At 47.9% G+C, this 144179-nt stretch overlaps 2 protein-coding genes across 2 annotated transcripts; both read left to right on the top strand.

The window, feature by feature from the left end:
• Nucleotides 1-43803: 43803 nt before the first annotated feature.
• OTUD7B (OTU deubiquitinase 7B) lies at nucleotides 43804-108410 on the top strand. The gene is made up of 11 exons (XM_088474168.1): nucleotides 43804-44121; nucleotides 78436-78600; nucleotides 81089-81304; nucleotides 86575-86676; nucleotides 86772-86899; nucleotides 87257-87369; nucleotides 90230-90357; nucleotides 96844-96993; nucleotides 97275-97392; nucleotides 101634-101718; nucleotides 102026-108410. Exons 1-11 carry the CDS (start codon nucleotides 43995-43997, stop codon nucleotides 103337-103339), a joined length of 2646 nt encoding a protein of 881 aa, XP_088330294.1. The 5' UTR covers nucleotides 43804-43994; the 3' UTR covers nucleotides 103340-108410.
• Nucleotides 108411-114429: 6019 nt separating this feature from the next.
• On the top strand, nucleotides 114430-123271 carry LOC148522265 (coiled-coil domain-containing protein 69-A-like). The gene is made up of 9 exons (XM_088474147.1): nucleotides 114430-114435; nucleotides 114519-114576; nucleotides 116034-116167; nucleotides 117747-117795; nucleotides 118540-118586; nucleotides 119503-119544; nucleotides 120845-120964; nucleotides 122745-122816; nucleotides 122913-123271. Exons 1-9 carry the CDS (start codon nucleotides 114430-114432, stop codon nucleotides 122925-122927), a joined length of 543 nt encoding a protein of 180 aa, XP_088330273.1. The 3' UTR covers nucleotides 122928-123271.
• The last annotated feature ends 20908 nt before the right edge of the window (nucleotides 123272-144179 follow it).

Raw genomic sequence — 144179 nt, 5'->3', positions numbered from 1 at the left:
ATTGGCATGCGCCAATCGGTAAAATAACGGGCTTACGTACAGCTGTGACTTAGGGCCTGATTCAGACCCGCTCGCGAGTCCATAGCGCTCGCAAGCGGGTCGATGGTCGGGCAGTGCGTGCACGAGCCCCGGAGCGAGTGGGAACTTCACTCGCTCGGGGCTCGCAGCATAACGGGGCGGCTGTCAATGTTGATCGACAGCTCGCTGCGTTTTGTAGGCGGGTAGAGGGGGTGGCTGCACAAACGGAGGCGTTCCTGAAGGAACACCTGCCGTCTGTGGGCGGCCCTACTGACATCACACGTGATGTCAGTAGTGAACTTCCCGCTCTATTAGAGCAGGAAGTGCACTGGGGCTTGCGGTCACCGAGACCCTACCACAAGGGTTTCGTCGCAAGCCCCGATGGTCGCGACCATCGCGACCATCAACCTGGACGGTCGCTAAAGCTGTGGGTGGTAACCCATAGCTTAGCTAGCGACCAGGAGGCCGCACTTAAAAATATAAGCGGCCGCCCTCATTCAGAACGAGTGCTCGCTACTTGCCAGCGCCTCTGAATCAGGCCCTTAGTCCTTATGTGTAAGTATGTACATAAGTAAGACATTTTGGTCTCGGTTGTGAGTCCGATGCAAAGCGCCAGCATAGGCGGCAGCCAGATTTATTTCCTTACGCTAATGCAGGTCACCGTCTATTTATGCGAGTATCTGGCCGTCTTTTAGTGTGTGCATTTCTCCACCCACTGATCTTTCCATCCACAGCTGTCATCATTAATATCGGCACTTGCACCAGATCCACCTGGAACAGGTGTCTCACGTCTGTCCTCACACCTCAAACAAGCACAGGAGTCGGACTTGTCTGTTCCGTGTACCCGCGCACAGTAACTGTTCCGTTGCTGCCCAGAGATGTATGTATGTATGTATGTATGTATGTACTGTATGTATGTATGTATGTATGTATGTACTGTATGTATGTATGTATGTATGTATGTACTGTATGTATGTATGTACTGTATGTATGTATGTATGGTGAAGCCGCTTTTGAACTTGAGTATGGTTTAGCTGTATTTTTGTTAGAGCTGCGGGGTGCACAAAAACTCTGCGAGAAGATGTCCTCAGCCATCTCAGATGTGCTCATAGTCCTAGTTATGTTCTGCATGTCTCAGCGTGATTCATCATCAGGCTTCTCTGCTTCATTCCTCTCTCCCACCATCAGTCTGACCTCAGTTAGAGGTTACACCGGTCACAGTACACCCAGCGCCTGCCCTACACCCACTGCCGCACCTTCCCTGTGCTGCCACCTGCCACAGGCACAATCTCCTCACAATACACAGCTTTATTACCTATCGTACAACAACAACATACAATTAAACAAAAGGTAATTATATCAAAATACCCTTTAAACGTACTGAAATGTATGATTTCTTCCTAAAAGAAATAACTTCTTTGTGCATTATAAGGTGGTAGTTTTATGGATACGGCATATGCCCAGTCACCTCAAAATCCGCCCCCAACTCTGTCTAGCCCTGCCCCCTCTCTGTTGTCCTCCTCTTACGAATGGTTGCCAGACTTCAAATTGAGAGATTGAAATGAAGAGCCATCGCATCAAAACCATTCGATGGTTGTAGCGTGCACAGAATCAGCCAGAGCTGAGCTGCGGGCACCACGTCCGGGTCTCTGCAGCTGAAAAAGAACATCCATCCATCAGGTGGGCATTGGAAAGCTGCATCCGATGGCTGCCAACCATCAAATACCTGTACTTCCATTGGATAGGGAACATCGATGGTTGCTAACTATCGGCTTCCGATGTCAGTCCCTATCCCATACTTACCCCAGCGGTCGGTCCTCCTCTCCTAACACTGTCCCGTCTTACACAATTATTATGTAGATAACACACTTATTATATTATATTATATTATCCTTTGACATTGGGCCTCTAAATGGGCATGGGACTGCTTGAAAACTTGTAGTATACTTATATTTAGGGATTGCCATTGATTATCGTCGGGTAACAGTCACCGATGGTTTGTCACTAATGGTCGATGGTTTTGCCATTGTTTTCAGAGATCCGACTGTTCTCCACCATCATTGGCTGTGAGGCTGCAATCTGGTATTTATTTATTTTCTCTCCGAGCCAGGGGTGCTTAGCTCCGCACTGGTGGTCCACTAAGATTTGCTCCTTTCCCTGACTGCCCTGCTGTTCCCCAAAGCACAGATGTCCATCAATGGGTGCAAACCATCAATAGTTACCCTTGTGGTGCCATTGATGTCAAACACTGATGACACCATCGATGGTGGGTTTACAATCTATGGTGACCATCGATGGTTAACCCACCGATGGCTATACCTAGTTATATTTTCATAGCAGGAAATGTAGTAATCTTTTGCATTGCTATAATGGGAGACTTGCCAACTCTTCCTGGGGTCTCCTGGACATTCTGGGAGATTAGGTAAGTATGGCAGAGAGCGTGCACCATGGACTTATCACTCATTCATTCAGTAACCATGATGGGGATTGTAGTGGTCCAAGGGCCTGATTCAGAGCCGGACGCAATTAGCGCTCGCTCGTTCAGAAAAAGGGGGTGGCTATTCAAATGAACCGTTCGCTCTTTGCGGTCTGTTCACGCCTCTATGTCTGAACAAGCGAGCAAAACTTGCGGTAGTTTTTTGGATAACTACGCCCCCTGGCTGCTCGCATCCTACGTCATGTCCGCTATTTATTAGATTAATCGAGTACATCGAAAGGCGTATGAACTGCTCGCTATTCTTGTGGTTGGTTTTTCCTACCACAAATTTGGAGCAGTTCTGACTATAAAATAACCCAGTGACGTGGTCAGTGACGCTGCTGTATTAATTATGCACACCCATAAAACGCCCGTTTTGACCTTTAAGCACGCCTGCGTTCTGATCTCTACTCCCAGTTTTCAAGCACCTTCCCCTGTTACCACCCACATACGCCTCCTCCTGTCACTCAAAGTAGCAGGCATTCGCTATATAGCGAGCACACGATTTTCGGCCGCACTGACTGGTTCGCGCATGCGTATTATAAACCGTACGCATGCGCAGAAGTGCGAACATCGCTCGGAACGAGCGTACTGCTGCTTACGAGCGGCTCTGAATCAGGGCCCAAGCTTCACCAAGACAGTCTCTGGTGTAAGCTGGGCAGATGCATTGGCTCTGCAGCAAAGTGTCTGTGGAAAGTATGTTAAAATGCTGGCAGCTGTGCGTCTGTCACCTTATCACGTCCTGGCTCTGTAACACCAGCCACTTGGTGCACTCTGTTAATTGATACCATGATCTCCCAGGTGCAGTGCACGCTGGGTAAGCAGTGATCAGCTGTCCCACATGTGTCAGGAGCCTGCTGTGAGCTCATGCACATTGTCTATTCTGGAGAAGCCTGAGTCACTGCCTTACTCACCAGCACCTGATAGATGTGTCGTCTGAGTACACGGAACACGCTGTCCTTCGCAGCCCCTCACCTGACCACAAGCTGAAAGAGCGCTGCAGTTACTCCAGTTACCTGCCGCTGGCCTTCGAAGTGGAAGGGGACACGATAAAACCTATTTAACGTGCTGCAGTAATTTATTTATATTTTCCCAGGAACTCGCCAAGAGATCCCGATTTCTATCAGGTCTAAAGGGACCATTAACTAGTTATCAGGTTTTTGACCCCATAACTATTAAGGGGAGGGGGCAACAGGGACGGCAGTCAGTGCTGCTGCATATAGCGCAGAGCCGCTCCTGACTGAGGGCCTGATTCAGAGCCGCTCGCTAGATGTGTATGCAGATTGCGTAGACAGCACTATCGCACAGAAATGCATTAGTTTAGCACGCCCAGTATTTCTTACAGAGCGATCACATAGTGTATGCAGATACCCACCAGCCTGTTGTAAGACGCCCACTTGTGCACGTCATGTCCAGGAAGTGTATGCAACCATCGGTACATCGGGTAACATCGGATGCTATCACAGCTCTTGAGGTTGACCATACCCTGCCGCAAGCACTGCGAGCACTTCAGTGTAACAACAAGCCAGGTGACGTGTACTATGATGCTGTCTTATAATTATGTACACCTCTAACACGCTGTTGAGATGCTCAGGCACGCTGTGTTTGCACCTCCACTCCCCCGTTTTTAATGGCCAGCCCCTGTTACCACCTACAGACGACTTCCCCTGTCACTCACTCTGCTGGGCTGTCTATGCGCAGCGACCGAACGCATTGTGAACTTTCGCTAAGGTATGCGCACTGCGATGCATGCACACAATGCATACACACTGCAAACCATCGGCAGCAGCGAGAGTATGCATCTTAACGAGCGGGTCTGAATCAGGCCCTGAGTCCCCTCATCGGCGTCACATGACACATCACGTCGGGATGCCAGCTGTCAAAATAGCGTCAGCGGCATCCTGATACTTAGTGTCCCGACAGGGGCTCAAGTATGCTAACCCTCCCCCCTTCTCCCTCTAACCCTCTGTTCCTGCATCCTAACCCTAACCCCTGATTGTCAGGGAGACTCCCTGACATAGAAGCAATCTCCCTGTCTCCCTGACATAGAAGCAATCTCCCTGTCTCCCTGACATAGTAGTAATCTCCCTGACTCCCTGACATAGTAGTAATCTCCCTGTCTCCCTGAAATAGTAGCAATCTCCCTGACATACAGTAGTAGCAATCTCCCTGACTCCCTGACATAGTAGCAATCTCCCTGACTCCCTGACATAGCAGCAATCTCCCTGACTCCCTGACATAGCAGCAATCTCCCTGACATAGCAGCAATCTCCCTGACTCCCTGACATAGCAGCAATCTCCCTGTCTCCCTGACATAGCAGCAATCTCCCTGTCTCCCTGACATAGCAGAAATCTCCCTGTCTCTCTGACATAGCAGCAATCTCCCTGTCTCCCTGACATAGCAGAAATCTCCCTGTCTCTGACATAGCAGCAATCTCCCTGACTCCCTGACATAGTAGCAATCTCCCTGACTCCCTGACATAGCAGCAATCTCCCTGGCTCCCTGACATAGTAGCAATCTCCCTGACATAGCAGCAATCTCCCTGACTCCCTGACATAGCAGCAATCTCCCTGTCTCCCTGACATAGCAGCAATCTCCCTGTCTCCCTGACATAGCAGAAATCTCCCTGTCTCTCTGACATAGCAGCAATCTCCCTGTCTCCCTGACATAGCAGAAATCTCCCTGTCTCTGACATAGCAGCAATCTCCCTGTCTCTCTGACATAGCAGCAATCTCCCTGTCTCCCTGACATAGCAGCAATCTCCCTGTCTCCCTGACATAGCAGAAATCTCCCTGTCTCCCTGTCATAGCAGCAATCTCCCTGACTCCCTGACATAGCAGCAATCTCCCTGTCTCTCTGACATAGTAGCAATCTCCCTGTCTCCCTGACATAGCAGCAATCTCCCTGTCTCTCTGACATAGCAGCAATCTCCCTGTCTCCCTGACATAGTAGCAATCTCCCTGTCTCCCTGACATAGCTGAAATCTCCCTGTCTCCCTGACATAGCAGCACCTCTCTGTCTCCCTGACATAGCAGCAATCTCCCTGTCTCCCTGACATACCAGCAATGTCCTTGCCCGCCCAACAAACGGGGTGAGCTGTCACTCAACATCGACAGCTCGCCCCGTCTGCTACGAGACCCCTAGCGACGGAGCGCCCATCGCTAGCCGGGTCTCGCGCAAGCACACGACGGAGCCGGGTCCGTCGTGCGCATGCTCTGTGGGGACCATCGACCCGGTTGCGAGCGCTTCGGCGCTTGCGACCAGGTCTGAATGAGACCCAAAGTCAGGTGAGTTAGAGAGAGATTTCTCCCATCTCACTCATAAAACTCGGGTGATATAGAAATCTCGAATCAAATCACCATCGGGCCAAATCGGAAGTACTTTTCACCTAAGACATACATCTCTCAAATTTACCAAGAATCGGGATGACAAGCTCGGGTGAGATAGGAGCAAACTCTCTGTCAAAATCACTTTTCAAACTCTCAACCCCTGAGCTGCGAGATGGTCAGGAACATACACAGATCATTGTGATTTGTGTATGTTTCTTTCTGTAAATGGTTAAAATAGGTTAATTTAAAAAATTACCTGAAGTACCCCCCCCCCCCCAAAAGACTAACCAGTCTCGGACTTGCCAGCCAGTCCTGGTTCTTAATTTACAGGGAAAAAAATGTGTAGGGTTCCACTGTAATGTAAGAACCTTCACCAGGCAGCAGAGACAGAGCTGGTTTTAAATATACATAGAAAAAAAATGACGTGAGATTCCACGTATATTTAAAACCAGCCCTGGACCCTGTCTAGCGAGGGGGCTGATGCCACAGCCAGGGGTGACCTTTCACCGGGCCCCCCAGCCGCAGCATCAGTCCTGACCGCTAGTCAGCCCTGGAGAGTTGAGTACCCCTTCAATAAAGGAGTACCTCTCTCCAGGGCACCCCTGGCCTAGGCTGATAGCCCGGGGCTATCCCCGCCACCCCTGGGCAGTGGGTGGCGGGTTGATAGTGTAGGTGTAGTGTAAAATTAGAATTAATAACATTGTCTTTACAGTGGAACTACAGGTCCCAGCAAGCCTCCCCCGCATGCTGGTAGTTGGAGAACCACAAGTACCAGCAGGCGGGGCATTAAGGGCCCACTGGTACCTGTAGTTCACCTGTGAAGAAATGTTTAAAAAAACACAACACACAGCGTGAGAATAAAGGGCCTGATTCAGAGCCGTTCGCTATTTGCGGCCGTTCGTTCAAAAACAAGGGGTGGCTATTCAAATGATCAGTTCGCAAATTGCAGTCTGTTCACACCTCTAAGTCTGAATGAGCGAGCAAAACATACGCTCGTTTATTTGTTAAAAACGCCCCCTGGCCGCACGCACCATACGTCATGTCCGCTATTTATTAGATTAATCGAGTACATCGACCAGCGTATGAACTGCTCGCTATTCTTGTGGTTGGTGTTTTCAACCGCTATTTTGCGAGCAGTTCTGAGTTAAAAAAAACCAAGTGACGTGGTCAATGACGCTGCTGTATTAATTATGCACTCCCTTAAAACGCCCGTTTTGACCTTTAAGCACGCCTGCGTTCGGATCTCCACTCCCCATTTTCAAGCACCTTCCCCTGTTACCACCCACATACGCCTCATTCTGTCACTCAAAATAGCAGGCATTCGCTATATTGCGAGCACATGAATTTCGGCCGCACTGACTGGTTCGCGCATGCGTATAACGATCCGTACGCATGCGCAGATGTGCGAACATCGCTCGGAACGAGCGTACTGCCGCTAGCGAGTGGCTCTGAATGAGGGCCAAAGTTTTATTACATACATACACACACATACTTACCTGCTGCCAGATGTTCACGTCCCCTTCTCAACATAAAGTATCCGTTCGAAATACCTGAAAAAAGCGCCAATACTCACCCTTTTGTCCCTCGATGTTCTCCGCAGTAATCCTTTCCCTGTAAATTAAGAACCAGGACAGGCTGGCAAAGATACTCGGGAGAGAAATCTCGTTCTGCTTCACCATCGGCCAACTCGTTTAGCCTCAAATCGCCTGTTGGTAAATTTGATTAAAAAAAAAGGGATTAAATCACCGAGTTTTGGCGAGTACCAGCGAGATAAATCACTCTGAAAATCGGGACCATCTCGAATCTTAGTAAATTTACCCCCTGGAATCTCCCTGATAGCACCTTACACCCATTATGTAGTTGTTATATTTAATACAGAGAAATATACATCCAAATGGGATCATTAGTATAATTTCCCTGCATTGGGTATAAGGCACAATGATCCCTATGGGTACATGTATTTTCTGTACAGTATCAGTGTGTTTTCATCAACAAGTACATCTTACTATCTGCTTTGGGGCTCATTTACATTTGGTTGTAAGATAGGTTTATGACACGCCTCTCAGATGTAACCGTACACGCCCACTTTACCGCCGCGTTCATAGGTGCTGCTGGCATAATCTCCCTGACATGCTTTTTAAAAAGTAGGCAAGTGTCTCATATGCCCATTTTAACTCAGGAGCAGACATGCCCATATAGCACAGCAGCAGATATGCCCATGATATGCCAGCATCAGATAGTTCCATAATTTGCCAGCAGTAGATATGCCCATACCTCCCAACTTTTAAGGTGAGAGGGATACAGAAAAAAAATGGGCGTGTCTTTGAAGTATGGGCTTGTCTTTGCTGTATGGGCGTGTCTTTGCAGTATGGGTGTATCTTTGCAGTATGGGCGTGTCTTTTCAGTATGGGTGTGTCTTTGCAGTATGAGCGTGTCTTTGCAGTTGCAGTATGGGTGTGTCTTTGCAGTATGGGCGTGTCTTTGCAGTATGGGTGTGTATTTGCAGTATGAGCGTGTCTTTGCAGTTGCAGTATGGATGTGTCTTTGCAGTATGAGCGTGTCTTTGCAGTTGCAGAATGGGTGTGTCTTTGCAGTATGGGCGTGTCTTTGCAGTATGGGTGTGTATTTGCAGTATGAGCGTGTCTTTGCAGTTGCAGTATGGATGTGTCTTTGCAGTATGAGCGTGTCTTTGCAGTATGGGTGTGTATTTGCAGTATGAGCGTGTCTTTGCAGTTGCAGTATGGGTGTGTCTGCAGTATGAGCGTGTCTTTGCAGTTGCAGAATGGGTGTGTCTTTGCAGTATGAGCGTGTCTTTGCAGTATGGGTGTGTATTTGCAGTATGAGCGTGTCTTTGCAGTTGCAGAATGGGTGTGTCTTTGCAGTATGAGCGTGTCTTTGCAGTATGGGTGTGTATTTGCAGTATGGGCGTGTCTTTGCAGTATAAGTGTGTCTTTGCAGTATGGGTGTGTATTTGCAGTATGAGCGTGTCTTTGCAGTTGCAGTATGGGTGTGTCTTTGCAGTATGAGCGTGTCTTTGCAGTATGGGTGTGTATTTGCAGTATGGGCGTGTCTTTGCAGTATAAGCGTGTCTTTGCAGTATGGGTGTGTATTTGCAGTATGAGCGTGTCTTTGCAGTTGCAGTATGGGTGTGTCTTTGCAGTATGAGCGTGTCTTTGCAGTATGAGCGTGTCTTTGCAGTATGGGTGTGTATTTGCAGTATGAGCGTGTCTTTGCAGTTGCAGTATGGGTGTGTCTTTGCAGTATGGGTGTGTATTTGCAGTATGAGCGTGTCTTTGCAGTTGCAGTATGGGTGTGTCTTTGCAGTATGAGCGTGTCTTTGCAGTTGCAGAATGGGTGTGTCTTTGCAGTATGAGCGTGTCTTTGCAGTATGAGCGTGTCTTTGCAGTATGACCGTGTCTTTGCAGTTTAAGCGTGTCTTTGCAGTATGGGCGTGTCTTTGCAGTATGAGCTTGTCTTTGCAGTTGCAGTATGGGTGTGTCTTTGCAGTATTGGTGTGTCTTTGCAGTATGGGTGTGTCTTTGCAGTATGGGAGTGTCTTTGCAGTTGCAGTATGGGTGTGTATTTGCAGTATGAGCGTGTCTTTGCAGTTGCAGTATGGGTGTGTATTTGCAGTATGAGCGTGTCTTTGCAGTTGCAGTATGGGTGTGTCTTTGCAGTATGAGCGTGTCTTTGCAGTATGAGCGTGTCTTTGCAGTATGGGTGTGTATTTGCAGTATGAGCGTGTCTTTGCAGTTGCAGTATGGGTGTGTCTTTGCAGTATGAGCGTGTCTTTGCAGTTGCAGAATGGGTGTGTCTTTGCAGTATGAGCGTGTCTTTGCAGTATGAGCGTGTCTTTGCAGTTTAAGCGTGTCTTTGCAGTATGGGCGTGTCTTTGCAGTATGAGCTTGTCTTTGCAGTTGCAGTATGGGTGTGTCTTTGCAGTATTGGTGTGTCTTTGCAGTATGGGTGTGTCTTTGCAGTATGAGCGTGTCTTTGCAGTTGCAGAATGGGTGTGTCTTTGCAGTATGGGCGTGTCTTTGCAGTATAAGCGTGTCTTTGGAGTATGGGCGTGTCTTTGCAGTATGAGCGTGTCTTTGCATTTGCAGTATGGGTGTGTCTTTGCAGTATGGGCGTGTCTTTGCAGTATGGGTGTGTCTTTGGAGTATGAGCGTGTCTTTGCAGTATGGGTGTGTCTTTGCAGTATGGGAGTGTATTTTCAGTATGGGTGTGTCTTTGCAGTATGAGCGTGTCTTTGCAGTTGCAGTATGGGTGTATCTTTGCAGTATGAGCGTGTCTTTGCAGTTGCAGTATGGGCGTGTCTTTGCAGTAGGGACGTGTCTTTGCAGTATAAGCGTGTCTTTGCAGTATGGGCGTGTCTTTGCAGTATGAGCGTGTCTTTGCTTTTGCAGTATGGGCGTGTCTTTGCAGTATGGGCGTGTCTTTGCAGTATGGGCGTGTTTGTACAGCACGGGGGCACTACCATCAGCTGCTGGTCTGCTGCCAATCCCTCTCTGTGGTGTTTAGATGCCGCACATGCGGTGAGAGGGAGACCTCCCGACCTTCCCCTCCACTGCGGCCCGCGGATGGGATTGCAGAACAGTGCCCGAACATTGGGGCTGTCCCGCCAAAAGTGGGAGGGTTGGGGTGGAAGTATGCCAGCAGTAGATGGGCCCATAGTATGCCAACAGCAGATAAGTCATTCAAGCACCTAGGGGCTAAATTATTATAGGGTGAATTCCCCTTTTGCTGGCAAGTACAGGTGTTCTCACCAGCTATTGGGCTTTATTTTGTGTTACTCCATACATGACGTCTCAGGATGGCGAGGGCAGAAGAAAATCACTGACACAAGGGCTGATTATTAATATTATTATAATTATCTTTTATCCAGGTTCTTTTAAATCTGAACACCAATGAGCCTCAGACTGACACATTTCAAAGATATCACGGACGGAACAGTAACGGGAACAATTTTTTGCTTGCTACAACACTGTACTGCATACTTTACATCTTTTAAGGATCCACCGGGTTGGTGGCAATTCAATTTGCGCCACCACAGCTCATCTCCCGCTGCTGAAGTCACGTTAACGTGCTCCCATCATGCCGTCTTAACTAGGGACGTGGGGGGATCCTTGTGGGCGGTGTCCTCTCTCCTGGGAGTCCAGAAGATATCCCCTCATTTCAGAAGTCTCCTGGACATTACGATAGAGGATGCAATGTGTTCTATCTTCGTGTATGTATGTATATATATATATATATATATATATATTATATATATATATATATATATATATAATATATGTATCATCCGGTATCTTTCCTGAGACAGGGCTCCATTGTAAGAGGGCGTGGCCAAGCATGGGGTTGTGGCCTATCCCTGTTGTGAATACTGAGGACCCCTTCATATGCTGGACCGCCCCTGCTGGTTATGCAGTCTGGGGTTGTGTTTGTACTTTGTACCCGATTTGCCCCCTTTTCGGCGACCTTTGACCACAGGGACTCTGGGCCTGATTCAGAGCCGGACGCTCTGACAGAGCGCTCGCTCTGAATCAGGGCCGGGCTATTTTTTTTTTGGAGTGGCCTCCTGGCTGCTCGCATAGCTGTGGGTGAGCGAGCGGCCATGATGATGGTCGCGATGGTCAAGACCATCGCGACCATCGGGCTTGCGACGAGACCCCTGTGTTGGGGTCTCGTGGCCGCAAGCCCCAGAGAGCTTTCGGCTCAAATTGAGCCGGAAGCTCTCCACTGACATCACTTGTGATGTCAGTGGGGCCGCCCACAAACGGTATGCATTCTCATGGGAACACCTCCGTTTGGGCAGCCACCCCTCCGGCCCAACCACCAAAGGGGGCGAGCTGTCACTCAGCATCGACAGCTTGCCCCCTTTGGTGCGAGACCCGGAGCGACGGATTGTCCTTCGCTAGCCGGGTCTCGCGCATGCGCACAACGGAGCCGGCTCCGTCGTGCGCATGCGCTGTGGGCCACCATCGACCCGGTTGCGAGCGCTTAGTGCTTGCGACTGGGTCTGAATCAGGCCCTCTGCTTTATGACTGTTGCTAGGAGTCACCTTTAAATTAGGGCCCAGAAAACGTGCAGCAAATGCAGCCTAGGATGCACCACGACAAAGCCTATTGCAGAAGCGATAAAGGGATCTACGGCCATAAAAATGACTGAAGTTAGTTAGTGTGTAGGTGTTGCTGTCAGCATTCTTTGCATTCATGTTGCTGATTATCACAGAGCTCCGTCTAAAGGGATAAACTGTATAGCAAGAATGCGGGGCTGATATATCTCGGCAATGGGACTTATTATTGTTACTGCCCCGATAATGCTTTTGCCATCGATTACCCCCTTCAGCAGTAAATTGCATAGGGAAGACTAGATAACATGTATGACGGTGGTACTCTGCGCTTTTTTTCGGGTAGGTACAGTACTCCGTGGTACACACTACCGGCACCTTTTATTTTTATGTCATTTTTAATTCTTATAACTAGTAATAAAGTAGATTTTAATCAATCAAAAATCGATCAACATCGATGTCGTGTTTCAGGTACAATCGGGAAGCCGGGACACAGCCCTCAAATTGCATCTCTCCATCTGAACTCGGTACCTCGGAGCTGTTCTTCAAGGATACACGGATAGGGTCCTCAACCCGCCATGTGATGCTGGCCTAATAGTGGCTGGCTGTGGATGGTATGAGTAATGGCTGCTGGGCAAAGCTCTGTGTTGTAAGGTGCTGAGTGATAGGTACTTAACCTGTTACAGGGGGGGGCGTACTTATTGTTTATTTAGCTAGGGTGGCAGACCTGCCAACGTTTGCAGATGCCAAATCGGGACATAATAAGCCACACTCCGTCCTGCTCAAACTCCGCCCTGATCTGCGCAAAGCCCACCTCCAGCGCACGCAGAGATGACCACGCGTTTTGTGGCCAGCAAATCGGACAGTCCCACCAAAATGTGGACTGTTAGGATGTATTTAACTGCAAGGGAGGTAGACATATGATTTAAATGTATAGGATGTGTGTATCTACGATATGCATGTGGGAGAGGGAGAGCCGTAGGACTTTGCGGAAGAGGGGGCTGTCATTATAACAGTCCGTAGGAAAAAGGTATACAAATATGAACATTTCCTTTAATGTATACTGGTATCCACCAGATCCCCTGCATCACATAGTCAGTAGACACGCTATAAAAATGATTTAAATACAGCAATTACCCCTGAATTACGGGCCCAAATAAAAACCCAACCACAAAAACAAAAAACATTTCACCGATTGATAAAAAAAAAGCCACTGGGTCTGCTCAGCTCCCCAGCAACACTGCCCGCCAGCGTTAAGAGTAGTCTTACCTCCTAACAGGCAGGTGTCAAGAGTGCACGTCTGAGGTGGCTCATCGGCTCCGTCATGCGCACAGGAGGGCTGAACGCAATTTCCCGATTATCAGGGACTGCGCAGAATGGGTCCTGCGTAATCGCATGCAGACCCTTAGATGCCGCTGCCTGATTGACAGGCAGAGGCATTTAAGGGGCGGGGTCGGCCGGAGTTCCCGGAAACGGGGGCGTTTTCCGGGAGTGGCTCGTCCAGGGACTGTGTCGACGTACGCAGTTTCCTGGCCTCACAAGCTGGCCAGCCTGAGTGAAGTGAGGCTTACTCTGCGGTCCGGTGCCATCCACCATCGTGACCATCGATGGTTGCGAGGGTGATCCCAGCCAGCGAACACGGTGCTGGGATCACAAATGCAGCAGGGGGTGTCATACAGGGGGTGTCATACACCTCCTGCTGCATTTGCATATTAGCAAGGACAAAATTGCAATGATTCAACACACACAAAAAAAAGTGAAAAAGAAAAAAGTGAACAATAAACTGCAGTAACAACGTTTGTATCTGTGATTGTTACACACTTCCAAGCATTGTTTTACTATTGTATTATTTTATTATCACTTTACAAGTCTCCAAAAATATTTATATCATTTTTCAATTATTTATTTATTTTTATTGAGGGATTGTAAAACAAATTGATATTTGGAAATACAAATCAAACATTATTGACACTTCAAAAACATAAGTAACAAATGCGTGATTAAAATTACAGTGGTAACAAATATGGCCCTACAGAGACCAAAACGGAAAAAAAAAAAAAAACATACAAAAATATTTTTGATTATATATAAATTTCAATGCTTTGTACAGTATATATAATACAGAGGATGTCAGATCTCCCCTCCATCCATGGGATGTAGTTAAGATCGAAATCCCAGCACCGGATTCCTGACCTGCCACCAGAATACCGGCACCAGAATCCCGCCATCACTTGAGATGCTGACGCCTTCACTCCTGTGCTGGGAATCCTGCGCATGTGAGGGCGGCTATTACAGCGGGGAGCTGTGCCGTGATGTCACCGTTCTATGTGAATTGCATCATCAAGTCCATGGACCGCCAACATCACATGGGCAGCATGCGGGAGGCTGGCCTACTCTCCTGTGAGTCCGGGGGAGACTCCAGGAATGGAATCTCCAGCAATCAGGTCCGGTCCATTGGTGTATCTGTAATGGGTGCAGGGTGTGCAGTGCAAACGGGCCCCTGGGGGGGCCACACCGCACACCCTGCACCCATGTTTAATACTCCGGAGTCCCACGCAGGCGCTGCAGTAGCAGTAAAAAGCAGCAGGAAAATGTTGCAGCAGCCATTTGCAGGGGCCATGACACGGACGCCATGTTACTGGAGACCTGCACATGCGCAGTAGACTCAGGCACAATGGGTCCGTTATGGGAGTGTTGCGGTCGTGTCAGTGACAGCGGTTGCGTTCTCAGACGCACAGCCGCAGCTACAGAGGCCCATGTGCAGATGGATAAGCTGCACCTGCCCTAGGGGTGGTCAAAGTGTCGGTGGTGCACTGAATGGTGGCGTGCCAAGAATCACCAGCAATGTTACAGCGCACAGAGATGCTGAAAGTGGGCATCTCGGTGCTTGCACATTCCTACGCAGGATACTGCACCAGGAGAAGGCTGACACTAGCATTTGCTTATTATTGCAACGGCGACACCAGCAACAGACGCAGCAGCTTTCCACTCTTGAATCAGGCCCGAAGTCTCATTTATAAAGTGGGCTGCGATTGGGGTAGAGGTTAGCATTATTGGGTCACAGCACTGAGGTCATGAGTTCAATTCCCAATTGATCTGTGTGGAGTTTGTATGTGCTCTGGTGTTTTCTTTTTTTCCAGGTGCCCTGGTTTACTCCCACCATCTCAAAACATTTTTATTGTGTATTTTGTTTTAATTGAAGAATTATATGCATAAAATACAAAACACACAGTATATACATATACAGAATACAAAAAAAGCAGTTTTTACAATCTTTGTAACCGAGAGTAGTACTGTAGACACAAACAGGACAACAGTTGGATATTACAACTTGGTTTACAGTGCCTTGTAGAAGCCCCTTGGGGCAGTAGAAGACGTGGAGTACAGATCCTTATTTGTAAAATAATTGTCTGAACACAGCGCCTGATTCATTACGGATCTCTGTTGCGATTGACACGCAGGTCTGCGGCGAAAATATGCTAATGACTGCAATCGTAAAGCCGTCGCACAGCCAGCATAGAGATGCCCACTCCCGCTATCTCACATCCGTAATGCCTTGCAGTCCTGTGTATACATCAGGAACATCGGCCCCTCACGCACAGTTACAGCAGCTCTGACCTTACTTAGAAATTGCTAACCTTGTCGTACGCAGTAAGTACTTGAGCTGCGTATGTGGCTAATTTATGCACGCCCCTGCTCCGGCGTTCAAATGGCGTACCCCCTTTACTAATGCTCATATTAGCAGGGACAAGGCCAAATATTGCCCATTCCGCCGTGAAGGGAATATAATTAAGTAGAGACGTTTCTGCATAATTCTTGATTTGAAGCCAACGCCTCCTGATTAGTGAGCATGACCAGAAACCGCGGTATAGGTCTGCGTAACTCTCACCATGTCTATAGCATGAAGGAGAGGGAGAACCCAAAACATACTTTTAGGTTCCTTGGCTGCTGTAAAAAATGAACACTAGCGTGTGTGGGCCAGATTCAGTGCAACTACGGACGCAGATAGTGCGATTTGCTAACACGCACGCGTATAAACCGCACTGTGTGCCTGATTCAGCAAGGATCGCTATTCTGCTTAAACGCACGCAATGCAGTTGCTAATATCAGGGGTGATATGTAAATGTCTGCATTCGCATTGCGATCGCAGCCTAACATAAGGACGCCCACTTCCCCTGACATCTGTATACTTGGGCAACAGAGCGAAACAATCGGTAACATCGGACCCATATGCACAGTTAGTGAAGCACAGACATCACTCAGGAACTGCTTACTTCAGCGCACGCCAGGAGACCTCAGGCTGGTATCGCATTGGCCAATTTATGCATGCCCATGCACTGGCACACCTGCATTCGCCCGCCCCCCCCTGCCCCCCGGTCACCACCCAAAAACGGCACTTCCTGTCAATCATTTTGCCAAGGGTCTGCGTATGCTCCTGATCGCAGCGTCTGGTTCGCGCATGCGCACTGCTATGCAAATTAATCGGCCAATTGCGTGCATATAAGCAACTGCGTTCCTTGCTGAATCAGGCCCTGTGATCGCACTGTGATTACGGACACACAGAAGAATCCATCGCAGAGTGAGTGACAGGATGTCAGCGTTTGGGGGTAGTTAACGGGGGGAGTGATCGGAAGATTGCAGGCGTGCCTGTCCGTTTGAAGTGAACGCCGTTGCCTGTGTGTGCATAAATTATTCACTACGATTGCATGCGCAGCATGAGAGCCCACTGCGTGCAAAGAGATTAGATGCTGCGTGAGTGGTCGATGGTACCGATGTTTATGCAGAAGAGCAACATTGGACGGATGTGAGAATGCGGCAGTGGGCGTCTTTATGCCGGCTGAGCTTTGGAAAGCATTAATATATTTTCGTCACTGCGTTTCGTATCAAATCACAGTTGCAATTGCAATCTGTACTGAATCAGGCTCTGTGTGCGTATGTACACGTGACAGGGAATATAGGCCCTCATTCAGAGCCGCACGTTAACAACAGTACGCTCGTTGCGTTCCGATGTTGACCAACCGTGCATGCGTCGGTGTTACACTGCGCATGTGCGTATGGCAGATTGCGAGCTTTTTTTCTCTTGTTCCTAAAATAGCGTACAGGAAGTGACATGTCAAATGTGATTGACAGAACAGGGCATTTTTGGGTGTTCACGGGGGTGGAGATGGAAAAACGCAGGCGTGGCGAGGCGTTTTTGGGGCGTACATACATTAGCAGATGCGAACGTCAAATGTGTTCGGACCGTCTCATACGTCACTGGAACATCCTCTTTCCCTTCAAAATGCTCGCACAGCTTAGGGTCTGGATTACTCGACCACATTGGCGATGGCCTTCTCCTCCGTCCCGGGACTCCACGATGTTGCAGCGATTAATCGCGGGTGGTCACAAAAGCAATGAGTGTTGTATTGAAAACCGGCTTGGTATGTGTTTGGAAAGCAGTTTATTGGGATAGCACAAAAGCGTACGCAGGTGGAAATCAGAGCTGCTAATGTCAGGATTACACAATCAATTTGCGTACATTTTTTGGGTTTTATTTTGACCTCAATTTGTTGTTTATGGCCTATTGTGACAATAATGTCATCATGTTTTAATTAGCTCCCCTTTTTTTTTTTACTGTGCAATTTGCATCGTTAGGTGAATTTTTAAACGTTCCTTCAAGAGGCCTTTTTTTAAAATAAATGAAATCGTTTTTTTGGTCAGTTTTTGCCTTTAGGGCCAGGATTAAATGTAACCCATTTGTACAATAATGTCACAATACAATGTCAGATTTTTATCATAAATTTATTGTTTAAACACAAACCAATTGGCATAATATATATATTTTTTTTTTTCTGCCAAAGATACTTTTTATCAAAAATAAATAATCAATAACTGATAACATAAACGTACAAAAATAACTTAAAAACATTTCACAAGAAAGGAGAGGGAAGTTTTGACCAGAAAGGAATATGAGCCAAGCACAGAAGGAGTGTGGGAAAAGTCGCCATTGCTGTCACCGTTTTTTCGGGATGCCATCGGGCTGGCCTGTCCAGAGGCAGATGTTGTGGCCTCTGGACTAGGCACAGGGCTAGGCACATTTGGAGGATTGGCTGATGTTGTGCCAGAGGTGGAGGATCCTGATGTTCCGGCAGGAAGGGAGGTCGGCTCCACCATGTGCTGGCGAACGAGCTGCTCCAGGGCATCAGCGATGCGGATGTTGGCCCTGGTATTTTCCGCCAGGGCCTGACCAATGGTCACGTTGGCCGCAGCATTTTGCTCCAGGGCCTCAGCCACCCGTATCAGACTGGCGTCCATCCTCTGCAGAATCTCCGTATGGAAATCCGATTTTAAATTGAGTTCTGTGAGGAGGCCCACTGCCTGCGAGGGGGCACGCCCTGGACTGGCTTCTGCAGGGTCCTCAGCCGGATGTACTGGTTCCTCCCCTGCAGAGCCAGCAGAAATTCTGCGGCCAAGGCTCCCCTCTGGAGCAGACTCATCCGCCTGTGTCTCTGTTGGAAAAATTAGAAAAGAGTCACATTAGAATCTACATATTGGCACAATAGCATTTCAGAGTTGGTGACATCACAAGACTTACCTGGGCCAACATGAGGAGCCGCAAAGTCTGGCATGTCCGTATCCATGTTGGACACGACAAACACCTCCACAGGCTGCACACACCCCTGTGCCATCTCTTCTAAGTCTGTCAACTCCAATGACACAGGGGTGGGACCCCCACCTGTCCCCCTTGCATGCCTAGCCCTGTCGGCAAGTTTTTGCTTGAGACGATATTTGAAGTCGCCCCATCTGTGGAATGAAATTGGAACCATTATCCTTTTGTTTAAAATGGGGCTTGTTTATAGGGTGGGAAAGTGTTTACTTACCGCCTTTTTACATCCCGGGCTAGACGGACATAATCACCCACCCTATTGACAGCAACGGCGACCTCCTCCCACATTCTCCACTTCTGGCTTTGGCTCATATTCCTGTCTGCCTGGGGCAGGATGTCCACACACTTCTGGATCAAAACCTCCATCTCATTTCTTGTGAATTGTGGCTGCCTTTTTTTTTTGGCAGCTTTGGCGGGTTGACTGGGGCCAGCAGTCTCTTCCATGTCATCGTCCTCACCTATTTGGGTAAATATGCTGATTTAGCCACTTCACAACTTGCACAATATTATGTTTGAAAATAATCATTGAGACAAAATGCATGAAGGCCTTACCGCCGGAATTTTGCCCATTGTTTCCCTGGTTTGAAGCCATGTCTCTGCTTCCAGCATGAAATCATCCAGAAATTCTATGTGATTTTGTGACGTATTTATACATGCGTCCTTAGTTTGCGGCCGCATCATTGATTGTGCGTCCCTATGATTCATCCTTAATTTGTGCGGGAAAATAAACACTATTTATGGCTTGGTGTGTGTGGATTCGAGGTTGCGTTGTTGGATTATTGGCGGCTAAGTTGGTTGGAGTTTGTGGTTTACGGTTGGAGGATTTGGCGGATTTTGGCATTTTTTGGGTTTGCTACAGTTTATTTTTTTATCCGTTCGCATTTTTTTGTTTTTTTTGGGCCTCGTTTCCTGATTTGGTAAGTTTGGTGAAGTCTAACTTGTGGCCAATTGGTGTCTACTTCTTGTTTTTAATTTAATATTTTCAGCTTAACACTAATTTCATCTCTTTTAAATTTTTTTGGCTTGCGGACCCAAAGACCTTTTTGAGGGAAATCTTTTATATTAGCTCTTGGTAAGTCCATTATTTTTCTTGCATTTGCGAACTAATTAGCGCATTTTTCACTGTTGGTCTAGTGACTTGCATTTGCAAACTAATTTGCGCATTTTGGGATGCTTATTCATCATGTAAACCAGTTTTTGTTTTCCCTTTTCCATTTTTGGCTTACATTTGACCCCTATTTGATGTACGGTGTGCAATGTCGTTTTGATCGATGCCCAAATGTGTGTTTCACCTATTTTATGTTTTGGCTTGCACCAATTTGACAAACATAAATTCACCCTGTAAATTTTTGATGTATAATTTTTGGCTTGTTTACAGTTTTGACGTATCATGACAATACCCCGGCATGTAAGCAGCTATGGATGGTATCATAAAGCTAAGTTGTTTTATGTTACTTTTGGGGTGGCTCAAAAGCCTTACATTGTAAACTTTGAATTTCAGGTAGATCTGGGTCGAATTGTTCGAAAGCCGGAAGCCGACCAACCTCAATCTCGTCCCAGGCGTAGGCATCGTAGGCTCCCGGAAGCCGACCAACCTCAATCTCGTCCCAGGCGTAGGCATCGTAGGCATGCAAGGCCCCAGATATTTCGAACACGTGTCACCCTTTTTGGAATGCCCGATGATGAGGTTTTAAGACGCTACCGTCTGCCTCCCAAAATCATCATAGACACTCTCTCATTAATAGAAAGTGATCTTGAGCGGCAAATTGACAGTCCAACAGCAATACCACCACTGACGCAATTTATGGCGGTGTTACATTTCTGTGCCTCAGGATTGTTTCAAACAATGGTGGGAATAGTGGCGGGCATCTCCCAATCCTCCTTTTCCCGGATCCTGAGGGCAGTGATGGAGGCACTTTTCAAGCACCTCCATCATTTTATTAAAATGCCTTTGGATATGGGTGCCCTTAGTGTGGCCAAGGCCAATTTTTACCAAATAGCTGGCTTCCCACACATCATAGGGGTTGTGGATGGTACTCACATACCACTTCAGCCTCCAGCACGGCTGGAGGCAATATTTAGAAACAGGAAACACTATCACTCCCTGAATGTAATGGTGGTATGTGATGCCTCCCTCCAGATCCTGTCCCTGAATGCTAAATTACCAGGAAGTGCACATGACTCCTTCGTCATCCGGCAATCAGGGATATGGCAGAAATTAACCAACCTACAAGCTGGTGATGCATGGCTTCTGGGTAAGTGGAGACCTTTAGTACATAAAAATGTTAAGCTTGATACACAGTGTTCCTGATGTTGTCTCTTATTTTTCACAGGAGACAGTGGATACCCTTGCATGTCCTGGCTGCTCACTCCTTATTTGGCTCCCACACCAGGCCCACAAAGTGAGTATAATTCCGCACTTACAGCCACCAGGCAAGTGGTGGAGCGCTGTATCGGCCTTTTAAAAGGCCGATTCAGATGCCTCCACCGCTCTGGTGGCGAGCTCATGTATTTGCCGGATATGGTGTCGAAAATTGTGGTCCTGTGTGGGATATTTCACAACATCGCCATAAGGAGTGGTGTCCCAATGCAGCCAGAGGATGCCTTACCTGAGGATGGCCCCCCTGAGGTTGGTCGGAGGTCAGTATGTGGGGGGGCCATACGCGATGATGTGGTGGCCAGATTTTTTGGGTAAGTTTTACCAAAACTACACTGTTTATACCTAATGTGTTTGTGTTTGTTTGCGAACACCTAATTTATTTTTATTTTTTTCACCATCTTCTGTTTGTTCACATAATCTTTGGCACTCCAACGCTCACTACTTCCTGCTACCCTTACCAAACCTGGATCTGGTGATTTTGGGCATATATTCTGGAACCCATATCGCAACGCCATGTTTGTGGAATCATGTTGGCATGGTCCTTCGTCAACCAGTTCTTGATTGTTTTTTTTATTTAAATATTTTATTTGTATGTGTTGTATTTGAGATTATCACTGTTTTTTTTTTTGGGAGTGACCACTTTGATTTCTCATTTATGTTGTGAATAAATGTTTGGAGAGTGAAATGGTCTTCCTTTTTTTGGACGTTAACAGCAAGTGTAACCAGGTTAACACACCTTACATTTGACTAAGGGGTAATCCAGTACTGACACCAGTTGATGTAAACTGAAATATGTTTTCAGGTTCCCAACCCACACCGAAAGGAAGCCTGTCCAAACCTTTGGATTTGGAAGATTGGCCTAAGCAGCTTGCACACCAACTAGGAACCTGTAAAATGTAGAAATATCTAATTGACACTACACCCAAAAAGGGAAATGACATTGTTACTGTTATGTGTTTCTTGTGGCTGTTTAACATACAAATACAAAACACAATCTTACTTTTAAAAAAAGGAAATCCTTGCAGGAATAGTCTACTTATGTCAGGAAAAACTATTTTTGTTTTGGAAAAAAAGAATGAGCCAGAACGTATATTAGAACTAAAAAATTTATTTAGAAAACGAAAATAAACAAAAAAAACTACTGGCGAAGGATGCCAGACAGCCGGTCAAGGCCCACAAGAACGCCAATGACATGTTGGCGCATCTGGGCAACAAATTCGTCCACCTCTTGCCGACGCCTCTGTTCCTCTGTGGGTGCGAAAAGTGTGTGGATTAATAAAACAATAGGGAATCCACATAAAAAAACAAAAACACAACGAAATCACTCCTAAACCGAAAAAAGAAAAACCAAAACAAAAAGGGGGTGCTGGCAAAAATACAAGGCCTATGTACAAATTCCCACAGGTGTGATATGTGTATGTTGAAATCAGCAGGAAGAGGTAAAGGCAAACTGCTAAATCACCAAAAGTAAACCAAAAAAGCACGAATAAAGGCACGACAAATGATTACATACAAACAGTTTGTGCTTAAAAAAAATGAGAAAGAAAAACATACCGGGAGCCAAAACGGGAGCTCCGGAAGTCCCTCCATGTTCTTCCTCGGAGGAGCCTTCATTCCCCAAAGAACGGGGAGGGGTAATGACGGACTCCGGGGAGGGGGTAATTGGAAGAGGGGTGGGTGGAGGAGAGGGGGAAGTGGGACGGAGGGGAAGGAGGCCCGACAGTTCCGGGAGAGGGTCTTGGAAGGCTGGGGAGGAGTGGGGTATAGGGGAAATATTTGGGGTGGAGTGTTGGATGGGGGTTGGGGATAGTGGGCGGGAACGCCGTCTGGCCGGACGGTGACGGCGTAGTCTTGGCTGTCCACCTAAAATATGTCAAACAAATTGAGGTTAGTTTCTGGCCAAATCCGGGGCCCAAAAAAAAAACAACAACCCACCAACAAAAAACATGCAAATAGGAGTAGAATGAAAAAAACAGAAATAGAGGGAAAACATGGCCATGCAGATATGAGGACAAATAATAAATAGGACAGACAGGAAAACATGCACACGCAGATATGAGGACAAATAATAAATAGGACAGACAGGAAAACATGCACACGCAGATATGAGGACAAATAATAAATAGGACAGACAGGAAAACATGCACACGCAGATATGAGGACAAATAATAAATAGGACAGACAGGAAAACATGCACACGCAGATATGCGGACAAATAATAAATAGGACAGACAGGAAAACATGCACACGCAGTTTGCCCCACAAACACAAACATGAAAACCACAATACATAACACTTACTTTCCTGTATCTGCATGCGAAAGCATGCCAGCAAGCGGGGCGTTCGCCGTTGCAGGTCTGACCACCTGCGCTCCAGCTGCCCGATGTTGCGGCGTGAACCGAAGGACCGCAGGCGGGACCGTGCCTCCGCATACGCGGAGCGCTTCTGCCGGTTGGTGATGGGTGGAGGCTGGCTGGTGATACGGCGATCCATCACCTCCGTAAGCACCAGCAGCTCGCGCCTGGTGAATGCGGAGGCTCTCATGATGGCAATGGTGTTTTTCATACAAATCATTTTTGATAAAGTGTGCAAAAAATTTCTGATTGGCTAATGTATTTTGGAAATTAACAGGAGCAATTTTATTGGTTAGTGTATGAGTCATGTGTTCAACAGGGCTAGAAATCTCTGGAGAGTTATGATAGGCTTGATGCAGTGACATGCGTAAGCAAATTTAAATAAAGAAATGAACCCCGGGAAATATGCGGGGATCCACAGCAATAGAACAATTGTTTAATTGTGGTTCACATGTTTTTGGAACAATAAAAGCGAATGTTCCATCCGTACGTATTCTGCGGGTAAACACAAACACGGACAAGAGTAAAGTTTCTTGCATTGTGTTGAAAAAAAACAAACAATTAAGCTAATTGATACATTGATTGGCATGATACGATTGATGGAGGTAGGCAGAATAAAGGAGCAGGTAATCGACATCTGACAAGGCCACTTCCGGTTTATACTTGTGCGTGCGTTCCCTTCAAGCCATTTCGGGGATGTACGCTCGCTATTTCGCACGCTCGTTAGTTAGAGGAGGGGTCGTCTGAGTTTAGGGAGGAATTTTAGATGCGAACGAAAATACGAGCGAGCCATTGAATTTAAATAATTTTGTACGTACGCCTAACGTACGTGCGCCCGCTTGCGAGTGGGTCTGAATGAGGGCCATAGATTATAGACTCAACTGCGGAAGGGACTGATGCGAATTACTGATAGTCTCTGTACAGTGCCACTGAATATGTCTGCACAATATAACTGTTCTCATAAATAATAGTTTCAGTTCAAAGAAACATTCTGATGGTCTATCTATATTATTTTGTGCTACACTGCTATATATCTAATTAATAAAGTGGTTCATTGTGTTATATGATATTGGGCCTGATTCCCTTACGGATCGCTATTGCGATCGCAGCTGCATTTACGCACGCAGAGACGCCCACTGACGCTATCTCACATCCGCAATACCTTGCAGTCTTGCGTACACATCGGTAACATCGAGTAACATCGGCCCCTCACGCAGCATTACAGCAGGTCTGCCCTTACACAGAAATCGCTAACCTCGTTGCACGCAGTGAGCACGCAAGCTGCGTATGCCGTCGCAGTGGCTAAGTTATGCACGCCCAAACAACAGCGTTCAAACGGACTGGCACGCCTGCGTTACTCCGACCACCCCCAAATGCTGACTACCTGTCAATCGCTCTGCGATGGCTTACCGTGCTCTGCTTGATCGCAGCGCCTAATTCAGACCCTGCGCACAAGGCCGGGTCGGGCAGTGGTAAGTATCACTGCTACTTCTATAGCAGTGTAAGGGTTCGAGGGGACAGCTGCTTGAACCAGTCAGTAACTAACTCACGGCCCCTAATGATGAATAAGCCCCTTTGTCACATATACAGTTACAGAAAACCTAACCCCCTTTCTTTGTTTCTATGGCAATATATCATTTTAAGAATTCCATGGTCCCTTTAAGAAGCTGCAGTCTGTGAGCTCGTAATTAATTAACAGTTTCTGTTTTTATTAAAGACACGTATGATGTGAAGTATTTATTACAAGAACTGTTCCAAATGCCTTATTACATAATTAGGATGGCTCAGTCACTTTATATATAAAATGCACCCTAGGACTGTTTATGGAGAGCACATACTGTACATAGATGAGCGGGTGATGTAATGGCACTACTTATATCCGGCCAGTGTTCTGTAACTTTACTGCTGCAGCCCAGGGTAACAATGCCTGTGTACCGGCCAAACACAAACCCTGTAATTGTATCCTGCAGTAAATCTGATACCGGGAAGTGTCTGTGTTTACATCCACAAGCTGGCTGGTGCTTTTATGTATCAACAGGCCTTGGTGCAGAGTCTGAATGGTAGCCCCCAGGCATTAGGCCTGATTCAGTGATGGTTAGCGTACATCTCGGATGGTTTAGGGTCTGCGCATGTGCAGAACAGGTCCTACGGTCTCGCTCGCAGACCCCCAAGCCACAGCATTATTGACATGCTGTGGCATCTGGGGGATGAACCAGGGGCATGGCTGCCCGCCGTTCCCAGAATTGGGGTTGTGTCAACATTCTGGTGTCGAAATTCTGTCGAGATTCAGACTGAATACCCTCGGTGAGACTCCCGGAATTTGGAGCGTTCTCCCACGATCCCTGGAGAGTGGACCAGCCTCCCAGATCCCACCCACTTCCCCAATTAATTCCATCATTGTGGCCCCACCTCCAGGCTGACGCTACCACTAGGCAGTTGCCCAAGGAGCCAGAACTGGTGGGGGGGACGACCGTTGAGGCCATCTTGATCTAAGATCAAGGATATCTCTACACTTTGTACCAATATCATTCCCTGGGATACGTTCAGTATCAGGGGGTTCACACTCACGTTACCCAACCTGGCGGTGCCGCCTCATGGCCATCAGTGCTCCTGCCGGATGCCGGAGACATCCCGGAATTCCTTGTCTGACAACCAGCCAGGAGGTTGGCGTCCCTCCAGTCTCATCTTCCGCGCTGGCAGAGTATGGGCGCCTCCATCTTGGCAGCTATTACCGGAATGCCTAACTTCCAACCAGGTGCCACTACTTGTTCACCTGACCTGTACAGCCTATCAGGGACGTGGGCACCCTATGTAAACCTGCTCTGACAATGGACTAATTGTTTGATAGGGCATTAACTAGAGGTGTACGACCGGTGCCACCACACAGAGCGCAGGATCACTGTTGCAGCACTGCCAGAGTGTCCTTTAGCGGCTCCAGACAGACACCATGCAGCCTGGGCAGCTGGTTGGTGTGTCCCCAGGATGCTCCGGTAAGTACTACACTTACCGGTGCTGCTGGCCCCGCCCACTATGTAATGACATCAGGCACCCCCCTGGGAGGGTTAGGTTAGGGTTTGGCATCACCGGAGGGAGGTTAGGGTTAGACACTAGGGGGGAAGGTTAGGGCTAGGCACCACTAAGGAAGGGTTAGAGGGGGAGGAGTATGGATGGTATACTCACCACCCCTGCCAGGATCTTCAGTTATCGGGATGCCGTTGCCGGTATTTGAGCTATTGAGCAGCCGGTATTTCATACCGATTCCCTCACCTCATTACAGTCCGTGCTGCTATGGGGCACCTGCTCCTTCCACTATATAGGGGTATATTTACTAAAGTCTGGGTTTACAGAAGTGGAGGTGTTGCCCATAGCAACCAACAAGATCCTACTAGCACCACCTAGAATATAATAGCAATAATCATATTGGTTGCTATGGGCAACATCTCCGGTTCTATCAATCTACACTTTAGTAAATATACCGCCACGACTATTATTCTATGGTTTCCTATTTGACTCCCTTCTCCTGCCCAGTTCATGATACTGCCCCTATCACAGGTCCAGTATCAGACAGGGGCAGAAAGCACCCACCGGGGGGCACACAGTGGAGAGGACATCAGATCACATGGAAACTGTAGTACATGGTCTGGGTCCCATTATAAACATATATATATAGTAAATATACTGCTAATACATGCAGTATAATGTACCAGAATATGCTCTGTAGTGACTACACCATAGTCCTGGGAACGCTGTATAATGTGACATATGTATAATAATAGAGCACACGATGGTCATCCTCTCTATAAATACCACGTTAACCATGCATATGTAAATGATCTAAGTTATTACCACCGGGGTGACTTAAGTGTTGGTTACTTTTATATTTTTTTTACAATTACATTGTAGTTTGCAATATGCTATATTTTAAGTGTTCTATTCACACAAGAAAACATTACATCTGTAACCCAACAATTAGTTGTGACCGGCAGGAGGTTGAATCTTGATGTGGTTTCTATGGAAACAACTCTATACGCACAAATACATTCATAGTCATACCTCCAGAAAAATGGCTTTAAACTTAAGTCGATTAATTACCATTAATTGTATCATATTTCTATGGCTTTATTCAAATGACAAACACCGTGTTTGAAAGCTCTTCGGTCCTGACGCGTGCGCAGTCGGACGATAATCGCTCGACTGTATAAAAATCTCCATTGCGTCTCTGCAAAATACGACAACCTGTCCTGTAATCAGTTTCTCCGCGTTACCACGTGGTGCCCTAAACCATGATGACCGATTGTTAATGATGCAATAAAATATGTCCCATAAAAGTTCGAAATCAATCTGTATAAATGGACTTTGCAATCTGAAGGTTGGGTGTTCCTTAAGTGTCCAGAGTTTCAAGTGTCTGTCACTTTTGATTACTGTTATTTAATGTAGATCCACTCTCGTATAACTTGTCCGTATGTTGTTACTGCTCCTACTTCACTCCCTCACAGTCTCTCCACCTCAAGTAATGAAACTGCACAGTGTCAGGGACTTAGTAGGACCCTACAGTAAAGGTAAGGTATTGCACTTCCCTGGATGCTCTTGTTGTCTCTGACGGTCCTGCCTAGGGATGGCCATCGACCATCAATGATTCGAAATCATCAATGGTTTATGGCCGATGTTGAAGATATTTACCATTGATGGTTAAAAGCCAGTGGTTCTTAGCCATCGATGAACAAGTAGGAGCCGATGTTTTTTTTTTTTTTTTTTACTGACGGGATGGATCTTAGTCCTGCCCCATCGATGGACACCCCACCAATGGCCATCTCTAGTCCTGCCAGTCTCGGGTGCTTTGTAGTTATAAAATCAATGCCTATTGTGCTAGATTAAAATTGCTCAGTAATCGTTACTGGCGCCTGCGGTGACTCCACCTTGGAATACTGCCAGGTATGTTAAAAAAACAAAACATATAATATTACAGAAACAAACATGTAGTAACAAAGTGCAATATGATGGGCAAAGTGGTCACGTGGTGCTTGGTGCATGGACTACAGCACAGAACTTACCCAGAGAGGCTAAAAGATCTTAATATGTATAGTTTGGAACAGAGAAGGGAAAGGGGGGACATGATAGAAACTTTCAAATACATGAAGGGTTTTAACAAGGGACAGGAGGGAAGCATTCTTCAAAGGAAGAGATGTACAAGATCACGAGGACATGACTTGGGATAGTCATAAAATATCCTTAAGAGAGAGACGTAAGGAGCAAATAGGGTTGAGGTTGCCAAAAGGATAAATTAAATGGGACAGACTAGATGGGCCAAGTTGTTCTTGTCTTCCGTCAAATTCTATGTTTCTATGTCTTCAACGCGTATCGTCAGGTGGGTTTTTTCAAGGGTCTCTTCTTATAAATACTTCTGTAAGTGTATTTGATATGTTTCATTGTATGTAAGAAAACGTTTTCCAGTGCCCTCATAGATATTAGAGTGGAAAATAGTGCCCCTTAATTCTTTCAATCATTAATAGTGCCTTTTTATTTATTGTAACCATTGATTGTGCTTCTTTTGTTTATTTTAATAATTTACAATGGCCCCATACTTCATGTAATCATTCTTTCCACCGCTTATAGCCCCTAACATTTTCCGTAGTGTACTGGTATCAGTGATACCCCTTTCACATCTCTATCCCGGGTCCATATTGCTGGCAGTGTGAAAGGGGTATAAGTAATTACTGTCCTACTTAATGTCCTACTTAATAGATGGCTATCCAATTGGGAATGGTTTCTCATCTTTGAATCTCTGAGTGTGACAGACCACTCCTGGTTGGCTGGCTTGCTAATATGGTCAGACATTGGGCCTGATTCAGAGCCGCTCACTATTTGCGAGCGCTCGCTCTGAATCAGGGCGTTTTTTTTTGTTTGTTTTTTCGGCCTCCAGGCCACTCATTAAGCTGTGAGTGACCACCCACAGCTTTTGCGAGCGGCCTGGCGATGGTCGCGATTATCGCGACCATCAGGCTTGCGAGGAGACTCTGTGGTAGGGTCTCAGCTCCCGCAAGCCCGAGTGGACTTCCTGCTCTAATAGAGCAGGAAGTCCACTACTGACATCACTCGTGATGTCAGTAGGGCCGCCCACAAACGCCAGGCGTTCCAAAGGGAACGCCTGCGTTTGTGCAGCCACCCCTCCTCCCCGCCTACAAAACGGGGTGAGCTGTCAATCAACATCGACAGCCGCCCTGTCTTGTAGCGAGACCTGTTGCGATGGAGCTGCCGTCACAGTACGAGTCTCACGCATGCGCAGTCGGGGAACATCGATCTGCTTGCGAGCGCTGTGCGCTTGCCAGCGGGTCTGAATCAGGCCCATTGTCTGCACGCACAGGCTGATACTGACCATCTTTGAACAGCATCTACCAATGTCTCCTATAAAGATCTGATTGATTTGTATGAGGCTACTGTCAAACATCGGCGATATTTTGAGGCGTGGATGCTGGGTGATTTTTTTTTCAATACATACAAACGGTTTAATGGAGTAGTAATTACACAATATTCAGTAAAAAAAAGTGATTTTTTTTCTTTATTTAATTTAATTTAGGTTTCCTTTATTCTTGGCATTAGCCAAAATCTCTGTCACATTCTATAATGATGAAGATAAGATGACTTCCATATCCATACGAACAAAAATTACAACATTTTCAGTTGTTTATTGTAAATTAAAAAAAATGCTTTAAAGTGTAAATGAAAAAAAGTGGCTTAAAATGTTTTTTTTTTACATATAATACAGTAAGTTGTTTGTATAAATGCTTTCCTGCTTTCCTGCCAAATATTAGTTCAGTTTTTTTTTTATTTTATGTCTTCTAATGTAAAGTAATTAATTACATCACTTTAAGCTCGATTCATTATGGATTATTGTTTTTGAAGTAATTTTATATTGTTTTATTAAAAAAAACAAAAAAGAAAACGACTGGATTTGGGCCTGATTCATTACGGATCGCTATTGCGATTACGCATGCGGGTCTATGCAAAAATATGCTATAGACTGCAGTCGCAAAGCTATTATAGAGACGCCCAAAGCCAACTTAGAGACATCCACTATAGCTTTCGCACATCCGTAATTAATTGCAATCCTGCTTATACATGAGTAACATCGAGTAACATCGGCCCCTCACGCACAATTACAACAGGTCTGACCTCAGAAATTGGTAACCTCGTCGCATGCAGTGAGTTATCATGCTGTGTATGCCGTCGCAGTGGCTAATTTATGCACGCCCCTGTAACTGCGTCCAAACGGACAGGCACGCCTGCGTTTCGTCTACCACCCTCCCCGTCAACACCTGCAAACGGTCACTTTCTGTCAATCACTCTGTGATGGGTCTGCGTGGTGTCTGCGATTGCAGTACGATCGCAGTATGCAACAATCGTCCGTCTGCGTGCGTAATCGCAATAGCAATCTGTAATGAATCAGGCCCATTGACAATATATAAAATCCACGGTTGCCAAGTTCTTTGAAAATGACATAAAGATGACTCACTTATAAAAAAAAACGTATTTCTTTTTTTATAATAATAATAATTTATCTCTTAAAGTGACTTTCAAATTAATTACACTAAAAAAAGTTGCATAAAATATATATAATTTTTTTTTTTTATGAGGAAAAAGTTGTTTGCTTAAATGTGGGTTTCTGCCAAAAATAAGATCATTGCACATTTTGTTAATACGATTACCTTTATGATATTTTCTACTACAAAGGATATATATTTTAACAACACTATAAACCTGTGAAAGCCTCTCTCAATTGATGCTGATCTTCGTGTCGATCTCCCAAAGAGTTCAGGTTTAGCCGCGTTAAATGGCTACACCCAACCAAAGTGCTGGGCACGATCGTGAAAAGTGCCGTTTGGGCCCCAAAATTCAGTTTGCACCACCCGGGGGGTGCGAGCTGTAAGCCGCCGCCAGCAGCTGTTTGCGCCCGACAAGAGCAACAATTGTATAGTTCCGTCGGGCGCGAGGAGGGGCCAAAACAATTGAATACCGCCCAATATGTATTTTCTTTTTTGTTTTGTTAACTTAAATTGCAAGAAAGTTGTATAGAAAATGATTTAGTTTTTGGTTCTTCTAAACTGTTTTTTTCTTTAATAATTTGCTCATTAGCATCCAATTTAATTTACATAATTTAAAGCAGTAATCCCATGAACTAAAGAGGTGTAGTTTTAACATAAATTACTGTGGCAGCCTATAAGAAGAATCTTGGTACATTGGTAGTGTTTGCTCCACACTCTCCTCTCAGAATTGGAACTTGGATTTTGACAGGGAGCAACTAGAAGCATTGCGGTCTCATCTTGGACCTCCCAACTGTCTTGACTAATGTCTCAATTTGAGAGGTCAGTCGTGCCATCCCCACAGCCTGCATTTTGTACTAACTATTGCAGGGGTGTTTTTTAATATAGGGAAGATGGGGGAAGCCTAGAGTCTCAGAGCTGCTAGGTGGTTATTAATTACCCAGCTCTAGACTTGTTCGATGAACATAAAAAAAATGTGCCCCCCTCAACAGCCATCCCAGGCCCTGTGCCAGCTACTGAAGGGGGCAATTTAAAAAAAAAAAATTCAGAGGGGGAGTGGCCACTTCTCCCAGTTTTGGCCAGCCTCCTTCAATATCACCATATGTCTTGATGACCCTGCTCTCATCCAATAACTTCCCCATGCAAAAATTATTACTGCATTATCATCAAGGACAGCTGACTGTCCTCCTGTGTTTTTGCTATCTCAGGATGGAGAGGGCAGATACAATAAACAAGAAAAAATGCTTTATTAGTAAACTTATTGTTAAAATAGATTTTTTTTTATATATATATACTGTATTAATTATTTTTTTGAATTATTATTTTATTTTTTTACTACACCTACAAGCCAGAGACTGGGATTCCAGACACAGGGCCTGATTCAGAGCCGGACACTCTGACCAGAGCGCTCACTCTGAATCAGGGCCCTCCTACCTAAATATGGAGCGGCCTCATGGACGCTCGCATAGCTGTGGGTTACCACAGCTATAGCGAGCATCCATGATGATGGTCGCGATGGTCAAGACCATCGCGACCATCAGGCTTGCGACGAGACCCTGCGGTAGGGTCTCGCTGCTGCAAGCCCTGGAGTGATTTTGGCTCTATCAGAGCCAAAATCACTCCCACTGACATCACTACTGATGTCAGTGGGGCCGGACTCAGACGGTAGGCGTTCCCATGGGAACGCCTCCGTCTGGCAGCCACGCCCCCGGCACACCCACCAAAGGGGGCGTGCTGTCACTCACCATCGACAGCACGCCCCCTTTGGTGCGAGACCCCGTCGCTCGCTGGGTCTCGCGCATGCGCACGACGGAGTTCCCTCCGTCGTGCGCATGCGCACTTAGGCACCATCGACCCGCTTGCGAGCGTACAGCGCTCGCGAGTGGGTCAGAATCAGGCCCACAGTGCGCAGTGTGATTAGGTAATGCTGGGTTACGTGTGTACAGAATGGATCCCGGCTATGGTAGGTCTCTGCTTACTGCTGACAGCCAAAATCTCCAGGGGGAGCTCAGCATCACAATTTGATGTTGGTGAATAGGCCCGAAAAATATATTATACCGCTTCGATAAGCACAATAGAAAATAGGTCTTTTAGGCCCCTTAGGGTGTGCAGATCAACATTGTCAACAGAGAACATGGAATATTATTATTATTATTATTATTATTATTATTATTATAATATTACTATTATTTATTGTTATTATCATTATTATTTTTATTATTCTTAATATTATTATAATTAATATTAATATTATTATCATTACATATTATTATTATTATTATTATTATTATTATTAATAATATTAGTTTCATCATAAAAAATAAAACCGGCAAAAATTGTGAAGGGAATGTAAAGGATGAGTGAGAAGCAGGGGAACATATTCAGAAGCAGTAGCAGGTAATTTGTTACAAGCAGTACATGTTGTACAAGCATGTATGTGGAATACATTAGCCCAATGCATAATGCCTATGATGTCACAGGACTACAATTACTAGTACACTCACAAGCTCTTTACTCCCTTAGGGCTCGCATATATGTAGTAGATACTTGTCTGTGTTTATTTAGTTATGTAATGAGCTCTCTTATAATACTAGAGGCCGCAGTATACAGGCACAAGACTAGTGAACCTCGGATCAACAAGACCATATTATATTATTTATGGGACTCTAATCTAATATTCCATGACCGCATCTGAAGGGCAGACAGGTAAGCAATTCCTCATTCTATCCATGTGTTATACTGTGTTGTAGTAATGTAAGCCATCATGGTATTTTAGTTACTTTATGGTAATACACACAAATATATACTAATTTTATGTGTTTGCAGAAAAAGATAAGACATATTTAGTAGTATGGTGTCAACTTTTAACAGTCTATCGCAAGTTAAACTATCAAAAGTTTCTGAGAGCTCAATACGATAAAATAGAGGTATAGGCCGGGATGTACTAAAGGGTGAAAACTCTGAAAACCATCGTTTTCAGATCTTTAGCCACATATGTGATACATTCCGGAGCTTGGACCTGGTGGACAATGCTACCTTTAGATGGCTTTACCCAATAGAAGCCTAGGCTTCTTTTCACAACTATAATCGCCGGTATGTACCCGATAATTGGGAGAATGTACAGCAATGAGGATGCGATGCTTAGTACATCCCGACTGTAGATTGCTAAATGTTCGCAGTTGGAACCAACAGTTATGATCTTCTGAGACTTAGGACCTTATTCAGAGGCGTTCGCAAAATGCGAGCGTTCGCTCTGAATGAGGGCGGCCGCATCTATTTTCCGGCTCGGCCTCCTGGCCGCTCCCTAGGCTGCGGGTGACCACCCACAACTTTAGCGAGCGGCCAGGTTGATGGTCGCGATGGTCAAGACCATCGTGACCATCGGGGCTTGCGACGAGACCCTTGTGGTAGGGTCTCGTCTGTCGCAAGCCCCAGTGAGCTTTCGGCTCTATTAGAGCCGGAAGCTCACCACTGACATCACAAGTGATGTCAGTGGGGCCGCCCCCAAACGGCAGGCGTTCCGTGGGGAACGCCTCCGTTTGGCAAGCCACCTCCCCCCGCCCCGCCTACAAAACGGTGCGAGCTGTCGATCACCATCGACAACTGCCCCTTTTGTAGTTTTTCTCTCTCGCTCCTGGGCTTGAGCACGCGCAGTGCGGCTGCTGCGTGTGCGCAGGGCCTCTACATCGACCCGCTTGCGAGCGCATCGGCGCTTGCGAGCGGGTCTGAATGAGACCCTTAATGTTATGGTATCTGGTTATTTATTACGTGCTTTCATTTTGATTTGGTATAATTATATTTTTAATGATCAATTATTCTTAATAATGTAATAGGACCTCTATAGGCATTGTTTATTAATGTGTCTGGGGTCAATCCTGTTAGGCGCGAGGGGGCGAGTTGCTGTTGCAACGGCGTAGAAGAAACACCTGCAACAGCGACACAACTCGCCCACCTGGCGGCCCGATCTAGTTCCGGGCTTGTAGATTTCTGTATGCAGCCTTATGGGGCTGCTGACAAGAGAACTTGCGAGTCTGGAGGTACCATCAGTGTGACACTTATACCCCTTTTACACCAGAGCAAATACCTGGGTTATTGCTGGGTCTACCCGGGTCGCAGCTCAGTGTAAAAGGGTCCCTGAAAAATAACCTGGGTCAAGTGACCCAGCAATTCAACCCAGGTAGCTACCAGGGTTGGACCCAGGATGGACCCGGGTAATGGTGCAGTGTAAACGGTGCAACCCAGGTTATCTGACCTGGATCATGCCTAAAATTAGCTGACTGGTGGTTGTGGGGCATTTACCTCCCACTTTTTATGACCTCACAGGTTTAGCAGGGCAGACCTGAGTTCAGTGTGAACAGGGCTGACCTGGGAGTAACCCAGATCGAAGGTGCAGTGTAAATGGGTCTGACCTGGGTCTGACCAGGGTTGGAGCCATGTCCAAAAACCCAGGTCGGACCTGGGTTTTTGGTGGAAAAGAGGTATTACACGTGCTGCGAGGGGACTAGTGACTAATAGGACTGACCCCATACAGTCGTCTGTATTTCACACTGTCAGAGGTTACACAGAGCCGTATTCAATTAGCAGCAATGGCTAGCAACTATAAGGTGCGGGGAACAATCTGCAATATTGTTGGCTGACAGGAGGCGGCGAAATGGTCTGAACGCATCTCGCGGCCACCGCAGCTAATACGTATAAGTAGTTGCGGCAATTTCTTCTCCGTTAAGGTTATTTCACATTCAAAACCATCCTAGTGTTTCCCTGATACCTAATAGTTGTTACCATACTATCTTTCGCTGCTGTGCAACTGTTTGCCATGTTAAAAGGGAGGTGCTATTACAGAGCAGGCAGAGAGTGACTGACCATTTTGGCAGACTTGCCTTGCAGAAATGTACTATGGGGATGGATGGATTCAGGGTGCAGTGATGTCACAGGAGCTCAGATAACTGCATGCTTAGCTTTTTGTCCTGTATCAGATCCCATCAGGACACTATAGATGTTGAGAGGAGTTTTATCTGTCAGTAATGGCTTGGAGAGGTCATACATTACTGTAGTAACTGGGCTGCCTGCTGAACACTAAATTATGGGCCTGATTCAGCAAGGATCGCTATTCTGCTTATACGCACGCAGCGCAGTTGCTAATATCAGCGGTGATATGTAAATGTTTGCATTTGCATTGCGATCGCAGCCTAACATAAGGACGCCCACTTCCCCTTACATCCGTATACTTTGGCAACATAGCGAAATAATCGGTAACATCGGACCCATACGCACAGGTAAGACAGGTCAGACCTCTAAGGAATTGCATACTTCAGCACACGCTATGAGGCCTCAGGCTGCGTATGGTACCGCAGTGGCTAATTTATGCATGCCCATGCAACGCCGTTGAAACGCGTTTGCCCGGCCACCCCCTCTTCACCACCCACAAACGGCGCTTCCTGGCAATCACTCTGCGATAGGTCTGTGGTCACTGCGACCGCAGTCCCGATCACAGCGTCTGGTTTGCGCAAGTGCACTGCGACGCATGCACAGTAGGCGGCAATCGTCCGATTGCGTGTGTTTAAGCGACTGCGATACTTGCTGAATCAGACCCTGTGTTTTCACCTATGTGGTTCATATTTGAAGATTTCAACTTTGGTTTTAGGGGTCTTTTATAGTGGGAGGGTTATGTGAGGAGACCGATATGCTACCGATATGTTGCTGGTGGAAGGTGCATGCAAATACATTTATAGCTCTGACTTTAGCAGACTCCAATGTTCATTATAACATGGTCACCGACGATGGATATGAGACCTTATTCAGAGGCGGCCGTACGGTCTACGACCGCACGGCCGCCTCGATGTTTGGCCAGTGAGCATGCGCACGAGGGAGCCGGCTCCCTCGTGCGCATGTGTGAGACCCGCTACGACCGACAGCGCCGGTCGTAGCGGGTCTCTTTCCAAAGGGGGCGAGCTGTCGATGTTGATTGACAGCTCGTCCCGTTTGGAAGGCGGGCCGGGAGGGTGGCAGCCCAAACGGAGGCGTTCCCATGGGAACGCCTACCGTTTGGGGGAGTCCCCACTCACATCACTAGTGATGTCAGTGGAGAGCTTCCGGCTCTGACAGAGCCAGAAGCTCTCCGGGGCTTACGACAAGTGAGACCCTACCCTAGGGTCTCGTCGTAAGCCCCGATGGTCCCGATGGTCTACGACCATCGCGACCATCACCCGAGCAGTTGTTAGAGCTGTGGGTGTAAACCCACAGCCTAACGACCGAAACAGAGGCGGGCGGTCAGGATGCAAGCGGCCGCCCAGTTTCTGAGCGACCACTTGTATCCTCCGACCGCCTCTGAATGAGGGCCATAGTCTCATTTATTTCCATTTTACAGGGTGCAGTATATATGACAGCATCTTAAATACAGAGTAATTGCGTAAGCTACCACGTTACTTTTTACTCTGCGCCAGAACCGACTCTTATCGGAGCCACTGTCTGAGAAAGAGAATTTAAATGGATTGGGGAGAAAACTAATTTCTTATTGCCGTTGTGGGCCTGATACAGAGGCACATGATAACTGTACTAGATGGTCACGTAGTTGAGCGGTTATTTGCTACTGTGCATGCGCAAAAAGCTCTGAAAACCCTTACGGTACATATGCTCTGTTGCGTTCGGGACCTATGGTGTCAGAAATGGCGAGCCAAGGCCATGGGCTTTCCTGGTCAGTGACTGGGAGGTAACCTGAAGTGAGTGACAAGAAATCTGGCTATGGGCGGGTCTCAGGCATGTCCGTAATGGCGGCTGCGTTCTCAAACGCACAGCCGCTTCCAGAGAGGCCATGTTCAGATGGAGAAATCGCAGCTGACATACGGCTGGTACAAGTGGTGTTGGTGCACTGCTGTTGGACTGTCCAGAACCACCGGCAGTGTCAGTGCTTGCATGGGAAAGTGGGCGTCTCAGGACTTTCACATTCCGGCGCACGAAGAAGGCTGACATTAGCATTGCATATTATTGCTCCGGCAACAGACGCTAGAGCGGGCGCAGCCGTGTCTACCTCTGAATTAGGCCCTATATGTGGCGATAATGTTCAGTTTACTTACACATGCACACATAGGAGTCTGTTCAGTTGAAGTAACCCCTACCAGTGTTCTGGTTGGTTATGGGTCATTCTAGCCCTGCACCTGTCAGTGTAAATGAGCTTTGAAAACGACCCTCAGTAAATGCACTTTGGACTTCCATTAATTGAAGGATTGCACGTAGACAAACTTTGGCCCTCATTCAGAGCCGGACGCTCTGAGCAGAGCGATCGCTCTGAATGAGGGCCGTCCTCCATAACTATGGAGCGTCCTCCTGGACGCTCGTATAGCTGTGGGTCACCACCCACGCCTATACGAGTGTGCAGTTTGATGGCCGCGATGGTCTTGACCATCGCGACCATCGAAACTGCGAGCTGGAGCCTGCGGTTGAGGTTTTCAACCGCAAGGCCCGGAGTGATTTTGGCTCTATCAGAGCCAAAATCACTCCCACTGGTGATGTCAGTGGGCCGGCTTCTGACGGTAGGCGTTCCCTTAGGAACACCCCCGTCAGGGAGGCACGCCCCCGGCACGCCCACCAAAGGGGGCGTGCTGTCAATCAACATCGACAGCACGCCCCCTTTGATCAGACACAACGAGTGAAGGACTTTCCTTCGCTCGTCGCGTCTGGCGCATGCGCACGACGGAGCTCCCTCCGTCGTGCGCATGCTCAGTGCAGAACATCGACCCACTTGCGAGCTGACACCCGCTCGCGAGTGGGTCTGAATCAGGCCCTTTGTAATTTGTAAAATTCGATTTTAGTCCCTCCCCCCCACTCCTGACAAAAGTTACCTCAGGTGTTCACACAGATATTTTGTTTACTATTCATGAGGTGAATGATCATTTTACGCATCACATCTTTTCTGAGGTAACGGCTTGTGCGGTTACGTAGTGTTCCCCAGACTTCTGGTCGGTGCAGCACAGTATTTGCAGTATAGTATAGATGTTGTCATATATTTGCTGTTGACATATGTTGACACTCTCTAAATGCTTCCTCTGCCAGCTAAATGATTTGCTTCATGCAATGCAAATCTTACTACAGTACTGATGTGTCAGTAATTCACAAGAAATACTTTGAGACATATTGTATGAATAATAGGGTTTAGATGCCTTAAAAGCACAGCAGGAATCTGGAAGATCTTTGGTGGGGGCAGATGAAAAAAATAAATAAAAAGAATCGTCACATCTGATTTGCGGCACAGCAGGTTGGATGGTTCAACGAATTACGCCCTTGAATAATGGATCTGGTGTACATATACTATACGATGTGTACGATATATCGTTCCGTTCCGCGTCGGAATGATATATCGGACCGTATAGTGCCACATTGTGTGCCACACAGAAACCCTAGCTCAAATATGCCAATGTGCCACCAATGCTGGTAATGTATGTAACTATGTGTGTGGGGCCCCTGGGTGAGTGGCCTGGCATCCCTGTTATACCGACACTGGGGCTATCTACCATAATATTTCAATGGTTTAAAAGTGCATTAGTGGTCCAAAAAACCTTTCTAAAATCTATCAATTAAATTTACCACCAAGGTACCTCTAACCACCAAGCCACTATGGTACCTCTTACCACCAAGCCACTATGGTACCTCTAACCACCAAGCCACTATGGTACCTCTAACCACCAAGGTACCTCGAACCACCAAGCCACTATGGTACTTCTAACCACCAAGGTACCTCTAACCACCAAGCCACTATGGTACCTTTAAACACCACGGTACCTCTAACCACCAAATAAAGTAAAAAAATTAAACAAAAATATTTTTTTTCATTACAATTTAGCGTTATCGCATTGGTGAGCCTGCTTTCTCAAATTTGGACTATCAAAATTAGGTATTTATTTAAAAAAAAAGCCAACACACATGCGCATAAACATTATATACAATATGTAACTTGCAGTTTTACTCTAATTAACCTAATTTATAAAAAAAAAAAAATGTTTTAAAGCTTATGGCCCTCATTCAGAGCCACTCGCTAGCGGCAGTACGCTCGTTCCGAGCGATGTTCGCACATCTGCGCATGCGTACGGTTTTTAGTACGCATGCGCGAACCAGTCAGTGCGGACGAAAATCGTTGGTACGCAATATAGCGAGGGCCTGCTATTTTGAGTGACAGAATGAGGCGTATGTGGGTGGTAACGGGGGAAGGTGCTTGAAAACGGGGAGTGGAGATCCGAACGCAGGCGTGCTTAAAGGTCAAAACGGGCGTTTTAAGGGAGTGCATAATTAATACAGCAGCGTCATTGACCACGTCACTTGGTTTTTTTTAACTCAGAACTGCTCGCAATATAGCGGTTGAAAACACCAACCACAAGAATAGCGAGCAGTTCATACGCTGTACGATGTACTCGATTAATCTAATAAATAGCGGACATGACGTATGGTGCGTGCGGCCAGGGGGCGTTTTTATCAAATAAACAAGCGTATGTTTTGCTCGCTCGTTCAGACTTAGAGGTGGGAACAGACTGCAATTTGCGAACGGATCATTTGAATAGCCACCCCTTGTTTTTGAACGAACGACCACAAATAGCGAACGGCTCTGAATCAGGCCCTATGTTCTGGTAATGCCATTCTCAGATACTTGATAAATATTCCACTGGAACCTAGTAATACTTAACACTAGTTACAGTACTATCTCCATTAACCACTTGCCTGGCACGGTGGTATCAGATACGACCGCACCAGGCTGAGCTTTCCCTGACATGGTCATATCTGATACGACCAGTCAGAAATGCCCACTAGGCGGCTGTGGGAAGCTAATCTTCCCGCAGCCGCCTACATCAGAGGGACCTTCTGGTCCCTCTGCAAGCATGGCTGCCTCTCCAGCATTACCCAATCACTGCTGGCCACAGTGATCGGGCACCGTCGGCAACCCCCTCCCAGCGCACTGCCATAGAAGCAGCAGCCACGGCTAATGTAGCCGCAGCTGTTGCTGTGACCCGATCACTGTGGCCAGCAGTGATCAGGCAGCCGGCCCCAGCAGCTGCGGCTCTGGTAGCCACCGCTGCTGCTCTGTATCCGGGCCGCCTGCGGGAGACCCTCCCGCTGCGGCTCCGGCACTATAGTGATCACTAGCTGATCACTGTATAGAAGAAGCAGCAGCGGCTCTGGTAGCCGCCGCTGCAGTGCTGCTATGTATCCGGGCCACTAGCGGGACACGCTCCCGCTGTGGCTCTGGAACTACAATGTACAGGAAGCAGCAGCCGCGACTCTTGCTGCTACTTCTTCTATGTACCCACTGCCCAGACAGCCCAGCACACTCCCTCGTCGGCCTCAGCTCCTCCTCCTCCCCCATGATGCCCATTTTGATAAGGGACACAATAGTTATATGTCTATATATATATATATATGTGTATATATATATATGTGCGTGTATATATATATATATATGTATGTCTATATATGCGTATATATATATATATATCGCAGAGCCTCTGATTAGGGATGGCAACCGACCATCGATGGTTTGCAAACCATCGCTGGTCTGACTGAAAACAAGTGGTTTGCCATTGCTGGTGGCCATCAATGTTGCACCGATTGTATCGGGTGGGTACAATCTCCTGATTTCTTAAGCAGCGCTGCTGAGTGACAGCCGGCTCTTCTCCGTCCTCTGTGGTTCTCCACAGTCTGTCTTGACGCTTTCGCCGGTAAACAGAGCTTGCAGTATAACACTTATGGTGCGTACACACTGGGCGATAAAGTGGACGACTGAACGATAACGATATCGTTATCGTTCAGTCGTCCACTTTATCGCCCATTTTTAACCCCAAAAAGATGAACGATGACGACGACGCGCGTTCCCGCGGGTCGTTCGTCATCATCGTTCATCGGGCTGACATGCAGGCCAACCTGATGATCTCGTCAGGTTGCTGCATGTCAGGGAATGGGGGAGAGAGTCCGGCGCTGAACGATATCGTTAATGATATCGTTCAGCGGCTGTGCTCAATGTCATGAACGACATTGAGCACAGCCTACCGGGGACAACACTACACGATATCGCTCAGGGAGCATATCGTGTAGTGTGTACCCACCATTATACTGCAAGCTTGAAACCTGCCAGCGCTAGCTGCCTCAAGACCCCCGTGGACACGCCCCTTTATCTGTGACCACGCCCTCTTGAATCTGTGGCCAGAGTTATTGCTGAAAAATGTTGGAGGGTATGCCAACATGCTCAACCTCAGGTTATTGTCAGGTTGACCAACATGTTCGGTCGATGATTGATATCGGAAACGACCAGCGAGAGCGCACTTCGCTGGTCGTTTCCAACATTAATGTGCCCGATTCATGTATGATTCATGAGCGATTGAGCGATAACGATATCGTTATCACTCAATCGCTCATAGAAATCGGCAAGTGGATGTGCGCCTTTAGAGAGATCCAAGGTTGTGCACAGGTGACTTAGGGCCTGATTACGATCGCAACTGCGATTACGGCCGATTGTTGCGTTCTGCGCATGCATCGCAGTGCGCGAACCGGCCTCTGCGATCGACACTGCGATCACAGTGACTACGCAGACCCATCGCAGAGTGATTGACAGGAAGTGCTGTTTGTGGAAGGGAGCTCCAAGTAAAATTCAGCAAATTCGAGCTCGGAGCGGGCCGCGAAGCGTGCGAGGTGCCGGCATTTTAACACCACTGCAACAGCAACTTGCACCCTTCTCACATAATAGGATTGACCCCATAGTGTGCGATGAGGTTAGCAATTTCTGAGTAAAGTCAGAGCTTGTGCAAGTGTGCCTGAGGCTGCGATGGTACTCCATGTTACCGATGGTTTCACAGTCTTGCTAAGGATTACGGATGTGTGTAAGGGAAAGTGGGTGTCCTTATGTTGTGCTGGGGCGGCATAGCGATCGCAATGGATTAGCATATCATTGCAGTGAGTCTGCGTGCGTAATCGCTATTGCATTCGCAGTTGTGATCCTTGCTGAAACAGGCCCTTAATTAGTACCTCAGTCGATTTGATTTAACTAACTCAGGGTCTCATTCAGAGCCGCTCGTAAGCGGCCGCTCGTTCGTTCCGAGCGATGTTCGCACAACTGCGCATGCGTACAGATTGTAATACGCATGCGCGAACTAGTCAGTGCGGCCGAAAATCGTGTGCTCGCTAAATAGCGAATGCCTGCTATTTTGAGTGACAGGAGGAGGCGTATGTGGGTGGTAACAGGGGAAGGTGCTTGAAAACGGGGAGTGGAGATCAGAACGCAGGCGTGCCTAAAGGTCAAAACCGGCGTTTTAAGGGTGTGCATAATTAATACAGCAGCGTCATCGCCCACGTCACTTGGTTATTTTATAGTCTGAACTGCTCGCAAAATTGCGGTAGGAAAAACCAGCCACAAGAATAGCGAGCAGTTCAGTCGCCGTTCGATGTACTCGATTAATCTATTAAATAGCGGACATGACGTATGATGCGAGCGGCCAGGGGGGGTATTTTTCAAAAAAACTACCGCATGTTTTGTTCGCTCGTTCAGACATGGAGGCGTCAACAGACCGCAAAGAGCGAACGGTTCATTTAAATAGCCAGCCCCTTTTTCTTGAACGAGCGAGCGCAAATAGCGTCCGGCTCTGAATCAGACCCTCTGCTCAACCATGGCTATCTCTAAAACCTGAATTGTTAGTGTGCCTGGAGGACCGCGTTTGGGAACCTCTGCAACAGATATAGCATCTGGAGGTACAGAGAGGCTGAGGCATTTGGGATAATTTGTGTGTGAGACCACTACTGCGAGAAGGCTGGCATGCTGAGACTTGTAGTCCCACAGCCCCTGGAGACCATATGTGTGAGCTATGCTGTATACATGTAATGTATTATTATGGACTCAGTAACCTCCTGTCAGGTGAGTGGCAGCTCACACAGAGGAGGAGGAGGAGCTGGAGGCCCTGACTGACACCATGACACAGGTCAGGGAGAGCCCCCTCCGGCGGGCGGCCTCGGAACTACAAGTCCCACCATGCCGTGCGGCGGCCGCGGAGTAGTTGGACGGTGATGGGCTGAACTCTCCCCATCCAGCAGCCGAGCACAGAGCGAGGTCACAGCGGGGGGAGCCCGGGCGGCGAGCGGCCCAGCACCGGCGGCAGGAGGAGGGTCGGTGAGGCGGACGGAGGAGATAGAGAGATAGGAGTCTCCGCGCGATCCATGACATGCTTCTCCCGGGCTGCAGCAGCACTCCAGTCCCCGGCTTCGGCCTGGCCTGAGCTGGGAGCATATCCCGGTGCCCAAATCGGCTCTGTGACCCCCGGTAGCGGCAGGATGACGTCCAAGGGTGAGTACCGGGTGCTTGCCTTCCTCCCGACAACTCAGTCACTGGGTGAGCCCCACCGACAACTCTGGAGGAGGGAGATTAGAAGAGGACAGAGTACACCTGCATGTGGGGGCCCCTGTGTAGCCGGCACTAAGTTTCTGATGGGGGATCTGCAGCTGTCCCCAACTTTGTAGCTGGCACTGTCTGGTCGGGGGGGCTCTCTGTAGCTGGCACTGCCTGGTTGGGGGGCTCTCTGTAGCTGGCACTGCCTGGTTGGGGGGATCTCTGTAGCTGGCACTGCCTGGTTGGGGGGCTCTCTGTAGCTGGCACTGCCTGGTTGGGGGGCTCTCTGTAGCTGGCACTGCCTGGTTGGGGGGCTCTCTGTAGCTGGCGTTGTCTGGTTGGGGGGCACTCTGTAGCTGGCACTGTCTGGTTGGGGGGCACTCTGTAGCTGGCGTTGTCTGGTTGGGGGGGATCTCTGTAGCTGGTGTTGTCTGGTTGGGGGGCTCTCTGTAGCTGGTGTTGTCTGGTTGGGGGGGATCTCTGTAGCTGGCGCTGTCTGGTCGGGGGGGGCTGTCTGTAGCTGGCGCTGTCTGGTTGGGGGGCTCTCTGTAGCTGGTGTTGTCTGGTTGGGGGGCTCTCTGTAGCTGGCACTGTCTGGTTGGGGGGCTCTCTGTAGCTGGCACTGTCTGGTTGGGGGGCTCTCTGTAGCTGGCACTGTCTGGTTGGGGGGCTCTCTGTAGCTGGCACTGTCTGGTTGGGGGGCTCTCTGTAGCTGGCACTGTCTGGTTGGGGGGCACTCTGTAGCTGGTGTTGTCTGGTTGGGGGGGATCTCTGTAGCTGGCGCTGTCTGGTTGGGGGCTCTCTGTAGCTGGCGCTGTCTGGTTGGGGGCTCTCTGTAGCTGGCGCTGTCTGGTTGGGGGCTCTCTGTAGCTGGTGTTGTCTGGTTGGGGGGCTCTCTGTAGCTGGCGCTGTCTGGCTGGGGGGCTCTCTGTAGCTGGCGCTGTCTGGTCTGGGGGGCTCTCTGTAGCTGGCGCTGTCTGGTCTGGGGGGCTCTCTGTAGCTGGCGCTGTCTGGTCGGGGGGGGCTCTCTGTAGCTGGCGCTGTCTGGTCGGGGGGGGCTGTCTGTAGCTGGCGCTGTCTGGTCGGGGGGGCTGTCTGTAGCTGGCGCTGTCTGGTCGGGGGGGGCTGTCTGTAGCTGGCGCTGTCTGGTCGGGGGGCTCTCTGGTGCTGTCTGGTCGGGGGGCTCTAGGTAGCTGGCGCTGTCTGGTCGGGGGGCTCTCTGTAGCGGGCGCTGTCTGGTCGGGGGGGGGGGCACTGTCTGAAAAGGTTTTCTGTAGATGACTTGTAGGAGGTTTGTGCAGTGTTTTAGTGCATTGTGTCACTTGAAGAAATGCTAATGAGGTATTCTTTGGCAGCTTAGTGCATTGTATCCTATAAATCCCTGTGGGTCTGCCTGGGATCCAGCATAATACGTGATATAGCTGAAGCTCTGCTGTGGGACTGGTGCTGGGATTCTGGTTGGCCATGGGTGTAATCAATACATAGCATGGAAAGTACATAGACCTTATCCTCCATGCCAGGGATGTTGCATGGTGTTTTAGTGGTCGAACCACACTGTACAGTGTCTACCTTGGAGGTGCTGCTAGCAAGGCCATGATGTCATTTTACCATTCTTAATTATCAGATTGCATGAAACCCTTTGTTTTCACCTGTTTGCAGAGCTGGGACCGGTTCATACCACCTGTCCTCTATTGCCTGACAGCAGATACAGTGCCTTATGGCCTTTGCACCAGGTGTTGGTGAACTTTCCCTGTGAGTGCATTGGAGAGGGTGAGAGGCTGTGCCGGTCGGCTTTCTGAGTCATTGTGTGAGTTTTCTATACCTCACTGGACATGGTGATCTGGTTATAGTGTATGTACATGGCTTTCTATCAATAAATGAGGTTTTGCTGGTGCTAGGCGTTGGGGTATGTTCCCTTTTCTCACATATTTAAATGATGAGCAGATTTCTTGGTGATTCAGAGGGTGTGTGGTAGTGTCGGAGGAGGGAAAACTTTAGAGACGTGTAAGAAATTTTTGTCTGGTGTGATGGCATGATCTGTTAGCCGTTATATAGGACTCCTTGTGCAAGCCAGCTACAAGTTTTGTGAGTTTAAAAGGAGTTTCTATGTCACTAGTTTTGTCTAGTCGTAACAATGATAAGTTTAAAACAGGTCTCTATTATGTTGAACTACGATTCCCGTATCCTATAACATAAACTGAAGTGCCAAAAGTCATGGGATAGCAGTATGTAAAGGTAATGGTAGGTAACGTTACTGTTTTGTGACATCTTGGAAATGCCCAGACCTGCGTCAGTTGCAATCTGACATTTCATGAGTCAGTTTGAACACCAGCTAGACTGCTCATGGCAAGGTGACGTGAATTATTGGAGTTCAAACAGGACTTGATAGCGGGTGCCCTACAGATGGGACATTCCTTTTCCGAAGTTGTGCAGACATTCAACATTCCTCGATCTACGGTGTCACATGTACTGGGAATACCTCACTTGGTGTGGTCCGATGAGTCAATGTTCCTGTTGTTTCGAGCTGATGGTAGGGTTCGGGTGTGGCACAGACCCCATGTCAACAAGGCACCATCCAGGCTGGTGGTGGATCCGTAATGGTGTGGGGTGTGTTCAAGTGGCATGGATTGGCTCCGCTGGTCCACCTGAACACTTAATTGACTGTTAACTACTACGTTGCATTGCTTGATGACTCTTTGCAGCCCTACCCCCACAATGATGGAATATTCCAGCAGGATTATGCACCGTGACATCGGTCCCAAGTTGTCCAGACTTGGTTCTAGGAGCATTCTAGAGAGCTCTGAAGAATGGTGCGACCGCCACGATTACCCGACATGAACTCAATCGAGCATTTATAGGAGGTGGTGGAGGGGTCCATTCACACCCAAGAAACTGCACCTACAAATATTGGGGAGGTGTGGGAAGTTATCCAGATGGTATGGGTCACCATCTCCCCAGAGGTCTTCCGTCCACTTGTGGAATCGATGCCACGTCGAGTTGCTGCACTTTGCCAGACTAGAGGGGGTCCTACATGATACTATATTTACTAAAGGTTGATTTTGATCGATTTTAAGGTCCATCAGCATCGATATTGTGGTTCTGGGGCTAAATCACACATTTGCTGGTACTTAAAAAAAAAATAAAAAAATCCAAAATTGTCTGTTAGTAAATGTTTGATATAGCCCCAAAAAGACAACATAAATGTTTATCAATTAAATCGTAAATATACCACTAGGCCTCCATCCCATGACTTTTGGCAATTCAGTCTATAAAGCTTGTTTAAAAGGCCTACTAATATGTTATTACAAATAGGTGTCTACTTCATTGATTAAATGTACTAATTTAACTTGCTAAGATTAAGAGTAACGTTCGGCCCCTATTGAAGGTTATTGGGCGGCCTCTTAAATGTATCCTGCTATTAAGCATGAACGTCTGTTGGTGGATCTTCTGAACTTTAAATTAAGTTTGATGCAAGTTGCAAAGTGAATAGTGATTTATATCAAATGATATCTCTGCACTGCTGAGGGCTCCTGACAGCTAATCAACATTATATCGGTTGCAAACTTTCGGTGTATGAGAATTATTTGGCCTCTTCTAATGCGTTCTAGTCTTGTCTCTGCCGCGCCTCCTTTAGTTTTGTTTCCGGAGAGCTAACTTGGACTATGTTCTGGATTGTATAATTCTCCCTTATCTAAACTGAAGACATTCCCGTGTTCAAATTTATGATCTTAATAAGCTTGCCTGCTCGTTCTGTCTCTACACTGCAGACTGGTCATGATATGTCAATGTAGATGCATGTTGTTTTATTGCACTTCTGTTGCTGATAAGTTACTATAAATTACATTTCTATATCTTAGTTTATTGCTTCCCCAATAAAAAATATCGGGGACACAGTATATATAATATTTATAGGTCATTTTTTTTATTATATTGTACTTTTTTGTTTTGTTTTGTGGTTGGTGATGCTTAGTTTTTCTGCTACTCAAAATATTTCCATTGTTTGCGATATGTAGTGATTGGTTCATCACCTAGGCCAGTGATGTCACAGCGGCTCAAATGACTGCAGTTTAAGCTATTTGACCTGCATGAGATTCCAATATTGTCTAAAGCAAGTGTGTGTTGGGGGTAGGGGTCCTTGAACTGTCATTAGTGGAGTGTGGGGAAATAGTTCTATTTATTACCGAGGTGCTTTGGAATGTTTGTCATCCTGAACAGTGTATGTTACCCTGATGGTTCAGATATAATATACAAAAAAAAGTCTATATTCCCTGTGAAATTTGCTTTTTAAAGGGGGGCTGAGAAGATAGTGTTTTAAATGAGCTGTCTAACACACTCCTTTTAAGTATAGACTAGATATCTGAACGCTTATCTAATAACAGGCTGTCTTTACGGAGGTTAAGTAATTGCAAAGTAATTATAAAGTGCTTATGGAATTCACGTTTGGCAGAGCTGCTTTGCAGGCCTGAATCACGTCAGATGATGAAACCGTCTTTATGTGCTGGGTTTGTATTATTCCACAGCTCATGTCTTCATTCAGGACAAGAACTGATTCACAATCGAACATCTGAGCAGGTCAGGCGGGCACATGGCTTGGCCCGGGGCATTGGCACCCGTCTGTCTCACAAGTTGCTGTTTGTTTGACTCTATTCGCCAATGCACACTGTGGAAAGGAGCATTACTTACGGGCTGCTGTTTTGCTGTACTTCGTGCTAACTTGTATCCGGCAATCAGATGCCAAAACCGGCTGCTGGTTTATTTCTCAATTTGATAATGTGGGTTTCGTTATAGTTCAGGCTTTGGGCCTTAATGAGACAGAGGTCTTACTCATGTCAGGTGTGTGTGTATATGTATATGTATATATATATATATATATATATATATATATATATTTCTTCCTTCTGATAAGGATGAAGGTAACGGTTACACAGTGCACATATAGCCCAACGGATTGTGGGTGTCTATTTTATTTATTTATTTTCTCCATTTTAACGTCCGTAAGATGCCACAATATACTGTGATTCTGTAGTAGCTGAATCTGTTTGGACAGACAGGATTTATGGCGCGGTAACGGTATCAATGTTTTAGTCCCGAAGGGGGCAATACAAATAAGCGCTTCAATTAACCTCGCTGTCTAGTCCGACTATAACAACTAAAGTGGGGGGAATGCTGGTTCTCTCGACTAAAGGTGCCCAAACACTGGCCGATTTTAGGCTCGATTTGCACGAAAACGATGCATCGGGACGATATACATCGTTTAAAAACGTGCAGCTTACAGGAACGATAACTGTCTGATGCGTGGTTCCCGCGGGTCGTTTGTCATATCTTCAGATATTAACTACTGCAGGTAAGATCTGGCAATCTCCTTAACGACGCACTGGAAATCAGTAAGGACGCGCGATAGGCCGTTAGTCACATTGCGCAGTTTATCGAGATATCGTCTGGCCAGGACGGTGACTTACCCGGGGAGTTCAAGGGGAATCGTTGACGACATTGCCTCTTTTGTGAGTCATCCTGTGTGTGGGGGTCTTTAACCTAGGTGTTTAGTCATGAGAACCGGGACTTTCTGACTAAAGTGCTGGCCGCGAAGCTGTTAGAGCCACGCTAAGCCGGAAAACAGCCTCGCGGCCGGCACTTTAGTTGGACTTCTGTTCGCACCCTCAGGAGTGTGTGAGAAGAAATCCCTTTAGTTGACCTAACAGCACGTTGAATTGAATCACCCTCGAAGTTTTTTGCCTTATTTGGGACAGTAAAAGGTAATACACCATGACAGCGACACACAGGTAATAAAAGCATTGGGGTTGTTGGTATACAATCGGGAAACCGGCTGCCTTAGTACCGGCAGCCGGATTCTCGACTGTCATATCCCGGTGAGGGTGAAATGCCGGGCGTCTAGATGTAGACTCCTGACATTTCTCCGACGCCGGGAAACTGGCGCCCAGCATCCCGATCGAAGGGACACCAGAAGACCGGCGCCCGGCATCCCGATCGAAGGGATGCCGGGCGCCGTGAGCGGACAGCCGCGGGGGGGGGAGAGGGTTAGGTTTAGGGCACCCAGGGGGGACTTAGGGTTATGCACCCCCCGGGAGGGTTAGGGTTAGGCTAGGGGGAGGGAGGGTTAGGGTTAGGCACCCCCGGGGGAGACTTAGGGTTAGGTACCCCCCCGGGGGACTTAGGTGTAAGCAGCGGGGAAGGAGGGGGTTAGGGTTAGGCACTTACAGGGGGGATTAGGGTTAGGCATTTGGGGGGGAGGTTAGGGTTAGGCACCCCTAAGGAGGGTTAGGTTAGTTTATACTTACCTTAGCGACGATCAGGATTTCCAGCGCTGTCGGGCTTCCGCTGCCGGGCTCTGCTCATCTGTCGGCCATGCGGCCGGCAGTATTTCATACCGATTCCGGGGTTGTTCGCTCCTGCCCGTTTTCCTTGCACACCATGGTGGTGCAAGGGAAAATCTTGCGATGCTGGAACTAGTACCAGAAATGGATGATATGAGCGCATCACGTTGCTTTGAATTGAGTACCCCTCTCTATAGTTTCTTAATTACCTCAATCTTTTTTTATTTCAAGAACAAAGTGGCGTCGGCTCTCTTCCGTTTCCCAAGAATCCCCCACGATGTACGTGTCACACTGGAGCTGCGATAAGGGGACTATTTCAGCCTCATCACATATGATGACGTTAAACTTGGTTAGAAGTGGACCTTATATAGCTTTATCAGCAGAGGTGGTAGAGGTGCTAGCTTTTCCTGGTAACGTTATACAGTTGTCCTAGTTATTCTCGTGCTGGTTTAGGTGGGGGGCGTTCACCTGCGTAACTATAGTTCTTTTTTATTTTTCCATCCAGATATCCTTGGATCAGCCCATGGATGCAGGGCTCAGCTAGTCTTGGATCAGCCCATGGATGCAGGGCTCAGCTAGTCTTGGATCAGCCCATGGATGCAGGGCTCAGCTAGTCTTGGATCAGCCCATGGATGCAGGGCTCAGCTAGTCTTGGATCAGCCCATGGATGCAGGGCTCAGCTAGTCTTGGATCAGCCCATGGATGCAGGGCTCAGCTAGTCTTGGATCAGCCCATGGATGCAGGGCTCAGCTAGTCTTGGATCAGCCCATGGATGCAGGGCTCAGCTAGTCTTGGATCAGCCCATGGATGCAGGGCTCAGCTAGTCTTGGATCAGCCCAGGGGTCTGATATAGACTCAGAGGTGTCACTGAACGTTGGCAGATAATTTAATCAACACATTCAGAAATCTATTTATAATCGGCTATTTCTGTCTTAGCCCCAGATTTCTTTTTCTGGCTCGCCAGAAATGGCTGGCTGGTTCCGATGGCCGTGCGTAGCTTTCTTACCGATGTAAAGTTCCTTGTTTTGTCCCAAGTACAAATCTCGCGCCTCCGGTAGCAACAGGTGACCGTAAGACTTACACCATTAGTTTTCCGGATTACGGTCTAAACTGAGAGAGACCGAACATAGTGAAACGTTGCGGGTTCTTTTCACAAATCTACGTGCGCTGTACAGCGACTAGAGGAGCGAATGATTCTTGTTGTGATTACACCAAATGATTAATAAGCTGTAAGTAGTTGTTTTCTTGTAGCAGAAGTTTGCAGAGTTGAGCGATTATCCGTAAACCGCACTTGCGTCTGAGTCGCGCTGCGCATGCGTCAAAGTACGTTACGGTAGTCCCACGAAGCGACTTTTTATTTGCAGTGTGATTGATCGTCAGGGAACGTTTGAGGGGCGGTAATGGGGAGTGGTGGCGAGGAATACAGGGGTCCCAACTGTTTTGGGGCTGTCGTGACCTGCATCTGCGATCCCATACGCAAGAAATATGGGTCTAGCGTCTCTGTTGCCGCGACCATGCTGCGGACTCACAGGCTCACTCAGGACTGCGATAATTGAATGGTCTGCGGCTGATGCTGCGTCCTTGTACGCCGATGTTTGGATTTGCAGCGAAGCCGCAGGTACTGTAGGTGGGTTAATACATCTCCTGGTGCCTGCCACATTTGCATATTCTCTTACACAGACGCAGCGGAGGTGCATCAACGTACAATTCTGAGCCTTCCTCGCAGGAATCGCGCTGGCTCCCGCAAATTGAAGGCAATCACATTTGGCCCCAGGTTATAATATTATTAGGCTGTCCCCTCTTTCACACCATGTTTGGACTATGGATTAGTCTGATGGTGCACTATAGTTGTTCTTTTGTTTTACTTGCAATCATTCTGGGGGAAGAAATCCTCGCCCGTCCTATATGTTGTGGTAACAAGCTACACACCACAGCGACGCGGTCATTCTTACAACACGCAGCAGATTGTGCACAAGATAGGATGCCTGCCAATCCCACTCTGCCTACTGCTATCATGTCGGATCATGCCTGTCTTTTCTTTTCACGTTTATTATTAATGTGGGTTACGTTGGGAAGCAAATCTTCAGTCTATAAGGAAAGTCCCATGGATCCGATTTATTGGTTTATTACCGGTTACTTCTATAGCGTACGCATGTCTTGCAGCACGTTTACAGAGAATATTTCCGTCATTCGCGTCAGTCCCTGCCCAAGTGGAGTTTGCAATCGAAATTCCCTCTCGCATGGACAGGCCAGGTTGTTTTTTGGTCAAGAGCCAATAAATCTACAAATCTATCTGAAAACTAGGGTTGGGGGGGGGGGGGGGTGAATCACTTGTTTGCGGCTTCCTCTAGAGCACAGGAGATATTCAGTTGTTTGCGCTGTTGGCTCCTTTCTCGCACGAGACTGCACAGGATTAGCCGCATCAAGCAGCTTCTCCCGTGCTGATGCAGTTACGGAGCGACCGGAACTAAGAGAAAACCCACGCGCACACGAAGGGAACATACAAACTCCACACAGATGGGACCTGATTGGGATCAGACCTTATAGTTCAGTGCTGCGAGACAGCAATGCTAACCACTGTGACACCATACTGTCAGATTCTAATACCCAGTACCGATGCATGACTGCTTTAGCCCCTGTCCATCAGCCTTTGTATTGGAGCTGCAGGTGTACCTCCCCCCTTTTACGGTTTAGTGTTTTATTTTTTGTTTTTACTGTAATACATAAAGAAGTAGGTGTGTTTTCCCCGGGGGTGGGGTTTGTGTTACCGCTTATATACAGTAGGGGGCTCTGTTTACAGAAATTGGGGGGAGACCTGGAGAGCACCAAAGCGGGAGGGACTGGACTTGCAGGACGGAGGGGGTCTGATAATCCCAGTGGCGGAAGGCCGGCGATGGGGTAAGGCTAGATGAGTTATCTTGACAGAAGGAGGAAAGAGGAAGGAAGGGAAGGAATTATGGGGAGAAAGATGGGAAGGGGGGATTAAGGAATAAAAACCACCACAGGTGCCCTTTCAGACTACGTTTTTCCTGTATACTGTGTGCTCACGACTCAGCGTGTGACTAGTCCCTAATTAGCTTGTACCGTTCTCTGCAGCTTAGGGGGTGTGACGGACACTAATGTTTTGGGGCTGTAGTTCTCACTGAAATAACCATAGACCATTTTGATGGTGCCATCTGTTCAGTGTAAAGCTGCCCATCCACTAGGCGATGTGGGAGACGAAGGCACAATTACGACGCCGTCGTCTCCCGCGGGGTGAACTGCATACACTGAACGTTCAGTGTATGCAGATCAATCATGCCCGAACATGGCAATCTGACGGCGGTCGTCAGGTTGACAGTCATGTTCGGGCGATGATTGATGTTAAAAACGACCAGCGGGCGCGCATCGCTGGTCGTTTTTAACATTTTATGGTGCATACACACGGTCAGATTTTTCTTCAGATCTGAACGATAACAATTTAAAAAATCGTTCAATCGTTCATATCTGAAGGAAAATCTGACATGTCTGAGCGATGTGCGTTCCCGATGGTCAGATAACGATATCTGATGTGTTTGCAGTCAGATTTGGACGATTCCATTCATGTTAATGCAGTCAAAAATCGTTCGTAGTTCAAATTGGTCAAATCGTTCAGATCGTTCAATCGTTCATCTGACAAATCTGACTTTGTGTATGCTCCACTACTGCCCGATTTGCGGGCGATTACCAAGCAATGGAGCGATAACGACCGTCGTCATCACTAGGTATAATCGCCTAGTGGATGGGCAGCATTAGTCTGCATGGGCTGCACTCTTCTACCAGAGACCAAAACAAAAAGTCTCACTGCTCTTGCACTTGCGGCTGGCACTGACTGACGGCTGTGCCCGTCTCTTGTAGAGTCACAGTGGTCTTCACGCAGCCATCTCGGGTCATTACATTGGGAAGAAGAACATGGATGGGGGCATTGTATAACTATTTCTAAGTATTCCACTTTACACCTTTTTAGGCTTTAAGGAGCAACCTGTCATGTACTAAATATTCTGCGTTACTTAGGACACTTCTCTCCTAGAAAGAATAAACCCCTTTCTAAAACCTCTCTGCTCCCTATGTGCCAATGCTGAGTGTCCGCTGCAAAGGGGGAACTTGTGTTCTGTCCTGGGCGGATTCCTCCTGCAGCTCCTCTGTGCTGCTGGTACCTAAGAGGGGTGAGACACGGTGCATTGTGTACAAGTAATAATATCACCCCCAATAATGTAAGTGCTTCCTCATTGGCTGTCTCATGGCACCATATATGCCCGTGTGTGTGAGTAGAGTCTAATTCCCAGAAATAGACCCCTTTCTCCAGACTACCTCTAGGGACATGTCTCTTTCAATGAAGAGTAAATATTTTACATCGTGGCAGCCCGGCACATGTGCACAAAGCCATCCCTTGTCAATACGGCGAGCAGGCTGCTATGGGAATGCGGAACGCTCCTTCCTCTAAACACAACCGCCACAGGCTGACATATCTGGCAATCCAAGTTGACTGAGGTCAATGTGTTAAATGACTTGAGCATAGAGGGAACCGTGCAGAGGAGTGTGGGGCAGCCAGCCCTCCTAAATACACAGCGTAATGAAACGAATATTAGGGGTGACCTTCATTAAAGCGCGCTGGTCTGTAATCGCCCTGTCATGATGTGCCGTCTCGTGCTGCCAGGCTCTCTGATGTGCAGGTGTATTGTTAGTGCTGGTACTGTTCCTTGCTGGCATTATTAGACAAATATTCATTTAATAATGTCACATTCCAGCATTCACATCTGTGCTGCTTTCTCTATGCCTCTGTCCGGTGGCTCAGGGCTGTGCGGGTATTGGTTGTGGTTGAGGCTTGCAACCGGGGCGACCTCTGCTACCGTGCCAGTTGGCGTTGTTTGTTCAGGAGCGTGACTGCCATCTACTATGTTACTTGGGCGTAAAGTCAGTGAACGTGGATAAACTGAGACGTTCCATCCAACCGATCAGCTTCTACCTATCATTTTATAGAGTGCACGTGATAAATGCTGAGACGTTCCACCCAACCGATCAGCTTCTACTTATCATTTTATAGAGTGTACGTGATAAATGCTAAGACATTCCATCCAACCGATTAGCTTCTACCTAATATTTTATAGTGTATTTGATAAATGCTGACTATGAGCAACTTCTCCAGTCTTTAGAAGGTTTGATAAATCTCCCCCTCAGTGAGGTGCAGTATCTAGCGCTCATTTGTATTGCTTGTCGCATCCATATGTAAACGATGCAAGTTATTGAAGGAACGAATAAGGTTGGCGCTAATATATTGCTATGGTATACCCGCTAGGACGGCAGGAGTACACTGTATTAGCAGTCTGCTAATATAGTGTTCTTTGTAGGGTGGGCATCACAGAAGGGCACTCCTCTGCGTGTGGTCAGTAGGAGAGGGACATGGCCTTGAGACGTGCCCCCTTTTCATCACTGTAGGGGGTGTGTACAGCACTCACTCAGAGACCCCAAGCTCGCAGTGTGATATGGGCAGGACGCATTGCAGGACTTCAAATTGGGCAGGGCACTGCGCCCCACTGAAACAGCCTAGTGGGCACGCTACTACTATATGCAGACATCGGGGCAGCGCAGGAGAAGTCTGGGAAGTGGGAGCTAGAGTTGATTTATTGGTATACAGTCGGGAAGCCGGCTTCCCGTCTGTCATATCCTGGCGAGGGATGAAATGCCGGGCGTCTAGATGTAGACGCCTGACATTTCCCCGATGCCGGGAGACCAGCGCCTGGCATCCCGATCGAAGGACAGCCACAGGGGGGGGGGAGGGTTAGGTTTGGGGCACTCGGGGGGGGGGGACTTTGGGATAGGCACCCCCCCCGGAAGGGTTAGGGTTAGGCTAGGGCGAGGGAGTGGGAGTGTTAGGGTTAGGCACCACCCGGGGGACTTAGGTTTAGGCAGCGGGGAAGGGGGGGGGATTAAGGTTAGGCACTTGGGGGGGGAGGTTAGGGTTAGGCACCCCCCGGGGGACTTAGGTTTAGGCAGCGGGGAAGGGGTGGGGTTAGGGTTAGGCACTTAGAGGGGGGATTAGGGTTAGGCACTTGGGGGGGGGGGGGGAGGTTAGGGTTAGGCACCCCTAAGGAGGGTTAGGGGGTTAGGTTACGTTAGTACTTATCTATCCACGATCGGGATTTCCAGTGCTGTCGGGCTTCCGCTGCCGGGAACTCTGCTGTTGTCGGCCAGGCGCTGCCGATTCAGATTTATTAGAGGGGAAGTAGGATATAGGGATGATATTCAGAGGGGGACATTTATCGAACCTTTCAAAGAACACAAGTGGAGGCGTTACTGATAGTAACCAATCAGCACCTAGCTATCATTTATCATGTGCAGTCTATAAAATAACAGCTAGAAGCTGATTGGTTGCTTATGGGGTTATGTCGGTTTGTCCTCTTTTAGAAGGTTTGATAAAGCTTTCCCCTTGTTCTGATAGGCTGACGATGTCTAGGGAGCTGGAGGAGGGGTGGAAGCAGGGCACGTCTGCTGGCTTCTGTCCCTGTGTTTATGGGGGATGAGTGTGCAGAATGCCATTGGCCTGAGAGCGTTTTTGTGTTGTAGGCATACTTCAGCACTGATCTCATCGTACAGAGGAGGTGGTGGTGGTGACCTTATTTTTTCCAGAATTCCCATCCGCTTACCACTTAGCGGGTGAGAAGTGGCTGCTGGTTTATGTGCTGATAACTGCTGTTTGGGGAACTTTAATCTCATTTGAAAATAAACTTTCTTACGATGTTCTGAATCACCGCAGAACTTTTCGTTGTGACTCTTGAGTGCACAGGGGTGCCCGTTACATAGTCAGAACCATCGCAAGCTGGCCGGGCTGTAACGAGTTACCACCTCCGGCTGCCAGCACCAGAAGTGTTAAAGGAACGTTATCACTACAAATACTTGCACAGGCCGTGTCAGAGGGTTGGACAGAGCTGAGGAATCGTGTAGCTGCAGCACCTAAATACTTGCCGCTGGAGCATAACTCCTTAAGGGTAATAGTTACACCTCTCCCTGCACTGGGACCATCACTGATATGCAGCTCTAAGTGACAGCCTGAATTTAATAGATATCAATCTCTATAATGGTCTGTCTGTTCTTTTTTTTAATAAGGCGGTATGGATTCTGCGCGGATGTGAAAGCCATCGACCTAGAGGTCACATGAATTAACCGCAGGGACAATCGAGGCAGATTGGGAGAGACAGGGTGCAGGGGACTCAGCGCGTGAGAGCTTGCATTCTAAAGGGAGGGGGTAGTGGGAGACAGTAGGAGTCTACTCGGGTAATTCATGACATACCTGAAGTACAGCGGCTACACTAAGGACTTAATTCAGAGTCGGTCGAAGCGGCCGCACGGTTGTACGCAGCCGATGTTCGCTGATCTGCGCATGCGTACAGTTCGCAATGTGCGTGCGCAAACTAGTGGCTACGATCAGAAATATCTCTCTCCTTGAACACCGGCAGGTCGGTAGTTTGAGTGACAGATTGCGGTGTTTGTGGGTGGTAACAGGGGAAGGTGCTTGAAAACGGGGGAGTGGAGATCCGAACGCAGGCGTGCCTAATTATGCGAACGGCGTTTTATGGGAGTGCATAATTAACAAAGTAGTGTCATGGCACATGTGACATGGGAGGTTTTTACACTGACATGATCGTAGAGCTTAAGAGAGGGTAAGGTCAACCTTAAGCTCTACGACCAGTTCCAATGGTATACGATGCTCGCGATTTAATACTTATGTAGCCGGAGATGACGTGTTATGCGTACGAGATGTGGGCGTATTTTTAGCGATCCGACCGCATACACCCCTTGGTCAGCCAGCTAACGATCCGACCTTAGGGACGCAACATACGTGTGGATCATTAGCATATCCGGTCCCTTTTTCTATACGACCGTGCGGCCGCTTCGACCGACTCTGAATGAAGTCCTAAATGTCTCGGCATTAGGTTTCTGCGATATGAAGCCTGAAATTGAGATCACAATTTTGTGAGGGTAAAGACGTAAAACACACAATCTCCAATACCCTGCTTGCATAAGTGTACACACCCCTTCATAACGGGGCTGCAGGTGCAATCAGAATTGATCAAAATCATGTAGAAAGGTAATTGGCCTATGGTGAAAGTGGTTGCGATCAATTCCACGTACGGATCAACCGTCGGGATCTCCTTGCAGTGGAGTTGGTCACATACCGCTGGGACAGCCTTCGCCTGCAAGGTGCTTACTGAGAATCTACTGGATTTTCGGAAGGCACAGTATCTACCAGGAGAGGGGGGGGGGGATGGGTGAGTCATATTGTTGCCATTCGTGGGGGGCAATTCATTTTTTTTGGGTGTGAGTAGCCGCTGGGCGCCCAATACTAATTGCAGATTGCTGCTCGCAGCCACCTGGGGTGCGAGCAGAAATCCCACCAAAGTAGGACTTTTGGGTGCCTTAACCCTATCACGTCCAGCTTTTAGAATGGATTAGCAGCTTTATGCAGATAATCCCCTGCGTATCTAGCGCGACAGCCATGATAAGTGACGGGGGTCTGCTACACTTGGGCCTACAACAATTGAATATCGTCCGTCACTTTAAACTTGAGCTGCAGGCACGAGAAAAAGGATTGTTTTAGTGAAGATGGTGGTTGTTTTTTATGTAACCTAGTCGCTGTGTAATGTCAGTCTAACTCTAAAGGTGTGTACACACTGGGCGATTAAAGTGAACGACTTAACGTTATCGTTCAGTCGTCCACTTTATCGTCCATTTTTAACACCAAAACGATGAACGATAACGACGATGCGCGTTTCCGTGGGTCGTTCGTCGTCATCGTTCATCGGGCTGACATGCAGGCCAACCTGACGATATCGTCAGGTTGCTGCATGTTGGGGAATGGGGGAGAGAGCCCGGCGCTGAACGATATCGTTAATGATATCGTTCAGCGGCTGTGCTCAATGTCATGAACGACACTGAGCACAGTCTGCCGGGGACACACTAGACGATATCGCTCAGGGAGCATATCATGTAGTGTGTACGCTCCTTAATAAGCTGCATACACACACAACGATTTTATTACCAACGACTTTCTGTCAGAATATCTGTCAGATTTTTTAAAGTGTAATGAACGATTTTTTTGAACTACAAACGATTTTTGCATATTCCCTTAATGAAAATCGTTCAGTTGGTCAGTCTGACTGAACTACAAACGTGAACGCGCATGAACGATAATCGTTTATCGTTTTAACTCAGAAAGTGAACATTATCGATAATCGTTCAAAAAAATCGTGTGTGTATGCACCTTTAGCTTTATATAGTGTTCACTCTAGCTCCGGCGGCAGGCAGGGCGCCGGAGCTAGAGAGGGCAACCTTATGCGCGCGCCGAAAAGGGGTCGTGGTCATGAAAAGGGGGCGTGTCTATAAGATGCGTCCCCTTTTCGTCATACTTGGGGGCGTGCCGGGCAGCCCCCAAGCGCTGCAGAGAGGGAAAATAGATGCCGGGTGCATGCGCCCGGCGTCTATTCTCCGGCGGTGACCGGGACACCGCATGTTTCTCCACTCGCGGGACACTGCGTCCCGCGGGTGAGAACGGCACCCGCAGGCTGTGAGGGCAGGGCGCTTTTTGCCCTCCTCCTGGAGGGCAGGGCGCAGCGCCCCGCTAAAACAGCCTAGCGGGAACGCTATTTATATATGAACATTTCAGTTTAGGGATTTAGTGGTCCTTTAAGTCCATTAAGGAGGTGCTGAGCAACCATCTCCTATTGCCAGGTGATTGCATTTTCAATGCTTCGTGGTTTCCAGGGTCTGATTTATTGCTAAATTGACTTTAAAATGTACGATCTGCTTGGTTAGAGGAGGTAATTAGACGGGGAACTTCCCCCAATCTTTATCTGTCTCTAGAGTAGTACTCGGGCAGGATATAGGTCCTGTAGAAGAAGCAGCCAGGAACGCAGCCCCACATCCATGCTCTTGCCTGCCGCTGCTGCTGTTGTAATCCCTTTACCCTCACCCGACCCGCAGCTAGACTGGCGCACCGCAATGGGTTAAGTACATCTGTGCGGCAGGGGACAAGGTGCTCAGCATGTGCCAGTGCATTCTGTATTCCGTTTCCGGTGGTTTAAGAGCGTTGTGCCATCTGCCGCGTGCAGGACACTCCTGGTCACTGGCAGGCTAAGCTGATTTACCGCCCCCGGGGGCCAAAGCTGCCGCACAGTCCAGGGTGTGCTGATCCCGCGTAGCAGAGAACCCAATTGCACCTGTTCTTCAGGAGTAACCGGACAACCTGTTATATAGGAAGGACGCTACTTGCTCTCTTTTTTTTTTTTTTTATTTATTGTACATTTTGAAAATAAAAACTTTAAACTGATGATGACAAAACTGCTGTACAGCTTCTAAGCACTTAATTAAGAACAGAGGTGAGTTAAGCGATCCTGGCTGCTGCGGTACCTGGAGGATTTAATCTGCTGCCTAATTTATCTGCATTCCCAAACAGCTGGCGCTTACCGCCTACTTGTCTCGCTCGCTGGAAGCGTTACCCGTCAGACCGTAAACTCTATTACCAGGAGCAAGGCTGGCGTTCTCGCTGTACTTACAAGTCCATAGGGGACACTACCTGCTGCCCTTCGTTTGTAAATGTGTTCCAGCCGAGTAAATCCATTAAGTGGAACTTTGGTTAACGGAGACGTGCTGTGCTTTTTGTACTGCGCGTCTGGTAAACGAGGACATTAAGTGAAATTTATTGCAACAATTACAAATAAAAAGATAAACAATCTTTATTGTGTAAGCTTGCAGGCCAGGCCTCCTTCCTTGCCGCTCTGCTAAGACCTGATATTGCTTTATCACCGAAACTATTTAACGTGGGGCTCATGCCTTTTTTGCGTTGCTGGGCTCCTCTCCGGGAATCGCCACCCTGCACCGCGTGAGGAATAACGTCACTGGAACCGTTCAAAAGCAACTCCTAAGCCCCGGCGTTTGCTGAGATCTCCGCTCGTTCACAATGGTCTATTGTATGGAGTTGCGCTTAAGCCGTGACGCATTTTGGGATCCCTGGAAAGGAGCCCCCTAATTATTATTGTCCTGTTTGTCAGAATAGTCCATCGTTGGCCATTCTTGAATGACGCTAATAATGCTAGGACAGCCTCGGATTAATGGGGCTTGTCCTCGTGATTCCAAATCACGCAATACACGGGATCTATATATTCATGTGCCATGGCGCGTATGTGACCCCCATACCCAGAGTACTGACATACACGTCTCGCTACCACACTTCCCATTCTCAAAATTTCTGTCCATATAATCATCTGGGTTATCGGTGCGTTTGTCAGCAATAAACTCAGTCCATGTTGGGTTTCGAACGCAATGTGAATATTCAGAGTTGTGGATGAGCCTTTTTGTGACAGCCGGCAGCGGTCATCTTGGCTAACTGCGTGTTTGATGTTCCCAACTCTGTAGGCGTGTACTATATGTGGCAGCTGATTGGACGAGAGCAGCGCATCTGATCAGCAGCAAACCTTTCCCCCGCGCTTCCTGGTTACTTAAATAGCTCGAACTGGTTCAGCCGGACCTGCGTTTCTTTATGATGTCCAATGCTTGGATTCGTGCAGGGGATTATGGGAAAGCAGGCAGGGTATGGATTGGAGGCAGGGGGGTGCGCGTGAAGGCGATCAGACTGTATAGCAGTATTCGTACAGAAAAGAAGCCTTTTAGTTTCTAGCCGTGTCCTCCCAAAATGTATTATTTCTTGCAGAACTCTCTCCCCAATAAAATGATTAGAGCTCATCAGTGTATCGACGCTTGTGGATAAGCATGTCGGGGACTGCATAGTATGTGCTTGGCACAGAAGCCGCAGCGCGTCCCAAAAAACAGGCCTTTGTTTGTGTGATTGGTGAGCCGGACCCAGCCCATTGTAAACACCAGTTGTAAAAAGACAGGAGTTCCGGGCTGCCGTCTTCACATGAGTTTCACAGTTCACAGTGTTACTGTCAGCGAGAGTTCATGCTTCATTTTCCAGAGCCCACATTCTTCTGTAAGAAGGAGGTTTCCAGCTGCTAAACAAGCCAACAATATTGGGTGTAGGCCGCGGCCGAATTATAATTTTTTTTCCTGTCTTGTTCCTAAAGTCTGATGGCTTCATGCTGAATGCTTAGAACAACGTAGATTTCTGCGTAGCCAGTACCCGAGGCGGTCTATAGAACCGCGGGACGGATTCAGAATTTGTACGCCGTGCCGATGTTTGATCGATAATCTGCGTATTCGTCGCACTGCGCATGCAAGAGGCATGGCTCAGACGTCTGTTACCACGGCCGTTCTGCAGGACCCGGGACTGCTGTAATAGTTTGATTTGCGACCGATGGCGCGTTTTATATCAGGCAGTTTGGATGACCTGTTCAAGCGACTCGTCCTGGAGCTGTCGGTCTATGGGCGAATAATTAAATGGCGTATTTCAAATCTGCCCATGAAACCGTAATATTTGTGAAATGCATACATGAAGTATTATATGTAAGATTATGGGAGGGGAATAGTAAGTGATTGTTAGAATGGGTATAGCCCACGTGGCTGCTGTGTCAGGTAAATCTTAGGCCACGTATCCGCTGACGTGTTGTATTTGGGTTCTAGCTTGCTATTTTAGATGAGCGGTTGAATAGTTTTCTTAGAAATTTATTCATGTGCCCCAAACGCTGACACGGAAGAAGCCGCGTACACAAACAGGCGACGCCATTTTAAACGCACACGATAAGTGTGCGAAACGCGTTATTCTCCAGCTGGAGGCTATGTGACCTTAGTGTTTGATGAGCGAGAGGTACAGCGAGGCTTTGGCGGATTACCCACTGGCGTTAGACAAACAGTGGCTACGCTTATCAAGTGTGGCCACGCACCACTACATCCTATGCCACTGCAACCTTTTACATGAGGCCACTACGCGAGTTACAGCTTGCATTTCCCACCAGCGGGTATCTGGCTCTAGTGGCACAAAACGGTGTAAAGACATGGACGCTTGTTCAGTGTGTTGGTAGCACTGTGTCATTGTTTTGGTGTTAACTGCAAAATCGATAGTCCCAACAGTTTAGTAGCCTGTCTGTTCACTTGAAAGCGGTGCCTCGTGCCTCAGTGATGTCACTAGCTTTTGGGAAGATCATCTCACTATTTTGGAAGGCTGACAGTATTTTGGATAAGGCAGCAATTTAGCAAGAACTAATTCGTACCGGAGTTTGTTTGATCATGTTTCCCCTGCTTGTTTTTGTTTGGTGAACCCACCAGAAAAGGCCCTTCGCTAACCTCAGTAACCTTTCTGTGCTGGACAATACACTCCAGCCAGCCACCGATCCACTTGCAGCTATTGATGGCCTTAACCTTAAAAAAAAATAAAAATGTTTATTCAACATAACACCATTGTGCTGTTATCAGACAGAAGGGTTAAGGAGCTGGGGGTATGAGCACGAGCTGTTTGTGTGCAGACCAGCACCTGTAGGAGTGAGAACAATGTACCCTTCTGAGACACGAGGCAGGCCCCAGAAAAATCTGAGGAGAAGGCAGCGTCCAGACTGAGCCCTCAGAGAGGCTTATTTATACCCGTTTGTTTTTCATGTTATCGCTGCTGTTTTTCTCCAGCACGTGGGGTTATTTTTCTCCAGCACGTGGGGTTATTTTTCTCCAGCACGTGGGGTTATTTTTCTCCAGCACGAGGGGTTATTTTTCTCCAGCACGAGGGGTTATTTTTCTCCAGCACGTGGGGTTATTTTTCTCCAGCACGAGGGGTTATTTTTCTCCAGCACGAGGGGTTATTTTTCTCCAGCACGAGGGGTTATTTTTCTCCAGCACGAGGGGTTATTTTTCTCCAGCACGAGGGGTTATTTTTCTCCAGCACGAGGGGTTATTTTTCTCCAGCATGTGGAGTTATTTTTCTCTCCCCCATTTTTGAAAGCCGGGTGGACTAGGTAATGATGCAGCACTGACACAGGGCAATCTGCATTGTACTCTGTACATCTGCCTCCTGCTGCTCCCTGGGCGTAAGGCGAGCTCTGTGCATTGTTCCAGCCCTCTGTCCCACCTGTTCCCAAACCGCCCGGAAGGAATTCCTGATCCCGTGACCTGCGGACCTGGATCTCGTCCTGTCAGATTTTGTGCGCTCGACCGAGGCGGAGCCAGGACTGGCTCGGGATTTATATGAAGGTAAGGCTGGTCACCTCCCTACTGACCACTAACTACCAATCTAACATACGTTCCAGTAAAGAAAGCCATTTTATGACCAATGTTCGCGGAATTGCAGCTTATAAATTTCACTCGGAAATAGTGAAGTCACTGAGGCACTTAGTGCTTCATGCCTCAATGTTGTCACTAGTTCCCAGTGAAGTGAAACGGCAAATATCATACCTCCCAACCCCTCTTGTTGGTGAAGCGGGGCAAGTTGCCTCCGCGCATTAGAGGTGGGTGCGGCCAAGTTTCTCGGAGGCGTGGTCACGCATCTCCGAGGCGAACACGTCACACCAGCCAACCTTCCGGCTGGATCAGAGCCAAGTCAAGAAGGGGGTGTGGGGGGGGGGTTATCAAAGCTTGTAAAAATGAGAAGTGAATAGCAACCAATCATATTCCAGCTACCATTCATCTGTTGCATGCTGTAAAATGATAGGTAGAATCTTACTGCGTGTTTGCTTGCTATGGGCAACGACCCCACCTGCCCTGGAATCCGTACTGTCCTGGCACCGTATAGAATACTGGTCCTGTCCTGATATTGTCTGGCTGTATTTGGGTAGTAAGCTCCTTAATGTAACCCCCATAATTCTGCGTCTGTGTGTTTCCGTACTCTCCTGTGCAATCTGTCTGTAAAAGTCGCTTTATCGTGGCTACAATGATATAAGGAGAATGCAATGTGTTCCGTAGCTAGTGCTCTTTACCCCAATGTGTGCGAGCCAATAAACTGGGGGTGTCCTGCACTTTGCACTGGCAGAGTACATTATGCAGGGACACTTTCTAGCATTACGGCTGGTAGTGAATGAGCTTCTTTGATGATCCTGTTGTGTAAATGGCTCCAGATAAGCTGATAGTGGACGGTTTGCGCACGCCTGCCTCGTCCGTACTTTGTCTCTTGTGCTGCGTTTTGGTCGTGTAATATTTCTGCGCGCCCCAGGCCACGGGGAGGAGTTTTAAAATATTCACCGAGGGCAAAGTTTCTGTACACTTATTTTTCATTCTTTTTAAATGGAGCTATATCATGGTAACCCCTCGCAGTAGACTTTGGTAGTTGTCATTTTACCTGTGGCTGGTTTGTACTTCTAACGTAAAATCTAGATGTCCTCGAATCTGACCTATTAAAGAGCCTTAATCTTGTTCTCCACTAACCTTATTTAACCCTAAGTATATTGTACTTAGCAGCGCATTAATGTTCTCCTTACCCAAGTGATTCTGCAGCTCTTCTTATGTGAATCGTGTCATTTTCTTGAATTATTTTTTACCCTATATAGGAAAGGTTCCTGGACTGCACACCCTGAATATATATAATGGGAGGTGCTACCTGATGAGACTAATTGCAGGCACAGACAAATCTCAGGTGCACAACTCCAAATTGCTGATGATCTATAAATGCAATAAAATGTTGCAATCAATAGAGGTTTTTAGCATAATCATGGCCAAGGTTATGGGCCTACCCACCATATCCAGGTAACCTCTTTAGGGTAGGTCCCTAACATACTAGGGTTCAAATCCAGAGAGCTGGACACCCCCCAAACTGGCCCAGCTAAGCCGCCCCAGGGCACCACCATAGTAAGAAAAGTGCAGTGTAAAGAGATAGTTAAGAGCAACCACTGCTGCATATAAAGAATGAAAATAAAAAAGTGAAGTACATATATATTAGACACACAGTGAAGGGTTAAAATGTGTTATAAAAGAAAAATGTGTTATAATGCGGTGCCCTGAAACAGCTCAACCAAAGCAATCCAGGAGGACCCACGCCCCAAAAAATGAACCAAAGTTGCACTACAGTATATAACTTGTAGGACTTACCTAGAATTGTGCCTAATACAGTGTGCATATACATTACCATACTCCATGCTTTTAAACCAATAAGGTAGGGGTGCTAATCCAGACTGAGGGCATCTCCTTTCCCTCAGGTGTGCAATAAAGCACATTAAATGGAGTATATAGGAAAGGTTCCTGGACTGCACACCCTGAATATATATAATGGGAGGTGCTACCTGATGAGACTAATTGCAGGCACAGGAACAGACACATTTCTATTTTTACCCACAATATTTAAAGAAGTCAAAGTTTTCCCCGATTGAAGGTTCAACTTGAAATGGCAATTGCACTTCTCCTGTTTGATCTATATAAACAGTTACTATATAGGGAGCCTAAGGTGCAACGTACGACATAAGCCTCGCTGCGTACAGGTCGCCTGTTGGTGCGTGAGGCTGCAGTGCAATAGCAGACAGTGGTTTTTGCACCTTCTCTATGGTGGTTTAGTCCCACCTGTAAAGGAGACCCCCTATAGTGTCCCTGGGAGTAATGTTCTGTGCAGCCTGCTCTCTCTTCCCCACCCGTCTGCAGCGCACGGCGGTCATGTGATCCTAATATTGATTTTCTTGGAATGGGTTTAGGGAAATGCTTTGTTTTCATAGCATTACGTTGCCAGAGGCAGAAGGCATCAGCCACCTGTTGTGCTCACCAATTCAGTCTGGCTGCCAGCACATCCTCATGATAGGGAACACAAACATGTCCATATTCTTCCTTTAATAGACTCTACGGAAAAGAAAATCCCTGTGTCTAATGCTATTAGGTGCAAACCATAAGATACTACCTATTAAAAAATAAAATGTATATATTTATATTACAACAAAGTACCACAAATATAAATGCTCAAAATGAAAAAGGGTGCACCTCAGTGGAGTGTACTGTGACGTCTTGGAAATACCCAGACCTGCATACGTTGTAATTTTACTTCAATGCAGGAGGCATCAGACGCACATCCAGCAGGACAGTGCAGCTTTCTGTAGCTTCCACGGGAGCAGAAGACCCACCAGAGTGCCCCTGTTAACACCACAACACCGGACACAGCGCCTCACCTGGGCTTGTGACGTAGTTAATTGGACCCTGGAGGATCGGCAACTTGTGGCGCGGTCCGTTGAGTCACTGCTCCAGTTACGTGCTGATGGTAGTGTTTCGGGTGTGGCACAGACCCCCACGAGGCCATGGACCCACTTGTCAACAAGGCACCGTGCAGGTGTATGGTAGTTCCATAATGGTCTGAGGTGTTTTCACGTGGCGTCCGCTTGTGCGCCTGAACCCTTCATTGACCGGTAACATTTACGTTGCTTTGCTTGGCCGGGTCTGGTCAAACAAGCACTTGAATTGGGTCTCTATTACTTCAGATGGGAGCTGATTCTCCTCAAACAATTCACTCGCTCCCCTCACCCCCAGGCTAATATTACTGTGTATCTGTATTCTTTCCGTCAGTGGTGCGTTTTTATTAATAGTTACAGTAAGGTGGGGGTGCGGGGTTGGTTTTGACGATATGTACTAAGCACTATCTGCCTCGGTCGGTGCATACAGCAGAGCATTGTACGGTGCATCTAGTGACCGATAGGAGTTTGGTTATCTCAGAGAGTCTCTCCTTATTTTTTTTTTCAACAGAGAGTGAAGGAGAGAATTTTTCCCAGCAATGTTTATATAGCTCCATCGGATCCATCATTCATCTGTATAGTGCTGTGAAATACCGTCTGCGGTTACGATGGCCGCGAGCACGGGAAATTTGAAAGTTTACCTGAAGATGAGAACTGTTACTTTTGACCTACATTGTTTTTTAATACTCTTTATACACTTGTACACACAGATTAAGCACTGAAACGTGGATGTGTTAAGCCGAACTGGAAGTGCAACTTTACTATGGCTGTGTAAAGGCTCCTGCCAAACACAAATTCATTGTCCTTGTGGATGTGTCCTATCTAGAGGGGCGCTTTCTGGGGCTGTAGCCCCGCTATGGTTCCTGATACAGCTTGTGATCTAGTATATTTGTGTGCAGATCAGTTTAGACACCAGCAGCCCGGAAACACTGAAACCGGCACGGCTGCGGCCTGTTCAGAGTCCCTGCCGGGCCAGGCTGCGGCCTGTTCAGAGTCCCTGCCGGGCCAGGCTGCGGCCTGTTCAGAGTCCCTGCCGGGCCAGGCTGCGGCCTGTTCAGAGTCCCTGCCGGGCCAGGCTGCGGCCTGTTCAGAGTCCCTGCCGGGCCAGGCTGCGGCCTGTTCAGAGTCCCTGCCGGGCCAGGCTGCGGCCTGTTCAGAGTCCCTGCCGGGCCAGGCTGCGGCCTGTTCAGAGTCCCTGCCGGGCCAGGCTGCGGCCTGTTCAGAGTCCCTGCCGGGCCAGGCTGCGGCCTGTTCAGAGTCCCTGCCGGGCCAGGCTGCGGCCTGTTCAGAGTCCCTGCCGGGCCAGGCTGCGGCCTGTTCAGAGTCCCTGCCGGGCCAGGCTGCGGCCTGTTCAGAGTCCCTGCCGGGCCAGGCTGCGGCCTGTTCAGAGTCCCTGCCGGGCCAGGCTGCGGCCTGTTCAGAGTCCCTGCCGGGCCAGGCTGCGGCCTGTTCAGAGTCCCTGCCGGGCCAGGCTGCGGCCTGTTCAGAGTCCCTGCCGGGCCAGGCTGCGGCCTGTTCAGAGTCCCTGCCGGGCCAGGCTGCGGCCTGTTCAGAGTCCCTGCCGGGCCAGGCTGCGGCCTGTTCAGAGTCCCTGCCGGGCCAGGCTGCGGCCTGTTCAGAGTCCCTGCCGGGCCAGGCTGCGGCCTGTTCAGAGTCCCTGCCGGGCCAGGCTGCGGCCTGTTCAGAGTCCCTGCCGGGCCAGGCTGCGGCCTGTTCAGAGTCCCTGCCGGGCCAGGCTGCGGCCTGTTCAGAGTCCCTGCCGGGCCAGGCTGCGGCCTGTTCAGAGTCCCTGCCGGGCCAGGCTGCGGCCTGTTCAGAGTCCCTGCCGGGCCAGGCTGCGGCCTGTTCAGAGTCCCTGCCGGGCCAGGCTGCGGCCTGTTCAGAGTCCCTGCCGGGCCAGGCTGCGGCCTGTTCAGAGTCCCTGCCGGGCCAGGCTGCGGCCTGTTCAGAGTCCCTGCCGGGCCAGGCTGCGGCCTGTTCAGAGTCCCTGCCGGGCCAGGCTGCGGCCTGTTCAGAGTCCCTGCCGGGCCAGGCTGCGGCCTGTTCAGAGTCCCTGCCGGGCCAGGCTGCGGCCTGTTCAGAGTCCCTGCCGGGCCAGGCTGCGGCCTGTTCAGAGTCCCTGCCGGGCCAGGCTGCGGCCTGTTCAGAGTCCCTGCCGGGCCAGGCTGCGGCCTGTTCAGAGTCCCTGCCGGGCCAGGCTGCGGCCTGTTCAGAGTCCCTGCCGGGCCAGGCTGCGGCCTGTTCAGAGTCCCTGCCGGGCCAGGCTGCGGCCTGTTCAGAGTCCCTGCCGGGCCAGGCTGCGGCCTGTTCAGAGTCCCTGCCGGGCCAGGCTGCGGCCTGTTCAGAGTCCCTGCCGGGCCAGGCTGCGGCCTGTTCAGAGTCCCTGCCGGGCCAGGCTGCGGCCTGTTCAGAGTCCCTGCCGGGCCAGGCTGCGGCCTGTTCAGAGTCCCTGCCGGGCCAGGCTGCGGCCTGTTCAGAGTCCCTGCCGGGCCAGGCTGCGGCCTGTTCAGAGTCCCTGCCGGGCCAGGCTGCGGCCTGTTCAGAGTCCCTGCCGGGCCAGGCTGCGGCCTGTTCAGAGTCCCTGCCGGGCCAGGCTGCGGCCTGTTCAGAGTCCCTGCCGGGCCAGGCTGCGGCCTGTTCAGAGTCCCTGCCGGGCCAGGCTGCGGCCTGTTCAGAGTCCCTGCCGGGCCAGGCTGCGGCCTGTTCAGAGTCCCTGCCGGGCCAGGCTGCGGCCTGTTCAGAGTCCCTGCCGGGCCAGGCTGCGGCCTGTTCAGAGTCCCTGCCGGGCCAGGCTGCGGCCTGTTCAGAGTCCCTGCCGGGCCAGGCTGCGGCCTGTTCAGAGTCCCTGCCGGGCCAGGCTGCGGCCTGTTCAGAGTCCCTGCCGGGCCAGGCTGCGGCCTGTTCAGAGTCCCTGCCGGGCCAGGCTGCGGCCTGTTCAGAGTCCCTGCCGGGCCAGGCTGCGGCCTGTTCAGAGTCCCTGCCGGGCCAGGCTGCGGCCTGTTCAGAGTCCCTGCCGGGCCAGGCTGCGGCCTGTTCAGAGTCCCTGCCGGGCCAGGCTGCGGCCTGTTCAGAGTCCCTGCCGGGCCAGGCTGCGGCCTGTTCAGAGTCCCTGCCGGGCCAGGCTGCGGCCTGTTCAGAGTCCCTGCCGGGCCAGGCTGCGGCCTGTTCAGAGTCCCTGCCGGGCCAGGCTGCGGCCTGTTCAGAGTCCCTGCCGGGCCAGGCTGCGGCCTGTTCAGAGTCCCTGCCGGGCCAGGCTGCGGCCTGTTCAGAGTCCCTGCCGGGCCAGGCTGCGGCCTGTTCAGAGTCCCTGCCGGGCCAGGCTGCGGCCTGTTCAGAGTCCCTGCCGGGCCAGGCTGCGGCCTGTTCAGAGTCCCTGCCGGGCCAGGCTGCGGCCTGTTCAGAGTCCCTGCCGGGCCAGGCTGCGGCCTGTTCAGAGTCCCTGCCGGGCCAGGCTGCGGCCTGTTCAGAGTCCCTGCCGGGCCAGGCTGCGGCCTGTTCAGAGTCCCTGCCGGGCCAGGCTGCGGCCTGTTCAGAGTCCCTGCCGGGCCAGGCTGCGGCCTGTTCAGAGTCCCTGCCGGGCCAGGCTGCGGCCTGTTCAGAGTCCCTGCCGGGCCAGGCTGCGGCCTGTTCAGAGTCCCTGCCGGGCCAGGCTGCGGCCTGTTCAGAGTCCCTGCCGGGCCAGGCTGCGGCCTGTTCAGAGTCCCTGCCGGGCCAGGCTGCGGCCTGTTCAGAGTCCCTGCCGGGCCAGGCTGCGGCCTGTTCAGAGTCCCTGCCGGGCCAGGCTGCGGCCTGTTCAGAGTCCCTGCCGGGCCAGGCTGCGGCCTGTTCAGAGTCCCTGCCGGGCCAGGCTGCGGCCTGTTCAGAGTCCCTGCCGGGCCAGGCTGCGGCCTGTTCAGAGTCCCTGCCGGGCCAGGCTGCGGCCTGTTCAGAGTCCCTGCCGGGCCAGGCTGCGGCCTGTTCAGAGTCCCTGCCGGGCCAGGCTGCGGCCTGTTCAGAGTCCCTGCCGGGCCAGGCTGCGGCCTGTTCAGAGTCCCTGCCGGGCCAGGCTGCGGCCTGTTCAGAGTCCCTGCCGGGCCAGGCTGCGGCCTGTTCAGAGTCCCTGCCGGGCCAGGCTGCGGCCTGTTCAAAAATTGTGCTGGAGCATAAATAGGTTATGCTATGTTAATGGAGGCCGTAGGATGAATGTGACTATTATGCAGCCCTTGAGGTGGGTAGGTCTACCCTGGTGTCCCGGAGGGGAGGGGGGAGACTGCGTTGCTTGGCCTATCTTTCCATGTATCTACTTCTAACCTGCTGGCTATGAACTGGTGCGGAAATGGGGTTCCTAAAAGGGCTGAGACCTTGTGGCAGCAGTCCAGGCCGCGCCTGACGGCAATATGGAAAGCTGCAGTGTAAACACTCGGGCTTGTTGTGAGGAAGAGGAAACCTCTGGGATTATAAGGACACGCATCATTTCTGTGTTTACACGCTCGCTTTTCCCCGTCAGCATCTGACTAGCGGCCCGGAGTATTCATCTCCTCAGTTATAGGCAAAGTAACAATGCGTAGTGTATATTAATAGACACTCTGTGCTGTGGTTCCTTGCTGTGGGTGCTTGTGTCAATCTAAAGACCTACTAATCTCATCTAATCTCATCTAATCCATGGGTTGTCCCCGAGGGTTATTCTAATATCAATTTTAAAAAGATAAATGTATAATAATAGGTTTAGGTATAGAATTATAAAATTAACTTCTACATAGGTGTTCCTAATTGTCGCTACCTGTGCCAGTGTCCTCTCCAGGAACTATTTCCAGCCGGGTGGCATCAAGAAGTAGCTGGGTGGGGGCCTTCACAATAATAAAATGTTTTAAATCCTGACCTTATAATGCCCGGATACCCTTTCCAGCCGGGTGTCATCAAGAAGTAGCTGGGTGGGGGCCTTCACAATAATAAAATGTTTTAAATCCTGACCTTATAATGCCCCGATACCCTGCATCCCCCATAAGCCCCCACTGTAAAAACACACACACACACACACACATGGGCACCCTGGATGTATTACTCACCAGATGCGTCTGTAACCAGTCAGTAGAGCTGCGGAGACGTGTGTTCCAGGGGTCTGCAGTCGGGATGCCGACGGTCTAAATGCTGTCTGTCTGATCCCTGCAAGGGTCTAATGACAGGCGTCGAAACCCCGACGCCTGTCATTTTACTGACGCCCGTCATCCCGATCAAAGGTAAGCCAGGGAAGGTTAGGGGCTCCCGGTGGGGACTTAGGACTAGGCAGCCCCCTGGGAGGGTTTGGGTTAGGCTAGGGGAAGGGGCGGTTAGGTTTAGGCAGGCTGTTTGCTAAGGTGGTGTCTATGGGTAACAAAGAGGGATCCGGTGGTGTAGGGAAGTCACAGAAGGAGTGGGGATGACCATCAATAGCCCGCCACCCCGAGGGAGCCAGAAGCAGCAGCAGTGAGGTGAGGAGCTAGGAAGGATAGGCAGCCATGCATCCTGCCCAGAGGGAGATGTGGTTGGGAACAGGGACCGGAGTTTCATACAGTGGCAACCCGGACTCCGGCCCGAGCCAGGAGCAACAGCTGTCAAGTAAGGAGAAGGGAAGGGGAGCAGGGACCGCACTTCGACCATCTGTAATCTGCAACCCCGCGGGAGCCAGGAGCAGTATCGGCAGCCAATTGAGAAGGAGAGGGGAGGCACAGAGGGAGTGGAGATAAGGAGGTGAGCCCGGAGAGCCTTTCAGCAGCAACCAGGAGCAGCAGCAGTTAGGGGCCATCCAGCCTCCGGCCCTGAGAGCAACAGAGCTTCTGGCGGGAATCGCATACAGGCGAGCGGCAGTGAAAGGCACGTGTGAGTCACACATGCAGTGTTAGCGCCACTCCCCCGCTGTACAGCCGCTCACTGTACAGACACAGCAAGTCCCGGGTCAACAAAGACACGTTGAGGGTGACCGGGCCACAGGGGGCACGGCTCAATGGGGGGTGCCGGGCCGTAGGCTGTTTCTGCTGGGCGGTGCGTCTGCAAAAAACAGCCCGGGGAGAACACTGCTGTCCCATAATCCCTGTACCTATTGCTCCCAACAGGGGAGGCATGGGTGAAGGGATTCACAGGATGGCCCACATTCATGGACCTCAAAAGGGGCGGCGTTTCATCTCAAAGTGGGCGAGTCCGGCAATGGTTTGGATGGATCAGGGCGGGGCCTATTTTTGTTGCGAGGTACAGATGTGTCCTCATTCACAATGGCGCAGATTGGCACGACTTAGAAGCTACGCCATGGGTAACAATTCTGCTTTCTTATTGGTATCATAGCTGCATACAAAGCTGCTTGCAGTGTACCAGTGACAATAGGGGAATACTTTGTATAAAGTCGCAGGCGGCGGGACACACAGGGCTATTGGGCTCCATTTGGCAAAGGTGTATATGGGCAAACCTGTTTTACCTCTTCCCCTAACTCTTCTGCTAGCGTATTATAGTGTCCAGGGGAGGGGTCTAACTGTATGGGGGTGTGGCTTGTTGCATTTGTCATGACAGATAGGAGGGGCCTAAATCTGACAGCTGGCAAGGCGGGTGCCATCGTACGCTCGTAGCCTTCAGAGCGGAATACCAAAGCGCTTTGTTCTGTACTAGGCACAGTTATGCTGAGACCATAATAGAGCTGTTCTCCTTCCATTTCGGTTTCTTGAAAATGTTAATGACCCCAGTAGTTGCGTTTACAATGCTGGGTACACTAATTTACACCCCAGTGAGCGCTGTGTAAGATATATGGTAATGCCTGTGAAGCTGTCCACTAAAGTGACAATAGACCTAGATTGACATGTTGTCAAGATAGCTCTTCTGCAAACAGTGACATCACTGCGAAAGTGGGCGTGGCTGAGATGTGCCAGCTGCCGCCACATTAATGCGCACGCTGAATGCAGCCTTAATGCTGGGCATTCACTATACAATGATCTGTCAGATATCTGTCCAATCTGGCTGGTTGGAATGAAAACCTGGTAATGTATGGGAGCAAATGACAGTCGTCCATTTACTCACTAACACTGGGAAACAGAAAAAAATGGTCGTTCAGACAAATTGGTTAAAACACAAGAATTTAACCAATTTGAACAATTATTTGTGTCCCTTTTCCAGTGTTTAAGAATATATGATCGATTGTCATTGGCTCCCATACATTACCAGGTTTTCATTCCAGCCAGCCAGATTGGACAGATATCTGAGAGATCATTGTATAGTGTATGCCCAGCATTACTCTGTCACTGACACACACATCATACATGTGTGATTTACATTAAGGGCGCAATTCAATTGTTTTCGCCAACAGCTGCATATCCGCTCGCAATCCCCCCCGGTGGTGGCGAGCTGAAATGGACGAAAAGTGACCCGTTTGGGCGCCCAAAGGCACTTTTCGCAATCGCGCCCAGCACTTTAGGTTTAGTCATTTTACGCGGCTAAACCTGACCTCTTTGGGCACAATCGGCGCAAAAATCGGCATCAATCGAATTTTCGGCCCCGCGATCTCCCTTTACTGTAGGCAGGAGATCGGGCGCGATAAAACCAAATGAATTGCGCCCTAAATGTTTTCCCTGCATCTGAGCAATTCTCTTTGGGCCTATATCTCCCCTGTAATTACTGCCTGTTACCGCTGCGACAGTGCGCCGTTTTCTGGCCATCCGACAAGTAATGCTAGGGAGCTGGGAAACGTTTTATGGAGAGAGTTGATTGTAGACGTTAAAAGGATTGTTCATTAGAAGACCACATATACTTCATTTAATTACCAGCATGTGCCGTAAATAACGGGTTTGTGTCTGTATAGACGGCAGATAGCAGATTGTCTGCCAGCTGTCTCATTGCACAGAGTAATCCTCCCTAAGAGGGGACGTTGGTGCTACAGAACCTCTGGGAACTCGAACTATGACAATAGCTGACATTACGTTCTATGCTGAATGATGGGGAGACAGTCGATGGCGTAGCTGCTTTCACATTCGCTACACCCTGGCACCGGCCATTGCCGAAGGCACGTTTTAGTGCAATTGCAGTAGGTTGTCCGCACCTACTGGTTTCACATCAGTGATGCCCGTCTGCCCGCCACCTGAAAATGAGAGATTTATTATCCTTTATTTATAAAGCTGCGTCATAGTACATAGCATAGATACAAGTAAATAGCACACAGTGACCTGAGACGGGGGCTGACTATGTCCCTGCCTCTGTACATTGTGTTTTCTTTTCTTTTTTTTTACTTTTTTAAATGCACGTGCCACACTTGCAGGAATAATGGGTTTTTCCCCGTCAGAGGTGTCTGTATGTCAGCAACGTTGGCAGGATGTGCTCAGCCTATAGCTGCTCAGTGCAATAGAATATCCACAGCACCAGCATAGAGCGTGAGACGCACTTGTGTCTATGTGATAAGAAGTGTATGGGCCTTGTATCCACTCTCCATCTTCCACCTTATAGCGGAATAGTTAGATGTCGGCCCTGGTCAGCTGTTCCAGTTATGTGCTGGTTGCTCTGGGCCGTGACCTCATCCTTTTGGCCAGCGGTGACTCTGCGGGGGTGAGGGGACTAAATAAAGGTCCTCTGCAAGGAGTCGGGCGTTTTGCCCGGGTGACCCGAGGAAGACATCCCAGCCGATGACATCCGAGCCCGCAATACGGCTACTGTATTTGTGGGTTCCCTAGCACTAATGGTGTATTGGGAATTTACACCACAGCTGTGACCTTTCCAGAGACCCTGTATGAGTTAAATCACCTTTGGCGTTGAACAGAGAACAGTTTAGGCTCTGTGGCTAAACCCCCCGCACCCCTTGTGTCCTTGGTGTGGATTAGCAGCAAGCCATGGTTTTTGGATTGTGTGTGATAGAACTTGAGATGTGTGCGGCTGTGTATTTTCATTTTTGTGCTGTTTAGTTAGTGTAAGCTTATGTTCTCTGTTGTCATTTATCCTCTGCAAAGAAAGGAGAACGTTAGTGTACATCGCTGGGAATAGTGACAGTCTGCATGGGAAACCCAGCTTCATCTCATACAGTGTTTTGAAATACAGTTCTAGTGTTCATTCTAGCACCCTGCTCCTGTTGCAACTCTTCCAGTTCCTCAAGGGGGCTATCCACTAGACGATAAAGTTCGATAATCGTTCAAACATCGTTTGAACATCGTTTGCAAATCGTGCAGTAATTGTTTCTAACGATGTACGATGCGCGCTCCCGCTGGTCGTTTGATCGTCTCCTCCATCGACTGAACATGCAGGTCAATTTCACTTGATTGCTTACAAATCGTTTACACATCGTTCACACTGAATGATCAAACGATGAACCACTATCTGCCCACTATAGCTGAAAGCTCTCAATCACAGATTAAAACAACATAGTTTATTGTTAAATCTTTTGCAAATCTTTTGCAAATTGTTCAGAGTGAAAGATCATATTTCAGGGGAAACTTCAAGGGAAAATCGTTGAGAGGTTGGACAGGAATAAAATCGTCTATTGGATGCCCCCCATCAGTGTTCACTCAAGCTCCGGCGGCAGGCAGGGCGCCGGAGTTAAAGAAGGCACGCACCCGAAAAGGGCGTGGCCGTTGAAAAGGGGGCATGGCCATTGAAAAGGGGGCGTGTCTATAAGACACATCACACTTTTCGTCACTCTTGGGGGCTTGCCCGGCACTTACGGACACGCCGGGCAGGCCCCAGGCGCTGCTGACAGGGAGAATTATTCACCGGCGGTGACCAGGTCACTGCACATTTCTCCACCCGCGGAACACTGCGACCAGCGGGTGAAGACTGCACCCACAGGCTGTGAGGGCAGGGAGCTTTTTGCCCTCCTGAAGGAGGGCAGTGCGCGGCGCCCTGCTAAAACAGCCTAGCTGGAACGCTAGTTCCTCTTTCCTGTCTGGGGTGTCGCTCTCTGCTCTGGTGCTTCTAGCACACTCAGCCAATGCAACAGACTGCTGAGCTACAGACCAGAGTGTGCTAGAAGTACCAGAGCAGAGAGCGACACCCCAGACAGGAAAGAGGATGACCTGGGGTATAATTACTAAAGTGCAGATTTATAGAAGTGGAGATGTTGCCCATAGCAACCAATCAGTTTCTACTTAACATTTATCTAGCGCCTTCTAAAAGATCATAGCTAGGATCCAATTGGTTGCTATAGGTAATTATACCCCCTGGAATCTTAAGTGCGCAGTGACCTGCAGTGATCTAAGTAGGACTGTATTCGGCGGCGTGTGGCGGTCACGTCTCCTCCAATGAACGCATATGCTGATGCTATAGCAGGGAATGGCTGCTTGGAATCGCCGTATGTAACAGCAGCTGGCGACGAGCTCTTCCAGTTGACTGAACACATTTTCTGCCATTCTGACATGAGCCCGGGATGTAATTTGTTTTGGGGAAATATAAATCAGGCGAGTGACATTTCTGTAAACAGAGATGAGGTTTAATCTCACAGCTATTGTATAATTCATCGATGCCAAACGGAGACACTTTCAGCTGATCGCAAAGGACTGCCCGGAAAACGCTACAACAGTTGCCGAGTGACTGTACCATTTTAGCTTGTTGCAGCTAAAGAAAATATAATAAAGTTTTTTTTATTTTGAAACGGAGTGAAAACTTGGCTAGCGGTTTTACTTCATTCAGAGCTGTACCAGGGGGTCACTGTCCTGTGTGGGGGGTCTCATCTAGCCGTTTGGCACTTGTTCACCAGTGGAGCCTGTTAGTGTAGTTGGAGGATGACCGTTATAGATGCTGCCGTATCAGTTAACTTACCCTCTACTGCCGATGTGCTGGGGATTGTTATCGTGCTGGTCTTGGGCTATTAAACTCTTGTTACAGTGGCTGTCAACAAAAAAAACAAGGTTCTAATGGCGAATAAATTTTTTGTCGCCTAGGTAAAAAATGGGACGCTAACCCAGCTCTCCATGACTACGACAAGCTGCGCCAAGCGAATGCAGGTGGGCTAGCGCATACCTACAACGACACGCGGAACTTCAAACCCCCAGAAGCGGCTCACCCTATGAGACCGGCACTGCAGCGGCAGGATGACATCACACAAGGTGCGTTTTTTGTCGTCCTTGGTATTGCTTTGGTGTTTATTTGGTACGGTTGGTATTGTGCTTTTAGTTATGTGTGTTTGTTTATATATGTAAATAACAGATTTTTTTTTTGATTTTTTTTATTAACTTTCTTTTGTTTGGACTTTGAATAAAACAAGGAAAGTACAAGTAATTGGGAACCATAACACATTGAATAAGACGTAAAACAAATAGGTGTATAGTATTTCTGATCATATATCTGCCCATTGGCGTTCGGGTAGGGAAGGAGACTTATGTGGTCTTTATTAAGGATCCTAAAGACCTCATTAGACGGCCCTGAAGGCTTGTGTGTTAGTCTCCTGGGGGAGGGGGGGGGGGGGGTTAGGTTAGAGGCGACATGCAGCACCGCTAATACGGTAAACAGCATTGCAGATTTTCCTGTGCTCTGCTATGGCGCGAGGAAAAATCTGCAATGGTGTCGGAGAAACGGACGGAACGCCATTGCCGCTAATTGGATACTTCCCTTGAAGTTGAATGACCACCCAGCTTTCTCTACATGGCGGCTGTGCGCGAGTTCCGGCTCCCCTGCACGATTGAGATCCGCAGTGCGCGTTTGCATTGTCCGCTGCTTGTCCTAAGAGAGTACAGCCCACTTGTTCCTTATCGCTCAGGCTCTGCAAAATACTCCCCAGTCTCTGCCAAGAGCTCTGCAAATCCCTTCAGACCTGCCTCTGGCCCTGATTCAGACCCGGTCGCTCTGACAGAGCGCTCGCTCTGAATCAGGGCTGGGTTTTTTTTTGTTTTTTTTTTTTGGATCGGCCTCTTGGCCGCTCACATAGCTGTGGGTGACCACCCACAGCTATTGCGAGCGGCCATGATGATGGTCGCGATGGTCAAGACCATCGCGACCATCAGGCTTGCGATGAGACCCTTGTGGTAGGGTCTTGTTCATTGCAAGCCCCAGAGAGCTTTCGGCTCTAACAGAGCCGAAATCTCTCCACTGACATCACTTGTGATGTCAGTGGGGCCGCCCCCAAACGGCAGGCGTTCTCATGGGAACGCCTCCGTTTGGGCAGCCACCTCCCCGGCCCGCCCACCAAAGGGGGCGAGCTGTCACTCAACATCGACAGCTCGCCCCTTTGGTGCGAGACCCGGAGCGACGGATTGCCCGTCGCTAGCCCTGTCTCGCGCATAGGCACGACGGAGCCGGCTCCGTCGTGCGCATGCACTGTGGGCCACCATTGACCCGGTTGCGAGCACTCAGCGCTCGCGACCTGGTCTGAATCAGGCCCTCTGTCAGAGCCTTTGGGCGGCTGTTGGAAGAACATGGAGGAGATCTTCCCGCTGTGAAGGAGTGACTGACAGCATCGGGCATATTATCTCATCCCATGATGAACACACTAAGGACCTCATTCAGAGTCTCTCGCTAGATGCGATCGCTCGCCCCCAGCGTATGCAAATTTATCAAAGTGACGCCACGGGAAGCGATCGCTCGCCAAGGCATAAGCACGCCCACCATGTTTTAGCGAGTGGCCAGCGTACGCCCAATCGCACAGGCAGAGCCGCCCACCAGCACACGTCATCTCCAGGAAGTGTTTTCAAACATTGGTACATCGAGCACCATCGGTAGTGATCGCAGCGCTTGTGGTTGCAATACCCTACCACTGCGAGGACTTCAGTCTAAAAACCAGGCAAGTGACGTGTACTATGACGCTGCCTGTTAACTATGCACGCCTTAAAAACGGCGGGGAAACACCCAGGAACGCCTGCGTTCGCACCTCCACTCCCCCGTTATTAGTGTCCTGCCCCTGTTGCCACCGACAAACGCCCTCTCCTGTCACTCATTTCACTGGGCTGTCTTTTCTGGGCATGCGAGCGGCCTGCGATCGCACAGAGTAGTTCGCGCACGCGCAGAACGAAACATGCGCATGCGTGTACGCAAACAATCGGCCCGCTTGCGAGCGAGAGACTCTGAATGATGTCTAAAATCATTTAACCAAGTGCTGTATAAGGAATGGTATTGATATGCAAGACCATCTAGACCTGGCTACTTCTGCAGGTACATTTTAATCCGTCAGGGAGCCTATAGTAGAACGTTCTTTATTGCAAGGGATCTTTTTGGGGAATGATCAGATAAAAAGCAGCATTAACTCGATTCCCCACTCTGAGTAGCTCGTAGAGACCTAACGAACCCTGAACAGTCGTGCAGAACACACAAAGCAGAGTCGTAGGCCCAGTGCTTCCAAAGCCCTATCCCCAATAAAGAATTGCTCTTGTTCTGGCAAGACCCACAGATTTGGGAATGTTATCAGCTGCTGTATCTGTAAAACCAGATTAAAATGTACTGTGCACCTGTATTAGAAGAGGAGTTAACCCATACAATTTAGCACATTTTGTTTCTGCATCTCAAATGTCACTTGCTAACGACAGCCATGTTGTTGTAGTCCTATGAGGAGTCACATGTTTGCGATCACAACTTACCCCCATTTTCACTTCCTATTCCTTTCAGAGAAACGCCTGTCCAGAGGTATCTCTCACGCGAGCTCCTCCATCGTCTCCCTGGCCCGATCCCACGTTTCCAGCAACGGCAGCAGCGAGCACACCCTGGAGACGCCCGTCTGTACCTTCCAGCTCCCGGACCTAACCATGTACAACGATGATTTCCGCAGCTTCATCGAGCGGGACCTGATCGAGCAGTCCATGCTGGTGGCCCTGGAGCACGCTGGTGAGATACCGTCACTTTAAACTATCTGGCTGGTAATGAATACCTTACGCAGACTGTTCAACATGACACCTCACCTATACAAGATGGCTGTCGATTTGTCGGCTGAACCAATGTTCATCCTCCCCAGAACCAGTTTATGCTCTATACCTCAGGGATGAATGGGTAAGCCGAACTTTGGCTGAGCCCACAAAATGGTAGATGAGTCCATTTTTTTTTTTTTGTGTAGAATTCCTACTTATGTGATTTCCATGTGCCAATGTTGCATCACGTCCGAGCTCCGGTCTCCTGGTTCGCAGGGCTTAGCTGGCGCTGCAAGTAGGGAATATTGAACCCTTTGAGGATTGTGCTCCGAGTACAAGGGAGTTTATAGGCTGCACTGACCGTGGACAAGAGCCAATAGATCCGCACTGCATGGGCGTTCTGAGCTCTTGTGTACTGTCCTATACAAACACTCTCTGCAATGGTACCGCATAGTGAATACCACTTAGTCTCGACTGTAGTGGTCATAGCCGAAACATGTAATGACTAAGTGGTGGCTCATTAAAACAGATCGGGGGGCGCCTAATTTCGGATAGATGTTAGCATGGCAAATAGAAAATATTAGTGTGTACATAGGAATAGTACAGAGGTTACTTTACACTAAGGATTTGCTGCAGATTACATGCGTTTAGTGCAGGGGTGCTCAGTCTGGGGATGGGGACCGCTTGGCGTGCGTCCTGATGGACGGGTATGGAATACATTCTATTGGAAGCCACATTTTGGTGGTCACAGCATGCAATGGTTCATTGACACTTGGAAAAAAAAAAAAAAAAGGGAGGAGGAGGAATCTGCGATCCATTGACTTAGAGCTCCGTTCAGGTCATGTGATCCCTACTTAGGAGAGCCAGTGTTCGGGGCACTCTATCCTTGACCAGGTTTTCTATGGTAGGTAGTTGCATTGGCCACTATGTCTGGGCAGGTGGCAGCCACCAGGTAATGTGTATGTATAGAACAGATGAGACATCCGTATTTTGCACAAGTTTCCGACGTACAAGCATGCATCAGACTGTGGAGAACAATAATAACCAGCATACAGCTTTGTATCAGAACAGGCATTGGCAACCTGTGGCTCTCCAGCTGTGTGGGACTAAAACTCCCAGCATGCCTTTGTTAGCCCTCTCTCAGTGCAGATAGGTCATTAAATTATAACCTCATTGACTTGGGAAGGACTGACACCAGACTGTGGTACAAGCTGCTTTTGGTCAGATTCCTGGAAGATGATGTCACTGCTTTTGTGTGACCAGCACGGGCACAGAGGCAGCTCCCAAGTCTCTGGTTCTCAGGCCCTTTGTGTACAATAGAAGGACATGGAAGCCGTTCTCTCTGCACCAGGCCAGGAGACAGAAGTCCCCCCACTGCCTCTCTCTTTGCTGCATAGTGGGCGCATATTAATGCGCCCACTAGAGGTGGAGCCGTCTTTATATAGGAAGTGTGTCCGTGAGGGGAGCGTGTCTCGTCTCCCATTCAAGATAAGGAAGAAAAAAACACCCACTGCTTGTAAAAGGGGCATTATATAGTACACCTGTGTTGCTCACCATAGAACTACTCTTCTTGGGTAGTCTCATACCTGGGGGTGAATTTACCAAAGCTTCTAAAACTGAAAAGTGTTTGTTTTGCTCATAGCAACAAATCGGTTATCATTTCTCTATTGCATCTTAGAAAATTTATAGAAGTGGTGATGTTGCCCACAGCAACCAGATTCTACTACTTTTTCTAGCACCTGAAGTTAATAGCTAGAATCTGGTTGCTATGGGCGACATCGCCATTTCTAAAAGCCTGCACTTTAGTAAATATACCCCCTACAGTCTGTAATGGTGCTTTTTGTTTTGACATCAATGGAGAAAGCAATATGGCAGCTCCCAATTCACTCAAGAGAAGACCCAAATGCGCCTTGTTCACACAGAACCGCGTCCGGCGTATTTATAATGAAATAAGATGGTAGAGAATCTAAACGTCCAAAAACATCTAATTTGCGTTAAGCTTTATTACCGTTTAATATAACGTTTTGTTTTTTTAAATGTAATCCTCATTAATAGTAGAGTATAATGGTTATTACCTGAAGTTGTGTAAGTGACATAGACCAGCGAGTATCGGCACACGCCTCGGTAGTATAGAGCCCTGGCTTATGTTGTGTGAGGTCTATCTCGTGTGCTTGTCAAATATTTGCATATCCCGTAGCTATGTAAAGATAATGGTACAGCAGCCACCGCTCAGCATATAGATTACCTGCGACTCGGCCACATTCCCAGCATACCTGGGGTAGTCACATGACCTGGTCTCAACAGCGGCACGCAGCCCTTGTACTGTAGCCTGCAGGTAGGCTTTATGTAAGTGCTGGAAGTCTGAGGCCCATACAAACCGCGTCTGTGATCGTTGCTTCAACTTTCATATTTGCTATTACCAGGCGACTGTTACGGCTTATACTAGGTTTATTTGGACTGCGCTGCGGACAGGAGTAAGCGGTTGTTAGGAGAGGGAAAATGTTTTGGGACCAATTTACATAAATATTGGCCTGTGGATCCCTGACGGTGCTGTCACCACAATTACCAAGATTGTCCTGTCGAGCGCACCAAGTAGCGATGTCCCAAGGCCGCCTTGCGATAGTAAATCATCGAAGTTATTTTTCTTTAGGCGCTTCAAAGGGTTAAGTGTCTATCCGGCTGGCAGCTCTCTTTTGTTGTGTTCATCCCTCCTGGATCTCGTCCATTTGGCTCAGGATGTATTGACTGGAAATAGCCTGTGTTTCTGTGTGGAGCCATTGTCCCTCGGAGCTGGTGTACCAGGCAGCTCTGCAATTTATCTCCCTTGGCCCGGGCCCACGCTTTGGGCCTCCCGTTGTAGATTTCTGTTTTCTTGCAGACGCTCAAAGCACGTTCAGGAATGCCTATCCGCTGTGCCGGGAGCATGGCGGCATTCTCATAACACCAACCTGCTGCCGTGGCTGGGCCGTGTCTGCATTATGTTTTTGGAGCTCAAGTAAAGCTTTTAGGCTGGTAATACTGCCTGTGCTGGATCAGTAATCAGGGGTCTCTCTCATTTTGACCGACCTAAAAACAGAGTTGTCAGCTTTATCCTCATCCTCATTCTCTACCTGCTATAGTAATATGGCATTAGTAGGTGAGGTAACTTTGGCCTGCGTCCCCCTTATGCCAGGTACACACTAGACGATATGTCGCGACATCGCCCATCGGACCTGCACGCCGAATGCAACATAGCCCCCGCCATCGCTATGTCGCTGCCGGCATCGGCGAGTATGTACGTACTGGCCGATGCCGGAAGCCCGTCGGGTCCCGTCCCTGAATGGGAGTTACCGCCCATTCTTGAGGTAAACTGGTCTCTGTGTATAGATCTTGCTGGAAATCTATATGTTAAAGCCACGTGATCTATTTTTAATAGGAGACTTGAAATGGAAATGTTGTCCGCTATAATGAGTGTTTAATGAAAGCTTGGACATCTACGTACGACTTGATAACGAGTGAACTGATTAGCTACATTGTCATGTATATTGGAGCAGCCAACAAAATGGCTTTCGCCCTTTTGTTACTAGCAGTCAGGGAGATGAGAGGAGGTGAAGGCCATGAGGAAGGTGCGGGAGATTGGAGCACCAGTTCATGTATCCCCCCACCGCTCAATGCCATTGGCTATCGGGGTGAGGGAGTGATGACGCTTATTGCATCATAGAGGACCTGGACCTCCCATTTCTCTGGGGAAGTAGGTGGGATCCTGGAGTCTGGTCTCTCTCTCGGGGAGTTCAGAAGAGCTGCCTTAAATTCTGGAGTGTCCCAGACATTTCGGGAAGGGTAGGCAAGAAATCATGTCTACCTTTCCGTTACATTAACCCAGTGTGGTAACCAACACACTGAAGAGAGCCCTGGGGCTGATCATACGTGATACATTAGCTTGTTCTGATGGAAGAGAAAAGAGATGGCCATTGTTGGGTTAACCTTCGATTGGTACCATTGGTGGATAACTTTGATGGTCTGAAACCATTGATAAGGGAACCATCTATGGTTTTACACACCGATGGTCACCCCTGCTTTGTTACTCAGTGGACCAATTGCATTGGGAGGGCATGGCTAGGCTCTGTGTCCCGGCGATCTTTAGAAAGAAAAACAAACATTAGGGGGCTCTGTATAATCGATGGCAGAGAACCATTGGATCTCCGCCCCCGATGGCAAACCATCCGTCATCGATTAGTTAACCACACTGGTCTACAAAAATAAACTTTTTTTTTGTATTTTTATTTTTTTTCCTTTCACAAGAATTAAATTGAATCTAAACGTATTTTTCGTGCTGAATTGGAATATGCATTCTGATTTTGTCCATCAGGCGAGGTTTTTTTTGTGACGTACGTTTTTAAAGTTTTATAAAATTAGTACTTCTGTAAGTGTAAATGATAACTATACTCCTCATTCTGGCTGACCTACAGAGTTGTAGATGATGATTTTCGGGCCTATTTTGCCTTTGGGATGTCTCTCTTCATGGTCCAGCAATAGTCAGCCACCATACTGGAACTCCCATCTGTCTCGGTACCTCTTTTCCATCGTAGAAATCAGCTGATGGAAACGCTCGCCATGCTCATCACTGACAGCCCAACGCCAAGGGGCCCAGTACTTAGCCAGATCACCAGCTTCACACCCAAAGTAAAGTCCATAATACTTACAAGTGGTGTGAAATTTCCCTCTGAGGTTAGAAGGCCACCCACATAACAGAGATTGTCTGGATGATTTAAGCACTTTTTGGCATTACTGAAAGTATTCTAACAGCTAATACAACAAATACTTGTGCTAACAGGCTCCTCTATGGTGAGAGACACCCAGGGGGCTGAGCCCCGATTGGAGGAGCCCAGCACACATGCTCCTCTGACCCGACCAGGAGGTCAGACTGCATGGAGATGGAGGAGGAGGAGAGAGTGGGGAGGGACAACAGGGGGACATATTGTGTGTATGCCCCTGTCTGTCTATCTGTCTCTCTGTGTGTGTGTGTGTATGATGGGTTATAAAGAACACGAACACACTATGCCTGATGGAAACATTCTAATCACATATTAGAATTCGGAATCTACAACTGCACTGGAGTCACTAGTAAGTTTTCTTGTTGACCAGCACCATCGATGATCCATGGCCATCCTAACACCGATGCTTCCTGTTGGAACATATTTGGTTTATTTGTTGTTGGGTCAGTGCTGTTACTACAGAACCGTGATGCCACTGTCCCCTGTTTCTCCACAGGTCGTCTCAACTGGTGGGCACAGGTGGACCCGTCCTACCAGAGGCTGCTACCTTTGGCGACCACGGGCGATGGGAACTGCTTGCTTCACGCGGCATCGCTTGGTGAGTCCTGTGAAATGTATAAAAGGACACTGTGGGGGGGGGGGGGAATCCTAAATATCTGTGGAAAGCTCTAACGGACAGCTGTGTCGTTTTAGGGATGTGGGGCTTCCATGACCGAGACCTCATGCTCCGCAAGTCCCTCTACACGTTGATGGATAACGGGGTGGAGAAGGAAGCTCTGAAGCGGAGGTGGAGATTCCAGCAAACCGTGCAGAATAAAGAGGTATAAAGGGGGTTAAACTACAGGGTCCCAAAAGCGGCCTCCCTCAAGGCACCCCAACAATTCAGGTTTTAGAGAGATCCATGGTTGAGCACAGGTGGTTAGATCAAACTAACTGATGTACTAATTGAGTCACCTGTGGTCAGTGATGGGTATCCTTAAAACCTGGACTGTTAAGGTGCCTCGAGGGCCCGAGTTTGGGAACCACTGGGTTAAACAATTGGCATCATATTACACAGGAGGAATCGCTAGTCCAGGACTGTCCGTGTGTCATGTGACCCATTTTGTGCATGAGGGGAGTTAATGTCCCTGCGGTGATTTATCCAGACCCTCACCTTGTCTCTGTACGTCTTATTGCAGTCCGGGCTGGTATACACGGAGGAGGAGTGGCAGAAAGAGTGGAACGACTTAATAAAACTAGCGTCCAGCGAGCCGCGGATGCATTACGGTACCAACGGGGGGAATTGTGCGGGGTAAGTAACCTGTGACATGCTCTGCTAGCCTCTTGTATACATATAGCATTAGTTTTTGGTTATTGTATCATATGTTATGGTATGGGCGTAAAGTAGGGCTTTGGGGCTGCGTCATGCCCGGGAGAAGCCGCCTAACGCAGCCAATCCTGTGCGTTGCCGCGTGCCATTTAGACGGGAGCTACAAACCATTGACTCGCTCCCTAGCTGCACATGTTCATGTTTTTAATACCTGGAGATACTCCAGAAGGCGATACGTTCCGATGTCGGCGTGAGAATGTTGGCGTTGGGCGGAGTGTTGACATTGCTGGAATGCTGAAAGCCGAGGTTTGGGTTAGGTTGCGGTTAGGGTTAGTTGACAAATCTCTGGAAAAACACGCAGTCGACAATTCGCAATGTCAGTATTATGTCAGCGCCGACACTTCGAATGTTGACTTATTATACCACACACCCATCCAGAATATCATTTTTGAGTGACTTTGGTCCAGTGTTTTTCCATTGCACATTGACTTTGTCTATAGCCCAGTACAAAGACACTGACGGGACCCTAAAATGGCTGCCAGCTGCGGCCACGTAAGTCTGTGAGATGGCGAACGACGACGACTGCACAGTTAAACATACGAAAAAGTACTTTAAATGTAATAAAAAATAAATGTAACCTTTTGGGGCTTTCCTTTCTCCGCCATGAGAGGGCATATAGAGGCAATCGCTATATGTAAATGCCCTGACAGCTAGAGAGACTGGCACGGCCCTGGGTATTCCTCTCGTCCTCCCCACATCACCGCTTTGCTGTCCTGCGGGCATTTGTGAGTCAGAGAAACCAGATGTGTTTAGCACACGCTGCTTTTTCATGCTGTCCCCTAGGCCGGACAGGACACGCCGTGTATGTATACAAACCTAGTTATAGAAAGTGCCTGGCTGTAACCCGTTCCCGTCTGAGAATGAGCGTGCTTTGTTTATACTGTGGCTGGGAGTGACTTCCCTTCTGTGCTAGGACCAGTGCGCACGCCACACAGCTCGGCCCCAAGACAGAAGCCCCTCGTTTTACCTTCTCACATCCGTCTCCAGCTAAACATCCTCCTTGGCAGCGTCACTTTTCCCTTTATGCAGATTTGCATCTATAATAAAAAAAATAAAATCTGCATTGTCGAATATGAATTGTCATGACATAAAAGCAAATGACTATATAAAAGGGCTGCAATACATAAAAGCAGTTTGCACTTGTATTTTACATCCGTTCAAAAATATAAATGTTACATTCTAAACCCCAACAGAACTCAAGATAATTAGCAAAGTGCGTAACCCTGAGTGCAAGCTGCTGTCTCCTCCTTTGACAGGGTGTCTGGTACAGATGTGTCCTCATACACTTAGCGTCTGTACACCATACATCATGAGACGCTCGCGGCAACCGATACTTTCTGAGAGGAGCAGCGTACCGGATTTTTTCTTTACATTTTTGTATGTTCGCATTGCAGACGCCACAAAACACCACACGCACAACGGAACTAGCGTGCGAATAAGCCGCGGACGCTGAATCGTACTTTGTATACAGATTTGGATTGAATCGCACACAGATGTACAAATGTCGCACATCAGATTGCTTAGTGTAATCTAGCACAGTAGTATTTATGGGAAGAGGCGCGATGTGAGGGGGAGGAAGAGGCGCGTTGTGAGGGGGAGGAAGAGGCGCGTTGTGAGGGGGAGGAAGAGGCGCGTTGTGAGGGGGAGGAAGAGGCGCGTTGTGGGGGGGAGGAAGAGGCGTGTTGTGTGGGGGAGGAAGAGGCGTGTTGTGTGGGGGAGGAAGAGGCGCGTTGTGTGGGGGGAGGAAGAGGCGCGCTGTGTGGGGGGAGGAAGAGGCGCGCTGTGAGGGGGGAGGAAGAGGCGCGCTGTGAGGGGGGAGGAAGAGGCGCGCTGTGAGGGGGGAGGAAGAGGCGCGCTGTGAGGGGGGAGGAAGAGGCGCGTTGTGAGGGGGGAGGAAGAGGCGCGTTGTGAGGGGGGAGGAAGAGGCACGTTGTGAGGGGGGAGGAAGAGGCACGCTGTGAGGGGGGAGGAAGAGGCGCGTTGCCGGGGGGGGGGGGAAGAAGAGGCGCGTTGCCGGGGGGGGGGGGGGGGAAGAAGAGGCGCGTTGTGGGGGAGCCACCCGGGACCTGCCGAGAGGTGCTGTTCGCAGTGACTTGAGCTACAGTGTATGAGGACACATCTTTGCGCTTAGAAATAATCTTGCTGTTTCCATATGATCCCATATATATGTATTTGACAACATCTCCGGTTGTTAGATAGATAGATAGATAGATAGATAGATAGCCCATCTTAGGGCCTGATTCAGAGGAATTACAGAGCAGCACACAAGCAGCTGTGCAATTCCGTCCATCTCAAATGCTAAACAGGAAACAGACATCTCCTTGCTGCATCTGCGATCGCAGTCGCAGCCTGGGTTCACCATCGGAACAATCTCTACCATCGGTTGCGATGGTTGCCACTGTGGCCAGGCTGAGGTAGCTGAAGCTTACCGCAGCTTGTGAGGCCAGGAAGTCTGCGTCCCTGGATACAGACCCTGGCCTCAACACTCCCAGAAAACAGGAGCGACGCACTTCTGGGAACGCAGGCCGTCTCCGACCCGCACCTCCCCCCGAAACGCTTCTGCCTGTCAATCAGCCAGGGGTGTGTGGAAACTGTGTGCAAGATCGCAGGACCCTTCCTGCACATCCGTAGCACAGACCACTTACTATTGGAGGTGTGCGCTAAGCATCGGGTTGGCGTACATCTCTGCATCGGATAAATGAGGTTGTAATGTACGCGCCTGTTAGTCCGTAGCGTTACACAGGCACCGGCAGCTGACTTGATGCGTGTAATTATTTTGCAGAGCTGAAGGCTCGGAGGAGCCGGTGTACGAGAGCCTGGAGGAGTTCCACGTCTTTGTACTCGCTCACGTTCTGAAGAGACCCATTGTGGTGGTGGCGGACACGATGCTGCGGGACTCCGGGGGAGAAGGTAATGCGCTCTCCTGCAGCGTTTAAGAGTCGGAGATTGTTGGTGCCTTTCAGTATTTTGTTTTCTTCCATTTTTGTATATGTTGAACTGTAAACTGTCGTGTTTACTAATAATTACCTATAATGATACCATGTTATTCAGGTGTCTTACTGCTCTGTCCCCCTGTTAGTGTAATTCTGGTGACTTCATTCTCAGCTTAGTCATTGGGGGTAAGGGGAACCTTACACATATTTACTCACATCTCTATGGTGTGTGAGCAGGAACGGGCGAAGTTATATTAGTGCGCAAAGTTCTGACGGAGTGTGCGCTCTGTTCAGCAGCCGGGACGTTACCTTGTTGATGCATTCGGTGAGGAGGGGGATTGTATTGGTATCTCTCTGGCTCTGAAGCTATAATCCTGCATTGCGCGCTCCCCCATCACATCAGATAGTGACATTCCTTTCCCCCACTAAAAATAGAAAGTGATGACTGATAAAAGCAGCCGGAAAACCGTCCCTGTACACAGCACAGCTGGGCTATCCCTAACACATGTCCCTGTACACAGCACAGCTGGGCTATCCCTAACACATGTCCCTGTACACAGCACAGCTGGGCTATCCCTAACACATGTCCCTGTACACAGCACAGCTGGGCTATCCCTAACACATGTCCCTGTACACAGCACAGCTGGGCTATCCCTAACACATGTCCCTGTACACAGCACAGCTGGGCTATCCCTAACACATGTCCCTGTACACAGCACAGCTGGGCTATCCCTAACACATGTCCCTGTACACAGCACAGCTGGGCTATCCCTAACACATGTCCCTGTACACAGCACAGCTGGGCTATCCCTAACACATGTCCCTGTACACAGCACAGCTGGGCTATCCCTAACACATGTCCTGTACACAGCACAGCTGGGCTATCCCTAACACATGTCCTGTACACAGCACAGCTGGGCTATCCCTAACACATGTCCTGTACACAGCACAGCTGGGCTGCCCCTAACACACACATGTCCCTGTACACAGCACAGCTCGGCTGCCCCTAACACACACATGTCCCTGTACACAGCACAGCTGGGCTATCCCTAACACATGTCCCTGTACACAGCACAGCTGGGCTATCCCTAACACATGTCCCTGTACACAGCACAGCTGGGCTATCCCTAACACATGTCCTGTACACAGCACAGCTGGGCTATCCCTAACACATGTCCTGTACACAGCACAGCTGGGCTATCCCTAACACATGTCCTGTACACAGCACAGCTGGGCTGCCCCTAACACACACATGTCCCTGTACACAGCACAGCTGGGCTATCCCTAACACATGTCCCTGTACACAGCACAGCTGGGCTATCCCTAACACATGTCCCTGTACACAGCACAGCTGGGCTGCCCCTAACACACACATGTCCCTGTACACAGTACAGCTGGGCTATCCCTAACACACACATGTTCCTGTACACAGCACAGCTGGGCTATCCCTAACACATGTCCCTGTACACAGCACAGCTGGGCTATCCCTAACACACACACATGTCCCTGTACACAGCACAGCTGGGCTGCCCCTAACACACACACATGTCCCTGTACACAGCACAGCTGGGCTGCCCCTAACACACACACATGTCCCTGTACACGGCACAGCTGGGTTGCCCTAACACACACGTCCCTGTACAAGGCACAGCTGGGCTATCCCTAACACACACACATGTCCCTGTACACGGCACAGCTGGGTTGCCCTAACACACACATGTCCCTGTACAAGGCACAGCTGGGCTATCCCTAACACACACACATGTCCCTGCACACAGCACAGCTGGGCTATCCCTAACACACACACATGTCCCTGCACACAGCACAGCTGGGCTATCCCTAACACCACACACACATGTCCCTGTACACAGCACAGCTGGGCTAGCCCTAACACACACATGTCCCTGTACACAGCACAGCTGGGCTGCCCCTAACACACACACATGTCCCTGTACACGGCACAGCTGGGCTGCCCCTAACACACACACATGTCCCTGTACACAGCACAGCTGGGCTGCCCCTAACACACACACATGTCCCTGTACACGGCACAGCTGGGCTATCCCTAACACATGTCCCTGTACACAGCACAGCTGGGCTATCCCTAACACATGTCCCTGTACACAGCACAGCTGGGCTAACCCTAACACATGTCCCTGTACACAGCACAGCTGGGCTATCCCTAACACATGTCCCTGTACACAGCACAGCTGGGCTATCCCTAACACATGTCCTGTACACAGCACAGCTGGGCTATCCCTAACACACACATGTCCCTGTACACAGCACAGCTGGGCTAGCCCTAACACACACACATGTCCCTGTACACAGCACAGCTGGGCTATCCCTAACACACACACATGTCCCTGTACACGGCACAGCTGGGCTATCCCTAACACATGTCCTGTACACAGCACAGCTGGGCTATCCCTAACACACACATGTCCCTGTTCACAGTACAGCTGGGCTATCCCTAACACATGTCCCTGTACACAGCACAGCTGGGCTATCCCTAACACATGTCCCTGTACACAGCACAGCTGGGCTGCCCCTAACACACACATGTCCCTGTACACAGCACAGCTGGGCTGCCCCTAACACATGTCCCTGTACACAGCACAGCTGGGCTGCCCCTAACACACACATGTCCCTGTACACAGCACAGCTGGGCTGCCCCTAACACACACATGTTCCTGTACACAGCACAGCTGGGCTATCCCTAACACATGTCCCTGTACACAGCACAGCTGGGCTATCCCTAACACATGTCCTGTACACAGCACAGCTGGGCTGCCCCTAACACACACATGTCCCTGTACACAGCACAGCTGGGCTGCCCCTAACACACACACATGTCCCTGTACACGGCACAGCTGGGTTGCCCTAACACACACGTCCCTGTACAAGGCACAGCTGGGCTATCACTAACACACACACATGTCCCTGTACACAGCACAGCTGGGCTGCCCCTAACACACACACATGTCCCTGTACACGGCACAGCTGGGTTGCCCTAACACACACATGTCCCTGTACAAGGCACAGCTGGGCTATCCCTAACACACACACATGTCCCTGCACACAGCACAGCTGGGCTATCCCTAACACACACACATGTCCCTGCACACAGCACAGCTGGGCTAGCCCTAACACACACATGTCCCTGCACACAGCACAGCTGGGCTATCCCTAACACCACACACACATGTCCCTGTACACAGCACAGCTGGGCTAGCCCTAACACACACATGTCCCTGCACACAGCACAGCTGGGCTATCCCTAACACCACACACACATGTCCCTGTACACAGCACAGCTGGGCTAGCCCTAACACACACATGTCCCTGTACACAGCACAGCTGGGCTAGCCCTAACACACACACATGTCCCTGTACACAGCACAGCTGGGCTGCCCCTAACACACACACATGTCCCTGTACACGGCACGGCTGGGCTGCCCCTAACACACACACATGTCCCTGTACACGGCACAGCTGGGCTGCCCCTAACACACACACATGTCCCTGTACACGGCACAGCTGGGCTGCCCCTAACACACACACATGTCCCTGTACACGGCACAGCTGGGTTGCCCTAACACACACACATGTCCCTGTACACAGCACAGCTGGGCTAGCCCTAACACACACACATGTCCCTGTACACGGCACAGCTGGGCTAGCCCTAACACACACACATGTCCCTGTACACAGCACAGCTGGGCTGCCCCTAACTCACACACATGTCCCTGTACACAGCACAGCTGGGCTAGCCCTAACACACACACATGTCCCTGTACACAGCTGAGCTGGGCTGCCTTAACACACACATGTCCCTGCACACAGCACAGCTGGGCTGCCCCTAACACACACACATGTCCCTGTACACGGCACAGCTGGGCTAGCCCTAACACACACACATGTCCCTGTACACGGCACAGCTGGGCTAGCCCTAACACACACACATGTCCCTGTACACAGCACAGCTGGGCTGCCCCTAACTCACACACATGTCCCTGTACACAGCACAGCTGGGCTAGCCCTAACACACACACATGTCCCTGTACACAGCTGAGCTGGGCTGCCTTAACACACACATGTCCCTGTACACGGCTGAGCTGGGCTAGCCCTAACACACATGTCCCTGTACACAGCACAGCTGGGCTAGCCCTAACACACACATGTCCCTGTACACGGCTGAGCTGGGCTAGCCCTAACACACATGTTCCTGTACACGGCTGAGCTGGGCTGCCCCTACACACACACATGTCCCTGTACACGGCTGAGCTGGGCTGCCCCTACACACACACACTCTCTGTCTCTCTCCTGCTCCTACACACACACACACACACACACATAATTAGTTGTCATTGAGCTAATAGTGATACTGGACGCTGATCCTGTAGTTTGGACCTAAGAAGCCTGGGAGCTGTGCAGGCAGAGCAGTGCTGCGCTGTGTGGAGACCGTTCTGCTATTCATCATAAACCTCCGTGTCCCATTCCTGCCCGTCTGTGTTCTACATTCTGACTCTGCGGCATCTCTGAATGCAGCTGTTGAATAAACCCTTTCTTTGGCATATGATGTGATGTAGTGACATTATAATGTCCAGCTGTTTGTGGTATTACAGACTGGAATGGGCTGTGTGTCCCACAACCGGTCTATGGAGCTGGAAATTGGGATTTCTTTAGTAATAGAGTTACGTTCTACGATATAGAGAAATGAGCGTTCGTCTGCCATCAGATGCCTCCTTAATTCCCCAAATATAGTGGCATTAATGTGCTCTGCTGCTCTTTTGGTATATACCCAGTTGTGGCAGCTTTAGTACCAGCAACAGGCCATGTTTTGTGGATATCTCTAATCATGCACAGGTGAGCTAATCTATTTTGCCGGGTCAGTAATTCTCCCACCTGCTTCAACAGGCAGAAATCCTCACAGCATGGCCTGTTCAGGGATACTTGAGGGTGGAGGCAGAGAACCACTGCCTTGAAGGATTATTTCGCAAATCCTTTTTGGTCTGGCTTATTTCAGTCTCCTTTGCCTGTTTTTTGCTCCATTTACTCTTCTGAAGGGTCCCCTGGAGCCTGCATTGCTCTGCCAGGATTTCTAGATATTCCTGCTGGCACAGCTCCTCCAAGTTCCCTAGATGTCCTTGCTGGCACAGTTCCTCCAGGTGCCCTAGATGCCCTTGCTGGCACTGCTGCTCCAGGTTCCCTAGATGCCCCTGCTGGCACTGCTGCTCCAGGTTCCCTAGATGCCCCTGCTGGCACTGCTGCTCCAGGTTCCCTAGATGCCCCTGCTGGCACAGTTCCTCCAGGTTCCCTAGATGCCCCTGCTGGCACTGCTGCTCCAGGTTCCCTAGATGCCCCTGCTGGCACGGCTCCTCCAGGTTCCCTAGATGCCCCTGCTGGCACGGCTCCTCCAGGTTCCCTAGATGCCCCTGCTGGCACGGCTCCTCCAGGTTCCCTAGATGCCCCTGCTGGCACGGTTCCTCCAGGTGCCCTAGATGCCCCTGCTGGCACAGTTCCTCCAGGTGCCCTAGATGTCCTTGCTGGCACTGCTGCTCCAGGTTCCCTAGATGCCCCTGCTGGCACTGCTGCTCCAGGTTCCCTAGATGCCCCTGCTGGCACTGCTGCTCCAGGTTCCCTAGATGCCCCTGCTGGCACTGCTCCTCCAGGTTCCTTAGATGCCCCTGCTGGCACTGCTCCTCCAGGTTCCTTAGATGCCCCTGCTGGCACTGCTGCTCCAGGTTCCCTAGATGCCCCTGCTGGCACAGTTCCTCCAGGTTCCCTAGATGCCCCTGCTGGCACGGCTGCTCCAGGTTCCCTAGATGCCCCTGCTGGCACGGCTCCTCCAGGTTCCCTAGATGCCCCTGCTGGCACGGCTCCTCCAGGTTCCCTAGATGCCCCTGCTGGCACGGCTCCTCCAGGTTCCCTAGATGCCCCTGCTGGCACGGCTCCTCCAGGTTCCCTAGATGCCCCTGCTGGCACGGCTCCTCCAGGTTCCCTAGATGCCCCTGCTGGCACGGCTCCTCCAGGTTCCCTAGATGCCCCTGCTGGCACGGCTCCTCCAGGTTCCCTAGATGCCCCTGCTGGCACGGCTCCTCCAGGTTCCCTAGATGCCCCTGCTGGCACGGCTCCTCCAGGTTCCCTAGATGCCCCTGCTGGCACGGCTCCTCCAGGTTCCCTAGATGCCCCTGCTGGCACGGCTCCTCCAGGTTCCCTAGATGCCCCTGCTGGCACGGCTCCTCCAGGTTCCCATGGTGTGCCAACTGGCACGCCTCCTCCAGGTTCCCATAGTGTGCCGGCTGGCACTTCTCTTCTAGGTTCCTTGGCTGTGCCTGCTTGCTCTTCACCTTCGGGTGTCTGAAATACGAGTGGTCCTCCTTGCCTTTACTGACGTTCAGGTAATTAGTATCATCTGCTATGCGTGTAGATTCTGACCTTGAGCTCTCATTTCTTCCAGCATTTGCCCCAATACCTTTTGGAGGCATCTACCTTCCTTTGGAGGTCCCGGCGAGCAAATGCCACAGCTCCCCGCTGGTCCTGGCATATGACCAGGCCCATTTTTCTGCCCTGGTATCGATGGAACTGAGCAAACAGAGCAAGGATCAAGGTACAGTATGTGCTGGAATATATAGTGTAGTGTTTACGGCAGCAATGTGAAGGATCTCGTGAAGGAGTTAGATGATTGGTCGGATGAACGTTCTGCGCATTGAGCTGTGCGGTTACAAGAAGCCAGTGAAGTCTAAGGGGGGTTCTAGCTTCTCTAGACTGAGCAGGTGTCAGATAGTTTGATTATGGTATTTTATAACCAGATTCATGCTGGGAAGATGATGCACAGTTAGTACGATGAATGTTTTTCTCACGTGACTCTTGTCTTCCCTGCATACACAGTGCCTTTCATCCCCCTGACCGACTCTGGGCACAAGTTACTGCCGGTGCACTTTGCAGTTGACCCGGGCAAAGACTGGGAGTGGGGCAAGAACGACAGCGATAACGTGCGGCTGGCAGGGTACGTTACAGCCACTCATTTCATCTTACAGAATGTAATGCTCAGGGCCCGAGCAGTACGGGTTGTCAGGATTTCCCTGCAGCAAGTGAGTCAGACGCCAATCCAAATGCCGCCACATCAGGAGATTGTTAGCACCATGAAATACGCACATTGGCGGAGGCTACGTGAAATGGCGTTTCTGGGTATCAGCTGGGCTGCCACCTTGCCAGCGCACGCCAGACATGCTTTCATGGGCTTGTAGCCAGACTTCCGTGTTATTCTGACGCAAACCTATGGCGAAGGGATTCCTGCGTCTGCCGGATGTCTTGCACCCAGCGTGGCGCTGTTGGAAGTGTTGATACTAATGATGGCGAGAAAGCACTGGGCAGTGTAACTGTGTGCATGAAGCCGTACGGGTGCCCGCATTAGCATGGGGCAGGAAGTCTGGCTGGCACGGCCGTCGGCACTTGTGGGCGATTTATGTCTGACTCAGAATCTTGCAGCATTTGGTGTTTTAATGGTTAGCTAAGGATTATGGGAGATTCGTATCATCAGCTGTTGTAGTTTGGATTTACCAATCTTACCAGTTAATGAAATTGTAGTGTAACAAGCGATAGACTGATTGATTCGGGTGTGGATTAAATGATCTTCAGTAAAGAGGTAATCAGTGACTAGGTAGACACCAACTGATAGACAGGCAATATGGCGCCACACAAAAGGTAGACATGTATGAAGATCGACAGGTAGAAATGGTCGACACAATGTATTTTTTTTATCTTCAGCCTAACCCTCTTGAAGAGCCTCGCCCAGAGGCTCCCAAACTCTGTCCTCAAGACACCCTAACAGTCCAGGTTTTAAGGCTAACCATGCTTGGGCACAGGTGACTTAATTAGTGCCTAACCCTAACCGTTCCTCCTAGTGCCTAACTTTAACCCTCCAGTAAGTGCCTGACCCTTAAAGTGTTGACCATGTTTGTGTCGATCTTTTGACCAGCTGACCTTCATTCATATCGACCTTTTGTACATGTTGACCTATTGTCTGTCTAGCAGTAGGTGTCTACCTTTTTACTGTAGATCTATTGATTGGAACCCAATAGACTTCTATAGATTTAGATGGCTAGATAAATAGATATAGATTGATTTTCATAGCTAGATTTAGATTGAGGATAGAGCCCCTGATTCAGAGCCGGACGCTCTGAAAGAGTGCTCGCTCTGAATCGGGGCGTTTTTTTTTTTTTTTTTGTGCGGCCTCCTGGCCGCTCGCATAGCTGTGGGTGACCACCCACAGCTATAGCGAGTGGCCAGGATGATGGTCGCGATGGTCAAGACCATCGCGACCGTAGGGCTTGCGACGAGACCCTTGTGGTAGGGTCTCGTGGCCGCAAGCCCCAGAGAGTTTGTGGTTCTAATAGAGCCGGAAGCTCTCTCACTGACATCACTGGTGATGTCAGTGGGGCCGCCCACAAATGGCAGGCGTTCGCTTGGGAACGCCTCCGTTTGTGAAGCCACCCCCCGACTACGCCTCTCAAACGGGGCGAGCTGTCAATCACCATCGACACCTCGCCCCCTTTGGTGCGAGACCCGGAGCGACGGAGCGCCCGTCGCTAGCCTGGTCTCGCGCATGCGCACAACGGAGCCGGCTCCGTCGTGCGCATGCCCAGTGGGCAAACATCGACCCGGTTGCGAGCGCTCAGCGCTTGCGACCGGGTCTGAATCAAGCCCAGAGATGCACTAGTAAAGGCATATTACATTAGAAAATTGTCACACACTGTACTATCAGTGCTAATGGTGTCATAGAAATTGTGTATTTTACATGAAAAGCAAACTAGCCCACACAGATCATAATCAGCACTAGGTAAATATTTTTCCCATGCACTAAACCATATCCCCTATGTACGGCCACGCATCACCTGCCTGTGCACTATGGGGAGGGATGTAATGGGCAGCGAATTAGCCGTTTGATATAAAATGTTAATTTAAGGCAAAAGCAAGATGGTTCCCCCTTAGTAACAAGCAGCATTTTATATCTGACTGCTAACTCACCCAAATCTCTGCACTATTAAAAACCTGGCTGCCTATTACGTTTGGCCCTGTACATTAGTTCCAGCATACTACATAAACGCTGTCCTGGTACTGAGGCTCCTCCAGGCTACTTCTACTCCTACACCTTATCCTACATCACCTGCATAATCACTGTGCCTCAGTCCCTGCACTCTGCATCACTCCTCTTATCTACTCCTACACCTTATCCTACACCACCTGCATAATCACTGTGCCTCAGTCCCTACACTCTGCATCAGTCCTCATATCTACTCCTACACCTTATCCTACATCACCTGTATAATCACTGTGCATCAGTCCTCATATCTACTCCTACACCTTATCCTACACCTCCTGCATAATCACTGTGCCTCAGTCCCTGCACTCTGCATCACTCCTCTTATCTACTCCTACACCTTATCCTACACCACCTGCATAATCACTGTGCCTCAGTCCCTACACTCTGCATCAGTCCTCATATCTACTCCTACACCTTATCCTACATCACCTGTATAATCACTGTGCATCAGTCCTCATATCTACTCCTACACCTTATCCTACACCTCCTGCATAATCACTGTGCCTCAGTCCCTGCACTCTGCATCAGTCCTCATATCTCTACTCCTACACCTTATCCTACACCACCTGCATAATCACTGAGCCTCAGTCCCTGCACTCTGCATCAGTCCCCATATCTACTCCTACACCTTATCCTACACCTCCTGCATAATCACTGTGCCTCAGTCCCTGCACTCTGCATCAGTCCTCATATCTCTACTCCTACACCTTATCCTACACCACCTGCATAATCACTGTGCCTCAGTCCCTACACTCTGCATCAGTCCTCATATCTACTCCTACACCTTATCCTACATCACCTGTATAATCACTGTGCATCAGTCCTCATATCTACTCCTACACCTTATCCTACACCTCCTGCATAATCACTGTGCCTCAGTCCCTGCACTCTGCATCAGTCCTCATATCTCTACTCCTACACCTTATCCTACACCACCTGCATAATCACTGGGCCTCAATCCCTGCACTCTGCATCAGACCTCATATCTCTACTCCTACACCTTATCCTACACCACCTGCATAATCACTGTGCCTCAGTCCCTGCACTCTGCATCACTCCTCATATATCTACTCCTACACCTTATCCTACACCACCTGCATAATCACTGTGCCTCAGTCCCTGCACTCTGCATCAGTCCTCATATCTACTCCTACACCTTATCCTACACCACCTGCATAATCACTGTGCCTCAGTCCCTACACTCTGCATCAGTCCTCATATCTACTCCTACACCTTATCCTACACCACCTGCATAATCACTGTGCCTCAGTCCCTACATTCTGCATCAGTCCTCATATCTCTACTGCTACACCTTATCCTACACCACCTGCATAATCACTGTGCCTCAGTCCCTACACTCTGCATCAGTCCTCATATTTCTACTCCTACACCTTATCCTACACCACCTGCATAATCACTGTGCCTCAGTCCCTACACTCTGCATCAGTCCTCATATCTACTCCTACACCTTATCCTACACCACCTGCATAATCACTGTGCCTCAGTCCCTACACTCTGCATCAGTCCTCATATCTCTACTTCTACACCTTATCCTACACCACCTGCATAATCACTGTGCCTCAGTCCCTACACTCTGCATCAGTCCTCATATCTCTACTTCTACACCTTATCCTACACCACCTGCATAATCACTGTGCCTCAGTCCCTACACTCTGCATCAGTCCTCATATCTACTCCTACACCTTATCCTACACCACCTGCATAATCACTGTGCCTCAGTCCCTGCACTCTGCATCAGTCCTCATATCTACTCCTACACCTTATCCTACACCACCTGCATAATCACTGTGCCTCAATCCCTACGCTCTGCATCAGAGTGGTGCCATCCAAACTTACCGACATACCCAGAAATGATCCAGTCCATGTTTGTTGGGTAATCTCTGGTGGACCAATCATTGTTGAGCCACAGATAAGCCGCATCTGCACCACACAGACGCTCCCAGCGCCTACTCATAGAATCTGTGAAGGCAAAACACTTCTGTATATTAGGGCTGATGTAATATTGACCAGTATGTTCCGAAGTGCTGTTTACTACTGGCCACCACTGCATAGAGTACAAACACTATGGATGTGCCGACATAAAGTGATAAATGTTAGTACAATGTGTGTTCTTTCTCTTCCAGTGTGACGTTATCGTTGGAAGCGAAGTTAAACTTGCTGCACAATTACATGACGGTGACCTGGCTGTCTCTGCCGTGTGAGATGCAGGTATGCGGGGAGTGTACACAGCTTCCTTTTCCTTTGTATGCTAAGACTTGTGCCTCTGTGTGCCCTGGTTAAGTTCCCTGCCTTGTTTTTTTAGGGCATTGGCTGCGAACCATTATTACCAGATCACAAAACAATGCAGTATATTCCTTCATCAACGTGTATATAACTGTAGCACCAGCATCCTCCAGGGAGGTTCCTGGTCCCTTATCCCCAGGCTCTTCGTCTCCGAGATAAGCCTAGGTATGATCGGATCATCTTTCCGTAACGATATTCTGATACGTGTTTTTTTGTTCCTCCTTACACCCAGGCTCCTCTCGCCCAGCCAGAGTCTCCGACCGCATCTGCTGGGGATGACGCACGGTCCGCCGCCGAGTCTGGAGAGTCTGACAAAGAGTCCGTTTGCAGCAGCTCCGCCAGCAACGGGGGCAGCAAGACCGGGAAGGAGAAAGACAAGGAGAAAGAGAAACTGAAAAAAGAAAAAGACAAGGAGAAAGAAAAGAAACGCGCGGACTCCGTGGCCAACAAGCTGGGCAGTTTCGGGAAGAGTTTGGGGAGCAAGCTGAAGAAGAACATGGGCGGGTTGATGCACAGCAAGAGTGGGAAGTCGGGGATGAGCAACGGGCAAGCGGACACATTGGAGAAGAAAAAGAAAGGGTCCGTGAAGGGAAGGAAAGGCAGCAAGGATGACTTGTCCCAAGGCGAAGCGTCCACGTCGTCCGAGAAGTCCTCGCTCAAGTCGTCCACGGACAAGACCCAGAATGACCCTTACAAGTACAGCCACGATGTCAAGCTGAGCCTCAGCATCCTGCGGGCAGCCATGCAAGGAGAACGCAAGTTCATCTTTGCCTGCCTCTTAAAAACCAGCGATCGTCAGCCTTACCAGAAGCAGATGATCGAGCGGTACCTAAGCGATGCCGAAGATCGGTTTGAGGCTGAGAAGAAGCAGAGAGAGGCAGAGAAAAAGTCCCTCATGAACTGTGGCACGACAAAGCGGTTGGAGCAGGACGTGTTGCAACCTAAATCCGACGATCTTCTCCCACTACCGACCTACTCCCAAGTGACTAATAACTATGGGATGCAGGGCATGGAGTACAGTGGGGGCATGAAATCAGCCCTGCCTTCCAGTTACTCCGGGGGCTTTACTATCCCCAGACCTTCCATAGTGAACACATCGGACAGTCCCCATGCTCACAGCTACCAGGACAGTAGAAGACAGGTAGCAGGCGGCTCTTGCAACAATCTGCCCTCCTACGCCACTCTCCCACGGCACTGCATGCAGGCCTGCCCTCACCCTTACCCGTCTAGCCTGCCACACGGCGGCCTGCTTCCTCCCTCAGAGACAGAACTTCCTCCGGTCTATCCTGCAGAGGGTGACCAGACGGTCTGCATCGCGCACAGCAATGGCTACAGAGAGTACACAGACCCCAGCTCCCTGTCCAGGGCGGTAACGTCCGACAGCGGCAAAACGCGGACCCTCTATAATTTCCAGCAGACCAAGTGTAAGCAGATACACTGCACTTTTTATGGACACCCAGAAACGGGGAACTACTGTTCGTGCTGTTACAGGGAGGAACTGAGGCGGAAAGAGCGGGAAAAAGAGGCTTTAATTCACAGGTTCTGAGGAACATTATCTGGTGTTTGACTTTAAAATCCTTGAAGTGTTCCAGTAGGGGCAGCATAGGGGAGGTTGCAATACGGTCCCTACAGTGTTCTCCTGTAAGGGTTACTCGAGTGTTGTGAACGCCCCCAGAGGGGTACATTCAGTAAAAAAAAAAAAAAACAAAGTGTGCAGCTTCTAGATGGTATCTAGGACAGGCGAGGATAGCACCCATGTTTCGGAACGTGGAATTAAAGGTTATAAGGAGAAAAATAAATGAAAATTGGTATTTTGTATGTGACAGATTTTCAAAACGCTGACTGTCTCCTTAGCACTTTAGATTTAAAAAAAAACAAAAATAATAATTAAAAAAAAAAAAAATTCTTATTTAAAATAAAAGACTGATTTGGTTTGGAGAAAGTTAATCCCTCAAGTGCTGGGAGCATATTTTGGGCATGTATTGGTGCATCATTTTGGCAGAGAAGGGATCCTCAAACAATAAACTCGTACATAGTCACACCATTCCCATTGCCTTAATACCTGCTTCAGTTGCTTTGCAAAACCGCTGTCACTGATGGTTAAAATCACATATCCCCCCTCCACCTCCCTCAAGCTTAGAAGCAGCAGTTACCTCCTCCCCTCATCGCCTGTGCGGAGCGGCAGCCATTTTGTGTGCTAAGGCAATATTCATGAGACTGCTGCCTCCTTCACTGACAGCTAGTGGTAACACTGAGGCACGAGGCAGGAAGGTTGCAGTTTTTACTAAATACAATAATATTTCCACACATACTATGGGGAGGGTATCCAATTAAATGCAATATTTCCGCTATTCTCTCAATAATTTCGTTTTCGCGGTTATTGTGAGAAAACGATTACTTTTGGTTTTGTAGTTTTCGCGGTATCCAATTGCAAGCGAGCTTCCGTAAAGATCTCCCGAATACCGACCAATTGTGCGATCGGGGAGTGGGAACTTATCACACTGGGGTGTAGTCCTTGCACCAGTTTGACCAGCGTGTTTCCACTGCTTGCCTGCACTGTTCCCAACATAATTTTCCCTGAAAAAAAAAATTTTTTTCCACTTCTATGTGTTTTCTTGCAAAATTAATGTTCGATAAAATTGCTTATAAGTATAAATTTGGGTAATTTGAAGCCACTTTAAAAAAATAAAAAAAAAACGAAAAAGTACACCTCTAACACCCCCCGACAATCTTAAACCTGCCTCTCCCACTCATACAGCACCCCCATATACCTGTCCCACGTCAATTAACCCATTGTCTGCACTTTGCGCTCCTTCACCCCAAAAATGACGTCATTATTGGTCAAATTAAGCTAATTTAGCCAAAAATAGAGGTTTTGCACAAGTTATAAAAACCAGCCCAACCCCTGAAAAATTCTCACTCGCTTGTAATTGGATAGATTTTCTGTGAAAAGCCAGTGTTTTACTATGGAGATTTCTTTTCTCGAGATAAATTCTCTGGAGAACAATTACGAAATTTTCTCGAAATACATGTAATAAGATAGGGAAAAACGTTCTCATGAAAGTTGTACCATGTGACCCTCGGGTTTACGGGAGAAAACAGGTTATCGCATCAAATTGGATACCTCCTTATAATTCCATCGCCAACCACCTTACATGGCTGCACAATTTCGGTCCAAGAGCCAGATTCTCTTGCTTTAGATAATTCCAGTAGATGATTTGCGTGTCAGTCAGTTAAATAGCCATCTTGAATGTAGCAACTACATTATATTGGAAATATCAAAGTATTCTGGTTTTTTGTGTGTTTTTGTAGGTCATGCCTCAGCGTGTTTTGATGGCTCGGTTCTGTATCCCCCATCAGGATAGTTTTTTTAAAAACTTAAAAAAAAAAACAACTAAATTCACAGATGTGGACTAGGCCTAATTTCCTAGTACACCTCAACACAGCAAGCAAATTGCTTCTAGGCCCCAAAGTTGTTACTGCAGATCCATCAGTTCTGGGAGGTTTTTACCATAAATTAAATCTAAAATGATTTATTCGAAATATAGAAGCACTTCGGTGGTTCAGTAATCTCTATAAACAGTTTGTACATTATAACAAATAACGGCAAATAAAAAGCTGGTACTAGACCGTAAATACATGTTAAAAAAAATCTACTACCAATATCTGAAACCCATTTTCTGTCTATGTAAAACAATGGAAACAAATATATTATATGAATATATAGAAATTAGTTTCATGCCAAACTCTTCACCAAGTCAGTAGGAATGTCAAGATGTATAAACCCTCAAGTTTTGGAGGTATATTATGCCCTCTCCCCTTCTGTTTATTAAAGTGTACCCAGCGCCTACAGACAGTGGAGGCAGCCATTTTGTGGAATGTACTAATAAGCAACCTATCCAATCACTACAGGCCGTGGAGGCAGCCATTTTGTTTGCTATACCAATACACAGCCTATCCATTCACCACAGAGAGTGGAGGCAGCCATTTTGTGGGCTGAGCCAATGAGCTGCCTATTCATTCACCAGGAGCTAGTGATATCATTGACACCTCTAAAAAAATTTTGATTGTTTTATAGGTGTCATTTGTTTTGTTCTTTTACCATGACAAACTAACACCAGCTTTTAATGCAATGCTTGCCCTAATGAACACTTTCTGTTCTCAAAAGTAATAAAATCACCCTGGAGAGTCCATATAGCAATAAACCTTTTACTGCTAACAAGTGAACTTATTTAATTTTTTGTTTCAGTTGACCCATAGAAATTCAAAACCACATTCACTAATATAATGTGTTCTGCCAGGGTAGTAGCTACAGGTGTGCAAGCAGTGCCGCCACTCAGGGCCTTGTGGTTAGCACCCTGTAGCCACTAGCGCTACTGCAGAGCCAGGAACTTCCAGCCAGGCACTCTGCAGCACATGGACCTGCCCAGTGCTCTACTTACTGGAGCCCCGCCCCCTAGACGTGGCATCATAGGTTTATGGTTCGGGGTGAGGCTGGCACACAGCACTGTGCTCTCTCCCCCCACCAAAATGTTATTTTGTGGCTCTGCTAACCAGCTTTCATCGTGATATGTGTTTCCCATACTACCTCTGTTCTGGCTGATAGAAATATCTATTAACAAAAAATATATATATATAAAACGTTATATATATAAATATATTATGCCTGTGGCTCTATTTTGAAGAGCTGAGAATACTGTAACGGACCCTGAGGAGAGAAGAAGGCGGGAAAGATATTTTTGATATTGTGACGTTTTAAATTTAATCTTTGGGAGGGAGATCAAGTATTGATTGATAACTTTGGTTTTGCTAATTGTCTGCACCACGAATTTGCCTTTTGTGTGATATTTTTCATCGCGTGGGTAGTATCATCTCACGTTATATTGTTTCAGATCGTTTGTAATCCAAAGCTGACTCCATTTTGCTTTGGTTCCTTTATTGGCTTTGCAATTATTTTGTTTTTCTGGACAGTTTAGCCATAAAAAAACACTATGTAAATATGATCTAGCAATGACATAAATGTTTTATTTTATGCAATGCATTGAATGATTGTTTTCGCTGTATTAACTTTTGAATTTAAAGATCAAAATCTTTAGGCACTTTCTCACGTCTGTCATGTTTGTTCTTTTTTTTTTTTTAACCTTTCTACCAACTACAAATTTATTTTTCATACTCTGGAATGCAATATGTATAGTATGTTCGTCATCTAAAGCAGTGGAGGCAGCCATTTTGTGAGCTGAATCTAATATACATGAGTATACAGCCTATCACACCATGAGTGACATTGCTGGGGTATAATGCACTATTTTAGCCCATAAAATGGCTGCAAGTCGGTGACCGATAGAAAGTTACTGGTCACCTCGGTGATGATTTGGTGCATTCAGGGTATAACATTATTTCAATGGGATGGGCAGAAAATACAGCGGTTTGTTTCATTAAGGCTAATGTGGGCAATCAACTTTCCTGGTTTAGGAATGAAAGACTTTTTTTTTTTCTCTTTAATATTTAAATAAAATAAAGACATGCATAACAGTTTAGATTATTCTACATGGAAACTTTTCAGGCTGTCACACATTTTTTATATATATATATATATATATATATATATATATATATATATATATATGTCTTTCCATTGCCTACAGTGGAGGCAGCCATCTTTTGTGGGCCTGTCAGTTCATTAGAAACTAGTGACCTCTGGTGTTTTGTGATTATTGGTTCCGCCCTTAAAATGTCTGCCTGCCAACACTGTATAGCAAATCAGTCACTTTAAAGCAGGGGTATTCAACAGTGGCCTCGAGGTGCTGTGGAACTACACATACCAGCATGCCCTGCCACAGATTTGCTAATAGGGCATGCTAAAACTGTAGCATGGCATGCTGGGATGTGTAGTTCTATAGCAGCTGGAGGGCTGAATGTTAAATACGCCTCTTTTAAAGGAATACCTTCCTAAACGTTTATTTTTTTTATTTTTTTTTTATTCATGTTTGTCTTGCTTTAGCACTAATGCTCTCATCTTCAGTGTGATCCAGCATCTGGATTTAGATATTAAATTATTTTTGGATACAGCATCTCCATTAATTGTGTTCTATATGCAGACCTATGCAAATCTTCCATCTCAAGTCTGCAGATTTTTTTTTTTTTTTTTTTAACCAGTGTTGCAAATTGCAGGAACATGATGAGGATTATACGGATTATTTGCACATTTCTGTCTCCTTCTAATTACAAGTGTAATGAACCTGTTGTAAAGTATTTGTATATCTGTGTGCGTATGTGTGTGTGTATAAAATATATATATATTATACACGCGCACATACACACATATATATATATATATATATATATATGTGTGTGTGCTCCCATCCTCTTCTAAACTGACAGCGTGATCCGCAGAGGCACCCGTGAGGTGACAGTTAGCAGTATTTGCACAAACCTTCCTAACTGTAGAGCACAATATGGAAACGCGCAAGGCTGTAACTGCGAGGCGCATTGTTAACGGAATGTTTGAAACTTTCTTTTTGTTTGTTTTCTCGGCAAAAGCTTTAAATAACAAAACCATTATGTTCCGAGCAGCATTGCCACTTAAAATTTATTGCAATAAAATAATTCATGTTTTACCAATGTTCAGATTTTTATTGGTTTCTTGTCAGGTTTTATTTTCTGACCCAGGGGGTTGGGTGGGTGTTGATGCAAATTCTTAATAGATGGAACATTGGTCATGAGCTGAAGTGCCTTGAATAAAAAATATATTGCATCATATAAAATTGTGCGTCAATTTTACTTTTAAATTATGGGTTGGATTTGTTTGAATAAAAAGTTTTGGGGTTTTTTTGTGCGTGTTTTTCTTTTCTCTTGTATTCTGTGAAAAGGATTCACTGTTGTGTGTTTTTGTTTTTATTTGTTGGTTCTAGATCTTTTCCAGCAGCATTTATGGGCTACTGTGGGTTGTTGTGTTTTTTTTTTTTTTTTAACAAATTCTTTATTTTCAAAGAAAACATTTTTTGTAGCAAATAACAATGGTACATAATCTGTACATAAAAAAAAAAAATAATAATAATAAAGAAAATTAACAATTGTGCATACAAAACTTGTACATTAAAATCAGGTACAACAAAACCTACACGGAAAAAAAAAAAAAAGAACTAAACTGGTTTCCAAACAATTAAATCTTCTGCTGATAAATATATAGACAGAAGTCCCAAAATGTCTTAATTAAAACTAAAATACAACAAATGACACTATAAAGAAAATGTAAGTAAAAATAAATAAATATAAGAAGGGAGCGGGGTGTGAAAGGGTCAGGCAGACAATAGACACGAAGCATAAAAATTCCTAGCATCAGTAACATCAATAAACTAGGGTCGCGGAATGAGGGCTGCATTAGAATCAGGGGATTTGAATTCAATCCACCTAAACCACAGTCGTAAACTCAGAACGTTATTCAGGGGCCAAATAAAGAATATCATCCATGGTCATGTAGAAGTCAAGACGTTGACACCATTTCCCCTTTGGGGAACCTGAGAGCGCCAGTGGCCTGGAAGCATCGCCCTAGTGGCATTGTTGGTATGTCCAAGAAGCTTTTTTTTTTTTTTTTTTGATATATAGATACAGGGATGGACGTATGCGAAAGCAACCAAAAGTCTGGACCAAATAGTACTGCAAGCCCAAAATCTCTGAAGCCAAGGCTATTATCTTACACCAAAAGAGAGAAATGAATATACAATTCCACCAAATATGTATCATTGTACTGGTTTCCTTGAGACATCTCCAGCAGAGAGGGAACACTGAGGGGAAGCATCTATGTAGGATGACAGGACAGCGATACCATCTAGTCAACACTTTTTATTGTGTTTCCTCCAGACTAGTGAAGCATGCTTTGGAGATTTGAAAAACTTTATCCCAACTAATTTGTATGCCCTTATGTGTAAAATCCCTGTTCCAGGCCTCAACAAAAAGAGGGTGAGACGTAAACATGTTGTGTAGCATAATCTTATAAATACCGGAGATTATATGTGTGGGAGGAACACGTTGGGAACACATAGTTTCAAAGGGTGTCATGTCTCTAGCAAATAACGAAGGATCACCAAGGGATGAAGTAAAATATCAGATCTGAATGTAGGCCCAAGAACAGTTATCTGTAAGGGAGGTATTAGCACATAACTTTGCAAATTAAATTGACCATCAGCCCTCAGGTGACTCATTCTAGCAATCCCAGTCACTGACCAATTAGAGATAAACCGTCCTGAAGTCCCAGGAGGGAAAAGGGGATTGTGGAGTATAGGGGTAAGGGGAGATATCACAGGGTTTCCCAGGTTTAATATGCAGTATTTTCCAAGGTAGGGCCTACTGTTGGGTGCGAGGCATGAGCAATTTTAGAACACCAAGGAAATGTGCTCAAATGGAGTTGGATGATTCCGCCTAGATCCACCCACTGCTTACCCAGAGTACCTCTGGTCCAATCCAGAACTCTACTAAGCGCAATGGCCTGATAATAAATGGATATAATTGGCAATTGCTGTCCCCCTCCTGGCATCTCTGTCTAAATAACACCTCCGGTTAAAACTGGGCTTCCTGCCCCCCCCCCCCCCTCCCCAAATAAAGTTTAGTATAAGAATATGTTCTTCGGACAAAAAGCCTGGGGGAGACCTATCTGAGTTGCCTGTAATAGATACAAAAGACGCTGGAGAATATTCATCTTGACAATATTTAGACGACCCATCCATGAAAACTTTTTCAGGAGCCGCTGATCTAATTCTTTACGGATTGAACTGAGCAAAGGTGTATGGTTAAGAGTAAAGAGATCACGTAAACGTTTAGGTATTTTGTATGCCCAAATATTTCGGAATATTTCGGAAGTCTGGAATTTAAAGGGGAAGGAGGCTCCAAGTGCAGATGCAGTCTCAACCGAAGCGGCGACATTTAAGGCAACAGATTTACTATAATTTAATTTTAAAATTAGATTGTTTAATCGCTGAAATTCTTTCATTAAGTTAGGGAGAGAAGTGACTGGGTTTGCGACTATCGCTAGTAAATCATCCTTAAAGAGGGCCCGTGAACCCATTGTAAGGCCTGTGATACTTGGATTGGCCCTAATCGCTCTCGCCAGGGCCTCCGCACAAAGACCAATGGGGGGAGAGAGGGCAGTCCTGGTGAGTACCATTGGCTATATGGACTGGATCCGTTAAAATCCCATTTACACGTATCTGGGCCAAAGGGGCAACATTTAAAGAAAAGTAGCGCTTAACTGACTCAGTATAGCCGTCATGCAACTCCAATCCACCCGATCAAAACCTTTTTCAGCATCAGTGGAGAGGAAAATCATGGGGATATCTAATGCTGCATATACACATAAAGATTTTCTGTCCAACCATCCAACTAGTTGGTTGGAATGAAGATCTGGTAATGTATGGGAGTAACTGATGATCAGCAATTTGCTCCTAAATGCCAGAAAACAGATGAAAATGGTCGGTCAGACAAGTTTGTTAAATGTTTGATCTAAACAATTTGTTCAAACAACAGTTTTTGTCCATTTTCCGGCATTTGGGAGAAAATTGCTGATCATCAGTTACTCCCATACGTTACCAGATTTTCATTCCAACCAATCAACTAGTTGGATGGTTGGACAGAAAATCTTTACGTGTGTATGCACCTTTTGGGAACCACGTGGTGTATTAAATCAGTGACTTTGGTGGTATTGTGAAGTGTTCTGCACAAACTAGTTGTGCATACACACTTGCCAGTCTGCCGCCCGAAATGCCTGGCTACAGGAAGCGGTAGTGATGTCATTGTCGCCGGTTTCCTACGCCTGGCATATGGATCGTACACACACATGCATATGTACCGCTCTATACACAAGCTATATCTCCATCGGCTGTGCTGCAGGCCAACGTGATAGATCTGTGAGGAACGCCGTCCAGACATGTTGGCTGTACACGCGAGCTGATGCACTAAGCGATATATTGTTTGTCAGCTGCACGGACAATAGATGGCATAGTATGGATTCAATACATGAGCACTGTGAAACTAGTTTTATATTTAATCTAACACAAAATAACGTAACTGGTGCAGCAGAGCATAATGTTTGGCAAGATTAAACACCATCCTGCCTCCCCCAACCAATAAGACACAGGTTATCATTTGGGCTAATGAATAGCAGAGAAACCAGCTGGCAATCTGTTTATATTGTAGAGTCACCCTTTATCTAATAGAAAACACATTTAAAAAGATAAAAATTCTCTTTGTAGATAAAATACAGACGTCCCAGTTACCCCCCTCCCCATATTTGCACATATATTAGTCACCCGTCACATCATGGCGCTCCTGCTATAAAGTGAGTCTGCAATGGGAGTCCTTAGAGTGGGTCACGCGTATTTAATTTGAGCGCTAACGGATTCGGAGGTCCCCCCTTCTCACTCCTAGGTAACCTGCCACTACTAGCACCTGCTGGCAACTTATACATTGATTGAGCAATTTATATTTCTCTAACAAACACATTTTTGTAAGTAAATTGAACAGGGTGGGCGGCTGTATAGGATGTCACTGAGCTCCCATATATACAGTAGGAAATGCCTGACCAGCACATGTTACAGACTCTCCCCTAGTAACACAAGCTGGGCAGGGGGACGGTCTGCGTAAGACAATCCATCAGTACAGGTTACATTGGGTGACATAAAGGCTAAGTGTGTGCATACCTAGGTGATGGCCTGAGCCTGCGTCTTTAATACATTTATGTTAAATCTGGTCCAAAACTTGTTTCCTTTGTCAGAATCTATAATAACCACCGGCCAAGTATATTACACTATGGGCCTGGCACAGCTAACGTGACGTGGGCCTGGTAACTCTCCCACTGAGAGCAGAAAGTAACAGGTTAGTTTGGTAAAGGCAGGTGCCTGTCCCAGATGGCAGAGACCCACCATGTAACCTGCTCCTCCAGCTGAAGGGAGGGTCTATAACTAAGGAGTGGGGCACCAGCAACCTACAGTAAGAGCTGGTGCCCAATGACCCCTGCACAGTAAGGAACCACATAGAGAGGAGCGCTGCCCAGCAGCACATAACTATACGATGTGGGCCCCATGTGAGTGTGTTATCTCTATGTGAGTTACTGAGTTATGGCAATGTACAATACACTTGTTGCGGGGATGATATACCCGGGGTGTAATGGGTCCAGACGCAAAGGAGGCTGCAGGCCCAGAGCTATAACTTGCCTCAGGCACTAAATATGACATTATTATACAGGTAATAGCAACATACTTAGGGCCTCAGTTATCAACACATTTTATCATTCACCACAAGTGATAAAACTCCTGTATGATAACGGTGCTCCAGCCAATCAGCTCCCAACTGTCATTCTTCAAACAGATAACAGGAGCTGATTGGCTGGAGCACCGTTATCACACAGGAGTTTTATCACTTGTTGTGAATGATAAAACATGTTGATGGCTGAGGCCCTATCATTCATAACAAGTGATAAAACTCCTGTGTGATAACGGTGCTCCAGCCAATCAGCTCCTGTTATCTGTTTGAAGAATGACAGTTGGGAGCTGATTGGCTGGAGCACCGTTTCTTTCTGTCACACACATGTTGGCATGTGTGACTGCTGCTACAGTTTATACGATGACATCACAATGGTGCCATTATGACACAATGAGTGATGAGCAGGGACAATGCACTAGGACTCATCCTGTTACCTGGTCCCTGAGCAGTGTGCAGGACTTTACCCAGCTGGTGGTTTCTACTAGTGTTTTTATAGTTTTTATTAGGTTTTTAGTTTATAAGACAGTTTATCAGTTACTATAGTGTATAAGTTATTATATAAGTCAGTTTTTATTTATAACTTAGTGTATATATTGGTAGATTAGGGAAGGGGCTTTGGTGGGGGGGCAGCCATGGGCTGCCTCAGCCTGATCTTCCCGTGCCTCAGGCGGAAGGTAAGTGCACTGTTATTGGGATTTGTTGTACTTTGTTCTGATTGGCCGCAGGGGGTTACATAGGAGATGACTGTGTGGGTGACGGGGGTCAGATTCGGTGACCCTTAGGTAACAGTCTGCGATGTGACTTCCTGACCAGTGTCATCCATCAGGTGTATTCTGATTAATAGGGGCTAATATGGTAACTGTATATGCACCCAATGGCTAGCATTTACATGTTATGTGACTAGTTATATAGTTACTTTACTTAGTCTGAAATACAAATGTGATCGAGAGCTTCATCAAATTCAGAAAATCAGCTTTCATAAAATAAATATAAAATTTGTTTCAATTATGCAAAATGGTCAGAAAGCGCAAATTATATACCTCCTAAAAATTACCTTCTACACTATATATAGATAAAATGCACTTTTAATATGTTTAAAGGGGCTATAAACATCTGTGTGCATTTTATGTGTGTCCTTTTTACTGATTATATCCTGCAGATCCGTATTTTATATTTGATAGCTTTTACATCCTAGTTACTATACAGCAATATATATTTTAGAAGGTAATTTTTAGGAGGTCTATAATTAGCACTTTCTGGCCATTTTACACCTTAGTCGGTCTTACCTAACAAATAAAACAAAGCATTAGATATAAAGCAGACAATCCATTATGTGTTTATTTCTGCTGATATACGAGTAAATCGCTTTTTGCTCAATTTGGCATGAAGGTAAGGTGATGCTTAGTACAGTACATGTATACTGGTATATTGTCACCTACTGCTACCATGTAACCATTCTCTTTCTCTCTCAGAGACGGCAGAGGGCAGAGAAACAACTAAAAGCTGCCCAGGAAGTGACCACACTGATCAGTGAGTAAATGATCCTCCCTTCTGTATTGTACGGGGGACAGGGGATGTCACAGGTGTAACAGGACAGGGATGTGAGCGCGGGGTCAGCCATGATTGCTGATTACCTTTCCCATTGTTCTTTCCTGGTTCCTGGTCATACAAGGAGGAGGCAGACAGAGCAGCATTATAGAAGATTAAAAAGCAAAGCTGTGCCTCCACCTACTCCCATAATACCCCTTATTCACCAAGTCACCCAACATAACGTACTCCATCATCCTATCCCTACTGCATGGTAATGGTGCATACACACGGTCAGATTTTTCCTTCAGATATGAACGATAACGATTTAAAAATCGTTCAGTCGTTCATATCTGAAGGAAAATCGTTCATATCTGACATGCCTGAACGATGGACGATCAACGATGCGCGTTCCCGATGGTCAGATAACGATTTCTGACATCTGATGTGTTTGCAGTCAGACTTGGACGATTCCATTCATTTTAATGCAGTCAAAAATCGTTCAATCGTTCAAATCGTTCAAATCGTTCAAAACTTTGGTAAAATCGTTCAAATCGTTCAAATCGTTTAATCGTTTAATCGTTCATCTGACAAATCTGACAAGTCTGACAAATCTGACCGTGTGTATGCTCCATAACACAGCAATTACACATACAGCAACACAGCTGTAATATAGCGCTCACATATTGTGGTCATCACACGTGTTACAGCGATAACATACATAACACATGACTTACCCATGTGCCTGTACTCTTAAGCTGATGGCCGTCTGTCCCATGTTACTGCACAGCCTGTAGCCTATGGTACTAGCAATGTTCTATCTCTGTAATTATATAAAGAGATTTTATAAATAATTTGATAGTCTAAAAAAACAAAAACAAAGCCGCCACATTAAATATAACGAGATTGAGAAAGTAAATGACAGCCGCCACCTGTGCCTGGCAGTGATCCCTACCAATCCCTATCTGATGGTGTATAGGGTCTATGTTATGTGGGGATGAGAAAGTAAATGACAGCCGCCACCTGTGTCTGTCAGTGATCCCTACCAATCCTTATCTGATGGCGTATAAGGGTCTGTGTTATGTGGGGATGAGAAAGTAAATGACAGCCGCTACCTGTGCCTGGCAGTGATCCCTACCAATCCTTATCTGATGGTATATAGGGTCTATGTTATGTGGGGATGAGAAAGTAAATGACAGCCGCTACCTGTGCCTGGCAGTGATCCCTACCAATCCTTATCTGATGGTGTATAGGGTCTGTGTTATGTGGGGATGAGATGTCACTTATGGAGGACGTGACCACAATATGAGTGAAATGACAGTTTTGTATTTATATTGTGTATAAAACCATTCTCCCTGTATTAGTAGCGCTTGCAGGTGCCATGGTATAAGCCATTGGCGTAGAGCTGTAATGGGGCCATGTGATAGATCTGTCTGATGTCCTCTTGTTCTTATACACAGGTAAGATCGAAGATCAGGAGAAGAACATAACATCCCTCCTCCAACACCACCAGGAGGAGATGGCCGCCCTGACAAGCCGTCATGACCAGCAGATGGAGCTCCTGAGACAGGAGATAAACCTGCTCAAAGAACAGGTCAGATACAGATATATCTATACATTATATTTTCCCTTTAGGTAGAACTGGGCTGGAACAGACGATGGTGCAATAAAATTGCCCCAAGTGTCTTCTGATTTCCCTGAGAGACCATTTGTAGTAATTTTGGCCCTACGGCCTTTTGTGCTACCTGAGAGCTTTTCATACAATTACATTTATCAGCATTTCCCTAACCCCGTTACTAACTTGGACAGGACTGAATGACACTGAGCTATACCTGGGTGTCCTGTAAGTCAGGGTTGTCCCTATGGTGGCCCAGATGCAGGCGGCAATGCCACCTCTGAGACCTTTGTGTGATGGGGAATACTGGTGCCACCTCCACTCTGATGCCAAGTGGTCTCACTGACGGCTCTGGCCTCAGCCTCACGTCACAACAACCCGGATCATTCCCGGAACCACTGTAAATAGTAACTGCATGTCTCAGTATGACGCCACAGCGGCCCACTGACTGCCTGTGATTGCAGGGGAGAGAAGCACCACCATTCACTGGGATGGCATTGCAGTACTCCCTCTCTATTGCTTCTCCATTGGGATGAAGGGTCAGGGCAGTGTGAGGGAGGGGTAAGGGAGGCTGGCATAAGGCTGTGATTTGTGGGAGGCTGGGACTAAGGATATACAGTACTTTGTCTATATTGGGCTGGAGACATGAGGCTGAAAATCACTGCAGTGGTGGGCACAGGGCTATAATGCGGGGCATGGCGGTACGGTGGGCATGAAGAGTTGGTAGTGACCCGCAGATGTGTTGGACACAGGGCACTTAGGCTGAGCAGATGGCAGCATATACATAGAGGAATGTACTGGGAATAATGCAGATAACCTGAGCACAGGGCTGCATGGGGCAGGTATAAACAGGTGACAGATATAGGACATATTATACAGCATATACATAGAGGAATGTACTGGGAATAATGCAGATAACCTGAGCACAGGGCTGCATGGGGCAGGTATAAACAGGTGACAGATATAGGACATATTATACAGCATATACATAGAGGAATGTACTGGGAATAATGCAGATAACCTGAGCACAGGGCTGCATGGGGCAGGTATAAACAGGTGACAGATATAGTTCATATTATACAGCATATACATAGAGGAATGTACTGGGAATAATGTAGATAACCTGAGCACAGGGCTGCATGGGGCAGGTATAAACAGGTGACAGATATAGGACATATTATACAGCATATACATAGAGGAATGTACTGGGAATAATGCAGATAACCTGAGCACAGGGCTGCATGGGGCAGGTATAAACAGGTGACAGATATAGGACCTATTATACAGCATATTGGGCTCCTAATGGCTTTAATAAGAAATCTGGGACGTCCATGAGAAGTGACGCTTTATCTGAGAGTTTCCCAGGTTGCCCCCATCCGGATCAATGATCCACAAAGAGGTTTATGATGGGGAATGAATGCAGTCACCATGCCGCTCTGACATTGGGTGTAAATGAGCCCCCGGGATGGGAATCTATGTAACTAGGAAGCCAATAACTAATATGTATCATCTTACTGTATGTAACGTGTGAGTATTTGCCTCACTGTGTGTATTGCAGGCAGCGGCAAAGGCACAAAAAGCCTCAGAAGTGGAGGAACATTCTGCAGGTAAGAGACCTTAATATTCCTGATATGTTGTAGATGGGAAGTGACAGAATTAGGGAACGTGTGATAGGGAAATATTGCTCAGTAAACCCCTAATAGGATATCTGTAGTATAAGGCCTGACGGTTGCCAAACTCATAGTATAGTTAGGGTAACGTGAGTCACACCATAAAGATGTGATGCACAATACAAAACAGTGCAATAGGAGTGCTCACTAATTACACAGCGCGCTCTGCTGGGAGGCTCTGAGAATACAATCTGGACACTTATTAGTGAGGACCAACAATAGGTTTTCTCATTGTAGTAACTAGATATTACACATATATAGTACATGGCAATATAATCCCGCAATAGTCACACGTGTGATGGGATTTCTGCCGCTGAGACACAATTACATGTTATCCAGTCATAGTCTCACATACTTATCTATAAATGGAAAGCGTCAGATAGCTGAGAGCAATGTGATATCTCCCTGTGTAACAGTGAGGGGGATGTATGTGAGCTGCCTTGTGCCCCCATCACTCAGTTATCAGGGGGAGCTGTGTGATAGGAGTATACACCTAACACTCTATAGCTATATATATATATTTATATATATAATTACAGGGATGCAATGGGAGCAGTGTGTGTGCATATAAATGTGTGCCTGTGAATGTTTGTATAAGTGTGCGATTGCATGTGAGTGTGTGAGTGTATGTATATAACCTCTGACCTATGTGCTATCTGACAGAACTTTGTTTCTCCTCAGAGCTCAAAGAGCAGACGGCATCCGGCGAAGACACCACCTCCCTGCAGGTCAGCCTCTGTCTTACACCCCGTATAACAATCCCCTGATAAGTGCCGGCATGGGGGCTATTTGGTTACTGGCCATAACCTATAATCCAGAACACCTAATTTATTATGTAGGCAATATATTATGAGACTGAGCGGAGCAATTGCTAATGGGGAAAAAAAAAACAGCCGGATGGTGTAAAATATGAGTCCTTTAGCGGAGTGGAAATGCTTGTGCGGCCCCTAAGCCTCTGCTCTACCCAACCCTTTATCCAGCTCCACCAATGGGAATCTTGTTTCTGCTCCACTGCGTAAAACTAGCTGCACACAATTACTCATACTTACTGACTTTTAGGCTGACCCCTCAGGGGGCCACTAGTCACAGCAGATGGGGTGTGTGGGGAGCGTGGCGTCTTAATCCCTTCACTGAGACCCCTCCCCCTCTGTACAGAGCCTATAATACAGGCACTGAAAAGCGGGGGGGGGCGGAGCTACGATGATGCGATTCAGTGTTGCAATGGGGAAAGGGGGGGGGGGTGGGGGGTGGGCTGGTACCGGGAGATTTGCCTGGTCTTCCAGGGAGTCGGAAGCGCCAATAGTAATAAGTTAGTAAATGTCACAGCCTTTCCTATGGCTCTCCTGTACATTGTGTGAGTGAGGCTGGGACCATTCTATCACCAGCACCAGCCTGGGAGTAGTCATTATATGGCAGCGGGCGCCCAGTAACCTATATACATCCAGGCTGAGGTAGCGGTGACCATATGGAAGACCCAGGGCTGGTTAGGGGCTGCACATGTCACAGTATATTACAGTGTACTCTCTGTATAGTTATGGAACGTTCTCCTATCACAGATTATATTATGTAATACCCGCAGCAGCTGTCATTCTACTCCCCATAGACAATGAGAGTGTCTGACACGGTTTCTGCTTCTCTTTGTAGGGATCCCTTCAATTCAACAACATCTACAGCCTGCAGATGAAGGTACATACATAACAATGAATAAATCACATTATAAAGGAACAAGCAGGAGCCAGATTTAGCTTAGCCATCTGATAGGAGCAGGGTTTGGATGAGCACAGAATTCTGACACATGATACATAGGAATGTTTTCCTAATCAGCAAAGAGACTCTGTATTATTGTAGTTCCAGTGAGATATATCTGTACACCATGGGGTATATTTACTAAAGTGCAGGTTTAGAAGTGGAGATGTTGCCCATAGCAACCAATCAGATTCTAGTTATCATTTATCTAGCACCATCTAAGATAATAGCTAGAATCTGGTAGCTATGGACAACACCTCCACTTCTATAAAACCGCACTTTAGTATATATACCAGGGTCCTATTTATCATGAAATATTTGTAGCATATTCCCCGATATCTACAATATCTGATGCGGTCCCTCCATTTCCAACGGCAGCCGCTGCCCCCATAGGCTTCTATGGGGGATACGATGCTGTCAGATTTACCTTCATATTCCCGGAGCTTAGTCCCCGCAGCTGATGTCATGTGACGATGGTGATGTGCTGCTGTAGCCTTTGGGCTACACATTGCAAACTAACTGTTATCGTGCCCAGATTCTAATTGTTGATAAATAGACTCTCTGTACTTAGGGGTGTTCCCATGTCAGGTGCCGATGTCAGTGTACATAGTTAGCATGACGTTACAGCAAGAGACTTCTTCACCTTACAAGATAACAGTACAGATACATAGCTTGGTCGTTTGGGTGGTCATGCGGCAGATTTGGAATAAGAAACACAAGAACATATAAGAGAAATGCTCTCACAGATATATAATAATAATAATAACAATTTTATTTATATAGTGCTTTTCTCCAAAAAGACTCAAAGCATTACTGGGAGATGTACTAACCTCTGACAAACTGGAAAGTGATGAATGACCAGCCACTCACCTCCTAATTGTCATGTTACAGGCTGTGCTTGAAAAATGACAGTTAGGAGATGATTGGTTGGTAGTTTATCACTCTCCACTTTATCAGTTTTCAGAGCTTAGTACATCTGCCCCTTAGTCACAAATACAACAAGGGTTATTTAATCATTTTAGCAAATGTGCAAATATGTGCGGTAATCCACAGCCACCAATCAGATGTCTGCTTTCATTCCCTAGACTGCTTGGAAAATAACAGCTTGGATCTGATTTGTTGATATGAATGAAGCAGCCATATTTTATAACCTCTGTTTAGCCGCTTTGTTTATAATGGTGATAGAGCATTTCATGTTATTGTATGTTATTGCTTTCATTTTACTATTATTTATTCAAAGGATCATGGCTGCCCTGGAGAGTTCTGGCAGAGGGAGCTGGAAAGCCTCCAGAATATTGTAGATTTAAAAAAGACCTTAATCCAGGAGCAGACAACCAAACTGATGACCCTGGAAGCCACGGTGAGGACTGGGTAACATGAAATATTAGCCACGTATAGAATGTTCTGGTACTAAAGCTTTATCTGCCCATGGTGATACATTACCAGTCATCAGACTGACTGGGCCACATCCCTCCTACTGTAATTACAGCATATGGCCCCTATACACACAGGTGCAGCCATTCTGTGATAATCGCGCTATTCGGCCTGTCCCCAATTCAAATAGCTCAATTTGCTGCATTTTGCCACAAAGGGGCGGGGCCTAATGGCACAAATAGGTCAGCCACACCCCCATCGCCGCTCAGAGAGGTCATTACTAAGGTAGGCAAGTATGGTTTAATGTCAGATTTTAGCCTAAGCCAGAAAAATGGATTTATGGCAGGAGATTTGCGGTTATACTCTGTCTGATATGGTATGAAGATTCAGGGGGTATAGTACATGAGGAGGGAGAGTATGACAGGTGGGGGGAAAGGAGAGGGCAACAAAAGTTGTGGGGGAGAGAGAGGAGAGGAGAATGTCAGTGGTGGGGGGAGAGGGGAATTTCGTTTGTGGGGAGGAAAGAGGAATATCAGTGGTGAGGGGAAGAGGACAGGGGAACGTCAGTGGTGGGGGGAAGTGGGCAGGGGAATGTCAGTGGCAGGGGATGAGGGCAGGGGAATGTCAGTGGCAGGGGATGAGGGCAGGGGTATGTCAGTGGTGGGGGGAAGTGGTCAGGGGTATGTCAGTGGCGGGGGAAGAGGGCAGGGGAATGTCAGTGGCAGGGGATGAGGGCAGGGGTATGTCAGTGGTGGAGGGGAGAGGGCAGGGGACCGTCTGTGGTGGAGGGGAGAGGGCAGAGGTATGTCAGTGGCAGGGGATGAGGGCAGGGGTATGTCAGTGGTGGAGGGGAGAGGGCACGGGAATGTCAGTGGCGGGGAAGAGGGCAGGGGTACGTCTGTGGTGGAGGGCAGGGGAACGTCTGTTGGGGAGGGGAATATCAGTGGAGGGATGTAGAGGAGAGGGGAACGTCAGTGGTGGGGGGGGGGAGAGGAGGGTTGTTAACCATACTTTTATATTTATACTTGTTCTTCTAACAAAAAATAATATTTTAATGGAATAGCATTACCACCATTCAGCGACCACATTATCTCAAAATGTTATAGAATTGCCCTTGTTATACCAGTAGTGTCTTGTTTATCCATTCCCAAGCGTGGTACTTTTATATATAGTACATTATAATGCATTCCAAGGACTATGGTGTATTCACTAAAGTGGACATTCTGGTAAATAATACTACATGCTCTATCTGTATGTAATATATCTGTTTAAAAAGGGGCCCAGACCACGCACTGTAGTATCCATGTTGTCTGCAGGTTATGTCCTCTCTGTGGTGGCTGGTCACACCCTCTCTGTGGTGGCTGGTCACACCCTCTCTGTGGTGGCTGGTCACACCCTCATCTGGTGGCTGGTCACACCCTCATCTGGTGGCTGGTCACACCCTCTCTGTGGTGGCTGGTCACACCCTCTCTGTGGTGGCTGGTCACACCCTCTCTGTGGTGGCTGGTCACACACCCCTCTGGTGGCTGATCACACACCCCTCTGGTGGCTGGTCACCCCTTCCCTGTATTGGCTGGTCACCCCCTTCCCTGTAGTGGCTGGTCACCCCTCTCCCTGTGGTGGCTAGTCACACCCCCATATGAATGATCCTGTATGCAGATTATGTAACACATGGTTCTGGTGCTGGCTGTATATAATGTCACTATTACTATATGTACTCTCCTTACCCCTAGTCACATGACCATTTCCTTCTTTTCTTACGGCAGATGGATAAGAATCTCCTGCTGGAGAGGAAACTTAAGATCATGCAGCAGGAGAACGAGCTCCTCGTGCACCATGTAAGTTGTCATGTGACGCTGCTTTGCCCCCTCCCCCATAACATTATTAATGGAGATTGTGTGTGTACTACTAATTGTGGATTTGTGTCTTTTCAGATGGGGAAAGTCTAAACTGACCCCCAACCCCATTTCTCCATCCACAGCACCCCACCCCTCCCATTCCCTCCCTTTTTCCACCTTTTATGATATCGGCCTTTACCATGGCTCCCTCGGGTGTTTTCTCCTACCACCTGACACATTATCGTGAGTGTGGCCAGTGGCTCCAGTGACCACACACCGTATCCCTACCTACTCTCCAGACAGCTGCATAGCGTGGCCCTCCTCACCCCGATTGCTACTTATCTGTATCTCTGGGGTGGTGGACGCTTGTGTGACTGTATTGTTGGATCGGTCCTCTAGGTGTGTCGCTGCTGGGTGCTCTCTTCTGCTGCTGTCTTTTCCTGGACGGAGCTCTTCACCATCTACCGCCTACACGTTGGTGGTTCCTGCCTCCTACTGGTGTCCTTTTGGGCTGGTGGTCGGTGTTGGCTATCCGGATGCCTCCTCTGGCTAGAATCCTTCAGCTGTGATGGTGTTCGGTGCCAGTGCTGGGGCAGACCCCATAGTGGCCCCTCTTTTACTTACTACGAGGCTCCTGACTGTGTATAGCGCTGCTGTTCCTGCCTGTGACTACGTCTGAGGCTGATGTGGCTCCTCTGCGATCCCTCACCTGTGCCTCGCTGAGTGTGCTGCTTTCCCTCCTGTAACCCCGCTCTGTGAGCGGCTGGATCCTCTTACCTGTGGCTCGCAGGTCCGGGCTGGATGACTTCTGCCTGTGTGTCCCTATTGCCGGACTGATCTTCGCCCTTGGAATGTGACTGAGTGTCAGAGTGCTGCCCTGAGAGACAGATTGCCCTGTGACATCATCCTGCTGATGAAGCCTGCCTGCTTGGACTGCTTCCAGGAGACAGTGATACCCCCAACCTATGGAGTCTTCTCTCAGGAGTGTATCTGCACTGACTGAACAAATGTAGAGGTTATTACGCCATTGTCCCTTATGCTTCAATAAAAAGATGTTTTAATAAATGTTGGTGCTGATTCTTATTGGTGAAATGTATGTATTTACTACTTAGTCCACCAATACGGGACAAATGTGCTTGTCCATGCCCCTCCTCCCTACATCCCATGGCTGCCAGCAGCGTGCCAGTTTATATACAGCGCCAGGCCGTGTGGGGGCTTTATGAGGCTTCCCAGCAGCTTCAGGGGGAGGGAGGCTAGGTTTAGGCTGCGGGGGGGAGGTTAGGTTTAGGCTATGGGGGGGAGGTTAGGTTTAGGCTATGGGGGGAAGTTTAGGTTTAGGCTATGGGGGGGAGGTTAGGTTTAGACTATGGGGGGGAGGTTAGGTTTAGGCTGCAGGGGGGAGGAAGGTTAGGTTTAGGCTGCGGGGAGGAAGGTTAGGTTTAGGCTGCGGTGGGGGGAGGTTAGGTTTAGGCTATGGGGGGAGGTTAGGTTTAGGCTGCAGGGGGGGGGGTTAGGTTTAGCCTGCGGAGGAGGAGGGAGGTTAGGTTTAGGCTGCGGGGGGGAGGAAGGTTAGGTTTAGGCTGCTGGGGGGGAGGTTAGGTTTAGGCTGCAGGGGGGGGGGGTTAGGTTTAGCCTGCGGAGGAGGAGGGAGGTTAGGTTTAGGCTGCGGGGGAGGAGGGAGGTTAGGTTTAGGCTATGGGGGGGAGGTTAGGTTTAGACTGAAGGGGGGGGGGTTAGGTTTAGCCTGCGGGGGAGGAGGGAGGTTAGGTTTAGGCTGCGGGGGGGAGGTTAGGTTTAGGCTGCAGGGGGGGGTTAGGTTTAGTCTGCGGGGGAGTAGGGAGGTTAGGTTTAGGCTGCAGGGAGGGAGGATTAGGTTTAGGAAACTTGTCCATCAGGATGCTGACTGCCGGGATCTTGAACGCCGGCGTACCGTACCTAACCCTAACGCCTGTGCTGGTGACTTGCAATGTAGTTATATTACATCAGGTCTACTTAAGAATATGTGAACGAGCATGCCTCCTGATTTAGGAGTATGAACAGTCCAGATCCTAGGTGACAGGTGCCGCCGCAGAGATAGCTGGGACATTTGTCCAAACCACCCATGCCCCACTTTCAATGCGGGGAGATATGGAACCTGCCACAGGTACTTTTACTCGAGGACCTTCCTTGGCAGATCAACCTATGGGTCACCTGACAAATTGTATGACATATTGCTCGTGTAGCCTTACCAAGCAATGACTTGCTTTTAAACTCAACGTAAGACATTATACATACCAACATCATAAATGAGTGACCTATAGCACTGGTCCTAAATTCTCCTGAGATCTCACAGCAGTGCATGTTTTCTAAATCTCCTCCCAGGAGCACAAGTGGACTCACCTGCCATTTCTGTCCACCTGCATCTCTGGTAGTGCTGACAACATATGGTCCGGTCCTTACAACAGTGATAGGCTTACACCATGCTGTCCTCATGAGACTATTGCTGCTATGTATGTGATCATTTTATTTGTATGTTACCTATGTGTTTATGTTTTTTAATAAAACCTATATTTGGTATGATTAAACAGGTCTCCTGTGTATATAATACAGAGCAGACTTTTACTAAATATACTACAAAATTAACAACTACCAGCTCAGTGATAATTGCTTATTTTTATTTTCTAATTGACTATTTAATCACTGTTTTAGAAATATAAAGTACCACTGAGCTAGCGCAGGCTCCATTAGGCTATTGCAGCTGTAATTATCAGTGAGTGGGATTTTCCAGGCAATAAACAGTTTGGCCTATCAGCGCCTTTTTTTTTTAAGATTCATTTAAGTACATATCCAGATGCATTTATTAGAACTGGCAGATTGCAGTCCCCAAAGTCAGTTTTGTGACCTGGGATCTTTACGGACTGAGCTTTTTATCAGAAAATCGCAGAGAAGATACATTTTTTTGTAGATGTTTTTACCATTGGTGAGACAGGACAAATCATTATTTTTAGTCTGATCCCCATATAAATGTACTTGATTTACATTTGATTGCTGAAATGCAGCCACAACGTAGCCCAGTAATGTATCTGTAGTAGGTGAGAGGTGATCGGTGCACATGGACCCCTGGGTCATGGGAGAAGCAAACGCCGCTCACCTCAGAACAAGGTCTGATCTGTCTCACGCAGGAGCCATTTTTCCAGCAATTTTTTTCAAAAATGAGCCGGTTTCACCATATTTACTAAAACACAAATTGCCGGAAATGTGGTAGCAAGGATTAATTACCATGCCTCCCAGAATATAGCCATGCCCGCTGGGGGGGCGTTTCAATTCAGCATGATGTACCACAGGGCGGCGTGCGATGCCCGGCTGTGCACATTTCAGCAATATACAGAGGTGCCAACTGAAGGGCACGATGTGGTGTTCCGTTAAAGGGCACACTGCCTCCATCGCGCTAAATTGAATTCCATCCTATCTTTCCTGGGCCCGCAGTTTGTCTCGGCGGCCCTGCTTGGTTGGGGTTACAAATAAGAATGATCACATTTAGGGGTCTATTTACTAAGTCCTGGAAGGAGATAAAGTGAACGGAGATCAAGTCCCAGCCAATCAGCTCCTAACTGCCATGTCACAAGCTTGTGTTTGAAAAATGACAGTTAGGAGCTGGTTGGCTGGTACTTTATCTCCGTTCACTTTCTCTCCATCCAATTCTTAGTAAATAGACCCCTTAGTTTTTACATTGAACAACTACACAAAATAAAGCTACATTCAGTTGAGATGTTATCACGCCTCACCTCTGGCAACCAAGGGCCTGATTCAGAAAAGGAGAGTCATGGTAAAACTTATTTTCAAAGTCCATAGGGTCCACAGGGAGACATTGGGGTGTGGGTGGCACCTGGAGGACTGGACACCAACAGCAAAGCTTTTCAATCCCAGGATGCTCCAGTCCTTCCCCCTATACCCCACCCACAGCCTGAGGGCACTTCAGATTTGTTAACAAGCCCAAAGCAGGTGCGGGACAGGAGGAGACTGCGCTATGTAGTATGTGATAGCCCTCAGGCAAACGCAGCGGGGGGGGGGGGGTTCTGGTTGCCTGGAAACTCCCCTCCCCAGGCCATGTAGTATGTGATACCCCTCAGGCAAACGCATGGGGGGGTTTCTGGTTGCCTGCAAACTCCCCTCCCCAGGCCATAACCACAATAGAAATTGTAATATAATAGAATTTTACTAGTGCTGCATGTTCTTCTCAGTATCATACATGAAATAATTAGCACCACCTGTTGATCTTTTAACATGTGTCAGCCAGTATTAAATACACCTGTGCACCAACTAGGAGATCTGGAAAACATGCACTGTTAGGGGTGCAATGCTATAGACCATCAATAGGGTTAATTATTAATACTGTATAATACACTATTTAGTGCATAAGGAGACCAATATGTACAAATATGTCCAGGGCAGTGTTAGGTTCTTCTGCTGCTCCCCCAGACTCCCGGACTTGCTCCAATGCCCTGGAATGGTGCCCACATCTGACATAAAAACATACAGCTCAGGCAGGATGGCCCTACTGCCGCATTTAATGGCTTACTATGATTGCTGGTCCTGTATATGCTGGGATTATGACACACATTTCACTTTGTATGACGCATATTAAAGCTGGAGAAGTGTTAATTATGCCCTCTTCATGGACTGGCCACACTCACTATAAAACCAAGCATTTGGAAACCCCCCTCTAAAAATCCTGCGTTTGACACTGGAAGTGACCGCAAACAAGCAAAATATATATAAGGGTATATGTATAGGAATAGCTTCCGATTTCCTAGGACCAGCGTGATTTTGGCGATATAGCCGCTACATTTTAAGTAGCAATTTATTTTAAGGAGTTTTGCCTCAAATCAAATTGTTGCTTTTAATTTAGCGGCTATATTGGCGAAATCACGCTGGTCCCAGGAATTCGGAAGCTATTGCATATACCCCATGGGGCTGGATTCAGAGATGCATGGAAGTCACTCGCACTATGCGGCCACATTGCTTGCTCGGAGATAAATACGGATCTCCGTCTGTATTTGGAGTAGGTGCACGACGTCCATATCCATCCATTATAGTAGCCGTCATTATTATCAGCACACAGCCCTATCCTCCATCCATCTGAAGTCAGGTGGATATCTGTGTTCACTCATCTTTGAATAGCACAAAATCCTGCCTACATGCTCATGACACACCCACAGGACACTTATCCGACCTGTGATCGCCCAGTTGGCGCCCATTTACACCCTCGCAGCAGTCAGAGAAGATGCGACTGAGATAGATACCACCCTGAATTGCCCGATACCACCCTGAATTACAGATTATTGTCATTACGTACTATGGTGGTTTTACATCACAAGAGCAACAACCACTTTCCACCATGTACGGCTGTTCCAGGTTTGCCTGTAAGATCGATGACCATTTGTAGAGCATAATAAAACAGGAACCCACCTGAAAGTGTTATATAGGAGGAAAACCTTTTCTATAGCAGTATGTATTTAATTTTATCTCAAGTTGACAATATAATTTCATTTACCTTTTGTGTGTAAGACAGGGCTGGACAGGTATCCAATGCTCCTAATAACATACTGATAACACAACACTGGTGCATGTACCACTTGGCTGGTTGTTTGTGTGTCTCATTTTTGGTGGGGTTTGGGGTAACCCTTAAAACCTCTTGCTCCTCAGTACATCTCTCCTTTTGGAGAGGAAGGAAGGTAGAGACCCCAAAGTTCAGTTCCCAAGGGGAACCTTTGGCCAACCTAGGAAGGAAAAGGCCAACCCGAGCTTTCCGGCAGAGTGTGGCTTGAAGGGTTTGGTATAATTGATCTCCATTTATCATGTTGGTGTTCATTAAGTCGACATGACAATGTCAACATGGTCATAATATCGTCATTCGGCATGTTCGTACTGATGGCATGTCCACATGGTCAGAATGTCAACACTGTGCTTTTGCAGTAAGTCTATCTCTAACCCCTAAACCTTAAACCTAAGTCTAAAGGTGCATACACACTAGACGATATGCTCCCTGAGCGATATCGTCTAGTGTGTCCCCGGCAGGCTGTGCTCAATGTCGTTCATGACATTGAGCACAGCCGCTGAACGATATCATTAGCGATATCGTTCAGCGCCGGGCTCTCTCACCCATTCCCTGACATGCAGCAACCTGACGAGGTCGTCAGGTTGGCCTGCATGTCAGCCCGATGAACGAGGATGACGAACGACCCGCGGGAACGCGCGTCGTCGTCATCGGTCATCTTTTTTGTGTTAAAAATGGACGATAAAGTGGACGACTGAACGATAACGATATCGTTATCGTTCAGTCGTCCACTTTAATCGCCCAGTGTGTACGCACCATAACACTCTAATGTCAATATTTATGATGTTGATGTTGATATCATAAGTGTCAACATACTGACTACCACCGGGCTTGAAGACACTAATCCCCTGAAGACTTATGGCTTCAGATGTTGAGGAGTGAATTTACAAACCCCAGCAATGGTGATGGTATGAATCTAGTCCTCCAGGAGCCTTATGGCTCCAGTAATCGGGGGCCCTTCTCTTTAAGGAGAGGGCTCAAAGACCCTAGGCCGCTGCGCAATCACGGCCCGCATAGGGTGATTCCAGCCATGTACCCCAGGCTAAAGAAAAAAAAGAGTAATTGCTAAAATGAAAAAAAAAGCAACATTCATGTTTTATAAAAAACACTTATGTATTATAGTTACGCTGCTGTATTACATACACTTAAAGCATTATCCTTCCAATAATAATTACAACTACGGTATAAACTGTATGCTGGGGTAAATAGCTAGCATAAGCAACAAATGGATTTGTTCAGTAACTCATGGCTAGTAAACAGTTACTGTTATTATCCTGGCTTGAACGGGATCGATCCAACACTATTGCCAATTGGTTGTTACATTACTGTATGTCTGCACCTTTATAATTTCTCATAAAACATGGAAAAAGCCAATGGCGCTGCAAAAAGGACCAAGTATATAAATGTGCAAGCACTCAAACTCAAACTAATTAGGTATTATAACAGGTGTACCACCTTGTGAAAGAGACAAAAAATGCCGGCAACAGCACCGGAACTGCCCCCCTTTGTGGCCCTTAGGGCTCAATCCTATTAGCTGTGATGTTCTCACCCCACCAGCTATATGCCGCACCTACGGTACTGCCGGATTCACCGACTTTTGTTGCCAGCCCCAAAAGGGTGTGTACAAAAATCCACAAATCTGGGGTGAGATATGGTAGCCAGGGGGACGAGTTCCAATGCCGTTGCTGGCATATACACACTGTTGCAATGGCAACTCGCCCATCTTGTGTGCGGGGGCAAGTTAACTGGATTTAGTCCTCAATTTCTAACTACAGGTAAGAAGCAATCCGCTATATAGAGTTAGATGCTTAATGCTTTGTTAATGTATTATTTCCCCCAAGCCCTATAGCTCTCCCCTGACATTCTTAGGAGTAAATTTACTATGTGACGCTTTCAAAAACCGCCACATCCTCAGCCACTGGATTTTAAGATGCAATGATACTAAATACAAAACATCTATGGTTTATATCTAATATTATTGCCACTTTCCAATCCACTGTGTCTTCAACCACTGGATTTAAAGTGCCACATAATAATTTACCCCTTAAACTACCCCATTGTGGATTCACATATTCACATAATGCCCAGCAGATAGTTATCCACACACTAGGGGGATTGGTATTAATAACCATGAAGATTTTGCATAACAAATCGCTGCCTAGTGTTCTTTAAACACGAGTGAAAACCCTATACACAATGTATTAGCCAGGGCTATATTTTATGCAGAACGCCGCTTCCGGAGGTCTTCTGAAATATGCTTTTATCAGGAACTGCATTCTGGAAACCCCTGTCAGCACAGCGAGCGGAGGGCAAACAGCATGAATTATTGTGACTTTGGCTGCCTGCAACTATTCCTTGGCGGTGTCTGCTAGGCGGGGGGGGGGGGGGGAAGTCAGCCCGTCACTGCTCAGGGTCCTCCTGTCACTGTGCAGTCAGACTGGACGAGCGCTCCCCCACCAGACAGCCCGCCCCTAACCAGTAACCACCAATCAGACATTCTGGGCCTGATTCAGAGCCGCTTGTGAGCGCACAGCGCTCGCAAGCGGCTCAATGTTTATGACCTGTGCATGCACCGCGTCTGGCGTGCGCATGCGCAAGCCTTGTCGAGCGACTGAAGTTCAGTCGCTATGGGGCTTGCTACAAGATGGGGCGGCTGTCGATAGTGAGTGACAGCTCGCCTCATTTTGTAGGCGTGTAGGAGGGGTGGTTGGCCAAACACAGGCGTTCCCTTTGGAACACCTGGCGTTTGAGGGAGGACCTACTGACATCACAACTGTTGTCGGTAGTGGACTTCCTGCTCTATTAGAGCAGGAAGTCCACTCGGTCTTGCGGCAGCCGAGACCCTACCACAGGGTCTCGTCGCAAGGCCGATGGTCGCGATTATCGCGACGGGCTCCTTGCCGCTTGCATAAGCTGTGGGTGGGCTCCCACAGCTTTGCGAGTGGCAGGAGACAAAAAAAAAAAATACATAAAAACGCCCACACTACCTGCGAGCGGCCGCCGGCCCTTAACGAGCGGGTCTGAATCAGGTCCTCTGGCCTCTAATTACATGAGGCAGCTTAAAACAATATTTAGTATGTACCCTGCTTTTCTGGCTGTGTGAGTTTAATGTGGGAGCAGCTATTCTGCACCACTTGTGCAAAGAAGCTATTTGAGAGCAATTGACAGCACTTACTAAGTACCCCAAATAGCTTCAGTAAGGCTAATCGGAGACATCTAGATTGATCATCAATGTTAGTGCATCTTTTGAGGGTGTCAGGCTGATTTCCCCAATTCTGGCAACAACTGTTAGAGTTTCGACCGGGATGCGCTTTCGCGTCCTTTGGAATTGAATACGGCGAATAGCGGGAGCGCGCGCAATACTTTTTCGCATGCAAAACTGGCGATGTCGGCGAAAAGTCTGGCATACGAAAAAGTATCGCGGGTGCGAAAACAATTGAAACCTGTAGCTATCTTAGCTGATTATTCCCCAGTAAAATTACCTTTGACCAATCAGGATATAGAGGGGGAGGATCCTATTTTAAGGCTCCCTAACCATTAGGCTAGATAATGAAATAATCAGCCAGGGAGATTCTTATTTTAAGAAGTCTTTGGTGAGTTTACAAACCTGGAAAAGAGCCAGAATCATTATTCCTGCACATGACGTCCATCCAAACAGGAGCAGGATCATCTGGGCAACAGGGCGGCTATGTTCCACGTCACTGCTTCTGATTGTCATCCTTTTGTACATGATGTACATTGTGCATGCTCCTGAAACAGTAACAATAAATTATATTAACCCATCAGTTTTGCTTTGCTTCTTATATTATCATATATATGAACGGGTTGGGTACAGGATGCCGGCGTTTGGGATTCCAACAGTCAAAATCCTGACACTGGCACCCCGACAGGGTTAGGGTATTTTAAATGAATAATCTCTATACTGCTAGGGAGTGGTGGTGCACATGGGCACATGAATAATCACTATACTGCAAGGGAGCGGTGGTGCACATGAGCACATGAATAATCACTATACTGCAAGGGAGCGGTGGTGCACATGAGCGCATACAGGAGCGGATGCTGGAGCATGGAGCAGGTCTTGGGGACTGCAGAGCATATTCATGTGCACGCGCACTCCGTTACTCCATCCGGTATCTCACATACTGTAAGTGGCCGTGAGCACTCTAGTCTATGGGAGTATCTGTAAGCTCAAAGCAAAGTAGTTGTATCTTCATAGAAACTGACATTGTGTAAAAGAGTATAGCTATATATTTAGCTAACATTTACAGTGAGCAGGTAAAGTGTGTCTCTCTTGTAAGTGCCCAGATGATTATCACTAATGCAGGAGATATTGCAGAATCGCAGCCCTCTGCCATCCTCATAATAAGATTGTACTAGTTTATCAGGCTGTGAAAGCTATAAGTGCTGGGAGCGTGCCTCAGTAAGCTAGCTCCATCTTCCTTTGGTAAGAGCTTCACCGACCAGGCCAAAATGAAGGGGGCGTGGCCTAACCGATGGAGCGTGGCCATGCCCCTTGAGGAAGGGGGAAAAAAACCACGTTTGCAGTGCCGCCTGGGGAGGGGACACTGTAAGCCCCTCAGCTCAGCGCAAAGCCAGGGGGGGCTCGTTCAGTGTGATCGCTCCCCCCCCCCACAGCCATAGGAGACTGTTCCGGCTGCTGCTCAGCAGCCACGAGCAGTCTCCCATTGCAGCCCAACACATGCTGTGAGGGAGGGGGTTGCGGCGCCAGACCCGGGCCCCTCTAGCGAGCCCAGGTAAATAGTACCCACTCCCCCCCTCTCGGCAGCCCTGCGTGTGACCTATGGCTGGTAACATTGCCGGGACAGGACCCAGCAGTGTAACCTTCACTGCTCCCATTAGCGGGCAGTAGTCCCTGCATGAAATCCATTAATAATAGCTCCGAAAATAGTTCCCAAATCACCGAAAAGAAGCAGCAATAAGGAACATTAGTTTTCAGGGCATATGTGCAAGTGTGCAGCTTAACTATATTTTTCCCCTATATCACCGCAAGTTACACAGGTCAGATGGAGCACACTTTATTTAGCCAAATGGTGTGAATAGGTGCCTGCAAGCAGTGTTAGACTGGGGCCATGAAGGGCCCCAGCAGGGATGTGGTAGGGGCCCAAGCCTAAGTGGTGTGGACAGCAACCACAGAGGAACTTGGCCAACCATTAGGGAGTATATGCAAATACCTTTTGTAAAAGAGGGAACAGGGGTGTGTCAGAACCACCCACAATGATTGGCAGGAAAGATAATTTTGTAGTTGTTTCTGTAGAAACAAACCGAGCACCTGAGTTCATCCATCATTCTGCTCCCCAGGTTACTGACCCTCTAGTAATGTAACAATGTATAATTTGAGTGCACGGCTGAAACCTGACCCTAGAGTAGGGGATGCGGCCTACCGGCAGTGCAGCTAATCTGGGTTCCCCTGTACACCCAAGTCCATCCATGCCTGCAAGCTGGGGGGGGACGGGGACGGAACAGCCAATCATAGCATAAGGAACCTCAGCCACTGAGCAGTAACACTATAGTGCAGTGTGATTAGAGGCAGAAGGTATGATCAGTGTAACATGCCCTGTCATGCCATTTATCTCACCATAACAAGCTGCATCTGTACCCAGGGATAATATTACAGAGCTGTAATCACATAACTATACACTACTCCTGGGCACTCACACTAAGCACTTCTGTTACACTGGCTGATGTAGTTCTTGGTTCCAGCTTACTGAGGACCCCCAGACATAACCTGCTGACAGCTACCAGCGCCTATTATAATGATCACAGTATGGCATGTTATAATGCAATATAGGTGTGAGGAGAGGCTGCAGGGAGCTGGCAGCAGGGCATCCTGCCAAATGCTGTAGGCCAGGGGTGGCAAACTTGCGTCCCTCCAGCTGCAGTGGAACTACACATCCCATCATGCACTGCCACCGTTTTGCTTTTAGGGCATGCTAAAACTGTGGCAGAGTATGCTGGGACATGTAGTCTCACAACAGCTGGAAAGCCGTGAGTTTGACACCCCTGCTGTAGGCATAACTGCTTAGCACTAGGACCCAGAGCAGGCGAGGAGGAGGAGGCGGGTGCAGCGGCAGTTTGCGCTGGGTGGCAGTTACAAGGTGAATGTGGAAAGTCACCAGGTATGATGGGGGTGGGACAGGGGAACGTGCGGGTAAGATGAGGGTCCTAGTTATAATAGAACATACATGCCAACTTTCTGGCAGCCCAATCCGGGAGGGGGCTGCCAGGTCGGTGCAGCAGGGAAAGTGGGGGTGGCTGAAGTGGGCGGGGCGGAGGCATGTCCGGATGATCACATCAGTTATATCTCCCCATTACCCAGGCCTTGCCATCCACCCTGTAATATCTCCCCATTACTCAGGCCTTGCCATCCACCCTGTAATATCTCCCCATTACTCAGGCCTTGCCATCCACCCTGTTATATCTCCCCATTACCCAGGCCTTGCCATCCACCCTGTTATATCTCCCCATTACCCAGGCCTTGCCATCCACCCTGTTATATCTCCCCATTACCCAGGCCTTGCCATCCACCCTGTTATATCTCCCCATTACCCAGGCCTTGCCATCCACCCTGTTATATCTCCCCATTACTCAGGCCTCGCCATCCACCCTGTTATATCTCCCCATTACCCAGGCCTCGCCATCCACCCTGTTATATCTTCCCATTACTCAGGCCTCGCCATCCACCCTGTTATATCTCCCCATTACTCAGGCCTCGCCATCCACCCTGTTATATCTTCCCATTACTCAGGCCTCGCCATCCACCCTGTTATATCTCCCCATTACTCAGGCCTCGCCATCCACCCTGTTATATCTCCCCATTACTCAGGCCTCGCCATCCACCCTGTTATATCTCCCCATTACTCAGGCCTCGCCATCCACCCTGTTATATCTCCCCATTACTCAGGCCTCGCCACCCACCCTGTTATATCTTCCCATTACTCAGGCCTCGCCATCCACCCTGTTATATCTCCCCATTACCCAGGCCTCGCCATCCACCCTGTTATATCTCCCCATTTCCCAGGCCTCGCCATCCACCCTGTTATATCTCCCCATTACCCAGGCCTCGCCATCCACCCTGTTATATCTCCCCATTACCCAGGCCTCGCCATCCACCCTGTTATATCTCCCCATTACCCAGGCCTCGCCATCCACCCTGTTATATCTCCCCATTACCCAGGCCTCGCCATCCACCCTGTTATATCTCCCCATTACCCAGGCCTTGCCATCCACCCGCCCTGTCTGCTCTGACAGCCTCATATATCACTATCAGCCTGATTTTGATTAGTCTGTTATTGCCGCTGTCGCTGCATCTGTGCACGCAGCTGCTATGCAAATGTCACAGACGCCGAATATTGTACTGAGATGCCCAACTGCGGCTTATCAAATCCAAGCACCTGCGTATGAATGAAGATACAGCATCGGTCTCTGATCATTCGATTATCGCACTTCTGAGTAACTCCTGGCCGCAGGGACTGAGTCGCCGGATCCATTTTTCTTGCAGTATGTGACACGCCTGCCATTTTCCACCACTCCCCGTTACCACCGCACAAATACTCCTTACCTGTCACTCACACTGCGGGTAAATAGGCGGAGCCAGCGGCTACGGTAATGTACCGTGATGCATGCACCGTACTACTCAGACGCATGCGCAGTTTACAGATAATCGCTCAACCCCCATAAATATCGGCATTGCGTACATTTCTGAATCAGGCTATATTATTATTATTATTATTATATGGCTTACCTGATGTATGTTATTGATGTGTTGACGTGCCCTTCAATGATCATCATTGACAGGGTGGTGATGACACATGTCCAGCAAACACATAAGCATGGCAGGAATACCAAGCCCTGGATCCCCATTATCAATATAATTTAGGATCAATATAAAAATAAATACGAATAGAAAATATATAATATAACTAAATAATCTAAATATAAAATAATAAGATAAATATAATAATAAAATAAGAATATAACTATAAAATAATATATAAAAATAAGAATAAAACTATAAAATATATATAACAATAACAATAAATGAATAAATTAACAAACTAATGTAACAGATCCTCACGCTCTGTCTCACTACTCGCTATTACAAGAAAATTGTATTTTCAGCACATACTAAGGCTCCCAGCTGTGATGCCATAATATGCCATTGTTTTATCACCATAAAGTCATTTGCATATATAAAGGTGTATGCTCATTTTCAGTGTAGCTATTTTTTGTTACAAAATGTTTATCAAGCAAATGTAATTGTAATTTCTTACATGTATTTTCCTGGCACATAACAATATTGATGGCTGGGGACATAGTTACATACATGACCAGTACACATGTCACCATAACTGGATTTAGATCTCATGGGGCCCCTAGGCAAGATACCGGGTTGGGGCCCCCATCCTCTAACAAACTTGTGCACATATTACAGTAGGTGTTGCTGGAGCAAGATACACACATAAAATGATATACACACATCATAGTTATATATAGTACAGGTTGAGTCTCCCATATCCAAATATTCCGAAATACGGAATATTCTGAAATACGGAATATTTTTGGCATGACTGAGATAATGACACCTTTGATTTTTGATGCTTCAATGTACACAAACTTTGTCTAAGGCACAAATTATTAAAAATATTGTATAAAATTACCTTCAGGCTCTGTATAATGTGTATATGAAACATAAATGAATTTCACTTCTGTATACAAACTTTGCTTGAGCCACAAAATTATTGAAATATTGTATAAAATGACCTGCAGGCCATGTGTATAAGTTGTATATAACACATAAATACATTCTGTGTGTATATTTGGGTCCCATTCCCAAGATATTTCATTATGATATGCAAATATTCCAAAATACGGAATATTACGTTATCCAAACTACCCCTGGTCCCAAGCATTTTGGATATGGGAGACTCAACCTGTAATGACGTGTTTAACTTGCTCCAATATCACTACTGTAATATACAGCTTAGATTGAGATAGTGAAACCTTTGCTTTCTGATGGTTCAATGTACACACAATATTATTAAAAATATAATATAAAATAACCTTCAGGCTGTGTGCATATGAAACATAAAGGAATTTCATGTATGTACACAAACTTTTTTTTTTATGCACAAATTTATTAAATATATTGTATAAAATGACCTGCAGGCTGTGTGTATAAGGTGTATATAACACATAAATGCATTCTGTGTTTAGATTTGGGTCCCATTCCTAAGATATCTCATTATGATATGCAATTATTCCAATATACGGAATATTCTGATATCCAAAATACCCCTGGTCCCAAGCATTCTGGAAATGGGAGACTCAACCTGTTATTGCAGTAGGTGTAATCAAATACACACTGGACAGTGGCGTATCTATAAAGAGTGCAGTGTGTGCGGAGGCACACGGGCCCCCTGGGTCCAGGGGCCCCCCGCACCGCACACACTGCACCCATATTTTTTTTAAACTTACCAGTACGAGGACCCGCGTCGGGTGTCAGTGCTGCTCAGAACACCGGAAAAATGGTCATCGCGGCCATTTTTCCGACGTTCTGCGCATGCGCAATAGACTCCGGGCACCACACTCTAGTGCCCGGAGTCTACTAATGCTCCTGTGGCTGGCCAGCCACGTCAGTCGGCTGCCAGCCACCAGGGATAGAGGGGGGGGGGCCCCGCACGGGCCCCTCCTCTCTTAAAACGCCCTTAACACTGGAAACATGACTTTAAAAAACATGAGAGTAAGGCAAAACATCAAATATGACACAGATTAATACCACTTACACACACAGACATAGAATACAGATTTCAAGTAAACAGCCAAGGCCCTCCTTTTGCAAGCATGTAGTGTAATACGGGAGAAATGGGGACAAACAGAGGGAGACAGGAGGAGCCCAGTTCTACCTAAAGGGAAAATATAATGTATAGATGAATCTGTATCTGACCTGTTCTTTGAGCAGATTTATCTCCTGTCTCAGGAGCTCCATCTGCTGGTCATGACGGCTTGTCAGGGCGGCCATCTCCTCCTGGTGGTGTTGGAGGAGGGATGTTATGTTCTTCTCCCGATCACCGAACTTACCTGTGTATAAGGACAAGAGGACATCAGACAGATCTATCACATGTCATCCTCTCCCGGCCCCATTATAGCTCTACGCCAATGGCTTATAACATGGCAGCTGCACAGCGCTACTAATACAGGGAGAATGGTTTTATACACAATATAAATACAAAACTGTCATTTCACTCATATTGTGGCCACGTCCTCCATAAGTGACCTCTCATCCCCACATAACATAGACCCTATACACCATCAGATAAGGATTGGTAGGGATCACTGCCAGGCACAGGTGGCGGCTGTCATTTACTTTCTCATCCCCACATAACATAGACCCTATAAATCATCAGATAGGGATTGGTAGGGATCACTGCCAGGCACAGGTGGCGGCTGTCATTTACTTTCTCAATCTTCTCGTCACATTTAAATCATCTTTTTTGTATTTTTATCTATCATAGTGTTTATAAAATCTCTTTATATCTTTACAGAGATTGAACATTGCTAGTACCATAGGCTACAGGCTGCGCAGTAACATGGGTAAGTCATGTGTTATGTATGTTATCGCTGTAACACGTGTGATGACCACAATATATGAGTGATATATTACAGCTGTGTTGCTGTATGTGTAATTGCTGTGCTGTGCATGGTACCATGCAGTAGGGATAGGATGATGGAGTACGTTATGTCAGCTGGCTTGGTGAATAAGGGGTGTTATGGGAGTAGGTTGAAGCAACATTTTTTTTTAATCTTCTATAATGCTGCTGAGTCTGCCTCCTCTGCACTCACATCCCTGTCCTGTTACACCTCTGACATCCCCTGTCCCCCACTGATCATTTACTTACTGATCAGTGTGCTCACCTCCTGGGCAGATTTAAGTTGTTCCTGAGCCCTCTGCCGTCTCTGAGAGAGAAAGAGAATCATTTTATTTACACCATGAATTATACAACAAAGTCCTCACACCCTTGTCCTGTGTAAGTGTCAGCAGTGAGGTCAGTGCTCCCGGTCACACGCATACAGGTACATGAGTCAGGGGTGCAGAGAGCTGGATGGGCAGGGGTATATTAATGCCCCTGCTCAGACATTGCCCCACAGAACCCCGGCCTCAGACATACGTCTTACCTTGGGTGGCAAGGGGTATCCTCCTTCTCCTACATGGCATCATCTGCCCAGTGATATTCGTGAAGATGGTGCATGCACACAAGAGAGCAAAGGCTCTGGTACAGTGTGCGCCAATTCCCACCAACAATTGTGTAGAGCCCAGGACGCCCCCTGGAGATTAGGGAGAGGTACTACAGGTCTCTATGAGGGAGTCATACACTGATCCTCAGCTCCTCATTTATCAGGATGTATATATCCCCCTGTGATAGGGAAGGGGGGACATCCTCTCACACCCGTCCTGTCTCCTCAGCCATATCTGCTGCCCCTATGTCCCCCTGTGACGCTCTCTGCATGTACAGTCGCCAACATACAACCTCACAGAATGGCCATTTGTACATTGTACGTCTGCCACCAAAACGCCTCCCTCTTGCAGAAAAGCAGCGGTTCCCTTTCTGTGTGAGGGAATTCCCGTTACTTCTTATCATGGTGACCGTGCTGGGGTCAGCTGACCTGTCCGTTACCATGAGGAAGAGGAGACAGGTGACGGGGTACAATGGGGTCCTCCTGTTATTATGTAAGTACATTATTTTTTCACAACTGGTACCAAGTCCAGGGCTGCCAGCCAGTAATGTGCTATCCTGTCGCCATGCTATGCAGTGATGGGCAATCAGCATTATCTCTGCCAACTGGTAACTAGACCCCAGAGTCACATAAAGCATCCAGGGCACATTGCCCATTAGCACAACTATGGCAGGAGATGCTCTGAGTAATGGGCAGTGTTATAGTGACCCGGCTACTAGGGGAGGGCAAAGCAGTAACACCTAGTAGGCACCAAATCTCGGCTTTAATTTATTTAGGAAATTAAAGTGCAGGAAAATTTTTAAAACTCTTCTTTTTTTGCATAAAAAAATTTAAAGTCTTGATGTCTAGTATTTTAATTATGATGAGAAACATTATTTAGTTAGGAATAATTGATACGATGTGGGTATAAATAATATAGATAAGATGTAATAATAGTGAGGCTATAATAATAATAAAAGGCTATAATAAAAGTTTGGGGTGTTCCATGAATTGGTCATTATTAGGTACTAATAGTGGATAGTGTGGATATGAGCAGTACGGACAATATAATAGATTACTAATGTGTGCACCAAAATAATTATTGCCCAGTGTAACGTCAGTGGGGAGCAGAATCACTAAGTATGTACCAATAAGGAGCTAATATGATGAGGAGATAGACAAGATGAATGTATTATTATCACTGTGCTATAGGCATGGATAAAAAAGTGTTTAAATATATAAATTAAAAAGTGTTTAAATTAAAAAATATCTAAGCAGAAAAATCCATTCTTGTAATCAATTAGAAGGTATCAATCAGGGATTAATTTGGTGAAGAAACCAATAACTGCGATAGTTATCTGCCTGCAGGGTGGATATAGTGCAACATCTAAGAATATACTGAGCTCTAATATAATGAGTTCTCAGACTGATAACAGATATATCTCTTGTCCTATAATTATTACACAAACCGTGATCTTAGATTTCCTATATATGAAAGTTATACAGTGCTTCCGGCAATTCCAATAGTTACCGCAGTTCGCAGACCCAACTATAATACAGAACAAGGAGGCAATGGCTGCATGTTGACCACTTAGGATTGTTCCTCCAGATAGCCATTGCGTAGAATGGATAATGAGGCAATCTGCTTGGACCCCAGAGCCTGCCGATGTCCAACTGCTACACGCCCATTTTACCGCTTGGTAACATCTACGGTTAATGACCGGCACAGCGTTTCTGGGAATGTCTGATGGAACCACTGACCAAGTTTCATGGTCCACATCTGAACATTAGGTTGGGTACGCACTAGATGATCTGGATCTGTCCAGATATCTTTAGGAGAGCAAAACCATGACCCGGATCTGTCCGCATATCATTAGGAGAGCAAAACCGTGACCTGGATCTGAAGATGTCAGACAGCTCCTTGCTGCATTTGCGATCCCAGAACTGTAACCGATGTTGCAGGCTGGGATCACCACTGGAACCATCACTGATGGCCGTGGCGATGATTGCTCCCGCAGCCTGGCTGGTGCCTAGTTACGCAAATGGCCAGGAATCTGCATCCGCCGACCCTGGCCCCGTCCCTCCCAGAAAACTGAGATGACATGCATCCATTTTCGGGAACGGCAAACCCCCTCCACCTGCCCAAACGCACTGTGGCTAGGGTGGTCTGTAAGCGAGATCGCAGGACTCGTTCTGCACATGCGCAGGCCCCTAAACATGGGAGATGTGCGTTCCTCCACGGTGAACGCACATCTCTGAATCAGGCCTATAGAGAATATATGACCGGGATGACTGTCCCGTTCCCACTGCAAAATGTTTGATGAATATAAGAGGTTTCCATTCTATGGCTCAGATTGTATTTATCATTCATTTATCCTATTTATACTACCGTATTTTACATAACTTTAGCTGTTCAGCAGTTAGCATCTATTTTTAAGCATTTCATAACCAAATAATAGTAATAATTGGAAAACTAGCTTTGTAACTGTACATCCTAATCAGCAGGGTAATAGCCCTTAACGTCAGTGATATATACATAAAAAGTGAAACTGTTACTAACTAAATATCCCAAACAGCAATTATGGAGTAACATGACATTGACACATTATTTGTATAGCTTCATAAATTCACCACAATGGTCCCAGCCAGGTCCTACTGTATTTGTCATTATTATAGAGCAGGACGCATCATAACAGCATTGGCTCATGGTGATGTCATAGGCTGTTCTTTTATAGGGAGTTGGAGGATAAAGACAGCATGACTTGTGCATGCATTATAATATTTATAATTATTATATCATCAAGTTATTACAGGGGATCGCCTCTAAATATAACAGTAAATGGACATTTTAATTAGTTCTATTATTGTGATATAGTCTGTGTGATGGCCAATGTGAGGATGAGAGCTGGGGGCAGGGAAACATAGAGGGAGGAGGAATTAAATATTGTGCATCATCCTGAGGGAGGGGGACCCGGGGCAATACCTTTGTTTAATCTTAGTCCTGCTGTACCCGCACAGATTATCTATCTGACAGGGGGACCCTGACATTGCCAATGACCCCAGATGCAAGTGGCTTCTTAGTCTCAGGTATTCCTGTGAACTAAGAGCAGTTCTCAGCCTGGGTCGTCAGTGCTGGCAACCTCCCTGTGAGTCTGGGTCCCACACATGAGGACCACCTGTACCCCTATTGGTGGCCCTGTTGAAGACCCCTGTATCAAATCCATATGCAAGAGTAACATTTGTGGGGGTATTCCCAAGAGAGGGAGCCCAGAACCTTTACCCTCAAAATGGAATTGTCTGTTGCACATTTTGGCAGATCCCGACCTAATCTGTCCTCCTCCTTTTACTCCATCCAAGTGCTTCATGTGGGATAACATATAGGTACAGTATGTGCACTAATCACATTATAACACACACATGTGACCTGTCATACACACAGCCCCAATGTCTCCTCATCTCCTGAGGCATCACTGACACCAGGATGGCTCTGTAACGCCCCTGTGCCTTGTGGCACTTACACAGTTGCCACCATTTATGGAAGGAAATAACTATATCTCTGATAGAGAAAATAAGATACGTTGCTGGGCATTTGGTCAGTACTCAGTAATAGGGACATTTACAACGACATACTGTACATTTCCAAGGATAAATGTGAGGCTGTCCTGGGAAATTAGGGTCAGATGGCAACTAAGATAATGGAGGACTGTATAAACCAGATATCACATAGGTGCCTAGGTGTCAGGGAGGGATGTGCATAGTATGGTTTGGCTCTAGGTAACAATGGAGATAGTTTGCTTGACAGTTACTGGGTGGGCCTTATGCTATAAGAAGTGGGTGGGTGGGTTTAGGGATTTGTTGTGGAAGGCACTTCCATCTTTCCATTTTTATGTTCCTGCAGGCTCAGCTCCCATTCCCCGTGGTGAGTATGACTCTGCCTTTTCTCCTGAGTGTGGTCCAGGCTCACTTTATAGCGCTTCAATTGACAGCATTTGAAGAGTAAAGGTGCAGACTGCTTGGGTAGGGGAAGGCTGCGCTGCAAGGCAGGGCTGCGATTAGAAATTGCGGTGCTCGGGACTGAAATAATAGGCAAGGCCCTCCCTGGCCCCCCACCCTTAAACCCCCATCTTGACGTTAGACCGTGCCGGCTCTAAAGAAAAAAATTATTGCAACGTATGTAGGAGGAGGAGGAGGAGGGTGGCCCTGAGCGGCTGGGTGAGAAGTGACTCACTCTATTGTGCTACAGAAGGGGGAGAAAGTCAGGGTCTAGCTGACAACTTTCAGATTGGAATGCAAACACAAGCAAGTGGCCCTGACTTTGCTATATGCCCCTGTGTCCGCAGGTGTAAGGTGGTAATGAGGAAGGGTTGTCCCACTGGGACCTTACCTGCTCTGCCGACCTTGGTGGGCACAGAGGGGTACCATCTGTGCCAGCCCTTGCCTGCAGGGGCCAGCGCCATTCCTGAGCTTGCCAAATGCTGGATCCTCACTTGCCTCTGGGTGGTAGCTTTACTTCGCAGGCTCCTTGACTCCCGACG

This window comes from Taudactylus pleione, unplaced genomic scaffold, assembly GCF_031769625.1.
Source record: "Taudactylus pleione unplaced genomic scaffold, aTauple2 ptg000148l, whole genome shotgun sequence".
Lineage (NCBI taxonomy): Eukaryota > Metazoa > Chordata > Amphibia > Anura > Myobatrachidae > Taudactylus > Taudactylus pleione.
This window is presented reverse-complemented; position numbering and strand designations above follow the sequence as displayed.

What these genes read in the sequence shown, in the direction of transcription:
- OTUD7B (XM_088474168.1), top strand. Translation starts at nt 43,995, where the DNA reads ATGACATGCTTCTCCCGGGCTGCAGCAGCACTCCAGTCCCCGGCTTCG. An exon ending in GCAGGATGACATCACACAAG is followed by an intron (nt 78,601 to 81,088) that starts GTGCGTTTTTTG and finishes TATTCCTTTCAG; the next exon opens with AGAAACGCCTGTCCAGAGGT. An exon ending in GATAACGTGCGGCTGGCAGG is followed by an intron (nt 97,393 to 101,633) that starts GTACGTTACAGC and finishes TTTCTCTTCCAG; the next exon opens with TGTGACGTTATCGTTGGAAG.
- LOC148522265 (XM_088474147.1), top strand. An exon ending in GGAAGTGACCACACTGATCA is followed by an intron (nt 114,577 to 116,033) that starts GTGAGTAAATGA and finishes TCTTATACACAG; the next exon opens with GTAAGATCGAAGATCAGGAG. An exon ending in AGTGGAGGAACATTCTGCAG is followed by an intron (nt 117,796 to 118,539) that starts GTAAGAGACCTT and finishes GTTTCTCCTCAG; the next exon opens with AGCTCAAAGAGCAGACGGCA.